We start from the raw sequence: 103,341 nt of genomic DNA, 5'->3' as shown, positions 1-103,341 counted from the left end.
GTTGATGAGGTTGGTAATTCAACTCACAACCCACACGATAGAAGAAGACTTATTAGGTACCTACCTAAAAATAATAAATCTATGTCACTACCAACCCCCGATAGGTAGAACAGCGTGCTGAAATTTGCTCCAATCCATATCCAATCCCATAGAGTGGATTATGGAACGTATAGGTACTTCCGATGTTCATTAATCGAATACAATACAACACAATACTCTTTGTGCTTTAATGCATACAACATACAGTACAAAATATAGTTTATTAAAATTGAACTGTGAGACGCGGCATTATTGCCAAGTAGTATTATTAGGCAGGCAACGAGTTATGTATAATATAACCTAAATTATTCTATGGAGATTACGTTATATTAACTTCATTATCCATAAAGTCATCATAATACTACTCTGATTATTTTCTGTAATCGTTAAAAATATAACTTTCTTTTTAGTTCTTCTATCCATTGTTACAGTCCTATAATTCAATTCTCTTATCGTACGTACGTACGAACCCATAGCACGGCACTCGCATATTCATCAGCTACCTAGCCAATAGATGGAGTTGTCGTTTGCCGTGAACAAAGGGAGGGTTCATACTTAGTGTTCATATGACTCAATATAGCAATAAATAAAACATAATCCTCTGTTTTGTTCTGCCGCAATTGGGTAAAAGAAAAATATATATTTACTAAAAGAACCGGTTATACAAAAACCGGTATTTACCGAAAAAGTAGACCACCTTACTTTTTCTTAATGTTGCTAGTACAAAAAAACTTTAATCAGGGTATTTTTTTTTCAGGGTAAAATTTGGGTAAAATTTATTGTTTAGTTTGTTGAGCCTTTTCATATTAAGTTTTTTATTTGTTATATTTTTTTCATAAAGGTATGATATGAATGAAATGTAACTGTTTTACAACAGTAAGTCTGCTAATGTTCTGTTTAGTTAATAGTTATTACTATCGTATATTGCAAGGATTGTGTATGGACTACTATGGACCAAATTATCAACTACGACAATAGACTTTACTTTATTTATCCATTTATCCCAACTGTTCTTGACTTCAAAGTCGGCCTAAGGCGAGGAGGCCACTTTAAAATAAACCACAAAACTATAATAATATAATCCAGTGTACCTATGAATGTTCTTTTACGTATCCACAAATATATTTCATAACATTAAATAACTTTTAACACCACGTGTGATTTTTATGACCATAGCGGTATTTTGAGGATTTCCCATCCCGTTATTCCACTCATCTTTATACTTAGGGTAGTTGATTTTGGTCAGTGGCAACACTGGCCCCAGCCTTGTAATATGGCCGCTACAGGTTAGTTCCATTAATTTTGTCACGTGAATTTTTCCTAATTTTTGCCTCATATCTCTGTTTATTTTCATTTATTTATAGTTTCGTAAGTTTGCATGTGATATATCTACCAAATAAAGCCATTCAAGAAGCTATTTGATGTTATCTAATAATGCTAACGTGTCATCATTTCACCTTTGCGGACGTTTGGATTTACCGCGTGGCCACATTTCTTAACTTTTTGAACACTTTATTTTCATTATTATGTGATATATTAAGCGAATGATTAGTTTCTTTCATTTCCACTGAGGTAAGGAAAACTTATCTTTACCAGATGTTTCGTAAATGAAAAGTGTCCTTTCATATGTCCGCGAATAACCGCTTTCCAAAATCGGAGTAGGTCGTTCACTGTTAACTAGCTATGCGTCATCATTACATTGGCCTCCACTTAGAGTTTCATGTGTATACGCAGTCGGTAATATGTGATCTGCATTCGCGTCATCCTGTTGCAGGCAAGAAATCAAAGAAGGCAAAATGGATCCCGGCCAGCATCACAGACATTATTGCGGAACCCACAACTATTCCTACCATAAACAACTGGGCCGACTCCGTAGATGAGGAATGTAAGTAGTTTATTTTGTTATTTATTGTAATTTTAATGTTATAGCTAACCCTATGATGATGAGAAGAGGGTAATGGCAGGCCAATGTTAATCTCGTACTTGGGGCTCACACGCAGAGTGCATGTTACTCCTTCCGCCCCGGGAAGGTCTGAGGTCAGGTCTTGTGTGAAAATCACATTCTAGGCGGATGCTTCTCTCAAAGGGAAGGTGGGGGAACCAGAAAAGACGGTGCCATGTGGAGCTGGGGATGCCAGGCCAGTGGGGCTCGGTGGAGGTGCAAACATGGTCACTGTTGGAAACCCCTATGGCCAGCACTTTTAGCACAATCTACGAGATGGCCGTGGCTACAACTCAATTCAGACTAGTCTTTCATTGGCCTGCTCCCTTACATAACTGAGGGTTTTTTTTATGCATCTGGGAAACTTTACTAACAAAAATGTATATCACTTTGCATTACTGTAACATAAACAGACATTTCATCATAACTTACTCAACCTAATTATTATTGTTTGCAAATGATTACATAAACAGATAATTTGCTTAGTAATTATTTTGCCTATTAAGAATTGTGCACTAATGCTTTTTAGATAGGTAGGTACCTACATAACATTGCAATTCTTAAAAATATTACTTCTGACTTAAATATTCTGAAATCTTACTCAGTTCAAACAACACATTCCTTAGATAAAGAAGCTAATGATTGAGTAATTGTTTCTATTCAACTTATCTGTGTTTAGACATGAACTAATATTAACACTCAAATTTATTTTCATCATATAATTGTATATATTTTAATGACAAAAAGACATTCATAATATCAAGACAGATAGTTTTAGTACATTATTTACAGTTTAGTAATCCATTAGCCAATCAGGTTTAGCCACAGAATAGGTCCACTCTTTCTAGTTCTAACCACATTTCCTAATGCAGTCAACTACACTATTAATTTCCAATACCTAGATCCTAGACATTTTATATCTCTTTACATGTTAAGTAAAACAAATAAAATATGCAGGTGGGACACTTTGTCCAAGCTAGTTTGCTAGTTTCCTTCAAGCATAATATGGAGTTCCCACTATAACAAGTATGTTTGTATGGTACAGCGACAGAGAATTATGGGTACTCGTCGCGGCCGCGGCAGCCCGTGGTGTTGCCGTCGGCTTCGCGCGCGGCCCGCGGCGGGCTGGCTGTCGACGACGAGTCCATCCCGCGGCGCCCGCCCTTCATCGCACACATCTCCAACTTGCCCTATGATGTGGATGAAAGCGCCATTACTGAGCTCTTTGCGGGCATCAAGGTACGATTAAGGACTTCGTAGATTAGTGCAACATTGTGGTCACAAATGAACACATTTTGGAACATATACCACAGATGACTGCTTTCATTCATGTAATAGCATACTATATAACTCTTGGATTTGAAAGATTGTCTTTAGACATTCTGTCCCAAAGTATTGAATACACTGTCATGAGAGAGCCTTCTGACACTATTACACCACCACCACTGTATCTAGAGAGAAAACATGTGATGAAGATTGCTGAATATTAACCAAGGCAGACTAAAGTCTTCAATTAATTAATATCAATAACTATATGTATCTACCTACTTCCATAGAATCGAATTTATGTATATAGAACACATTCAAAATCATTTCATCATCATGATAATTATTAAAGACAAACTTGATAAACATCAACTTTACAATGTTTTTTTAAAATTCTACATAATTACAACAGGTTATATGTTTGAGGAGTAAAAATTACATCAAACACATTTTATAAGAAATGTATTTGGAATACAACTTAAACTTTTTTTAACAGATCACCAGCTTGAGGCTGCCACGGGAGGGCGACCGCCTCAAAGGATATGGCTATGTAGACTTTGAAGACCGGGAGAGTCTGATCAATGCTATGAACATACCAGACCTAGTAAGTAACATTTATTTATATATGTATACATAATTATAATAACATAAACAAGAGTTTCCATACTTAATATTATTAATGTGAAAGTAACTGTCTGTTTGCTACCTTTCCACACCTAAACCACGCCAGCGATTTGGTTGAAAATATGCACAGATATTGAGCAAAACCTAGGGATGCACAGGTACTGGTGCTATCCAGGGTAGGACTTAATGTAGGTACTTGCCGCGGTATACGAAACCAGGATGACGAAGTCGTGGGCGGAAACACAGTGTTTGATCATATAATAGATAGAAAGACAAAGTTATGCCTCTACAATAGAAATTACCATGCTATTATTGTTCCATTCTATCAAGTTACGAGATCCAGTAATAATAATAAATTCCTTGTGCTAAAATTTAAATAACAAACTGTATGATAAGCAGTCGCGAGAATTTTGTTGCTTACATTGTGAAATTGGGGTTATGATAAACCTTCAATATAAATTCGCAAACCTGTTAGTTTACAAATTATTTGCATTACCCTGGGACTAAAGACACCCTAACATTGTTAGAAGGTTGCAAATAGGGAGTAGTCCTTTCTTTACTCGACTGAGGCGTAAAAAAAGTTATTGTTAAACTTGTTTTTTTTTGTCGTTATACAGACAATAGGCGGCAGAAGGATCAGAATAGATGTCTCTACACAGGACAACGACAGACGAAGGATGGGTGGTCGCAACGATCGCGACAGGTAATATTCGCAAATACCATTTTGTTCATCGCCATATGCGCCATTGTTTGTAAGGCCCTTTGTTACGAAATGTACAAAGGAGCTTTTGTTTCATTTATCAAGTTCATGGAAGGTCTGAAAAGAGAGCTTAGTTAATAACTTTTGGGTGCATCTTTCGATTTATTCTGGTTGTAGGTTGAACAAAATATTTTTCTAAAGAAAAACTATGACTAAAGCTTTATTTATTTGCATGAGTAATTGAACTAGTTGAGTATGTGTAATGTAATAGTAGCACAATCATTATTTACAGTCTGGAATGTCATACAAGCAATCTACCAAAGACGGCAAACCTATTTATTATTTAGCCTATTCTGTCCCTAGGCAAAGACTTCGCTTTGATCCATCCACTCCTTAACCATTCTCGATTCTGCTCGGGATACCGGCCTCTTCGACGTCTGTGCCCGTCTGAAACCCATCAAACCTATTAAATTTATAATGACGCCTAACAAAAATGTTGTTCCTGCAGGGAATACGACCCGGAGCGCACGATGGGCGACTGGCGGTCCGGTCCACGCGCCGTGCCGGACTCTCAGCGCAGCGGCGGCGGTGGGGGCGGCGGGGGACGCACCATGGATCGCGAGCGCGGCGGGGACCGCGAGCGCGATCGGGACCGAGACCGGGAGCGTGATTGTAAGTTCTATCCATCTATCTATAACCCGGTGGACACCACAAGAAAAGCCTCTGGCATGGCTCATGTGACATACTTAAATAAATAGGGCAAACAGAATTTGTGTAGTATCTGGATTTTCATGTTAAGGTTTGGTGCTCGCAAAGTATCAACTTGTTATGAACTTTAAAAGTCCCAATCACAATGATGATTGGTAACCGCAGCAGAGTAAGCTTTAATGTCACACTTGGGACGCACATACAGAGCACAGGTAAACCTTAGATCTTGCATACAATGTCTGAATTATAACAAAGATAACTGTTAAATGTCACTGGTCTATAGACCACTTCACTGAAAAGGTGTAGAAGTGGCCTAAAGAACACGTAGATATGACGTTTTTCGTCGCTTGGAAATCGTACGCAACATTTCAGCAAAAGTATATGAAATTCAAGGTCTACAGTTGCTCACTTCGTCTCGGGAAGGTCTGAGTAAAGGTCAAAATTGTGGTCATTTCACCCTCTAGAGGGGGGCGTTGCCTAGAGCGACGGCAGGGGCACCAGAAACGCAGGCCTTAGGGCTCCGTCAGGGACTCCGTGCGGATGAGACTCTGCCCTCTGTGTCTTTGGAAGCCCCCTGTGGCCGGCAGTTTTAGTATAATCTGTGACACGGCGGCAAGTCGTAACTCAATTCAGACTAGTCTTTAGCTTGCTCTCACTGTGGTTACTACTGAGTGATTATTTTCCGTCGTACTAGTGCCTGATAGCAGAACAACTAATATCTGCTGGCTAAGTAAGAGGTAATGAGGAGTAAACTAGACCCTTTGACTAGTAATATAAAATAACAATTTTGCTCAAAGTGACGTCATTATTCTGCACATGATAGTAGTTCATATAATGCGTCCTCCACCATTTAAGGGTTTTATTACCTTACGATGATCATTTATGGGTACTGTTTTTTACTGTAGCTTAATATAAATATAGTAACAGTCACATTGTTTTCACTAACACAGTTGGCTCGGTCCTTACGTTGATCTAACAAAAAGCTCGATGAGGTCTGGGTACTTAGTTCATCTTGCGATGGATTTACCTGTGACTACCCCAATATGTGATATAGTCGTGACGTTATGTTATTTTCTTGTCCAGCGAGCGCGGACAACCGTCCGGGCGGGTGGCGCGACGGGGACAGGCCGGCGGCCGCCGAGCCTGCCAGGACGCCCTACGGCGGCCGAGACTCCTTCGGCAGGGACCGCTTTGGAGAAGACCGGTAATTAAACATTTATTTGCGCTTCCAGGTATAGGCACTCCAGACACTTTATACAATACACCTATTACTAACTACTATTTGTTTATATTTATGAAATTAAAACATCATTTATATAGCTTAACCGTAATATAGTAATAGTATTTTATGCAACAGTTGTATAAGAAGGGTCAAAAAATGCGAGTGGCGTGAGTTGCGATGTGAGCCTTGGCGAACATCGCAATAAGAGACGCCACGAGCATTTTTTGACCTAGTTATACAACGTTGCATACAATACTTTTTCTACGACGACGTAATTTTAAACGAAACACAAAAATTTTCCAATTTATTTTCCAACGCGCGGGAAAATGGCGGCAAATGTATACTTTTTTTTTATAGTATATCTATGGCACCAAACAAAGTAAAGGTGCCAGTTTCCAGGTCAAAAAAAAAAAAAAACAACAACAATGCTTTTTTGGCGACATTATAGTACAGTTACACTTTGTAAACAATGCTTTTATAGGCCATAGAGCGTACACTTTTTCAAAGAGTTTAATTATGTATGTACTTATATTAGACTTTTTGGTTATTTAAATGCCAGATTAAAGTAGAGGAGTAGAAAAAGTATTTTACTTGTATCTTGGCTCGCCCCCTATTACATAAACACAGCTGGAGAGGAATGGGTGTGTATACTATACACCTCTGCCTACCCCTTCGGGGGTATAGGCGTGTTGCTATGTGTTATCATGTAAATTAATCAAAAAATGGTATACTACTTTGAGAGATATGCAATTGAAAATAAATTTTAAATTTCTCCATAGCCCGCGAGGTGGTGGTTTCGGCGGACGCGACGGCGAGCGCAGTGGCTACGGCGGGCGCGACGGCTTCCGCACCGCGGACCGCGAGGGCGGTGGTGGATATGGGTATGTATTGTTATGTAACATACATACATACATTTGAGCTTGAAAGGGGTCGAACTGATGCAACCCGAATGGCCACTGCGACCTAGCAAGATCTATTGTGACTAAATAAATCTACATTTCAAAATCCTCTAGACCGATCCATTCGATTAGATCCAGCGCCATTTTGGAAGGAAGCACCATGACCTCTTAGGAATCCATCATGTGGCCCCCCCAGTGCTCGGCTTCTACTGTGTATGGGAGCCTCACAGCTGCATAAAGGGCACTCGGTCAGCTCTATTCTATGTAGGTGCTTGTTAAGTCTGCAATGCCCGGTCAGGGCCCTTATTAAAACATACATACATAAGATCACACCTATTTCCTGTTGGGGTAAGCAGGGACCACGAAATTCCACTTACTACGATCATAAATACAAACAGAGTCGGTTCCACAACTAGGCACAGGGCTCTTAAAAACCAGAGATTACTCAATCACACAACTTCATTGGGAGTTGGTGATCATGTTTGGACTAGTAACCGACCTATTGTCAAATTTCAAACTTCAAGGTTACAGATATTCAACAGCAAAATTAAAATTACTTCAACCACTGGAACATAAATTCAGACGTATCTTACATGCCCTCCACCTACTCCCAATATAATGTCGACGCTAGTCGATAGACAGAGATAACTTTTCCTTGGTCTGCGTCACATTATACATATGTTATTTACCATGTCTGTTAAATATACTTTTTTTTTATCTTATCATGTTTTCTTTCCAGTCGTGACCGTGAAAGCAGAGGGTTTGGAGGAAGGGGATTCGGCGACCGCGACCGTGAACGTGACCCGCCTAGAGAAGGTAAAATGAATTAAGATAGTCTTTGAAAATTATTGATGTATAAGCGTTTAGTCCCGCTGCACGGGACGGAACTTTCATGCGACTTCTGCGCGGCTTAGTCGCGAATGTGGCGCTAGCGGTTGTCACATAGCAGCGCTACTCTCGCGGAACTTAAATTTGTTTAGATACCTAGCCGTGACACAGCGACGCGAACGACTTAGAAGCGTTACAGTCGTACAACTAAAACACCTAAAGTTGGTTGGGAAATTGCACTTGAAACAAAAGTCAAGGTTTTAATATCTTGAGTTTTGTAACACTTTGTTATTGTGCTAAATTAAAATGGGTCAACTAGACACCGTGTCACGCCTTTGTGTGGCTCGGTCGCTTTATACCAACATGTTTTCTTTTTAATTTTTTAATCAAAGAGTTTTCAGAGGTTTTATACTTATGGATTGGGAAACTCGCTGAATTTTTGACTCAAATAAAATCATTCAATTGGAATCCACTGATGGATATAGGCTTCTTCATGGCACCTCTTTCCATACATTTGTCTTGGAACAGTCATGGTACATCATCTGACCGTTTGTTTATGAACTATTTTCATACCGCGTCACTTCAAGAAACTAATTTTAGGAGAAATGCCTCCACTTTATCTCTCCCAGTTCCCTCGAAGTTACACTGATATAATGTGTGTTGTACAGATTCGAAGCCCCGCGAGCGTCCGAAGCTGAACCTGCTGCCACGCACGGTGCCGCGCGAGGCGGAGGTGCCCACGAAGCCCGCGGACGGCGCCGTGGACGACAAGCCGGCGGAGAAGGCTGCGCCCAAGCCCGTGGCCGCCGAGAAGGTGTTCGGCGCAGCAAAGCCCGTCGACACTGCTGCCAAGTACGTCCTAGTCTCTCTCTCTCACACCCACAACATGTATGCGGCGTGTGTCCTCGCACAAAAACTGCGCATCATTATACCTCGAGCATGCTAGAGTATGTACCCAAAATTTCAGGATTTCCTGGTTCCTTAGTGATCTTGTCCCGGGTTCGTCGGAACCGGGAAATTCCGAAACTTCCCTAGAGCACACCAGAGAGCAAACTTCCCAAGCTAAATTATCACCCTCGTTGAGTCCATCAGTTGCTGTCGTGAAGACTTCAGATCTCAGATGTTCTGCTCGTCTTGTTATCGGGCTTGCTCATCCTCTGCTCTTGACCCGGGAATCTTGCAACTTAGTCCTCTGTAATTCATAATTAGAGAAATAGATATAACTAGACGATTAGAAGAAGTTAATAATAAGAATTGCACAAGAAACAAAAGTCAAGATATCATAAGATCTTGAAATTTGTAACTCTTAGAGTTGTTGTGCTAGATAAAAGGGTCAACTAGACACCGTGCTACGCCTTTGTGTGACTCGGTCGCTTTATACCGACATTATATATTTTAATCCAATTATTATATGTTGTGTTGTAAATACATAAATTGAATGTTATTATAAAAGTAAATAATTACAGGGAACGGGAAATAGAAGAACGTCTTCGCAAACAAGAAGAGGAAGCCAGGCGTGGAACTGAGGAGAAAGAACGCTGGGGTCGCAGGGTAAACTATACTTCAATAACAGTTGCATGTTGTTACGGCTTGTTTTTTATAGTACTGAATTAACTATATCGTATCTTGTTACAGAACGACCATTCTGGAGATCGTCGTGGTGGTGCGAGACGTGGTTAGTATACTATCTCGCTACAAATAATTAGTTTAATAAATATGTTTAGTTTCCAAGTAGTACTGACATTTCGTCCCTTAGCTTACAACACCGCTCAAGTCGAAAATTGGCGGTTTTTACATATTAATGCCATTGGATGAAGAAAATAAAGGTTAAAATAAAATAAATCGTCAAAATAAGTATAAATAATTATTTATTAACCGCTAACTAGAGTATGTATTAAGTAGCAATAAAAAAATCTACAGATATTTTAAATAAGACATTTTATTTCGTCTCCTGTAAAGTTGGTAAAAATGACTTAAGCGGTGTTGTAAGCTAAGGGACGATTTGCATTGTAAATTCACAGATGATAGGCGAGAGGACCGCGGCAGGGACTCGCGTAGCTTCAACAGAGATCGTCGCGACTACTCCAAAGACGACAACAGGGAGCGCCGCGACTACTCGAAAGACGACAATGAGAGACGTGACTACTCTAGGGACGACCGAGACAGACGCGACTACAGAGAGGATAGAGACCGGAGAGACGACAGGGACCGCCGGGACGACAGGGACCGTCGGGACGATAAAGAGCCGCGTCGCGACTACAGAGACGACCGCGACAAAGAGAGAGACACCCGCGACCGACGCGACTACTCTGGCGAGAGGCGCGCCTCGCGCTCGCGGGACGCGTCGGGCGAGCGCCGCGCCGCCGCCAGCCCGCGCCGCGGCGCTAGCCCGCCCGGCGCCGAGCGCAACGGCCGCGCCCGCCAGAGCCGCAGCCGCGACCGCCACGACAGCGACGAGCAAGAGCGGCCTCTGCCCAAGTTGAAGGAACAAGAAAAACCGGTACGTCCGCTTGATGCAAGCTACACAGTCCGAACGTGAAATTTAATGTCACTCACGACCGACATTCCTTACACTTGGTCAGCGTGAATACTAAACTCAGATTATGTTTTCGTTACAGAATTTTGTAGCATCGAACAAATTCAGTTTCCTAGAGGACGCCGACGACGGCGCGTCCGACTAACGCTCGAGGAGGCCGACGCGTGCACCAATATTACAGTGTCCGTTCTACAGAGACTCGAGTGTAAAGTGTAAATTTACGAGTATCAAGTGTTAACGTGTAGGACTCGAGCACTGAAGACGATCTTAAATTGTGCTATGTAATAGGACTCGATTAGTCATTAGTGCGGTGTGGATATATACGTGTATATTAGGATTACTATATGCTCACACTGCTCCGAGGCCCGCCCCAGCCTTTGCTGTTGCTTCTGTTTAGTTGCTAGTAGCGGCGTTTATTATAGTATTTTATTGTTTCCATTCCAAGCCTGCACACTCAATTTTCATGTCGCAAGCTAAGAAGTCATAGCAGAGGCTGGGGCGTCGATTTGTGACCATATTGTACTGATTGGTGTAAATTTTTCTATGGGTTTGTTACATATAGTGTCGAGGTTACAAAACAGGCTGAGAGCATTTAAATACGAATACAAATTTCGAAATCTGAGGAACTGGTATTTGATACAGGTGCTGCTCTCCTATTTTAGTTTTTATGTAATCATCTTCCCTAATATTTGAATTCCCTGTAATGTGATACAACATTCTTGAGGATTCAGTGCATACCTTTGCAATGCCAACATAGGAAGTCTTGTCTTTATTTTAGTATATGTCTTTATGTTAAATATTTAGTCGATTTAGATTATTATGAATGTTAATTGTATTATTTATCTTTACACTCAAAATTTGTTAATTAATCAAGTTCTACGATATTGAGGCGCTAAACGTATAATTTTAAAAGTATCAGTGTATACTAGTGTGCCTACAGAATCGTAATGAAATCTTAGTTAACAGAAATTAAAATGCGTACCTAATTGCTAAATGTAAGGGGCCTGGTCACAATGTTAATTTACCGGCTACTCGCGTTTGATAGACGCGCTACTGAATACAAGATTTAATTGTAATATCTCCTGATTCTTGTTTGGTACATTTTGTTCTAATTGTGAATTATAAATAAATTACACTTTTTACAGCCACATTTAGTGTATTATTTAAAACTATATTCTCTGTTTCATTGCGTTATTTCGTCACGTAAAACTATTACAAATAATATAAATAGTATTAAATATATTCTGAAAAAGCGAGTTACTAATTATTAGAACGATTTCACATCTAAAGGGCTTATTACACTAGTACGGTCTCGAACCGCACAGAATTTACCTACGTCATGCACAACCTACATTCAGGCTGCGTGACTATTTCACTTAGTAATAATCTTTAGTGTAATAACTAATCTCAACGTAAGCGATACTCTACCTTAATTCTATCTAATAAACTAAATAACTGAATAATTATCGTCTTATATTGCACTCGCATCTTTCATTAACTTACCTTATCAACTATATTAAGAGAAGTGGGTGTTCAGTCTTAAACTAAGAACGGGCTCCTACATCTTTTTGGTCCTTCGACCTACTTTTATGCTCACCGGCGGGTGACCTAAACCTAGCTCAGACGCTGATAAGGAGCGGAGTGGCTATTCCACATGCAGTATTATTCTATACCGCAAGCCAAGTCACATCGAAATCGAAGCACTACGGCTACACGGGGATATTCACAATGCGTTGGACCCTGGGTAGTGTAATAAGACCAGCGAATGTGATACGCTCAGAAAAATATCTATGGTAGTACAGATTGCAATTTACAGAATATGAAGTCAACCTGTAGAAGTCTCCGTACCACATACAACAATAACATGGAACTGCTTTTGTTCCGCTTGTGCTCAGCATAATATAAGACTAAAGTAAGACCTAGAAGGTCGACGCCCCATACAAATATTGGTGTGGGACAGAAATTTATTATTATTTATTAACTCTTAATACCTACTAAATATACAATTTACCAATGCCCTGCAAAACTGTTTATCTGCAGGAAAGAGTATAGTTATTATTTATTCGTAGCATGTATATCTAATAGTAATTTGCAAGTATATCACAATAAGTATCACATAAATTAATGCCCTATACTTATGTAGTAATTCTATGATTTCGGATCGGATATAATGCGCTGTTAGCACAGCGCCATTATGGGTAGTGTAGTATAATAGTATTTTATGCAACAGTTGTATAAGAAGGGTCAAAAAATGCGAGTGGCGTGAGTTGCGATGTGAGCCTTGGCGAACATCGCAATAAGAGACGCCACGAGCATTTTTTGACCTAGTTATACAACGTTGCATACAATACTTTTTCTACGACGACGTAATTTTAAATGAAACAAAAATTTTCCAATTTATTTTCCAACGCGCGGGAAAATGGCGGCAAATGTATACTTTTTTTTTATAGTATATCTATGGCACCAAACAAAGTAAAGGTGCCAGTTTCCAGGTCAAAAAAAAAAAAAAAACAACAACAATGCTTTTTTGGCGACATTATAGTACAGTTACACTTTGTAAACAATGCTTTTATAGGCCATAGAGCATACACTTTTTCAAAGAGTTTAATTATGTATGTACTTATATTAGACTTTTTGGTTATTTAAATGCCAGATTAAAGTAGAGGAGTAGAAAAAAAATATAATTCTATACGGACAACACCACAACTACTAATTTCCGGTAATACTAAGAACCTTCATATTTTAAAATTAACAGTTATGCGAGAAATATCAAACATTACGGTATCAAAAACAAAAGCTCAATTTTGTTTTCATTATCCTAGATTTTTATAACAGATTTCTTATTATTTTAAATAATAATTTCTAAAAGTAGGGAATCTACCGGAAGTTAGTATACAACAAACAAACAAGTCGTTTTTTATTTTACCCACCGAAGGTTTTTGTTTTTATAAGTGAAAAGTAAAATACTACGAGGAAAACCATTTAACTGGTTTTAAAAAAGTGTCTTGGGAAGTACCTACCTGGCCTGGTAGTAGTGTAGTGCAAACCGTGCTCAATAAAAAAAGTGCAGTGGCAGAAATAAAAAGGAAATTATTGTTACTATTATAAGTTTTTAATCAGTCTCCATCAAGTTTTCCGTGTCTTGCGATTCCAAAAACACTGAAAAAACATTCGATTTTTAAAAACAAATTCGTAGCTAGGCTGTTATTCATTTGTATCCCCTTAGTTGAGATCCTTTGCGCAACAAACAAGTGCTAAACGTGCACTAGGTATCTGAGAGCTCTATCAATTAATGAAAATCAGTGATCAACTGATTATTTCCATTAGTTGTCCGATTCTTCTAAATATTCTGCTTCCATATACTCGTCTTCAGAACAATAATCAAATACACGACGATCCACTTTCAATGTTTCGGTGTTTTCGTCATCCTTCAGATTGCTCTCTAACTCCAAGTAAAGTTCCTCATGGGTTTCTTGCTTATCATTTACTTCGGAGTCTGTTTGTAAGACTATATCATCATCTGTAAAATACACTTTAAGACTTAAAAACAAATTACCTATAAACAATTAACTTCAAAAACATCACATATAAACCCTGCTATTATTTGTTCAAATAAACTTTAGCCCTGAAGTATTCAGTAATATCTCCTTATTTAGCTAAAATGTCCCACTGCTGGGCAAAGGCCTCTTTCCATTTGTACCAAAATGCCAGTGTTCTTTTCTGCTGTTGCTAATGAAAATCCATCTTCAACTCCTCCAGATTTGTCGCACCCACATCTGTCTATTTGTTGCTTGGAAACCACTTGGTGGTAATCTTACTTAATATCGCTTGATATTATGGCAGTCATTAAACATAACTAAGTACTTTATTGTTTGTTATTGTTATTAACCAATTTCCAATGTAGAAATTATTATTTAAATTATCCTACAAAATAGAATAAAAATAACTCACCAGAGCTACTGAAATTCATTTTATTTTTCTCTGGATATTCACACAATGTGACTAGAATCTTGCCGGGCTGCTTTTTCCATCGGAACCCCATGTCCCAGATGATCCTTCTCAAAGTTGCAAGACTCCCACGATAGTTCATATCATTTCTTACCATATTCACAAGAGTTTTAAACTTGAAATCTTGTTTTCCCTCTATGTAATTAAGCCTCAGAATATTTCTTAATTCTCTGATTTTTGAATCACTGAAAAACTTTTTCTTTCCTCTGGGCTTTTTCACTGGAGTTATTAGACTTGTGTTATTAGCTTTACCTTCTTTCTTAATTTTTGTAAGGGAATTTTTATTTATTTGTGTAGCCGCAATAACTCGCTTAGCCACTTGACAGGTAGACTTAAAATAAGTAAGTATATTTTTAAATAACTCTAAAGGCACTTTCACGTCATTTACGTGCGTCTCTAATGCTATTAATCTTTGTAGCATTAGTTTACAGTTGTCTCTCTCATCTTCAAAATATTTATGTACTTTTAAAACTATATCTCTGCCGCGGCCATCAATAATGATACCCTTTCCACTTGTATTCATTTGCTTATATTTTTTTTTTACTTTTAGCAAAAATAACCTAAATGTACCGGTGCGGTCAATCAATAGGATTAAAATGGCGCGGCTCGGCGCTCTCTAGTATATGGCAACTGGCAACACAACAACAGCAAGGTGAACAAATAGGTCGTAAAAAAATTAAAACTACCTACTTACCTATGTATTTACAATTATTTACAATAGATAAAAATGATCGCTCTCATTAATAAATAGGTACCTACCTATATAAGAAAATTCATTCATGTGGTTCATTTTATAGACAGTCAACAAAATGAAATTAAAGGAAACGAATGTGTGGGTAAGTAATTTTCCTTTTATTTACATGTTTGTTCCCTCCGTCCGTGTTTTCATTAGATTTGTTTAATTTGTTTTGATATTGTTTAAAGGCAGGAATTTAGAACGCCCTGGCGCCGCGCATCGGCTTGGAGGAATTAATAATCCTTTCTCTAAGCACCATAAAGAGAAAGCGCTTAATTCTGTTGGTTTATATATCGCAATACGCGCGATATGCGTGCAACTTGTACGGGGGTAGAAATGAATTTAAACTGTGTCAATCCTATTCTATAACGATTTTAAGGTCAAATCCACACCTGTCAGCGCCTCATCTCACTTTCCTATGCTTCCATCAATTCTATCCTTTTCTGTACACGGAAACGACATTTGCTAGAGCGAGATAGAGCGATTGCGTGCGGCAGAATCGTCGAGACGATATCTAGCATATGGCTATAGCCTGCTTATGAATTATGGGTACTGCCAGTTGTGGTTTGTTTGACCCTAATTGTGTCAGAAAATTGTGATTTAAAAGATAAAATAACTAGCTGAAAATTTGTATTCGTAGAACTTAGGATATTGACCAAAATGACCTAAAACTCTCTGTCGGTACCTCCAACACTTGCGTCTTGCTTGAGGTACATACAGCCCCTCAAAAACGTGTCCGTACCTAGCGAATGATTATATCCTATAGGGTAGCGTATGCTCTAGATATTTAGTTCTGAATTTATTCTACCGAAATACACATACATAAACTGCCTATATACGTCCCACTGCTGGGCACAGGCCTCCCCTCAATCAACCGGAGGGGGTACCGAAATACACACACAATTGGAATTCATTTCGCTTTTTTAAAACTGGTTTCAACCGTATATATTCGTTAGCCAGTAACTAGGGATGGACTTTTACGTCTGGGTACACAAAAGCAGTCTTGATCTAAGTATGTATGTACCTACTTATATCTGGTTTGAGTCCTAAGAAATGTTAAATACAAATAACATTTTTTAACTTGAAATCAGTTGACCATTGACCTTAACCTCTCATCTGCCGAGATACCAGACACAATAGATTTTACATTGTGTCTGGTCGAGATCCGCGTTCCGGCAGATGAGAGGTTAACCCGCATCTCACCCACTAGCCTAACAATTGGTAGGTAAATAGGTAAAACTTTTTCTTTTGTGTACTGGGTTTTTCTCTCACGCAAATTTACTGTGTAATGGGAATTAACCTAGGAAAAAAAATTCGTTGACACATTACTATTAATTTAACCTAGTCATAATTCTTGAAGGAAGGAAAAATAATATAAATCTTCATTTACCTATTCTAGAAGTCTATTATTTATTATTGAAAGTCTGGTGAATAATATGAAAAATAAACAAAATATTGTGGTACTGTAATTATTTTATTGTAGTAGTAATTATTTATTTCATAATAGAAGAAAGAATATACCAATAAAAACCTTTTTAATAGCATGCATTACATGTTTCCAATTTTTGTAATCTTAGCTAGAACTCTTAAACTACATCAGATTAGTACTTTTTATATAAGTATTACTAGTACATTACGTACCTACGTAACATTGTCTAAGATTAACAATAATACATCAATTAACTAGTATGGATGTAGCACAAACTACCAATAATAGTAATAAAAAAACATATTCAAGATATAACACACATCAATTTTAAATAACTTATTAATTTCTTAAATTCTATATTTATTTATCAGTAGGTATATTCTGTTTTTTTTTACATTTATTTAGTAATTTTTTTACAATAAAATTAGCCTTAAATGCATTGCTATTTTATAACTACTGTAATCTACCCATAATCTTCGAAAACATCGCAAACTACTTATATTCGTGATACATTCAGGAAACAAATATAGGCACCACGAATGTACTTTTTTACAAGTAAGTAATTACAACATTATCTCAGTGATAGATGTCCCAAGAACGACCAGGAAACTCAAAGTTTCAACTTTTGTACAATTTAGTGACCAAATATACTGTACCTATTTATTTTTGCAATATTGCTGTCATTAATGCATCTTTCAATCTTTTTGTCATATCTTCTAGTATGTCGGCTTTAACTTTCAATTTTTTATTTCTTTCTTCTAGCTCTATTGCTAACTGTTCCGTTTGGAGTTCTTTGAGTTTCCTGTTCATTCGCGATCTTTTAGATGCTTCATTATTTTTATCTCTTTGTCTCCTATATACTAATTCATGTGTAGACGCGGTCGATGTGTTGTCATCCATACTGCACACTGACGAAACTGTGCTTTCTCTTCTTTTCGGAGGGCGACCTCGCTTCGCCTTCCGCAGCTGCTGTGACTCTTCCAGAGCTAGTATCATATCTTTTATCGGTATGGAAGGCTTTCTTCTCTTATACTTGCGAGGTGTGTATTCTGTGTAAGGCGTATAAGTTTCATCTGAATCTTCACTGTTGCGACGCTTTCTTGAGCTGGAGCAGGATTTCGCGTCTTCTACGTCGGATTCCAGATGAGATTCGCTCTTAGGAGTGTTGGGCTCGTAGTCTGATGGTGGAATTGATGTAATCTCCGAGCTTGTAACAGTGGACACATATCCCATGTCCTGCAATGGCCATGGCTGAGTTGGTCTCTGTAATGATAGAAATAAACAGTCAATTAGTTTTGGTTTTTCAACTTACAAATGTCGAATTTATTCGCTTTCCTATGAACCTTACTGGATATATTTGTACTAGAATTACTTACCGCTATTGGTATAGGTCCTTTCTCCTTTTCCAATTGCTCGACGTAACTGAGGACTTCAGGTGTACTGATAGTCCCTGCCGCCCACGGCGCGGCTGGCGGCACCTCGAGAGTGAGTCCGGCACCGCGCCGATCTGGGCGACGCCTCTCCAAAACTCCTTTATCGCCGATGATGCATTCCGTGACCACAATGTTGTTGTTCTCGACCTCACTTGGTATTACTGCATTCAGTTTCAGGTCGACGGAATCCTCTTCGTCCATGAGTAACATTTTCTGTGTGTTCATTGCTGGAGTGTATTCTGTGTCGTGTAACTCGAAAGTGTGATTGTAGAAGCCGACTTCCCCCGTTATGGGGTTCGGGTTAAAATCGGCCATCTCCTCAGACGCTAAGTCCCCTAACACCACAGGCAGGTTTGGTATATCCCACATTTGTTCTTTGTATTGTAAGTTTTTCGTGTCTTCCTCGTCAGTTTTAAAGGAGAATTTGCTATCAAATGTGGGCAATCCGCTCATAGTAGGTGACAGTGGGTCATTAGGTGTAGTGTTGTAATACCCTGCCTGGACTGGAGAGTTAACGTCCAATACATCCCAGCCTTGCGGCGAGAATGTTGTGTGTAGTGTGTCAGTGTTGTGTGAGCTTTCTTCACGTTGTTTTAGGGAATCTGTAAAAAAAATAACTTATTAGTACATCTTTAGATTTAACAGTTAAAATAGTCCCATAATTGCATTTTGGTGGTGAATACTTACCAGTCTCGACCAGTTCTTCCTTCGCGGGATCTGAGCACCACTTTACCAGATCTTGGAAGAATTCGCAATCGGTTTCGTTGAACATTGTGCTCTCGAATTGGGGCTCCGGTTTCAAAAATACCTGAAAATTTAAAATGTCACGTGAGCGTGTATTTACGAGTGTGAAGGAAACTAAAGATAACCTAATAGTAATTACATGGTAGCTATAGTTAGGGTACTCACGTCCGACGAACTCCTTACCTCTGAAAAGCTGGTGGTGGGCGCAGGCTGAGGTTCCGCTGGTTGAGTATTTCCGCCGGTAATCACTCCGGTTGTGCCGTTCACCTTCTCTGGCTTTAAACGATTTAGCTCTACCACTTTCAAATGACTGTGAGTATTGAGACTCGTTTGCGAAAAAACCATATCTTTTGGTGTTTGTGTCGTACTGACTTCCGATATCGTCGCTCGGACACGGACAGGTGATCTTTTGAGCAACCATTTTGTATAGAACTACAAACAGAAATGATACGACGTAACATAATGTGCATATTTTTATGAAGCAGGGTGGAGAGAAAGAAAAGTGAAGGGAAAATATCATATTGTTTTTGTATTACGAAAGAGGAAATTTCATTTTTGGTGCTAGTAGTATGAATGACATTTGTTAAGGATAAGCCAGATGATCTGAGATTATGACCGGGATGTGTCCCGATATGGACTACCCCCATATATTTTATAAATATACATACATGCAGATACAAGTTCTAATATAGAGATCGATATTTGAAAGATAATATTTAGTTGTTGTTAATGTGTTTTATAAGATACTATATTTTCAAGCATGATATAAACTTGACATAATGACTGCATAAATATTAAAACAAAATATTTTTATATAGTATAGTAATAGCAGTAGTTCGTCTATCCAATGGTAATGTTCGTGTAAGTAACGCAATCAACACCTCAGTAGCATTCCCACCGTTCAGAATATGGTTTTTGTGGCGCCAATCAAAATCATTTACCTAATTAGGTCGAAGTAATTAGGAAACTTTTATTCTAGTAAAGCTATATTTTGTAAACTATAATCTAAAGTCTAATATTAGTAGCTTTCTAAACTTAAGAGTTTTAAATCTAATTATAATATATATAGTTATTAAGTATAAAGACGGACAGTACGGCTCAAATACCCCTTATGAAAAAGGGAGGCCATTATTGCGTCCTGCTGCAATCAAGTAAAATACTTAAGGAGTACTAGGTAGTATAATTAATAACTATAACTAGAGTATATTGAAATAAAATGGACAAAGTAATGATAATGCGTTTGATATGGTCGCATACTTAATTTTTCCATTACGTACTGTGTAAATTGAAGTATCATTAGTGGACCTGTTATCTGATGAGTTCGCGCAATTCCGTTATCGTGCGATAGGCTAGAGGCGCAATCGATTTACAAGTACGACGCAATAGGAACTAACTTCAGATTTTGATATAGGCACCATGAAATGATAAGTTGTGTAAATGAATGCGATTAAATGGAAATGTGGATTGGATGATTCGACGAACTGGGATGTCATGCAAGATATTATATTTTTTTACTAATAACAACTATGGAGATAGAATTTTTATAATATAACACTTTCTAATATATTTGATGATTCTAACTTCTTTGAATTCAGTTAAAGTGAAAATATGAATAATAAGATTGAATCAGCTTTTGTAGTTTTAAGAATTTGATACTCTTTGGCAAGAACTACTATGCTTTTGTAGATTTGGTTTTCTTTAAGCTTGACATCTTGAATGTTCATTTCTATCTGCATCTGCAAGCTGAAAACAGACAAATATTGGGAAAAACCCACTGAAGTGGGAGTACTTACTTGTTCGAACTCGTCGTGAGCTCCTAATGAAATTGTAGCTCTTTAGGCTCCCACCCAAGTAACTGTAACGACTGTAGGCCTGGAACAAACAAAAACAGAAATTAATGAAACATGTTTGAATTTCATAAGTAATTAAGATATATAAAGGTATCCTTAAGCTCAAGTATGTCATCAACGATAAACAAATAAAATTTCAAAGTAAAAAACAAAGTAAGTAATAGATGTGACCAATTTGATAAGTGGTTATCGAATCCTCATGTAGGTATCTAGTAAGTACCTACTCAAAGCCTTGGTGACTAATGTTTCGTCGCCTACACAGTATTATCGATCTGGCTAGTGGGCTGGGGGAAACGACACGATGTAAGAAACTCTGCAGTCTCCTAAAATTGTGACTCATCCGTACCTTGGCAGAATGCCTAATCTGAAAATCGAATATCTTCGAATTTTGTACATTCCTGCCTTTCATGTAAACAAGATATTTACATACGAAGTAAACTTTTCTTGAAATAGTTTCAAGTTTTAGAATACTAAGATCGAGTAAGACCTATCAACTAAACTTAATAATGACTAGACCTCATCCTTCCCAAATTTTATGAAAAAAGGGTCTTTTCATAAAATTGCTGCGCATAACAATCGCAACTAGCATGATACAAATAGTATAGAGTAGTCGCGCATTCGTGTGCAGCAATTTAAAGGCACCAGTCATCCTTTATAGTAGCCCAAATGCCCTTTACTAAACCCGGCTACGCATTCAATTCAACCAACTAATAATAACCTATGAACCCCACTTCTGATACCTGCGGTGGTGCCATTCCAGCACAAGTACCTATCACACTATAAAAAAGAGAAGTTACATACGTCTCACAAACCAATAAGTGTACCTATTTAGAAAAAATGCAATGATCAAACTTCATGTAGTGAGTGATTTTTGTTTATATCTAGGTTGTTCGAGCATGTTCGGGAAGAACGGACTTATTATTATAAGTGTCTTCTACCTAATAACTACGACGCAAGTCGAAACGTGATCGCAACATGTTCAAACTTGTCTGAATCCACAAATAGGTCAGTGTGATCCAACTTTCTTATTTGAAAAAGTACTTTCGAGAATAGGTGCGTGTTGTTAAATGTTGTGCAATACTCAACATATAATTATAATGGTTTAATGACATTGGATATTTTGATAAGTTATTAAAAGTAGATAAACATACCTTGTTACGAACAAATACTGTAACGCCAGCAGTCCTTTTAAAAGAATGCACTAGAGTTGTAGAAACTTTTAAAAACAACGCGCAGTAGCCGAAACTCGCTAGTGCGCGTAATAACTTTGCTTTGCTTTACTTTTAGAGCGCAAAAGAGATTTTAAACCGCGAAGCGCGCGTGTTCTCTCCCCGAACTCGGAAAATATTGTGCAATATTCGCGCGGCGGCGTTGGAAGCTTGTACAGTTTTCCTCATTCCCCACCATTCAACTTTGCGTTCTAAAAATATCCTTACGTGGCCTTCTATTGGTCCACAGAAATGACGTCAACTAACCAAGCCAATGGGAGGCGTTGAATAACATGGGTCACGAGACCTTTCCGTGGGTTCCCCACACGGCATACAATAATACAAACTGAACTAAAGTACTGCGTTGATATAGATAGATGTATAAGTTGATAAAATGTGTGTATATGTATGTCGAAACTTGCTATCGGGGATTTACGCGGCATGAAAACGCCGATAACATTTTTGCTGTTTTTGGATGACTTGTATATTTTAGTACTATAAAATGTATTTGTTATATAATTCTCTTAACAATATTTGTTATTTTTCTGCCATGGACATATTGAAGACAGATATTCCGACAAACTTCTCTGGATACAAAGACCTCGGCCGATAAAACAAATAGGTATCTACCAAAAAATAACGTAGGGCGCACAACATAGGACGCATCTGGATGAAATAATATATTCATAAACCTAACTATTTTTGCTCCATAATACCTTCCCTGTCCCTAAAATATAGCTTCAAGCCGAAATCCAGAGTACTCTAGAGATAGAGCACTCAAAAACGCCTCAATGTGCGTTCAGCTTTCTTGCTAATTAGGTATTTTACCTATTTTACTTTGTAGCAATTCCTTAGCAAGTGGCCTACTAGCTTTAGTTAAAAAAGTAGCAGAATGTGAAAGTTCAAAGTGAAAATGTTTACTATTGTTATTATAATATTATAATTTATATAATTTTGCCCACTTGATGAGACTTAAATGTTATGATGCTGTTGTAATTTTGTAATCCCTGAAATAATAATCTAGAAACATTAAGTACCATAAACAGGTCCCAACATGTTTCGATCATAGAACATTAATAGATCATCATCAGCAGGTATTACTCATATACCTACTTCCGACATTGAACCAAGTTCAACGATCTCAAGTGCGCAATGCCAAATAAATTACAAAAAATAAACAAAAGTTCTATTTGCATCAGTCGCAGTATTTTTAAGTTTTGTAAATTATTCATATGCATAGAGAATTTACAGACAAATAGACGTAGGAAATACATGGATATTCCTAAAATAATGCAAAAGATAAAAGAAATCATTTATTCGCATTTGGTGAAGGGAAGTAAATGTACAAAATAGGCTACCTACTGTAGTAGCCTGCTGCTATAATAAAATGTTTTATTTAATTTTTAGTACATATTTTAAATACAATTGCTATTTATTAGACATCCATTAAATACATTTCATCATCAATTCATTATAATAATATACCTCGGCAAGAGATCCATCATTAAGACATTACCATATCGCGACGCGGGTGATTGTTGTACCGTGTACGACTCGATCACGGTGCGTTCGGTCAATACTGAGAGAAAAAATAAATTGAACTCGCTTTTATTTGTATCGACCCTTCCTATGTTATCTTGTCTTCATGGTTAGCTTGGCAAACAATACAAGAACAGGTCACAACATGATAGTTTCCATACTACAACGTTATAGATCATCAGTAAATAGGTACTTATTTGTCATTGACTTGCGGCATTGAACCAAGTTCAAGGAACTCTAAATAATGACAAATAAATAAATGTCTATCTTACAGATAGACATCACAAGGGAAATTGAGCGATTTAGTTGAGACATTTTAAATGATTCTTTCTTCTCAATTAAATAAAAAAAAATGTTGGTTATTCCTGCAATTGTGCGCATTTAGAAGAATGGAAATGATTCGCGTTTTATGGAGTTAGCTACAGAATCAGGCATTCAATGAGGAAATAAAATGCAGAATTTTATTTTAAGTTGGTACCTATTTTATAAAAATAAAGATTTATTTTAATGTTTTATTTTATGACATAGTTTAAAAACGTTGCATCATTAATTCATTATAATAAAATACCTCAGTAAGAGATCCATCATTAGGACATATTATATTCGCGACGCGGTTGAGAGCCGTGTCGTGTACGGCTTGCTTGACCACGACGCTGCGCTAGGGCAATACTGAGAGAAAAAGTAAATTGCACCTGCTTTTATTTGGATCCACCCTTTCCCCTTTTTGCCATGTCTTTGTCTTATCTTTGCAAACGAACAAGTACATCGAAAGTCATAATATTTAGCTCGTAAATAGTGAATTTATTAAACAGTGATTTAAAACAATTTCATATTTTTATCGCGATTACGTCATGTTCGTATGAATCAGTTATGTTTTGTAATTAAAATATTGGACTTGGTTGGGGAATCAACATAATGATAGGTGGGTACCGACATACTACACTTGCAGATCTGACTCAACCAGCACGCAATTACAAATTATACACCTCTCATTCAAGTGAAGTTTGTCCACCCATTGTGGCCTCCAGTTTGTCGGCGCCAGATACCGGCGGCATTTGCCACGTCACAATCACAAATTGCTTATATCTACAATTTGTTTAAGATTATATGAATATCCTTGACGTCAACCGTGACTTGCAGATTGCGAGCAACTTCGAAGGTTAAGTACTGCGATGAGACCCACGTATTCTACATCTATTTATGGTAGTATACATATGACTTGTAGAAGTTGTAGATAATGTTTTGTAGAGTCCAAAGATACCTATGATTTGGAATGACAATGATTTCGATTAAGTAATTCATCATAAAATACAGTAGAATCGAAGTGAACAGATTTTAGCCCGAAACCATCGAAACAAAACAATCCAACCTATTTAGACCTACAGTAGGAAGTGATATAATCCGTGATATCGTTTCATATTAAGAAATGCGATTACAGCTATATCACGACCTGTTCAAACATGTTTCGCATTGGAAATACCATCGGACAGGAAAATTAACAAAATTCGTGTCCTCTGCGCACTTTCTCTGAACTCTTTAACTTTGAATACTTTAATATGTACAACTGTTCCTTGGATTTCCCCAATTGCCGCTTAAAACAAGAAGCATTTTATAAAAAAAATTTCAAGTTGGTACGTAACTTGATGTTATTGAAACTGTGACGATGTAGCTTATGAAGTTTGCTGAACTATGAATCCGGTGGTCAGGAGTTTGATTTCCATGCAGATATTTTAACTATTAAGCCACCCTAACCCTCTCTATTTGGAAAGGCACACAATATATCGCCTGTCATCTTATAATGAAAACCACGTACCCACTAGCTAACTAAGCGCCTTTTTCAAAAATCACAATGGGATATCTTTTTTGTTAGCAAACCCTTGCAATAGACACGATAGTTTTTGGTAGTCTCAATTTGTACCCAGATTGAAATTAAGTAATTGAAAAAATCGAGGTTTTTGTTGAAGTGATTTTCTTCAGGATGTGATTTTTCAAAAAACGCTTAGGAAGGTACATGGTTTTCACTATAAGGCGACGATATGTAAAAAGAGAGAAAGATAACATATGAATTATGGTGAACTATAGGTACCTTTGGGCCTTTGGCAGCTCAATAATAACCTTACCGGGGTTGATGAGGTTGCTTATTCACCTAACTCACAACCCACACAATAGAAAACGAAGATGTAAATACATAGCCCAAAGCGACACACTTGTTGTGAGAGATTTCTGTGATATGTTACAATGTTCGTACCCACCTACCTAGGTAGGTTCTTCTCATCCATGACCACGCAAGAAACATAACGTTGCATCGCACGTGATTTTACATGGAATCACACTTTTTTGTAAAGCAGGTTTTGTAGAGTTACAAACCACTATACCTATCTAGCAAATATAGAAAGGTATATTTTATTCATATGACATAGTGATCTAAAGATTGGAAACCAGTTTCAAAGTATACTCAAAATGATTTTAACTACTGTGTATAAAACAACGATGAATTGATACAGTGGCGGCCTTGGCAAAATATTTAGATTTAGACCTTAAAGTAGCACCCCTCAGCTCCTTAAAAAAAATGTTGTTTACGATCTAACCCTTGTTGATTGAGAGGAGGCCTGTGCCCAGCAGTGGGACGTATATAGGCTATTTATGTATGTACGATCTAACCCGATGAAGTTAGTTTGTGGCCAGGGTGAACCAGACTTAGTTGATTTTGGCGCCTCCCCTAGTTCGGCGCCCGGTGCGGTGGCACACCTCACACCGCCTTAGGGCCGCCACTGAATTGATGACAAAAAGCTCAATAACTCAAATATATCTACATAGATAAGACGCAGAAAGCCTTAATCGCAAAAGGGCTTCCAAATCTGGAAATTCCAACAAAAGGACGAATCGAAGATCGAAATTTCTAGAGTTGGGACTTTGGGAGACCTCTGATCACTTAGGATAAGATCATAGGATGGAATAGCAGATACCACATACCTTGATTTGGCTAAGTGTATTTTGTCAGGCATTTGCTTGGAAGCCAGATTATTGAAAATGTACTAGGTTGAACATCCAAATTTGACCTACCTGTATGAGTATAATTCATCCAAATTGAGGGCCTTATACCTATTTTGCGACGACAAAGAGGTCTTAGCAAACTCCAAGCAAAGGCATTGTTAGACGTGAATACCTATATGCGTAGGTAAATAAGTGATTTTAAATACTTACATCTTGATATGTCGTCTAAAAACTGTTGTCTTAAATTTCTTAATCTTGTCCTTTCGCATAGACCACAACTTCATTCGATGCAAAATCTGCTGACAATACGGCGAGGTCTGCAATGACTCGCAATAATTCGTGTACTGGTTTTGGGATGGTTTGGTGTACACACAGCTCATGTTATACAGTTCTAAAACCACCACTCTGGATATTTCCTTGACTTCTGTAATTTTCTCCAAGAATTCCCACTGTCGGAGGTCTTATAACTCAATAAGACCAAATATAAACACGGTGAAAATATGTTCCCACCCAGAGTTACAGACTGGTAACAACTAATATACCTAATAGATAGAATATTCAATAATTATCCCAATTCACACTACACAAACTTTAAAATCAATTAAACACCCTAAATTCTGTGATCACGTATAGACTTCCAGGAAAAACAGAAATCCTTAGAAATAATATTACAGCAAACTTTCAACCCGTTTCAAATGTGCGCATATGACTAACTCGTGACCCGCGGAAATTGGAAGGATGTTTTCATTCGCACGGCGGCGGCTGATGCAACATTACGTTTCGTTACTCGCAATGTTCTGATAACTACTAACAATAAATAAATTAAAAATAAACTAAAATTCAACAATTTATATGAATAATTTATTTCAATTGTTTATCGTTTTCCTTTTTATTACTTTACAAACAACAGTAACATAACAATTTCAATTAAAAAATCATGGAGTTGAGTCAAAATTTTTGCGTAAAATGAAAAATTCTCTTAAGTGACGTGTTAAAGGTCGTACGTATTTTCTGTCCTTATTTTTCTAATGATTTTTATGCTATTTCTGTCTCTGTCGGTTTTTATTGAATGGTAAATAATTTCTAAGCATTTCCTTGATTTTCACGATCGCTATTCGTATAAAAAAATATATAGCAAGGCGTTCATGTTTGTACAAGATTATCCTTTAAATTGTAAATAAAGATATATTAAATTATACTCCAATTGCCTTTGATTCATGGAGGTTACAAAACAAGATGATGCAACTTCTACTGAGATGAAACGAGATTCGGATTCGTTTCGGTATTTTTTTAGCTACCGAACCGTTGTGCTTAGGTTTACTTTTTTACCTTACTTATACATAGTGTAAGTTAGGTACCTACAACATTCTCATACGGATAGGATTATACATACAATTAGTTGTAAGAGAGTTAATTTGTTCTTGTACCTACCTACTTACGTTGTCGGGATTTCTATCTTTATACACACTCAATCCCCAATAGGATAGACAGAGCCACAAGTTGTCTGAACATGGCATGCAGCCACTCTTGATACAAAGTTTCAAGATAGGTAGATATGATTAAGAGCCCATATCATGAAATAAATCCGAATTTTCTTAAGTCATGCATGCATGTTCGTAAAATTTCGGCATTATCGTGTCTTCATTGTTGAGTTAGTAAATATGTATTGCACTGATATATTTTTTCTAGATATATAAAATTAAGCTTTACGATTTTTTCCTGTTTGTTTTTGAAAACATTTGCATCACTCGATTCGATTGCCGTTTTCCCGGAACTATGAGCAGTGTATGGAATTTCTACACTATATTTAGCTCCAAACTCCAAACAACAGATTATGTATTGTAGGTATCCTTTCGAAGTAGAGGTGATGGCATTGTTTTGTTTAATTACCATTGTAGCAACAGCAACCCTCCGCGGTTACGTAATAGGTACATTTAACTAATTAAAATGCGGGCGTGCAATAATTTCTCGTATCTACTAGCTCAAACACTTCCTAACTCCATTTAGAGCTGCGTTGGAGTAAGTGTCGGTTGCTGAAAAGAGGCTTGTATCTAAGTATTCTTGATAAAACCAATTTTTATTTTAAGGTACGCTTACAAGGGTGTCTGACGCTAATAAAATAAAATATACAATTCAAATAATATGTACGTATTCTTTATATCTTCATCGACCTCTAATCGTGTGGATTGTGAGATTAATAATTGAACTCATCACAGTAAGTTGCCGAACACCTAATTACCTACATACCCGCAAGCAATAGCTTGTATAACATGCCTTCCGAAGCACACCATCATTTTACTGTAGATCAAGCAAGTGATTACTTCAGCAGCCTGGAATGTTCTCAATAAAAATAAATCATTTATATCTAGTACTTGTGAGACTATAGTTTTTAATATAATAGTTCATTAGTTTATCCCGAAGGGTAGATAAAGCTGGCCTTCGTTTGGCCTTTATTTTATAGGGTTCAATGGCTTTCTATGTTACTTCCTGCGGTATAAAGAGCACCAACGACACGTGGACTTTTCCACGTTTCGAGTCCCACGTCACGAAAATCAACAACATCGGACGAGGCTGTATAGGATAAAAGTCTTTGCTATGTAGAAAAGTAGAAAAACAAAAGCAGCGCCCTCTTGCTTTGACAACCGTTAACTTAAAAAAAAAAAAAAAAAAAAAAAAAAAAAAAAAAAGGCTTTTCGGCGGGAGACGGGAATGGGACAGTTGCTTTCTTCATTGAGTAATCTAAATAATTAATACGAAGTGGTGTTTTGTGGTTAATGATCGCATTAAGTTAGTCAGAAGACATTCGCGAGTGTTATTATATTGGAGTATTCAATAAACAAAGTGTATCTGCCTATTTTCGCTTCGTGCCGGGAAGCCGCTTCATAACTCAAAAGTTTATGCGGACTTTTGAGTTAATTCGTTTGGGGTTCGGAGTAGGAGTCTACTCCGAGGGTGGGGGCTTAGGTTTCATCATCATCATTCATCACCTTTCATCATTTCATTAATCATCAAGAAAAAAAAATACGTAAGACATGGCTGTATGGGCATAGTTCCCTTTGCCTTACCCTTCGGGGAAAACCAAAACAAAAAAAAAAAAAAATTAAAAAAAAAAAAACTTAACTAATTTGACATTTGTCTGTCGTCAACTGTCGTGCGGCTTTTTGGCGGGAGGCGGGAACGGGACAGTTGCTTTCTTCATTGAATAATCTAAATAATTAATACGAAGTGGTGTTTTGTGGTTAATGATCGCATTAAGTTAGTCGGAAGACATTCGCGAGTGTTATTATATTGGAGTATTCAATAAACAAAGTGTATCTGCCTATTTTCGCTTCGTGTCAGGAAGCCGCTTCATAACTCAAAAGTTTATGCGGACTTTTGAGTTAATTCGTTTGGGGTTCGGAGTAGGAGTCTACTCCGAGGGTGGGGGCTTAGGTTTCATCATCATCACCTTTCATCATTTCATTAATCATCAAGAAAAAAAATACGTCAGACATGGCTGTATGGGCATAGTTCCCTTTGCCTTACCCTTCGGGGAAAACCAAACCAAAAAAAAAAAAAAAAATCAACTGTCGTGCATCTTATCGTGTTTTCTAATGAAATACGTTTATTATTTTCGCAATTACATAGTAAATATCGATCTTGTCATTATTTTAATGTGGGATACTTAGTATTTGTCTATTACATGTGCGTTAAAGTGCGACAGTGTGCCGTGTTTTTATGTGCTACGTTTGACTGGAATCGCGAGATGTCGTTTCACTTTGAGGACTTATTATCGCATTTTTTGTAAACACCTGGCATAATCTGTATAGGTACGTTTTAGAAATAGAGTGTGGTAAGTTTTGTTGTTGCACTTCGAGCCACCTGTACGTCCTTGGGCTTGTGGACAGTCTGCGCGCGGTAGATTTGCAATATCAGTAAACCTTGAATTATTAGCTATTACGTTCATAACGCAGATGTTAGACTAAACCATGCAATAGAATTTAATCTGCATATTTGTATTCAGTGGTATCTTGCTAGAGGATAATAAAATAACATTGTGTTTAAATGCTTGCTGAACGTGGTAGGTTTATGATGATGATCAGTCTATGAACATAATAAGTTGAACCCATTAGAACTTCCGCACAATTAATAAGGAAATAAATTCTTAGTCATATAATAGGTGTTGTCCATCATGCTATGATCAACAACAATAAAAGAAAATAAAAAAATATTGCAAAGTAATTTATTTTGTTTCAAAACATTAAAATAATTTCAGGGTGGAAGAGTTAAAAATGACACTAATAGAAGGTGTGGGTGATGAAGTGGTGCAGTTTATGGTGGCGGTGGTGGTAATACTGGTGGGCACCCTGGCATGGTTGTCTACCAATGCTCGGCCAGACCGATACCGCACTGTATTGGTCATGAGATCACGACCTCACCACCCGGTGACTGTTAGCATACGTACTAGTGAGTACTCTATATCTACCAATTTATTAACTAGTAACTGATGAAATCTCTTCAGGTGTTTGAACAAATATGCAATAAGTACCCTAACTATTCTAATAAGCAGTGGTGGACTTCCATTAAGGCCTAATAGGCTAATATTTGGTATTTCTTTTTAGGGCCAAGCTTGATGACATCAAGTACTCAGGTCACCAGTGTAAATACGACTACTGCCACTGATCCACCTGGTAAGTTTATTTAGCCTTATTTACATGTTCATTTCTTTATAGGGTATATATAGCAATAAACTATAGTAATATTGGTTAGAGACGATCAAATTGGTGCTTACCACACCACAAACCCGGTTTAGTATCGCACCATTTTGATCATGTAGATTAGCCGTGTGCCACAGATTATTATTATTATTATTACCCGGTTTGGTCACCTTGCGCATCGAACCCCTCCATTAGGACTCTTTTCTTTTTACTTGTGTTGTAGCAAGCTGCAAATAATGCGATTTTAGCTTGTTTTTTTTAACGGAGGCATGTCGTATGACGTCATCACACCTCTAGCTCGGAAACGACTGGACAGTTCGTTGTCCGGTGCGATCGTATGGCGCGAACGGCTGGACCGCACAGGTCCGATCATCTATTTGTGCCTTAAAAAGCACATCACATTTTCAGTTTGTTATGTGTCACTCTGGGCAAGTAGGTGTGTGGGTAGAAGTACAGGTGGATGACGATTCCGTGCTGTCTCAGGTCTTAAATTCTTAATTGGTCCAAGTAGTAAATGCTGTCCATGATAAAAATATAAATACATAAACAGCCTAACTCAGCAGTTAGGCTGTAACTGTAACTGTCAAAGTAGACCGCTTGGTCTACCATGCAATTTCAAGGGCGACACTGTCGGGTGTTATTATTACACAACGATGTCGTGTAACTAACAATGCCCCTTTAAAATCGATGGTATCCGTGCGTCACTTCAAATCAATATTAATTTTCTAAACTAGACTACATTTACTCTTATTGAAAACCACAAAGATTGATCCTTTTGATAGAGGGTCTGAATAATGGTCAAGAAACTCTGACAGGAAGTCGTCGTTTTGAGCAGTTTGCTCGCTCTGCTGCTGTCATTTGTTGCATCAATAATGAGAGATGTACTCTTTGCTCGACTGCACCACACACGTCGCACAGACGCTACTACTTTTTACATACATCCATACATACGTAACATATACAGGGTGTTAGTGACATCGTAACGAATACTGAGGGGGATGATTCAGACCATGATTCTGAGTTAAAATCAAGTGGAATTTTCCGACGCAAAATTAATGATTTTTTTTAGTTGTTTAACATTATTTTCAATGCTATACTTTTGCGATTGAAAATTCCACCTGATAGTAATTCAGAATAATGAGCTGAATCATCCCTCTCAGTATTCGTTACGATAACACTTACACCCATACAAGTACATACAGGTAGCCATACAAGTAAGTATGGGTGTCAGTGACACCGTAACGAATACTGAGGGGGATGGTTGAGACCATGATTCTGAGTTAACAAGTGGAAATTTCCGTCGCAAAATTTATGATTTTTTATGTTTTTTTTTATTATTTTTAGTTCCATACTTTTCCGACGGAAAATTCCACTTGATATCAAGTCAGAGCATGGTCTGAATCATCCCCCAAAGTCGTTGCGATGTCACTAACACTCTGTATATACCTACCCATTTGTACACAAGATCACGTCATTGCCATTGGGGACTCAGAAACCACGGAATTTCACTTGCTACATACCACCAGCTTGACATACCACTTTCACCTATACCTACTCTCATCAAAATCTGCCATTGAAACGAAGGTTAATAAATAACTAATTAAAACACGATTGTTTTATAAAACAGAAGAAATACGTAATTATGTTAAACAGCTTTTGTTAATTGTATTGTAACAAATGTCCTTCTTTCTGTTCGTGTGTTTTTTTTTTGGGTCTAGTGTAGTTTCCGTGTTAATCAATTACATAAAACACAAATAGCCTATATACGTGTCACTGATGGGCACAGGTTTCCTCTCAATTAACCAGAGTGGGTATGGAGTGGAGTATGCTCCATACGCACTGCTTCAGTGCGGGTTGGTGGAGGCGTCCCCGGGACCAACGGCTTAATGTGTCACTTTTTCGGACAATCAGATATCATAACGGAACAAAAGCCTGTCTCATAAAGTGATGTTCGACAGTGTCCCCACAGGGAATCGAACCCGGAGTGCCAGATCCAGAGCCAGGATGCCAGAGCCCAATGCTCTAACCTCTACGCCATGGAGGCAGTTGTTATTCAATTAAATGTTAAATAATTCATGTTTCTAAATAATTTCAGTTAGTAATCGTACTAGTTCGCATTGTTCCAATTTCGTCTGCCTGCGTCATCCCCGATCCCTAGAGCATTGTCGCCTGAGGCGCCGCGGGAATCCTCCATGCAGGATCGTTACAGTGACCTACAAATTTTATAGTCGAATACCGCTAGTCAAACATTCTATATATTATGTTCCTTACCTGATGATTAACGAAATCCGTGGTCCAGTGGTTCAGCGTTGGGGTCACGATCCGGAGGTCTTGGGTTCGATTCCCGGTGGGGACATATCACAAAAATGACTCTGTGGTCCCTAGTTTGGTTAGGACATTACAGGCTGATCAGCTGATTGTCCGAAAGTAAGATGATCCGTGCTTTGGAAGTCCTGGTTACTAGTTACTGATGTAAGTAAGTAGTCGTTACATGAGCCCTGTCAGGGGCCTTTGGCGGCTCAATAGTAACACTGACACCAGGGTTAATGGGGTTGGTACTCCACCTCACACGATAGAAGACCTGATGACTAACTAAAGGTATGACCAGCCAACGTTAGATACCGATTCCGTGTTGGTAAGAAATTAAGACTATGCGCTTACTAAATTCTTCGTTTCGTTAACGTGATTCCGTTCACTGGCCGTTTTACGAAATGACAACAGCTCCACAAAAAAATAAATTAAATTGTCCTTTTAGGTCAGGCCGACGCTCCTCTTTAGTTTTGATGCTCTTTCAGGATTACTTCACCGAGGGACCTTCGTATAGAAACTCTGAGGCAAGTTTCTTGTAAAACAAAATACGGCCCCATTCAATGACAGATAGGTTCTTCTGATTATTCTTTGTGTTGTTTTGCTTTTCTTTAAAAAGCAAACAGTTTGAATGACGATACTAACGCATGAGGAGCTCGGTGGCGCAGCGGTAAACGCGCTCGGTCTGCGATTGTTGAAGTTAAGCATCTTTCGCAAAGGCCGGTCATAGGATGGGTGACCACAAAAAAAAAAATCATCTCGAGCTCCTCCGTGCTTCGGAAGGCACGTTAAGCCGTTGGTCCCGGCTGCATTAGCAGTCTAATAACCATCAATCTGCAATGGGCCCGCGTGATGGTTTAAGGCCCGATCTCCCATCCATAGGGAAGGCCCGTGCCCCAGCAGCGGGGACGTTAATGGGCTGATGATGATGACTAACACATATTGCGAGAAGAGGACGTATGCTATCAATTCTACCGCGAAAGCAGAAAATTAAAGTGGTATACTCTCAAACTAGCATATGTAGGGTGACCTTAGATTTATCAGAGGTGACACGGCATTGTCGGCAGCGTCGGTACTATTATGCTGGACTAAATGGACGACATTGCCAGATTAATCAATGGACTAACTGCGACAAAGGACTGTGTGACATAATCGAGGAAAGCGGCGTGAGAGGCTCATGTGATCATGTTTCTTGGTTGAAACAAACCGATCATGAAATGAACTGAAGTGAAAAAATAACATTTATTTAGGAATTAATAACCTAAATATTTTTACCCTTCGCGGGTAAAACGGGTTTACTGAATGCTCGTCTCTTGCTACAGCGACTGGACAGTACCTTAACACTTTCAAGGACATTGTCTACAGGTGATGTCCCCATTCCAAGTGTCGTATAATGAAGGAAAGGTCTACATCCCGTGGCCTGTGCCCTGTACGTGGCTAATGTGACCCACTTGCCCACAGCACCGAGCGCAGCGGGTACTTCAGCCCCCGAGGAACCCAGGGAACCCCAAGTGATACCGCTTCAGGAGATGGACAGCATCGTCGACGCGGATGTCGCCATGTTGGATAATAACAGGCTTCACTTCTACAGAAGGATCGATTGTGAGTACTTGGGCCCTTTTTATTGAATATCTGCTTACGCCGCATTGTCTTCTACTCTACAAAAATAACTTTTCTTGGTTAGCTAGATAACCTGAATAACTTGATTGACAGGATATTGGTAGCTCAATCAGCTGATCGTCTCGGAACTATGAGTGTCAAAATCCAGATGGCACGTTAACCCGTTGGTCCCGACAACTATTTACTTAACCTCCTGAGGCCCAGGTTTCCAGACACAATAGTTATACAATGGGACCTGGATTTTAAAAGGACTTAGAGCCTTGAGACCTTAAGTACGTAGTCACTTCAGGGACATTTGGCGGTTCAATAAACGCTCTAGGGAGAGTGAGGTCGGTCGTCGACCTCATAACATAACTCACCTAAGCCGAGTTCTGTGAAACGATGACGAAGATGGCGTGTTGTTTGTGAAAGCTCAATTACTTACAAAGTTTGTAACATACAGACAGTTAGATGGCGGAGGATAGGGGGAGATATGATTCATAATAAGTGAAATATTTTTGGCAAGTGTCCCAACTTGCCAAGAGATGTCGATGGGAAGCCAACTATTCCCTATAAAACTTCGCCAAGGAGTCTTTAAGATTTGTGGTAAAGGACGTGAAGGAAACACTCTTGATGAACGAACGTCTGCTGGCTATCAGAGCAGTGCATACATAGTTCCAAGACAAATTTTATTGGTTTGATAAAAAACTATACATGTATGGACAATATAATTTGTTTATTACGGTTTTTAGAGCTTGATCACATTAAAGTGGAGCCCTTATAAAAATGGTTAAAACTCACATGTCCACCACGAAGCATACACCTTTTGTGAAACTTTATATGGTTTCGACCCGGCTTAATTAATAATGGATGATAGAGCACCTGTTAGATCGCCCAGGCGACTTCTTTCTCAGAACATTTTCACACATACCTATCATCGATTCCTGCCACGGTGATGTCAGGCACCTAGTTATAATTTGTCGTCATTAAATGCTACCGTTAGTATGGCTTTGTAATAGACTACTCTGGGCGCCATCCCACTTGCGTCAGACAGAGTACTGCGGGGCGGAAGGCAAGAGGGAAACCTCTGCCCTATTTTTCTCTAAAAAGGAAACATGGAGAGTATTTTAAATGCTACACCGACAAGAGCGTGGCTCTTAAATAGATGATGATGAAATGCTACCGCACGCCGCTTGTCACTTACTAAATTCTTCCAACGCTTGGGAAACCGTAACCGCCTCTGTAATACCAAGCTGTGGAAAGATAACATAGGTAATTTCTTTTTATAATTTTATTAACAATTCGTGAAGCCTAATATCCTATATCCCTGACGTGTCAACGACTGAATATCTTATCAACCAATAGGGTAGTTTCCAACTAGTCTAATCAGTTACTTTTTACTAAACGTCGTCACGAAATTACTATGGAATTTGTATGAAAAAGCAACCTGTGACGTCATAGAAAAACGTGACATAATGTCGCACTTATTATTACATATTTATTTATTAAAATTCATAAATAACTTAAATAGAAAAAAAAAACATTTCTGTCACCTGTAGTCGTGTCTATTATTTCTTTAGTCGATGATATTTAGTAATCAGTATTTCATAATTTATCTTTCACCTAGGAAACTACCCAATTGCAATATAAACTCCGTTATTACACTGTAGATCAACGAAGGATCTTTATCTAAATATAATCCAATTGTTGACATAGTTCATCCTGATTTTTCTGAGTCACCAGGAGACTTAATATAGTGGCAATAATACATAGATAGATACTTTATTGAGCACAATGGACATAAGATACAGAAATATGGACAATAGATACACAAAGGTACAACAGGCGGCCTTATTGCTCATGCAGCAGTTTCTTCCAGGAAACTTTTGGCAATAAGAAATACGAAGCCATTTCCAGACTGATTTTATGAATTTTGTAATTTATATTTCACGACATCACAGTGCAGAAGCGCCAATGCGCAGTGAGACTTTAATATATAAGTACGGAGACACAAATTAGGTAACTTAACAACAAATAAAGAGTAAACATTTCACACATCATTCATCACCTCGCAGAACCTCAGACACTGACGACACACATACGTCCACTCACTCACAAACAATAGTTGGCGAATTATATCGAGGGTTTCGGCCAATAGCCGTACGACGTCTATTTACATAGATAGCATTGTATGCGTCCGCGGCACGGTTCGGGTGCAGATCCTGCTGGTCCTAGTGGAAGTCACGAAGAAGTGGCGAGTGTCTGTGCGACACAGTGCTCGCCAACGAGACGGCCAGCAACAAATATCATATCCGATTTTATAGTTACAAGAGAAGTCGACTAAACGAGTCACGTGTTGGCTAACGTGATTCATTATTTGTAGGCGATGATCTAGTAACATTTCACTGTCACATTGTGTGTTTTAGTTCAGTTACAATGCAACATAATATAGAACTGTACATCAGTACTATTAAGAATTACCAAGATTAGTTGTACAGTCATGAGCAATATAATGTACCCACTTTAGAACCCTGCCGCACTAACATATTTGACATTTAGTGAGACTTACAGTTCAATTTGTCAAAAAAGTTAATGTGACATGGTACCAAAGTGTATACATATTAATGCTCGTGACCGTACTCTATCGTGTATTCAAACATTTATGTATATTGTATAACTTAATACTTCCAGCTGTTTTAATATCGTATATATCAAAACATATAATACGATAAGTGTATAATCTTTCATCAAATAGTTTCCTTTGTCGCGTTCCACAGAATATTACGAACATATTGTAATCAGTTTGTATTTCATTGGATACGATAACACATCCGTCGAAAATCGTGTTCGTCATTTTGTTAAATTGCTTTGAATATTCTAAACTAATTTATATTCGAGTAATCGAATGTTTTTTATAGTACTCTCTAGTCTTTAGCAATAAAATTGTGCTTAGCTCTAAGGTTATTAAGGAAATTACTTATGAAATAGTTTTAATGATCGAATTCTCACAGATGGACAAGTTTTCTGCTGCCAGACGTACCTATCGATCGTGTGATTTACTCCGGTCGTTCTATTGTTAGCGTCTATCCAAAAGGTGTAGTTTAAAATCAGGTCGAATTGTCAAACCATCATTGTGAACGAAGAAATTTATACGCGTGAGCTTTTTCGTAAAGATGTCAGCAACTTTAAAACAAGTTCATTGTGTAAAAAAACGTAACATCACGCATGTCTTATGAATTTGTTCTGTTGAATTTTCTTATATTATAATAAACATATTTTTCCTTATCAATTGTCTCCAGCGCCTAACCCAACACAGAACACAGATTCTACGAGCGACGAGAGTGAACCGGCTGATGACCTGGATCTTTCCAGCAACGCACAAATTGAAGAAATGAACAGGATCGTCAGCGCAATGGAGGCAGACGTGAACACCAGCAGGGACTGGTACTCGCAAGGTAGGATACACATTTGTAACTCACACTGATTGGGATCGCGCTTGAACCCGATTGGGAGCGCTCTTGAAGCCGACTAGGATAACTCTTTATCCTGACTGTGATCGCTCTTGAACCCGATTAGGATAACTCTTTATCTCGATTGTGATCGCTCTTGAACCCGATTGGTATTACTCTTGAACCCGATTGGGATAGTCCTTGAACCAGATTAGTATAGCACTTTATCCCAATTGGGATCGCTTTTAGATCTGATTGGCATTGCTCTTGAACCTGATTCGGATAACTCTTGATCCCGATTAGGATCGCTCTTGATTCTGATTGGGATAGCTCTTGATCCCAATTGGAATTGCTTTTGTGAGTACAATTACAAGTATAATTGTGACAGACACACAAACAAATATAACTCTCTCCCAAAATCCTAATATTTGTGGCTAGAGACCTAATTTCACCAAAATTCATTCGCAGAACCCAATACCGCATCAAATGCCGTCAGCTCGCCTGTCAAAAGCGAAGATAATAGTGTGAAACCGGACGCAGCCACTCCTGACGTCACAGGCGACCCTGGTGAACCTAGCGGGGAGGATACTAGGAAGATACTGATAAGGTTGAAATACCTGAACGACACGCTTAAAGAAGTTGAAGGCAGTTTGGATGAACTACTTAAGGATTTTAAAACGTAAGTACATAACAGATGGAGGCCTTCGGGTGGCTTCAAAACTCGACAGGTTCGGGTTTTTACAGAAGCAACTGCCTGTCTGACTTTCTTCACCGCTGAGCACGTGATAATCATTTACGATCCAAATCCAAACATGAATTCCAATCCCAGTACGGGCTGGGATTTGAACCTGTGACCATAGAATAAGGAATAATAATACTAAAGAAAAAAGAAAGAAAGAAACATTTATTACTTCCGGACACCACAGACACAGACAGACAGGTACATTACATTTAACACAGGACAGAAACCACACGGAAATCAATAAGTACATAGACAAAAAAAATATATACCAAAACAAAAAGAAAAACAAACCAAAATCATAAAAACAATAATAATATAACTAAGTATTCTAAATGCAACGCACTGACGGCCCGATCATCTGCGGTGGAGTCCGGAATAAAAGGACCTCGCTCAGCATAAGTCGCGAACAGTCAATACTACGTATTGAACGGTGAACATCACTACTCATACTCAAATAAAACTCTCCGCTCCCTACCAGCGGCTAAGCTAGGTTTACCTCACCCCCTTCGGTCTTACTTTAGTCTTCAATCATATTGACGTCAGACGACACACACACAGATGCGCGGCGTGTACTATAACGTCAATGTGTAAAACGAGGTGTTTTGTATAAATTGTCCGGGGTGTGCTGCGACCTCACAATCAGAGTCAAGCGTTCAATAAATATGTACATAACATAACATAAACAGCCTATATGTATACGTTCCACTGCTGGGCACAGGCCTCCCCTTAATCAACCGGAGGGGGTATGGAGCATACTCCACCACGCTGCTCCACTGCGGGTTGGTGGAGGTGCTTTTACGGCTAATAGCTGGGACCAACGGCTTAACGTGCCCTCCGAAGCACGGAATCATCTTACTTTTTCGGAAAATCAGGTGATTCAAGCCTGAAAAGTCCTTACCAAACAAAGGACAGTCTCACAAAGTGATTTTGACAATGTCCCCATCGGGAATCGAACCCGGATCTCCAGATTGTGAGTCTAATGCTCTAACCACTAGACCACGGAGGCTGTTGGATAACTTAACTACATATAAACAAAGAGTAAAAAATATCAATACTCATTTCACACATCATTCATCACCTCGCAGAACCTCAGTCACTGATGACACACATACGTCCACTCACTCACAAACAATAGTTGGCGAATTATATCGAGGGTTTCGGCCAATAGCCGTACGACGTCTATTTACATAGACAGCATTGTCTGCGTCCGCGACTAATAGCCGGGACCAACGGCCCTCAGAAGCACGGAATCATCTTACTTTCTCGGACAATCAGGTGATTCAAGCCTGAAAAGTCCTTACCAAACAAAGGACAGTCTCACAAAGTGATTTCGACAATATCCCCAATAAATAAAATAAATATGTAATCCTAAAAATTTCAGGCGTCACTTCTCCACGGAGCTGTCGTCGGAGTGCCGCGTGCGGTTGATATTCAACGGGCGCGTGTTGCTGGACGACGCGGCCACGCTGCGCGCCTGCGGCCTGCACGACCGCGCAGTTGTGCACTGCCTCGTGCATCCTATAAGGACTGCCAATCAGGTGAACATCACTACTCATACTCAAATAAAACTCTGGAGTCTTACACATACTCAAATGAAATAAAAATCTATTTCAAGTCAGTCCCTCATGTCTAAGGGTCGTAATCAGCATCAGAGTTGCATCTGGGTCTTAAGACTGACCCTAGGATAAGGAATAATGCTACGTATAGAACGGCCAGTCGTACGACGCTCAGTGGGTAGGCCCGCTACAAGGTGGACCGACGATCTGGTGAAGGTCGCGGGAAGCCGCTGGATGCGGGCAGCGCAGTACCGATCGTCGTGGAGATCCTTGGGGGAGGCCTATGCCCAGCTGTGGGCGTCGTACGGCTGATATTGATGATGATAGAACGGCAACTCTCCGCTCCCCAGCATCTGAGCTAAGTTTACCTCACCCCTTTCGAACATTTTACTTTCGAACAAGTTTAGACTTGAATCGTATGGTGTCAAACGTCACGCACACATATACGCGTGTACGATAATGTCAATGTGTAGTGTCTGTGTTGATTGTATGAAGTGTCCGGGGTGTGACTGCACTGTGCATAAATAATAGACTCCAGCCCGTAAACCCTACTAGAGTGGGAAAGCACAAGTAATAGGAAAAGCTGCAGCCACTTTCGAAATTCCGAGATGGACATGATGAACTATATGATGACGTGAAATCAGCCCATCACCTAATATAATGGTTGATATTTTATAAAGGACACAATCCTCTTGTCGGTTTCTACGACATGCCTAAGGAGTAAGTTGCGGGACGTGTTTGTGATTTTATACACTCACAAGCCCCAATCCATCGTAGAAGTGTAGTAAGAGTTCTTTACAATTATTCCTTGTTACCATGAGGGTACATGGTTTGTGGGTACAAAGGGCTTTTAAATGCAGTATTAATATTATTATATTATATTCCTCGCTCATAACAATTATGTTCATAGTAAAAAAATTCTAATTGCAGATATAGCAATCATTAGTAATAAAAAAAACTATAAAACACACATAAAAAACATAAATAGCCTATATACGTCCCACTGCTGGGCACAGGCCTCTCCTCAATCGACCGGAGGGGGTATGGCGCACACTCCACCACGCTGCTCCACTGCAATAAAAAAAAATGCAATAATGTTTCGTTATGGTTATACTTCAGCCGCGCGCTACGCAAGAGGAGGGGCAGAATACGACTCACGAGCTGATTACGGAAGGGCATCACCCCGAACGCGCTTGGGACCTGGAGAACATACTCATGACACTCGTCTCCGTCGCGCTAACCGTCGTCTGGTTCTTCAGGTATTTATAATGGTTCATAGTTAATTACATCTCCACACCGTAGAAGTTTGAACTTAAATCTTTAGTTGTGTATGGTTGTGCATGGCTTTTTGCATGTTGTTTATAGCTCTCGTCACATCCATGGCGTGACGGGGCGTTACCGCGACCCTAGTAGTTATAACGTACTGAAATATAGAAGAGGCGCAACACAGCGAGTGCTTGCCACATCCCTGGTGTGACGTCTCTCGTACAATTGTTGATCGGCGTGGGTTGAAAATCAGTGTTGCCCTCTGGGTAAATTTTCACTGAACTCTGGCCTTTTTTGTTGAGCTGCGGAACCTTTATGTTTTAATTAAAACACGTAATAACGGGTTCTTACCGCGTTTAAATGGGGATATGAGACTCCCGATATTTCGACACTGTTGCAAGTGCCATGATCACGTTATTATGTGTTTTAATTATGATAATAGCCGCGTAAACTTAAAACCTTTATGTTTTCCAACTAAATATTAATGTGTGTATATTTTAATGTTGTAAATGTATAATATGTGTGTCGTAAACTTTTTTATTATTATTATTTGTGCCCCGTCACGCCGGTAATGTGACGAGAGCTGATAAGTCGAGGCAAGCCTGCCGACTCATTACTTTCCTAATTAACTAGTACTAGAATTTGATGATGTGAATGGGGAGGCGAAGGCAAGGTTATACTATAGACGGCGCTATAATCGTTGCTGGTACCTACCTAACTTATCCACTTGCATTCACTATCATTTTCTTTGTTAACTGTAGTTTTGGGTGAAGAATCATGTATTCGCTCTTAACAGTGGCACAATTATTTAAAGTCATAAAACAGAATGTCCTTTTAAAATCAAAAAGAAAGAGAAAAAGGAAAAAGTAATATTGGTTAAAGTTACATTACTCAGATATTTTCTTGTGGTGGGAAACTGGTTTGACATCTCCATGTTTAGATTGAAAAGCACTACAAAGTAGCATATGTTCTTTTACAACATTCTGTCATTGATCTTCCCTCAGCCCATTTGCCTCCCCGTAACTTTCCTACTATATGATCTCCCCATATATTACGATCCCATTGTATTGTATACGGAGTTATTTTTTATTCTTCCTAATTTTTTCAACGATCAATGTGTGACTGCACAAAATTTCCAATTGGGCAAATAAAAAATAACCCTTTTTCCTTTATTGGTTACCCCAGCTGGTCATTCGATCCTTTACACCATACCCTGTTTTGAGATACTTAGATTGTTCTAGAATTTGAAGACTGATAAAATATACGTACGCTTTGTGGACGTGGAATTGTGTACAATTAATTTCGACCATAAAATTTCACTATTTATTGTTTGTATAAAATATATTCTTTCAAGTTTTAGCCCTATTATTCAAAGTAAATACACTGAAATGACGTTACTGTTTTTCTAGTTTCTTATATCATTGTTTGAAGCATCTTATCCAGTTTAATTTTGATACCAAATGTGAACTCTACGCATGAATTTAGATATTTTTCTTACTTGTATACTGTAAATGTTTGCACGTGGGTTTAGATTTTAGTCCTGGTATACTGGCATGGTTGTCGGAGTTAGTGACGTAAGTTGATGGCCAACTGGGGTATGTTACAGATGCGAGTATTCGAACATGTTCACGGCGAGCGCGAGTGTGGCGTTGTTCGGGCTGACTGTGTTCTACAGCGTGGCGATTTTCGGCTTGTATCTCTCCGATACGTTTCACTTCGACCGTCGACAGGCGCCCGTCAACGCGCCGCCGCCGATGCCTAACTAAACCGAAGCACAGTATCCGGCAGAATATAATGCGTTTCAAGCTTAAGAAAGAGACAACCGGATAGTGTCGGCTTCGTAGAGCGTTCATCTCTGTCGGTCGCTAACAGTCCCGTGTATGACGCTGTTAGTACAATTAAGATCTTTTATAATTAAATAATAGTCAAAATCTTGCAAATGCATTTTCGGTTTCGTCTTTTTCGGAGATGTTAAATGATGAACGTGTTTCAGTTCCGACTTTGTTTTTTTTAAGTTCTTGAATTTTCTGTAGCATTTGCTACTCGCTTGTGAACCTATTAAATCTCTATTCGACTAGAAGCGTACTCTATCGAACTCGTATAATGACTGACGGTTCACTGACAAAACGTCACATGTCAGATAAAGCTTGAAGGAGCCGAAATTAACCGATTGTCTCTTTCTCAAACTCGATGTGTATTATTTTCTGCCGGATACTGTACGGAGATTCGTGCTACAGATTTTTAGTCGGAATGATAAGAGAACAGTAGGACAATCTTCATGTAAGTGCATTGGATAGAGCGGGATGACATCAAGAGCTAAGTTAATTTAGCTTAGCTGGGATAGCTGACGCAGTTTTGAATATAATTTGCAGTCTGCACACAATTTTATAAAACTGCGTCAGCTACCTAAGATATACTAACGTAGCTTAGTTCCTGGTCTGCAACCCGCTTTAGGCGAGCAATATCTGAATTGCTTTACTAAATAAATTGTTGAAATATGATGAGAGAATCTATGTACGTTGTAGAGCGCTCGTGTTTAACCAGGCTTATGTCTAGATGACCACTGTTCTCTTTACACTTTGACTAAAGTACGACTCATGTAAAGGTCTATTTTTGATCGGACCGGGATGACGAAACCCCAATGGAATTTAGTCGACCTAACGTGTCCTTAAAAATTGGATTCGCCTTAAATTATGTTTGTATCAAAGTAATTATTGTTTGCACAAACAATATATTTAATATCCGGGGAGTCCGGGGCCTTATTTTTGAATCGCTCGCTTTCAACTCACGTTCGAAAATATATTATCTATTTCACGTAGCACATAAGAACTTGTCATTTGCAAGATGAGACGAGGTACATATTTTAGCACGCGAGTTGCCGAGTCGAGCGATTAAAAAAAATATACATATAACCTTTATGAAGTTTTTATAAGGTCCCAGATGCAATTTTAATGCCGTATAAAGCTAGTTTTAAGTATTTATGACTTGTGTCTGATTTTTTTTCAAAAGGAAGTCTGTTTTGTTGACGTTTTCATTAGTCTTAATGTTTCGTATTAGATGCGCTTACGCCATCCCGGTCGGTTTCACGGGTATGTCTGTTATACTAACAAAGATTGTTGTATTCGATCCCGGTGGGGGTATTCAAGTATAGTATTGTACGTACAATACAAACCACCCATGCAAAACAGTTTGATAAATACTCGCGTCCAGATTCATTGGTTTCGTGGTAATTTATGTTTCGGGCATTCATTCTTATATGTGAAGCATTCAAAACAATTCTCCACGTCATCGAATACAACAACACTAATGTGTAATGAAGTGTCGATTTCGAGCAACATCTGTAGTTGTGAAGTGAACGTTGAAGACTACTTCAATGGTGTAATGCAAACACTTGAGTGTTCTTAGATTTTTGGTCTTGTGTAGAGGCAGTGAAAGTATATATAGGCCCTTTTTATAGTACATATCGGCTGATGTCGTAGGAAGCCAATATGTACGAGTATTTGGAGAATAGTCTGATTGTAAAGTAGAAAATGTGAAGGCTAGGCGTGGAGTGGTGTTAGCTGGATATGTTTTACAGCTTATTATTTATAATATGTATGTTTTATAGCTTGCACAAAGTGTATAGTACTGTGAGACCCGTGTATAAATCATTGCATTACCGTCCTTTGGCACACTAGTTATGGAATGTTTATTTCATATTATCCGAAATCAGTGTTGTATATGGTCTCAGCAAAAATGTAAATAAATTAGGTTATGTATTGTTTATATTTATTTAGATGTAAGTGCGGATAATTCGAGTTCATACCAATAAGTTAAGATCTGTAATTTCAAGTTTGTCAAATGTATAGGCTTTCCAAATTTTAGTGATCAATCATACATAATATCTACATACTTGATGATTTTCTATGCTACTGAATATTTTTATTGTTATTTACTTTTTAAGGTCATAGAATTATTAAAATTTTAACTGAACTATGTAGTTTTACTAAGGTCAGCCATTGTTCTTAGTTTTGATCTATATTGACATTCCTAATAGTTTTTTTTACGGGTTTGACACGTCACATTATACTCGTCAACAAGCGGGCATAGCGAAGTCTCAATCGCGTGAAAAATAAAATAATTTATATGAATGAAAATCAATTTATTATGAGTTCACAAGAAATAAACATTAATCTCAAAGTGCTGGATTACGGAAGTATCAAATGCTGTCTTGCATGCTACCTGTAAATAAAAAGATAACCATTACAAATGTGATAATTTTTATAAACAAGTAAGGACAAATAAGTATTCAAATGTTTCTTGCCGGATTGAGGATAATTGAAAATTTATGTAACAAAAACCTCACCTAGACAAGATTTTCTATTTCCAAATCTAGTATCCTCGTTAAATATGATAAACATAACAAGTAAGCAAAACTACATTTGGACATCTGGATTGAAGTAGGTATTTAATTTTAATCACCTTTTTATTACAACTGCAGAGATGTGCAGGCCAGCAGACAATGATATTGCATCTGTGGAAGATAGAAAAAATATTTAACACCTTATTCTAAAAAATAAATCCACAATTTAATGCTCAGATTGGGTCAGCCATCCAAGGAAGTTTTAAATGCGTGGTAATCAGGGTTGCGCATATCATTAGGCATTATATCATCATATTAAATATTGTTGAGTCTAAATTGCAATTTAATAAATAAAAAAGAAAATTACCTAAATATTTCTGAAAACAGGAAATCACAACTTTCAGCTCAGTCACCTGGTAAGAAATTAGATATGAATTAGATGAAAGAAATAACAAATAATTTATTTCAGAAGTTCTATGATACTTACATGTCCAACCTATTCAGAAAATAGGTTTATTAAAATGAGAAGCAAATATGTAGGTCATTTTTTATTATCCACTGGCTTTCCATCTGAATTTCAAGCAACACAAATAGAAAGTCACTGGCTTGGTAATGTAAATGTTTATCGTTTGCGGTGGAGCTGCAGTGTGTTGCGGCGGATCCAGGCTGCGCGGCGAGAGCCTCCCTTGGTTTGCGAGAAGCGGTGACCCTTGCCGAGACCTCTGGAGCTACGGCCAGCAGATGTCAGACCACGCATCTCACGGTGCTTGTGCACCGCATTCACTATCCAGTTGATCTTGGGATCCCTGCGGATGGCCTGTTGAACAAAAGTTTAGTTAGAAACTGGTAATGAAAAGTAGTAGGTTGAGGGAGTTATAGCTTAGTGTCAGATAAAATGGTAGGTGAGTATTCAGCACAAACACTCAGATTGGTGCATGACATAAGAGTTCATCATTTAGAAATGTAAACTTATTTTTTAATTTAATTGTTGAACCACAAGTTACCCAAAAAGAAAAATGATTAGAGTATAAATGACATCAATAATTACCTTGTGGGAAGGATCAACTAGGATAACTTCAAAGTATTTGTAGGAAGAGTCCTGGGCCACCCAGTAGGAGTTCAGCACTCTGAGACCACCACAGCGGCGACCGACACGCTCCTGAAAATTATTGTAACATATCAATCAATAAAGTTCTGAACTTAACCATGCATTGGAAAACTAGTTTCATAACCTGTGTTGCACCAGGTGTTAATTAGGAAAGTATTTGAATAATTTCTTACCTCAGCGATGGACTGCAGGTTACGTGTGGGCTTCAGTTGGTTGACACCATGGCTCTTGGGCTTGCCATAGGTGGCTCCCTTGGCAACCGGGCGCTTGCGGCCACCACGGCGCACGCGGATTCTGAAGATAACGTAGCCTGGACAGAAATAGAAGTCGTTATAAGGATGAACGTTTATCAAAATGAGGATTAAGAACACTCGTGACAGTTGAGAGGTTAGGTTAGTTTCACAACATGTGTTTTTAAGTGATGAGTAAACGCATTTTACCTTGCTTGGCGCGGTATCCCAGTCTTCTAGCCTTGTCGGGCCTGGTAGGCCTAGGAGAACGGTGCATACGGGTCAACTGGCGGTACTGCCATACCCTCACACGCAACAGAAATCGCATAACATCACTCAGCTTTTTGCGGTACAACTCTTGAATGTATCTGTACGCGCCCATCTTGGGAAGCCTGTGGCAGACCTAGCAACAAAATCAATGATCATTGATCAGAAGTCACATCATCGGTCTGGCCACAAATAAAGGAACTTGAGACCCGTCACGATAAACATGTCTCTGTAATCAAAACTCGTTTTCAAAAACTGAAATAAACGTACGGATAACAATTACACTATAAATATTCACAAATTTATTAAAAACTACACACTAATATCACAGATTGTATAGATATTTCAAGATGTAAAATCAACATACGTCTCGCGTACTCCACAGGTAAACCGGAAAAGAACAACTGACAGCCGAAAATGAAGGCCGGAAAACAGACAGAATGTCAATGTATCAGTGTAGCCATTAAAAATTCTAGAATAACTACTAAAAAAGGAAATATAACTACAGAATATAATATATTTATGATATTCAAAAATTTTACTATTTTAGTGACGATTAATATGCTATGCAAGTTTTATAAATTCAGTATAATCGAAGAATGTCATTGCAATATGTGTTGTTTTAATGCAACGTGGTAGTAAGTTACTACAAGTAACTATAACCTAATCTGTGACTTAGTGCTATGTGCATGTACAATAATGTACATAGAGAAATACGAACCTCATGCGCTTGTAATTATGTACCTATGTGTGTTTTCTCTCACATAAAAGCAGTTAAGGAAAACTACTAATTTCATAGAAATATTTATTGATGGCAACCTTATGGGCCTTCGTTTAAAAACTAATCCTCTAATAATTATTATTCGTTTAAAAATATTTTTCTTTAATACACCAGCGCTTTAAGATTGCGTGAAATTAAAGTAGTTACATATGAGGGTGGAAGTGTAAAATTAACTGTTTCATAAAAACCGGTAATTCGTTCAAAATAATATCGGTTTTGTTAATAAACATCCTTACAACGACTATTTCTCGCCGCCATCTTGAAAACGAATTGTTGTCATGTTTACGTTGTGTGTGAAAGGTGAAATTTCTATTTTGTGATTAATTTAATCAGGTAATTTGACATAAAATGTTAAAAACGTATACATTATGTATTTATTAGCTACGCTGTACAATTTTGCTGCGTTAATATTACTGTATTAGTCAGTATATTGTCTTAGTAGATTAGGCGCCAAATTACTCATTGTCGTTACGGATTATTGTAATGAGAAATAATGTTTAGGGACATGCTATTGCTGTTGTAATTATCCGTTCATTAGTTAGTAACTGTGATATAGTGTACCGTATTTATTAGTAAAACAATTGTCTTTCAGAACATTTTTGATGTAACTGCTGGTCGGGTTTGAAGAAACACTATGTTTTACGCACATTTTGTGCTAGCCAAGAAGGGCCCGCTAGCCAAGATTTGGCTGGCGGCCCACTGGGACAAGAAGCTGACGAAGGCTCATGTGTTTGAGACCAATATTGAGCAGTCAGTAGATGGCATCCTGAAGCCGAAGGTGAAAATGGCCCTGCGTACTTCTGGCCATCTATTGCTTGGTGTTGTAAGAATCTACTCTAGAAAGGCCAAATACTTGCTCCAGGATTGTAATGAAGCCTTTGTCAAGATCAAGGTATGAGTATAAAATGTTTCTTTTCTTATTTACATAGATACTTACAGAGACATCTGTTATTCAGGTTATTACCTATTACTATAACAAGTCTTGTTTTTGTCTATAACAGAAAACTCAATTTACACAATCTTTCTTTTTGAATGAATGTTATAGCTATGCTGGTCCTGTGCCCATCAGTGGGACATGTATAGGTTGTTTATATTATGAATTGTATAGACCTGTAACTTACAATATAGACTACAATCCCTACTTATATATTTCTCTTCCTTTGTAGATGGCCTTCAGACCAGGCATGGTGGATTTGCCTGAGGAGCACAGAGAGGCTGCCATGAATGCTATCACCCTGCCAGAAGTGTTCCATGACTTTGATACCGCTATGCCTGAGTTAAATGAGGTGGACATTGAAGCCCAGTTCTCATTAAACCAGTCAAGGGCAGAGGAAATCACCATGCGTGAAGATTATGGCTCTTTGAACCTTGTAACTCATGATGATGGATTTGGAGACATGGGTTTTGATACTGATAACCCTGATATTATGAGAGAAGCTATTGGAAACGAAGGGGCCTTAGAACAGGTAAAGAATTATTTTGTTGTTGTTTGAAATCTCTTTTCTTGGTTGGAATACAATGTGAAAAAGTTTTGCCTCAATTAAATCAGTCTTGAATAATTCCATAGAAGTAAACTGCAATCTGAGAATTTTTAATTTATGGACAAACAGTCCACTTACCACTATTATATATATTAAAGGCGGCCCTGCACCCAACAGTGGGACTTAGGTACCTATAATGGCTGTTTATATTATTAGTAGGTACCACTGCTATTATGCATTATCCATCATTTATGTACTTCTATTGGTTTAAACTAGCTCACAACAGATTAAAATTCATAATTTTATCTTCTATTTCCATACTTATTGACATTCGGTTTCTTAACCTATGAATATCTTAGTGTCTTAGTGGTAAATAAGTATGTTAAATATGTTCTACTGCTGTTATAAATCTGTTGCCAAAGGTATTGGCTTTTCAACCAGTACAGGTCTAGACCAAATATTTTAGAGATTTTTTCGAATTCATGTTTGAATCATAAATGATTGTCATAAAATATGCTCATTGGCGATGGATGAATTTGTGGGGAAACTCACATTCCTGGGAAATTCATTTTGGTGGTTTGTCACCTAACCTGTATTGGACTGGTTTTCCCTTCATGTGTTGGAAGGTGAGACAGGCAGATGCTTCTGTAAAAAACTGGACCTGCCAATCGTCAGGTTAGGCAAGGGAACTCTGTGAAAATGGTCTATACCATATTCACAGCCAGAGGCTTCATATCACCCATTAAGCCGTATAAGGCCTTACGCTAGTCTCTCCACTCAGGTTCACATTATAAAATAAAATAATGCTGTTAACACAGCCTCTTAGGGCAACAGCTTTGGTGTTGGTGTTTAGGTACTTTCATTTATAAGCTGTAATACAAACTAAACTTTTGTGAGCAAGAAACAAAAGTATATAAAAAAAAAACTTACATAACATAAACAGCCTATATACGTCCCACTGCTGGGCACAGGCCTCCCCTCAATCAACCAGAGGGGGTATGGAATATACTCCACCACGCTGCTCCAATGCGGGTTGGTGGAAAAAAAAACTTAATCTTATTTTTATCAAGGCTTGAGCTACTGTTACTGGTTAAGCCAGTCTTATAGTTTATAGCATTTAATGATAACCAAATCACCTTACAATAGATCAATACTACAGCACTACACCAAGTTGCTCCTTAGTGCTCCATAATGAAGTATAACAGTCAATCTACCTGCTTGTGTCACACACAAAATATTTGGTGAAGTTCAATCTGTATATACATTTATTTAAGTTACCACACTACAAAGACACCTAAAATGTTTATACCTTTCAGAGTAATCTGTTGTTTGCGGATGGGTCATCCTTAGAGCTGGGGGGCAAAGGCCCGGGTGTGGCCAGTACGAGCGCGGAGGGCGTGCCGACGCTGGCGACTCCTGCGCACGAACGACGGATGGAGGCTGCGCCCCACGGACCCATGGATGATGGCTTCGGAGGCACCATCACTGATGTCGCAGATTTTAGTCGTGAGTTGGCTATTGTATTGATATTTTTATTATCTATATATATGTGTCATACTTTGTGTGGATTTTAGTTTCACATTTCTGTGTCTTGCAAAAAATAGGTAAGTGAAAGACAACACTATTATTAGGGCTGTTGCTTAAATTAAAATTAAGCTTTGTCTGCCAGAAACAGCATTATTGTTTATATTTTCTGTGTATGATGTTATATGGGAATACACATACATATATGGGAATAAAAAAAAATGCTCTGGACAATATGAAGACACTAAAAAACCATACAGACCTGATATTTAAGGAAAGTGTCTTGGTATACTTAGATGGTTAAATGTATTTACATAACTATTTCTTTTATGTTAACCTTGTTTACCCTTCTGCTGTACAAATCATGTACAATTGGGTCTGTACTAGGTTGAGATAAATTATGAAATTCTGATTACTATGTAAACACAGATCCAAAACTAAAGAAAAACATTTTCCTTTTACTATTTATGAATTTTAATCAAGAAAGACGTAATAATAAGTCCGACATTTTATGACGTTTTTCTATGACGTCACAGTGTGCTTTTTCATGCAGATTCCATAGTAATTTCGTGTTTTGACGTTTAGTAAAAAGTAACTGATTGGATTAGTTGGAAACCAATCTATTATTGTGTGTCTGCGCAGACGCGGGCGGTCTGTTCGAGGGCGATTTGTTCGGCGACGTGTCCACGGGCGCGGCGGGCGGCGGCACGCTTCCTGGTGCCGCCGCGCAGCCGCAGTCACTGCAGGTACGTGTCACGACACCATACAGTACACAACCATACTGCATAATACAGGACTACGTTCCTCAAAAACAATACAGATGGCGCTGTATAGATTTTCCTTCGTAAAACCTTCTAATTTCATGGATAACAGACAAATTATTTGGTTTTGGATATATTATTACACCCAAACACAATTACATCCATTATTATTCAAAATTAATAGAAGCAATACATAACGTTATTTAAATATCAAGTAACGTTATTTTTATAATATATGTTTCTACCATTACGTGCCAAATCCCCTCTAGTTATAAGGTACTAACATAAGTTAGTTGAATTGTACTAACAAATAAATGGATCTGTGTTGTCTTTAATAAATAAATTATTATTATTACATTGTATTTTTGAATAATTATGTACCCAAGTAATGAGAAAATAGGTAATTATCTCGACAGCGCTATCTACATTATTTTTGGGAAACGTAGAAAGTCCTCAGCCCCCATTAGTGTCGTATAACTCGTGTCGGGCGCTGAGCTAGATTTACAGCATATCCTCTGGGTCTTACTTTAGTCTAAATGGCCGTAAGCTGCTAAGAAGTAAGGAGGACCGCACGGACTCTGTCTCGCTCACACTTACGCGGGAAGGCGGCACGGCACACGGTAACAATGATATATTTGTATGGAGTGTCTGAACTGTGACTACACACTCAATAGCATACTCTTTACATTGTAATAACCGACGTCCAACCTTGTTGTCAGAGTTCGCTCAATTAGAACACAATGAACTCTAAGCAATAACTAATACATAATAGCAGCCAGGACCAACGACTCAACGCTCTAAGCATAGAACCCTTATATCAGAGTTGCTGAGGTAGGTAATCCTCTTACAAGCCACATGGTAGAATGGTAGTGTTTAATGTAGTGTTGTGTGTCTCAGGCGGAGATCGAGGCGGCGGGCGTGGCGGGAGGTGCGGGGGACGCGGCGCCTGAGCCGCCGGACTCCGACGATGACATGGCCGACCACTATGACGCCGGGACCTCGCCAGCACATAGGTAATATAACCCTAGCCGTGTAGTCAGAAAGCCCAATATTCTTTTAAATCTAAACCGAAATCAGTGTACGGTCGCGAGCATTAATATGTATACACTTTGGTACCATGTCACATTAACTTTTTTGACAAATTGAACTGTAAGTCTCACTAAATGTCAAATAATGTTAGTGCGACAGAGTCCTAAAGTGGGAACATTATATTGCTCATGACTGTACACGAGGATACTTTCGTAAGATTCTAGTAGTTTTATAAGGGATAGGGTAAGAGATGACGAGTATGTGTTCTTCGTGAGATGTTTGAGCGCCCCTGAAGTCAATAGGTATCCTAAAAAGATGGTACAACGCTCATCAGGGACTCTCACTTCCCTAAGTATACATTTATGTTACAGTAACATTGTGGATTCAGTTAGTTTATAATAAATCGAATTGGATTATGAATGCAGCCAAGTAAGGATTACTAACGATTATAATTGGTGATAGATTATAAATAAATGAAATTAATTTAAATATATTTTATTATATATTTTTTTTGGTGAATTTTGATTGCATTTATTTTACTTGTACACAACTTTTCGGCAGTTTATAATCTTTCTCTCTCTGACTCAGAATCATGGACTGAATCATCCCCCTTAGTATGTGTTACGATGTCACTAACATCCTGTAGACTGCAGCGTAATTTTGCTGTACATTTTCCGCGCGGGGCTTTAAGAATTTTGCAGGAATCTTCTTTTTTAAAACTCGTTGATCTACAGAAGTAGATGATAATTATATTTTTTTTTAGTATTTCCCATTAAATTTGCATAGCATTAAATTTCTTTTCTTGTGTTAGCGACTTCTAATTTATCGCTACAATACCTAACACTTAAAAACATATACATACATACATAAACAGCCTATACGTCCCACTGCTGGGCACAGGCCTCCCCTCAATCAACCGGAGGGGGTATGGAGCAAACTCAACCACGCTGCTCCACTGCGTGTTGGTGGAGGTGATTTTTACGGCTAATAGCCGGGACCAACGGCACAAAAAAACAACATAAAAAAACATATATGATTACAAAATGACGTGTTGCAGCTGGGGCGGGTCCCCGCCACACTCGGCGGCTGCTCTGGACGACCCGGCTAACCTAATGCCGCCGCCCGCCGTGCCGCGTCCGCCCTCCGTCAGGCCCATGGTAAGATAGCACATATACTACCTTCTATACTTTCACCATAGACTCTGCTTAGTGTGAGGCGACATTAAGGAAACACTGGGTTGCCCAAGACCAGTGTTACCCTCTCGGTCTTCCTGGCTGGGCCCACAGGAATGACAAGTCGTTACGGGCGAAGTCACGTCGGTTGCAGGAGCCTGCCGCATATTCGGGTTAGAACCTATTCACGTCTAACGGGAGCTCCACACCGGGTTCGAATCGGAATTTCCTTCTAGATGGGTTGCAGACCAATGCTAAGGGCCTCCTTATCTCCCCCGGTCTTCTATACTACATCATGAGATATACACATTCTGTACTAACCTGTAGAAACCAACCAAACTTATTGGATTTTACTTCTGCAACACATTCTATACTAACATGTAGAAGCAACGGAACTTATAAATATAAAATTCGTTTAAATTTTAAGATGACCTTTAAAATTGGAACCAGGTAGTTACGCTGTTCTCCTTTCTATTTTTGCCTGGAATAGAATTAAGGCCGGTCGCATTTTGGATGCGTTTTCGTACGAACGTACGAACATTTATATGATGACCAACCTGGTGTGCACACTGTGTTTTCGTACGTATACGCAAAAGTCAAATTCGTACGAATACGCACCAACCAGTCCTTATAGCTCTTTTTGCCCCGAGTAAAATGCGTGCTTTTCTTTCATGTCTAAAGGATCTAACAGCATTGAACGCATGTTCGCATGTGGAGGTGGCATAGTTACTGAGGCTCTGTGGTTCACAGGCTTGCTTTGTAAATGGGGAGTGCCGGTACGAACCCCGGTGCGCCTGCACCAATGAGTTATTTTGGCTCGACCATTATAGACGGCGATACGGCTCACCACCTATCACGTTGGTCTAACAGAAAGCTCGGAGAGGTGTGGGTACCTAGTTTATCTTGCGATGGATTTACCTCTGACTACCGCAATTAGCAAACAGGCGTGAGCTATGTTATGAACGCATGTGGTATACTCAGGAGGTGGACAGCGAGGGCGGCGTCCCGGCGGAGGCGGCGGCCGAGGCTGCGGAGGCGGGCCCGGCGCCGGCGCACGACAACACCACGCTGCTGCACAACGACGAGGAGAGCTTTGCGCTCGCGCCTGTTGACGCCACCGTGCTTAAAGGTGCGTACATTCACAGACCGCAGACTTCATCGACCGGAGAAGGTTCTGAATATTCGCATAGATGTTGCGCTTTGGTTAGGTGGCGACATTTAGATCCCGACTCAACTTTGATTGGTTTGTTTTATAAAAATGTGTATTGAAAGATTGTGTTAAATAACAAGAAAAGTGGCTACAACTTATCTTGTTTACTTGTGGTTGATCAGGGATTATGAGCGTGAGTTGAATGAATCAGGATCAGGTTCGAATTGAATAGTTCGTTTTCTAAATTAACCTGGATGGAAATCAACTCTGGGGCATCTGGGTCGGTGTTCAAAGTGTCTATCTGTTACACCACAGAAGTCATCCAAAAAAGACTGAAAGTGATAATATAATTTTCTCACCACAGGCATCACAAAAACAAAACGCAAACGCAAGCTGATCGTGGACGAAGTGAAGAACATATCCGGTGAAGAGATGAAGAACCAACTGAGTAACACTTCGGACATCGTAACCACATTAGACTTAGCGCCGCCTACCAGACGCCTGATGCACTGGAAAGAGACGGGAGGCGTGGAGAAGTTGTTCACTCTGCCAGCCCGCCCCATACCGTCGAAGGTTCTGTTCAAGAAGTACCAGAGAAACATGACGCTGAGGAGTGAGACGGAGGAAGGAGAAGAGGAGGGCAAACGAGCTGAGCCTGAGCCCGTCCGGCGGGGAGGACGCAAGCGACGTCACGAGGAGGTATTTATTTACTTTTTTTCATCCACTTCCACACAATGTAGGTAAGAGGCAGCAATGTTTTATTTATTTTTGAAGCTGGAGCCTATGTAGACTTTATTTTATACACTGTTTCACTGCAACCTATAAGATCTATTCTGATCGCCGCCTTATGCTACAGTTCATGTCTAAGCCCTACCGTATCTAAATAGTGTAGTATTTGTTTAGGGGTGAGATGTTTGAGCGCTCCTGGAGTCATTAGGTATCCTCCAGAGATGGCGCAGCGCTCATCAGGGACTCTCACTCCCCAAATATACAGGATGTTAGTGACATTGTAACGAATACTGAGACGGATGATTCAGACCATGATTCTGAATGAGACCAGGACTTTTTTGTTTCTGCGATGTCTAAAATGATGTCATGGACATTTGATAACCATACAAAACACCTTTCAGACTTTCCAAGCACCCGAAACGCCGGCACCTCAATCAACAGCCGATCTGGAGCCACCGACCCCAGTGCCACAGGAATACGAACCTTCAGTCGGTAAGCGCAAAGCTCACTGTTGTCACATATTCCATCATAATGGAACCATTATAAGCACACTAACTACGGAACACAAATCATACCATGCTTTTGGTTGTGGTTTTTCCTATCTTTCATACGTTTACAGTTTGGCGAGAATGAGTGTGTTACATTGTATATTTTTCGAATTATGATATTTATTTTATGGCAATCGACGGGTTTGATAAAGCACACTGTCAAAACAAACTGTTCGAATGGATTGTGATTGGTTTGATCATTATAAAAGTGTTGCCAATAGGCAAAATAATTATAGTAATAATACCCTCTTTTGCCAAACTGAAAATAAAGTGACATCGATAAAATTGTAACATTTAATCTGGATTCGATCAGATAATAATAATTTTAAAAGTTACAATCATCCTAGCATAAGTTAAACATCAAAGGGTTTCAAAAGTATCGATACGATTTTGTTTTTTTTTTTAATAAGAAATATGTATAATTCTGAGAGCAGTTTAAAATTTGAAAACAGAAAGGAAATTCGGTGAAAAATTAAATAGTTACAACCATCAAATCAAAAAAGAAATCAAGGAGTTACAATGAAATGACAATAGGAACGAGTGGCGTCACATTCCTAGAGATATAAAAGCTACAATCAGCTGGTTTGCTAGAACGGGTCGGAGCATGTATCCACATTGATGGACATAAATGAAACTGTCAACTATTTATTCGGCCTTTAAACTTTGTCCAGTAGGTAACATAGTTTCACTTTGAATCGGTATTTTTTATATACATATTATTTTTGTCGAACGTCACATTCGGCTAAAACTACTACGGGACAACATTATATAAAAAAATAATTCTAATAAAATGCAAAATCGTACTCGACTCTTCGTCCCCACACGGTGGAATTAGCTAAGTGTACATACATACGGCTGCTAACCGCACCCCATATAACCTGCTTGCACGCTAGAACCGGAGCGCGCGCCCGAGACTCCTGCCTACCCTATGACGCCGAGACATGACGACGAAGCGCCCGCCACGCCAGGTAAGAATATCTATACTTATAATAATCTCATACGCATCCATAATTCTTCCAGCCTTCCATAATTTCATCTAGAATTTATATCATTTGCGTTAAAGCTTGGTGCGTAGGACAGCTGTCAGAATAGTTGTCTCTTTCGCACTAGGCTCTACACAGACTGTAGATCCAGCATATGTGGTTAGGGAATTAAGGTGATTCGTTTTCCATACAAAAGTTGATGCAGTGCTACAGGAAAACGGTTAGAGGAATATTGTTATAAAACCGATAAATAGTAATATTTTGGTGTATTATTTTCGCTAACTAACAAAAATTTAGGGTCCGAATACGAGAAGTACCATATTCCAGACCCTCAATTTTGATCAATTCTACATTTGTAGTGGTGCAGATTACAGTGTATTTGCTGAGCGTGTAGAGGTGTCAATGTTAGTTTGTGTGCGTGATAGTTTTTTTTTTCTCTAAAGGCTTTGACTACTTGACAAGTGTAATAGAATGTCAGTGACAATTTATAAAGAGATTTTGTATGAAGTGAATAAATATAAATAAAAAACTAAAAATACTACAATCTGAGAAAAGGAATAAGTATTGGAAAAATATTTTTGTAATAACGCATATTATTTAAACATTTTTAAATAATGGGTAAGTACCGTGTTTTAAAAGAGGACATATATTATAATAAAAAATCAATACATAAAATGAAATGGCTGTATGGGCATAGTTCCCTTTGCCTTACCCTTCGGGGAAAACCAAATCAAAAAAGAAGTTGTTGCATTTGCCGGCCTAAATAGTAGTCGTTTATAATTAATTGTTTTTCCATCCAACATACAGATTTATTTATATTCTCTTTGCCGCGGACTTTTTGGTGGGACCGGGAACGGGAAGGTTGCTTTCTTCATTGAATAATCTAAATAATCAATACGAAGTGGTGTTTTGTGGTTAATGATCACATTAAGTTAGTCGGAAAACATTCCCGATAGTATTATTAAATCGGAATATTCAATAAACAAAGTGTACCTATCTATTTTCGCTTTGCGCCAACAAGCCGCTTACTTCGTTTGGGGTTCGGAGTAGGAGTCTGTGTGGGGGCTTAGGTTTCATCATTTCATTAATCATCATCAAGAAAAAAAAACACAAGACATGGCTGTATGGGCATAGTTCCCTTTGCCTTGCCCTTTGGGAAAAAAAATAAGATAAATTTTGAAATTCTTATGTATAATAAACAAACATCACAGACATCATGACAGATCTAAAACTAACGAAAATCTTTTTTCTTTTTTCTATTTGACTTATTTATGAATTTTAATCAAGAAAACGTGATAATAAGTTCGACAGCAACCAGTTCAGGTCCCCGAAACAGCCCATTTCAGGCCGCGTATATATGGAAATACTACTTCAATACGTCCCAGCCTCGTGTTTTTTTAACGTCTTAACCTGAACTAACTAACCTAACAATAAACACCACGCGTAAATATATGTCCAGAAATGCGCTGCAAGTCGTCTGGACTGGGCGCGAAAACAACATAGAATTCGATTAGCTGCTAAGTGTCCCGCATGCTATCACCAGCTGTCACTGACATACGTATGAAGTCCCGCGGATTTTATTGGAACTAAATGACAAGTCATAATAATTATATGCGGATATTGCGACATCAGCGCCGTGCTTGCGGGACGTCCTGAAGCGCTATTACATCTTTCAAACGCGATGCGACAAAGTTTGAACCGACGCAATTTAGGAAAAATCTACCTTATTATTACTGTACTGTGATCGTGATCGTTATTTGTAAAATCATACAATACATACACACAATTCTTTATACACAATATAATTATTATGACATATTGTGGACTTTTCGGTAGACCTACAAAAAAGGAACAATTCTGTACCGTCGGTGAAAAGTAATACAACTCGAGTTGTATCACTTTTGAGTTATTAGCACACACTTCATGTTCAAAAAATTCTCTTTCTTTCTGTCTAATTCTCGTAACTGTAGCTATTATAAATACGGAGATAATTTTTGTGTTCAGTGATATAAGTACTGTTTGTGAAGGATTCATGCTGTTATAACACGTGTAACATAATTCATCTTAACTTGCATCAAAGTGAAATGAAGATTTTCATTAAATATTTTGGTGTAAGTAAATGCAACTCAAGATATATTAAAATACACGCCATCCTTGAATTCTCACGGTCCGTGTTTAATGATATAATTTTAGTTGTAACATCAAACACCAAATTTATTTTTTCGTGAAAAGTAATATAAATTAATATATATCAAAATATTTCAGAAAATACGATCTTGGATATCAATAACATGTCGTGTATAATGATACATACAAGTTCGATTCTATGCGCCACCAGTGTGTATCTTAGGGTAACCTCCGCATAAACCTGTCTATGGGAAGCCATTTTGTCTAGAGCCACAGCAAACCATATCTGATCCGCATTGCGAATGGGTATAGGTTACGTTAGTACTTCAGACCAAACCGTGTTTTTTCTCTTTCTGTTATAACCACCTTGTAGTACTTAATAATAGTACCTCAATAAGTTGTGGGTCCTGATCATGGCGTCGATATCACCATGGCAGGGTTAGTCAAGAGGTATTTGAGATTTGTCATAACTGTCATTAGTCTCCTTCCCTTAGCTCGAAGCATAGCTGTTTTACATAGTTTTCTTGATTACATGCAGCTTAAGCGGTGGCAGATTGAACGCTGCTTTCATTGCTAAGGAGGTTGTAGACGTGAAATAATAGCTCCAAATATTATCAAGCTCCAATTAATATGCAAGCCATTCAATACACGCTGCTTAGATCTTTGATGCAAGCGCCGGTAGTGGTATTTTTGAACCTACACAGCTGTAGATGATCTTACATACTTTTGGGTTTAAGGTCCCACTGGGATCCAGCTTGGCATCGGCAGCATCGGGATCTGCCACATCTTCTCTAGAGAAGATTACCAGTTTCTCAAACACGTTGAATGGTGTAAATTGGTCGAGCTTTCTCGTCTTTATAAAGGGAATAACTACTCTGTGCACCACCGTTAAATTGTTTTTTCTGTATTTTGATTACATAAGAGAGAATTACGCAAAGGACCGTGAAAAATGGAAAGAGGAAGGGGAGGCCTTTGCCCAGCAGTGGGGTGTTGTAGGATAAATTAGATTAGAATAAATAATTGGCAACACCACGGGCACAACCCCTTAATTAAACCAGATCACAAAGTTTGTAGAAATCCCAGGAGGTATTTGAGCTTCTTAAAGGAGCTGGTTGGCTTACATAGTCAACAAAAGCACGCATAATGGACCACTTGCGTTTATGCGGAAAACTGAGCCCATTAAAGTAACATTAGTTATGGGACATTTGTCCATACATGTTGTGCCGACCCCACCTAGAGTGGGATAAAGGCAGGAGGATGATGATGATATAGTGGGAAGTTTGCCCACTTCACAATAGTGGTCCATACGCGAGGATACGCGGAACGTGTGCTTACGTGTAAAGTTTTGCGGAAACGAACTCATTTAGCTTAACCATAACAGACCATGGTAAAGGTGATAAGACCTACCCTGAGGATAGCCCTGTGTAACCTATAGGTTTGAAGGTGAACCAATGATCTTCATTTTCACTACTTATTCTTATCGTCAACATTGATTCGACTCCGTTTATAGTTCTGTCAATGTTGCGGGCTACCATTAGACCGGGAATTTAGATAATTCGAAGTATTGAATTATCAAAACCTCTGTGGAAATGCGCCCTTCGATCGCCGGGCAAGTTTTGCCCATTTTCTTCGTGATACATGTATACTTTAGGGGATTTTGATTGTGGAATGAGTTGTAATCTTTTAAATAGTGTCAGCAGTAAAGAAGTAACACTAACCAGTTTGTGTGATTTTGGTTTAAAAGTACGTAGGTATATCACTTTTATCTCCAGGCCGTGCTGCCAGGCTAGCCCGAAACATTCCTAATGACCAGTCTTAATATGATTCCTCTTACCTTTATTTGTTAGGGGTGGAAATATTATCATAATTGAATTTGTAAGATGAACCAACAATGGTTTTGATTAGGGGCGTAGTGTGGTGGACAAAATGTGTTTGTAGCGGGCAGCAGTGGTGGTTTTGACCGGTTATTTATGAGTTTTGAGAGTAAAATCATAACAAAAATATTTTATTATCGCCACCTTACACTATATATACGTGTACCATCTTTATATGTATTTATTACTAGAAATTCGTAAAAACATGTATCATTTTACACAATAAAACCGAAAAAATAAATCAAGTTATACCACTTGACACAAATTCGTTATAGTTTATCGTTTGTGTCAATTGATATAAGTTACGTTTCTTTACTTTTTAAAGAAAATAAATAGAATTTTGCCTTTCTACAACTTCATAAAATAAACTTTCTTCCAAGACATTTTGTTTTTTGTACAATAAGACTGTAAAATTATTAATTGAAATATGATATATCAACGATGACTTTTGTATAGTTATGTGTGTAAAAAGGTATATGTAGACTTGTATCAATTTACACAGTATAAAAGTTGGTGTCAACTGATACATGTAATTTATTTTGATCCTCTACTATTTCTGTTTAGGTTCTAAACATAACTAAATATTAGAAAAGAAACCTTCCATCATCACCTATCGACACATCTAACTTCTGTTCCATTATTCCTTATAAGTCACGAGCTAGAATAGTTTTAACTTTAAACTCGATTTTCTCAAAACTTCAATTTTGGACTTGTATTACTTTTCACCGACGGTACAGAATTCAACTATACGTTGTTTTGTTATATCTCAATTGGCTCAGGCAGCGTTTTCGCCGAAAGCTCCAAGTCGGCTATATTTTGTAACGATAATTTATTATGTTTGACATTCATCATCATTTTTGAACCATTTTATAAAAAAAAAAATACTTGTATAAATTATATACCCTAAAGCACGCCCATGAATCATTCTACTCATTGGTGAAAACCGTATGAAAATCCGTTCAGTAGTTTTTTAGTTAGCCGCATGTTCACTGATGCGATTAATGGCTGTTAGAATTTTACAAAATAAAAAATACGGAAATTACGGAAGGTACTTTAGTGCAAAGTAAATTATTGTATAATTATATTATTATTGGTAAAAGTGATACTTTTTGAAAATTCCGTAACAAATAGACGGGTTCGCCAAATTCAATTGTAAAAAAAATACAAAAAGTTTTAAAAACAATTAAAACATGCTCTTGGGTTTGAACCGTGAACCTTAAGAATGGCGGCGACTGCTTTACCAAATGCACCATTTAGAAGTTAGAAGTAGACTTCAAATTATGCATCTCTTTTAATAGCTAACCTAGTTCGCATGTGTGTGTGACAGCTTCGTGTTTGTACACAAATTGAAATGACACCAACTTTTGATGCAATGTTTCAATATGATATCTTCAGTAAATACTTCAAAATTGTAGCTTAACTTAAAGATAATGTATGTAAGATTTCGCCACCTAACATTTCGCTGGGTCTGAACTCAACACTAAACGAATAAATGGAAAAAAATACGAAAACTGCAGAAGTAACGCCATCTACTGACGCAGCGTTACCTAGCTGACTGAAACGTATCACCTTAACTGCTAACACTTCTACCATAAATGTGTTGGTTCCACGATTTCACTGTTTTGTATACTAGTCTAAAATATCTTCAAGAGCATGGGATTCTGGGATAAAATCAAGGTTCTAAATCAACGCAACTCTAAAGAACGGTTCCTACCTAAACCTACGGTGTATACTTCCCATAGACCTAGGATCATGGAATTTGACACGAAAGAAGGTCTTATAGAACGGCCTCTGTGGTCTAGTGGTTGAGCATAGGGGTCACGATCCGGAGGTCCCGGGTTCGAATCCCGTTGGGGAATATCACTAAAATCACTTTGTGATACCTAGTTTGGTTACATTACATGCTGATCACCTGATTGTCCAAAAATTAAGATGATTCGTGCTTCGGAAGGCACATTAAGCCGTTGGTCCCGGTTACTACTTACTGATGTAAGTGAGGCCCTTGGGGGGCCAATAATAACCCTGACACCAGGGTTGATGTGGTTGGTAATTCAGCTCACAAGTCACACTATAGGAATAAAACCGAAAATTTAAAATTGTTTCATCACAAAACAAAGAATTGAAAGCATGTGTGTTTGTACAGCAAATAAAAGTTTTTATCTATCTAAAAAAGCTGTTTGTATTGTAGGAGGTATGTTGAGTGCGTTGGGCGCGCCGCTGACGCCGGGCGGGCTTGGCCCGCTCACGCCGGGCACGCTGCTGCAGGGCGGACTCACGCCTGCGGGGCTGCAGCACGGCGGGATGACGCCTGGTACGTACAATTTACAAAACATTAAACGTGCTCACAGACATACAAATACCGTAGTTTATCAATATCATGTTAGAAGGTAATCCTTTAGGTAGTCGACTTTTATGACGGTACTCGCGATGATAAGCCAACGAAGTCGTCAATTAGTTTATATGAAAAGTTAAGTATTGGCTGGTTACCAAGCAACGACACATGCTCTGTGCAACTACTTCAGTAGAGCCACAGAATACAGCGCCGAACAATACAACGACAGAGAAATAAACACTACTCATGGAGGCCGCTTTGTTTGTTATACAGTCCCTGTTTACCTAATGTATTTCTTGCAGGCGGTCTCCAACATGGTGGTATGACGCCAGCGGGGTTACAACATGGGGATGGTCAAGACTTGGGCGGCATGACACCGGCTGGGTTACATCATGGTGGTAAGTTCAATAAGAAACGACGTAAGCACTTTTAGTGACGTCATGCAAGGGTGGAATTGTTCATAATGGGATCTAATAGCTTGTATACTATAAGCGGTTAGGGTGCTACCGTTTTCGGGACCAAAAGGAAATCGGTACCGTAATTTCATACCGGTATAATAACGGTACTATAACCTCAACCGGTTTTGTCCCTTAACCGCTATCACGCCCTGCAGGCTCTGCTGTTTCGACCAATAGGCGCAGCGAATGTTATATCCGTGGATATACGTGATACGGTTATTGGTCGAAGCCCTCGATATATTTCGCTCGCTGGTGAGTGTAACCGTAAGCCGGGTGGGTTGCCAATGCCTTCGCTTGGGAGATGGTCGGTTCTTTGTTTTTTTTTTTAATCCACCTATTACAGCGAGCAAGAGAGAATACGTCTTGCTGAGATTGTTGATATCTGCACATCGCTGTGTGTATTTGAAATATGGTTTTATTGACCAGGTATGACCCCCGGCGGCATGACTCCGGGTCTCCTGGACAGCGGGATGACCCCTGCGGGGCTGGTGCACGGCGGACTCACGCCGGCGGGGTTACATCACGGCGGCATGACGCCAGGTTTGTACACGATTATTCTACCATTTGTTATAGGCGTGTTTTCACTATATTCTGTACTATTGGGGACTTATTATTTATTCGTAGCTATTAGGGCTGTTCCAATATAATATCATTTACAAATGTAAATGGTGTAACATTATCAACTCACCTCTCATTATAACTAACGGCCTCTGTGGTCCAGTGGTTGAGCGTTGTGCTCACGATCTCCGAATCGGCCCCGGGTTCGAATCCCGGTGGGGACACATCAGAAAAATCACTTTGTAATCCCTAGTTTGGTTAGGACATTACAGGCTGGTCACCTGATTGTCGAAAAGTAAGAAGGCACGTTAAGCCATTCGTCCCGGTTACTACTTACTGATGTAAGTACTTAGTCGTTATATGAGTCATGTCAGGGGCCTTTGGCTCAATAATAACCCTGACACTATGGTTGCCGAGGTTGGTAATCCACTTCACAACCCACACGATAGAAGACGATCAAGTCACCACTACACTTCTACTCCGTCCAGTCGGCCATAGACTATATGTGTGCTGTAAGTGTTGCCCCCATGGTTATTTGCGCACAGCTACCGAGCGACAAGCGGCGTATGACCCTCGCAACGTATGGTTTCCATACCGAAATTGAATGTACGCTAACAATATGATAACTTCCAGGTGGTTTAGACCATGGCGGTATGACGCCGGGCGGCCTGCAGCACGGCATGACGCCGGGCGGGCTGGGGCACGGAGGCATGACGCCCGCCGGCCTGCAGCATGGAGGGATGACGCCCGCGGGTCAGTTGCTCTTATCATCATCATCAGCCGTACGACGCCCACAGCTGGGCATAGGCCTCCCCCAAGGATCTCCACGACGATCGGTCCTGCGCTGCCCGCATCCAGTTGCTCTTATATTTATAAATCATTCTTCAGGTTTTTTTTTAAATGATTAACCTCATTTCAACACTGGTGTGAAGCAAAAGTAAACTTCAACAAAGACCAAAAATTTGTTACAAAATGGTAAATTAAACCAAAAATTACTATAATAAAAAAACATAGATTGGCGTATGACCACAATCTCACCTGATGGGATGTTAAGATGTGGCTTAAGTTGGTACACGCTTACCGTAGTAAATGACTGTTCGCTTTAGTTATGGAGACAGAATAGGCAGAGAGAAAGCAGTGAGCACATCAGGGCACTGTACTCGACACATGCATAGTACAACTGCCCGGACCTTTCTCTCCTAACAGCATCGTATTTTAATTATTTTATTGCAAAAAACATGGTTACTGAGGTTTCCTGATAAACAGGAATCTATTAGAGATTTTTGTTTGAATAGCTGTATGTTTGTACTTAGGTCTGCAACACGGCGGCATGCTATCGCACAGTATGGAGCAGATGCCCATGATGCCTCAACTGGGCACGGAGCAGTCCCCGCTCACACGCGCCGCGAGCCAGTCGCACGTGTCGCCGATGCCCTGCGAACCATTACTGCATGGGTTGCTCGAGCATTCCGATTACCAGGTAAGTTCTCTCGCATAATCCTCTCAGACGCCCAGGTTTAGTGCCCACTTACCCGAGCACTCTCAGGTGAGAGCCCTCAGTGCTTCCCATTTCTTTGGTCAAGTAGTGAATGCTATCCGAGACAACTATAATAATCATCGTAAGACGCCCACTGCTGGTCATAGGCCTCCCCAAGGATCTCCACGACGATCGGTCCTGCGCTGCCCGCGTCCAGCGGCTTCCTGCGACCTTCACCAGATCGTCGGTCCACCTTGTAGCGGGCCTACCCACTGAGCGTCGTCCGACACGAATACACATCTTAAAATTGATTTAGGCAGAATGGTCGAAAAGATCCTGGTTGATATGGCTGTCTTTAGTAAGGGAATGCTATCGATAAAAGTATTACATACATAGGTATTGGTGTATTCCAGAAATTAAGACAGTTTTCAGTGGTAAACGCTCAAGCAGGTATGCATTCAGTAAGCTCGTTTTTTTCAATCTTAAATAAAACCTGTCACCACCACCCTACAAACCCGCAGTAGAGCAGCACAGTGAAGTATGCTCCATACCCCCTCCGGCTGATTGAGGGGAGGCCTGTGCCCAGCTGTGGGATTTATATAAGCCGTATAATATGTTTGCAAATAAAAATAAATCACATTATATTGTATTAATAAAAATTAACTTTTCAGAGTGGTATGCAGATGACAAACTTAGGATACGACGACCAGCAAGCCCACCACAGTCCGCCGCACGACTACGATCTGCCGCTTAGTGTGGAACATGTAAGTTCTTCACGGTTACTTATTATTCGTAGTTTCATTACGTGGAGGTTTATTTTCGATCGTAGAAGCCATAAATCCTACGCAGGCGTCCCCGCTAAAACAGATCAGCAAAGCATACCATAAGTTATATGCATTGCTGTATTGTCTACCCGAAAGGGTAGACAGAGACGTGTAGTATATACACCCATTTCTTGCTAAGTCCCGTTGTAATAGGGGGCGAGCCTAATGCCATTAACTGGACACAAATCCTGGACACCAACCAGCCAATCACTCAATCAGTCATCACGACAAAGACTCGCTCGCTATCAATGGTTAGTTTTGTAACTGCTTCAGTGGCAACGCACCTAAAGTATCGTTTTTTTTTTAGTCAAATTCAAACCATAAACACATACATCAAATCTTTTGTAAATAATAATTTAAAATATCGCCCGTCTTATTGCTACCCTTGCGCATATTCATCGTTACGTGATACTGACAGAATTGTGATCACACAAAAGCCTTGAACATAATTTATTTCCCTACCAGCCGGAGGAAGGAGAGCGCGAGGCGGGTGAGACAGACGAGCAGTTCGAGGAGCGCGTGCTGAACAGACGCGCGGCGCAGCTGTTCACCGCCATGAGGCCCAAGCTCGCCGCCGGCCTCGAGCTCAGCTTCAGCGACCTCGCGCCTAGGCACAATAATAGAAAGCAGGTATGTTGCAACCACACATTTTCCATCGCAATTATCTTAGGATTCCAAGCTAACACGTTCCAAAACAAAATTTTATTGTCTAGCTTGAAGTAACTTACAATAAAATTGTAAAATCTTTTTGGTAGATGAGACTTTTTGCACTTTTCTTGGACCTATTACATGGATCATCATCATCCCTGGTGTTATAATAAGTTCTTCTGTCGAAATTACCGATGTTATCTATATCTATGTTTCTACTGATTTGTTTGCAAATCTCACTCGTTTATAAATAGGAAATTGGAATTATGCCAAAATCAACTGCGGTTAAATAAACTACGATATGTTCCTGTCGTATTATGTTCCGCACTGAATTTTTTTTTGTTTCTTATTTTACAGGTTGCACAGAAGTTTTATAGTTTATTAGTCTTGAAGAAGCATCAAGTACTGAAATTACATCAGACGGAAACCTATGGAAACATCATCATTAGTAGGGGCAATCAGTTCGAGACAGAAGCTATCTAATGAGATGCTGCGTTATTTATATTATTATGTAATATAAAGAAATATCAAGATTAGTTGATAAAAGAGTATAATGATGAATAGTTGTAAAGTTCAGGACTTCTGGGAATAGGTTGAGCCAAATATAATGTGTAAGTTTACCTCGTGACTCGAGCCCGTGAAGGTGTGTACTTGATAACTCATTGGACCAAATAATATTACGATTTTATGAATAATGATCTCATAAGGAACAAATTGCAGATTTATTACTGGACTAAAGCAATTCATGGACTCGAATCATAAGTGAATGCAGTTGATAAAAGTAATTAATTATGTTTGATGAACCTGATAGACAAATGCCTTATTTTGTTTTGCTCTAGGATAAGTGAAATTATTGTAAAGATGTTTACAGATCGTTTCTAGCTTGTCAGTGGTTAGTATTGCTATATTTGTTATGTATTCAGACCCAAATTATGTAGCCCAGTTGTGTGGAGAATTATGTATGTTTGATTGTACCTATTTTAATCTCTTCTCAAAGAAGTGTAGACTTTATTTACGTTTGACATAATGCGTGTTATTTTATCTTTCTGAACAGTTTCTGAAGTGGACGTTTGGACTTAACTTTGGATTTTTTACTATTATTATTAGGGTACAAAATAAAGTATAAGGATTGAGATGTTTATGAGTGGTGAATGGGACTTTATCCTTAGTACCTGTAGCTAGCTAGAACCCCTCGTATAGATCTTACATTTCGGGTAAATGTGAAATTTTCAGTTTAATTTATTTTTGTAATGTTTTGGAATTGGAATTATAGTTTGTAATTTAGATGTACAAAAATTAATTGTAATAGGTAATCGAACTCTAACACCAAATCCGAGTTTAATTATAGGACAGTGAATCATTTTCTTTACATTTCTTTGAGAAAAGCATGTATTGAAGTATTTTTAAGCAAAGTGAGTACAAACCATGTATATTTGTTTTGAATTCATTTTGAGAAAATTCTAAAGCATTCAGAATGCCTGAAACATTTTAGTAGCAAGTATCATTAGACATTTTGTAAAGCCTAGATCTAAGAGATCACCTCTGCTAGTTTGGGAAGACAAAGTCCCATGCAGGGGTGTTCGCTTAGATGTTTACCATAACACATTTGCAATAAATTTGTTGATAATACTATTTTGTTTCATTGTCACATCAAAAAACGTCATATTTGCCTATCATTAAACCCCTTCTAGTATAACAGTTGTTACTTTTAGTGAAAGGGTTTTATTTTCCGATTAGGTACATGCGCCTTTGCCCAACTTATTAAGTATGTTGTACCTACGTCTCCTATTGAGCTGGATCTATAGTCGCATGAAACGTTATTTGTGAACACCGAATACTCACTCCTTTTGCACGGCTAACGCACAATGCGACAGATCTCTCCTCTTTCAACGCCTTCAAACCAAACTGGATCCCTGGTTAGAATAGTATAATCTCTGGCCTGGATAGGTTTCAATAGTAGTCAGAGTTGGGTTAAAGCAAAAGTGTTGCCATTGTTCATATTTTCTCGACTGCTCGCGATCTGTTAGCACGTATAACTTGTGTATGTTCCATAAAACGAATATCTCGTGGGTATTCACAAAATACATAAGCAGTAGGTTTGCTCACAGTCGTGATTTTTCCCAAGTACAGAAATAACTTTCATTCCCATAGGGGGTCATATTTGACCCCCTATTGTATTAGGATAAAAACTATCTTTTTATATTAGTATGGATACTAACTTCTTTTCGAGGCTTGCCTTAATTATTGCGAAGTGATAAGGTATTCGCCAATCCAGATGTCCAGCAGCAGCAGTGAGATTTCTGAAGAATGGTGGGCTAACAACCAGATGTTGCCCTTCGGGTGAATGATCAGAGTTGCAGGTTGTTGTCAATTATCACTCGGCTCAGAAATATTTTTATTTCCAACAGATATAAAACGAGGCGGTAATAAACCATCCTCTTATAGTTTATATTATTATGTATTACTTTTGCCTATTTTCTGAGTAAGGTGAATGAAATTAAGTGGATGTGTGTTCAATCGTTATTGAATATTTTTTGTGTAATGAATATTGTTGAAATGTAAGATTTATAAATCTATTTAGGAAAGGTGTAGAGGAATTATTTAAAAGGAAGGACGTCAGGAACTTGGCGGTAGTGGCGATACAACAATGTGAATAAACGCTCGATGGATGATTTGTATCATTTAATCGCCCCTAAAATGTACAATACAGATGTCGACATTCTCGAGCTGGAATAGTTACACTGTGTAAAAGTCAATGAGAATACTCACACGCTTTCACGCGATCACTGGCTAAATATATATTATCAAAGACTTTAAACAATCATGCTTAATATTCCAGGAGACCTATTTTAACATGATTTAGATAACAGTCTACAAAAAAATCAGGAACAGAAATAACTGTAGCATTCAAATAATGTTTACGTACAACATTTTATTTGCAGATTTTATATACTACATAATTAAATAATTGCATTCCTGATGACGCACACTGGTTAGTGTAACACATTTACACATCAGTCCTTGCATCACTATGAGGGTGAGGTTTCCACACATTCGATTCCATGGCCGTCCACTCCAGATAGTATACACTGAAACCTCGTTATGTGGGATGGCAGTAGTGTTCTTATAAGTAATTAGATTTAGAAAGCGAACAGCAGCAGGAAGGCCATCATAAGACAGAAGAGACCCATAGCCTCAGACAGGGCGAAGCCCAAGATGGCGTATGAGAACAGCTGTTGCTTGAGGGAGGGGTTCCTGGCGTAACCGATGATGAGGGAACCGAATACTGTTCCGATACCCGCTCCTGGAATTACAAAAACAATGTTAGATTTATGTAATGATGATACTTAGTTATGGGAAAAACATTTATTTCTGCTGCTGGGCATAAAAGAGGTAATATAATAAAAATAAAATAAAAGACATTAGAAACAATATAAGAAACTAAAAGGTAAACTAACTACTGAAAACCAAACGGAAACCAACTAACCTCAAAAATGTTCTTCAGCAAAAGAATTATAAATCGAATATAATCGCACACAAAAGCATGCAACATCAAAAAAAATATTTCAGGATGTCCAGTCAATCTTAAACACTGTACATAAAGCTTGTCTTAAAAAAAATATGTGTCTAAAAGGCAAACAACATCAGGAACGCAATCATCAGACAAAATAAACCCATGGCTTCTGACAACGCGAATCCCAGGATAGCATATGAGAATATTTGTTGCTTCAAAGAGGGATTGCGTGCATAGCCAATAATTAAACAGCCAAACACCACACCAATACCAAGACCTGGGGAAAAATTGGGAATGTTAGTTGCAGGAAGGGGTTAGCATGATAGGGAAGTTGCATTACAAAATGATAAGTGCAGTTTAGGCATTTAGCATTGAAACTTCCAATGTTTGATTATAAATGATATACAGATGAAAAGAGGTGTTATGCAATCAACACATTTCCTGTTCATGTTAGGTACTAAAGATGTTCTGAATATTTTTTTCATAATTCCTCATACCTAATAAAGTATGAGCTGATGGGAAGTTTCAAGGCTTTCAGGGGTAAATGAAAGGTTATGTTAGTGCACAGAAAACCAGAGACATCACAAGACATTACATAGAATATTACAAGACACAAATGCATAAGATTTTATAAAGAGATTACATACCGGAACCCGCTACTCCCACTGTCGCTGCACCAGCACCAATGAATTTAGCAGCAGAGTCAATGTCCTTTGTAACCGAGGTTGTCTGGAATGACCGAACTGCTGACAGTTGTGCTGGGGCAACAGGCACAATCTGTTTCTGTGTGGGGACCGCTGCAAGGGGTCGCACCAAAGCTGTATTGCTGAAGACCTGTAACAGTTACATAAATATTATAAAACACCCATTTCTTCAAAAAAATCCTAATTCCCTTGACATGGAGTCAAGTTCTATTGTATAAGAACTTATTCTCAAATTCTTTGAATGATAAAGAGGGCTTCTCTAAGAAATAACCTCTATGTCAAGTATACAAGTGTTGAATTAACCTAAAAACCTTTTGGAATACTATTTTGCAGTATATTATAACCAAAAAATACCGTTATTTTGTTAATATATTACAGAAACTTTTAGGTTTAGTCCCAAGTAAGTGAACTCCCAAGTGATAAGAATCCAGACTGAATAACACCCAGTTATGTAATTGTCAGTCAAGGTTATAATATTTTCAAAAATATAGATTTGAGGGCAAAGGGCTTTATAGATTCTTATAGTAATGAGGAATAAGCCGGTAAATAAGTGCAGGACCTGTACAAGGTCAAAATATTGAAATGTCACTGCAAAAAGTCAAGTAAGAGTAAGGATAAAAAGGACGGTAATGTTAGTCTTGTGAAATCAAGAGGAGTTATAATGTTTAAATATGCAATAGAATTGAGGATACTTACAGCAGACCTGGCGGCAGGGGCGATCAATCTGGCGGCGGACAACATTTTGTGTCTTTAAGATTTGGGTGCGGCGAGCGACAACTGGAAAAATCGTATCAGTACGTAAATAACCAGCAGAGAACTGTTCAGGTAGGACACTCGGAGTGCTACTGAAAAGTATCAGCTTGGAGTTGACGTTTGACCGACGACCGCAGAACGTTACGTAATTTCGGGTATACGTAACGGAGATTGAGTTTACTAATATAATACTTCTACGTTATAACAGCTACCATGGTATTACTAAACATGAAATTTACAGATTGGATTGGCAAATACGTTACCAAAGAACTAAATTATTCTGATGATGGAAAATGGCCGAATACACCGAGAAGATTTTATGAATGACAATCCTCTGACAACTTACGTACTCAAAATGAAATATTGACACTAACACACACAATATTCTTTATCCAAATGGTTTTATCACTTTTCTTGTAACAATGGTAGGTGATTTTTGCACTTTTTCACGATTATTTTATTCACAATTTTACCGCACTTACCAAAGAACACCGAGAAGGAGGAGACCGGCCTTTGGAATGTTCAATTTCTGAGTGCTGAAGTGAAACAGAGTATAGAATCTGCAACCCTATTGGTTGAAACTGACAATGTTCAGATCGGTACAGCCAACTATTGATCAGCCTGCGCGGGTGACAGCAAACTAAAATACTATTTATTTTTTTATTGTTACATATTTGTTATGTATAAGTAATAATAAATTAGAAAACAATACTGTATTTTTACTTTTATTATGGTATTACGTGAAGTAAAACTATTATATAAAAAAAATAATGATTTAGACAAATTCAATAACAGTACAGTCTTGATGTTGACTAGTGCGTTACCCTCTCTACGACATGGCCGTCTTCATGATAAACATCTGTAAATTCAATGGCTGTGGTATTACATTTCCAAGACTGGCGGATCTGATTGAACACATAGAAGACGTCCATATCGGTAAGTATAAAAGATTTTCATAAATACCGATCTATAGTCGGTATTTTATACTTGTAATATAATCCATCATCCTCCCCATTACGTCTTATCAATGCGTCCATGTTGTCAGCATTGTGTACTATTTTAGGTGGCGGACCAAAATAGTGCGGGAATTTTGTAATGTGATTAAAATTGTTGTTACTAAAATAAATTGTTACTCCTTATTTATTTACATAAACACGTTCCGTGCTTGCTCATTTATTTTATATAATCTTTGAAATGTAAACAATGAGTGCTTTGATGGATTATTGGTCAATTCTGATGCTTATTTTTATATTATTTTCAGACTATGATCCAGCCGTAGTAGAACAGAAAGAGGCGTCCCAGCCAGCATGCATCCCTCTGAGCTACGTGTTGAAGTTCTTCACGGAGGCGACACGGCGCGAATTTCAGAACATGCCGCCGGTCCCAGACGTTCGTCGGCGTTTGCTCTCCACACCAAAGACTCCATCTGTGCGCAGCAGCACTCCCACAGGTACGTAACTTAATTTTTTAATCATTGCGGTTTACCTATTACACTACACGATATATGGAGGCTGTCTTGTTTAGCGGGTTGATTCCTTTTTCTACTTATTAAACCGCTCTGTACATTGAAATCGTGTAGTGTGATAGAGCATTTCCAGCAGGCTAAGGCTTGAAGTAGCTAGTTGCAGAAAAAGCCTGAGCCCATAAGCTTCAATCGTAGTTGATTTACTATACCAATAACAAGATTACTACGACGAGAGACTAGTTATAATGTTTCATCCCATTATGATTCATCCCATTGAGTTTGTGGTGAGGCAAACACGTCCACATTAAGATAGTAACGTTCTACGAAGATGTAAGTTTAGCGTACAGGAGGCTAATTACTTCGCTAATGGCTAACAAATTGAAGCAGGTATTAACTCCGAGCTCGTTTATCGATTTTCGCTGGCGTTGTACTTAAGTACAACGCAGAATCTCTCGAATGCCTATTATGGAAGTTACATTTCTTTATTCATATGTACAACTTTACTTCACTTCCGGGTATGCCGAAAGTCGTCTACGTCTGGGAACACGATCCGACTAATGTCTCTAACATCACGGACTAGTTATCGTGCCGCATTTAAGCAATATAGACTATAGCCCAAGGCGCCTCCACCACAATCGGTCTGTTGCCAGAAACGAGCACAATTAGTTACTTACATGGAAAAGAGAGAACTTATTTTTTTAACAATGTGTGCTGAATGACATTCTCCATATTTTCGACCTTAAAATGGGGCTCCCTCCACAGAAATAGCCTAGGGGCAGGGTAGCAGATTCCATATCAAAATCTCATTTTTACCGATTACCGTTTGCCGCCCAACGCATAAATGCGAGCAAGATCGCGCTCACTTTACTCCTTAGCGGCTTCTTCTTCTATCGTGTGGGTTGTGAGGTGGATTACCAACCTCATCAACCCTGCTGTCAGGGTTATTATTGAGACGCCAAAGACATGACTCATGTAATGACTACTTACTTACATAGCAAGTAGTAACCGGGACCAACGGCTTAACGTGGCTTTCGAAGCACGGATCATCTTACTTTCGGACAATCAGGTGATCAGCCTGTAATGTCCTAACCAAACAAAGTGATTCTTGTGATATGTCCCCACCGGGATTCGAACCCGGGACCTCCGGATCGTGAGCCCAACGCTCAACCACTGGACCACGGAGGCCGTTAGTAAGACTCATAGGGGATGAGGTAAATTTAGCTACGAATTGGGGCAGGACGGAGAGTTACCCTTCTGCACGTGTAGTATTATTCTTTATTCAGTGCTAGAGACCCACAGGCTAAATGCGGCGCTGACTATCATAAATATAGTACAGTAAATTGCCTAATGTCTGCAGGTCCTGTAGTGGCGTAGGAGTGGGGTATGCAAGAGAAATGACTCTTGCATTGCACATTAGTGATCATGAACTTATGTCCGTATAAATTTATTTTGCAGGCAGCGAGATGGACGAAGACGAGCTGATGAGTCCGTCTGAAGACAGCAATGATTCCTGGACGACTGTCGAGGAGTACAGCTCCGAGTACATTCTGCGTTATGGTGTCAAGTAGGTTACACTTACCTTCTTCCGAAAAATATAATAAAACATCACAAAAAATAAATATAACAAAGCGTCCGTAAGCGTCTGAGAGGTACACACGAGATACACTTCTGCCTATCCCTTCGAGCACTTCTTAAAGATATTAACTAAATGAAAAGCAAAAGCTTCTTTTAAGGGCAGAAATCCTGGAAACCCGTCATTTATGATCCAAACGTGAATTCAAAGTCAACATTGAATTCTGTGCTTTAGAGCTTGAGCCAGGAATCAAACCCGTGACACTGAACAGGGCTACCACGGATTCACCTTCTTTGTGTCATCATATACCTTCGCAGATTGGCCGCGGTTCTCACGTCTATGCTTTTTTTGCGCTCTATACTCTTGGGCGGAATGCCAAGAGGGAAACCAGTAGCAACCCCTAAAAAGTAGCATGGAGAATTAGGGAAAAATAGGGCAGTGGTTTCCCAATACGACAGCGTGGCTCTTAAATTAGTGATGTGTGATACTCTTCTGCTGGACTTGGAGCTAATAAAAAACGTTGAATTCGTTTGGGGGAGGCCTATGCCCAGCAGTGGGCGTCATACGGCTGATGATGATGAATGCGTTCAGTAGCTTATCCTCCCGGTATGTCGTAAAAATCGACAGTGGGATTGAACTTCCTTTTTACCATGTTGAACCATTATGTATTACATTTTTTCGGATGATTTTAAGCAATGTTAGCAATGCTAACCTACCTAGGGATTATGAAGTGAGTGTAAATGTACCACGGTGTGCCTCCGTGGTCCAGTGGTTGAGCGTTAGCCTCACGATCCGGAGGCCCCGGGTTCGAATCCCGGTGGGGAGATATCACAAAAATCACTTTGTGATCCCTAGTTTGGTTAGGATATTACAGGCCGACTGTCCGAAAGTAAGATGATCCGTGCTACGGAAGGCACGTTAAGACGTTGGTCCCGGTTACTATTTACTGATGAAAGTGAGTAATCGTTACATGAGCCATGTCAGGGGCCTTTGACGGCTCAAACACCAGGGTTGATGAGGCTGGCATTCCACCTAACTACCAACACGAGAGAAGGAGAAGTGACGGTGCAGTGATCCTCTGAGTGCAGTGATATGTGCCGTTCTCTTCAGTAACATTTCCGTCAGTAAAAAGGCGCAATATTATGTAAAAAGAAGTTCATTACCCAGCCTTTAGGAAAATAGGATCAGAGTACAAGAGAGAACAATTTAAACAAAATGGCAGTCAGTTTCCTTACTATTAAACAGTTTTTACAACGAGAACATTCCCACACAACATTGTCGGGAACGGCACATCCTTGACTGGTTAACATTGGTTGCAGGATGAACAGTTCAGCGGCGTCGGGCGCGCTGGGTCACGCTGCGCAGGAGAAGCCGTTCGCCTGCCCCGTGCCTGGCTGCAAGAAGCGCTATAAGAATGTGAATGGTATCAAATACCACTCCAAGAATGGACACAAGAAGGATGGCAAGTGAGTCTACTTACAACTTTTAGCTTTAACAACTACCTTCTTTTCATCCTAGTCGGTCTTTGGAGAACTGTCATCTATTTGTCAGGTTGGCAGCAAGATCGTGACGCTATGTTTCAGGGTCTACCTCGTTATCGAAATCCAGAATGAAAAAGCGTAGAATGCGATCAAACGCGTTTGATCCCCAGCATGTCGTAAAAAGTAAAAATCTTTTTAAAATATTGTCTGGTAGGTAGAGTTCGCGCCACGAAGTTTCCCGGTCACGGCTCTGCTGTCGCAGTAGATGCATATCATTATTATGACTTGTCAATTAGTTCCGTTAAACGCCGGTCGAAAAGTGCCTCATTCTGATCTCGAGCAAAGTCTGCCGACATCGGGGAGACATGTCGCCTAGTGGAGACGAGACTTTATTGTCACAATTTGGTCATCTAATATGTGTATGACATAAATATAGTTGCCTTATTGACAGTTTTTATTCTATATCTATTTTCATACTTTCCATAGGAGATACCCAATGTTGCCAACGTCTGAACAATTTAATAAAAAGTATATTCCTGCTCCTAAGAAAAGGTTGAGCGCTCGAGAGTACTTCTTGAAGAAATGGGTACCACATTTGCGCACTATTATTCGTGTACACAGTATATCGTATTCTTTAGAGCTTAAAGTAAACTTTTTAAAATATTAGCTAGAGAAGAAAAACAGTAACAGAAGTTGTATTGTAGGTCATAGTAAATCAGGTGCATCGAACCGCAACTCCCGTAGACGCCCGTAGTGGATAACAGTATCTAGTTAATTATCGTTCAGTAGATTGAACTTGTCTAGTTTATTAAATGAGATATAGGTAACGATATTATTTATGTAGTTAAAGAACACATGTTTTATTCCAGGGTAAAAAAGGCTTACAGATGCCAATGCGGCAAAAGTTACAAAACGGCGCAAGGCCTTAAAAGCCATTCGATAACCCAACACATCGTCGCAAGCCAGCCGTCCACGTCCGCGGCTCTGGCCGCTATCCAAGCGCCCCCGGCCGTAGCGCCCCCAGCCGTAGCGCCCCCGGCCATAGCGCCCCCGGCCCGCACGTCGCCCCCGCGCGGCCAGGCGCCCAAGCTGGGCGGGCTCGTCGTCACCGCCTCCCCGCACACCCGCCCGCTCAACGACGCAGTAGACGGTAACAAACTAGTCCGCATCTATGACAGTCTCAAAACCAAAGATCTCCCGACGTTCACCATTCCGAAGCATAACCTGACTAGTCTGAATATTAGCGCGGCGCAGCACGGGATAGTGCGGCACTCGTCGGGGCTGCTCACCCCGGCCTCCACGCCCGGCTCCAGCCCCGTGGAGCGCCTCAAGCTCGAGCGCTCTCCGCGCGTCACCGTACAGAACACCCCTCTAACACCCCTCACTCCGTACGCCAACGAAATACCACACTAAACGCGCTCAGCTCAGGTTCATATCGCATGGGCGAAGCATACGAATTTAAAGTCACTAGCTATAAGTATCTGTAGTCATAAAGGCCAAGTTCCTAACCAAAAAATATAAAAAAAAGATTTAGTTTAATATTTGTTATTGAAATTCAGAGTATATTTTATCTCTCTCCTTCTTTGAAGGTGCCACATACTTAGCCTGAAATGTACCACGAGCATGCTTTAAATGATTGTTATAATTTTCATTTATGATGGCGCAATATTTCATTGCATTGGAGTCTGCACCTTAATTTGTTTAATTATTGTTTAATGACAAAATTGATACGAGTAGTCAATTTGTATTCCTCACAGAGGCAGAGGCATTGTATATTTGATTGTTTTGTTTGATTTGAGATTGTTAATTTTATCTTGATTATTTAATTTAGCTAGTTTTTAGTATAGTTGTTCATTTGATTTTTAGGAATATTATTCGTTTGGCCTGATCTGAAAAAAGGTGTCTTTAATGTTACGTAATGAAAATATAACACTTCAAATACGAAGGATTATCTGTAGCATAATATGTTTGTGCTTTGAATATAGTGAGTTGCTGAAGACCTTTTTTCAGTTTGGGCGCTAAAAAATATTAATATTTCTTAAGATATTTTAATTGACGTAAGATTGTCTTCCTCATTTGAGTGAGTCAAATGATTTAGTCACGATGTCTGTGATCGTAACGCGGCGGACTGTTTCGGATGCTAATGGCGCTTACAAACTAGGGCATTTACTTGTAATGGAATATCCGGTTCACGTGACACTCGATGCGATAACCACGCGATTCGAACATTTTTATACCGGGTACTTGACCGGGTCAAAGAATAATTATAAAATGTTTATCTAGAAATAGATTTCACTTTTTTTTGACCCAGTTTCGAAATTTTATTATGGATTTACGTAGTAACAATAAGTACGGCGTTTGGCCGCTTTTATTGATGACGTTATAAACTTCATTTTTTTAAAACATTTTCGTTTTAACGTTTCGTAAAAAGTATCTCATTTGACTAAGTTATCGTATCAAGTATCCTATTATAATATAAGTACCTAAATGCTGACATAATCTAGCAAATGTTTGGCCTCGTCATTTATCTCCTTTTTAGGTTCTTCACACTAGAGCTCCGTGACATCTTATTACAAGTTAATACCCCTGTCTGTAAGCTCCTAGAACATCGTCTAGTTTTGTCAAGCCTTAAAGACTTAAGACGAGTGCATTCGTAGATATTTGTATATATGAATATGTTATTCGTATATATAGGTAATATACAAAGGTTACAGGGCGCGGTCTGTGCCAGCTGGCGATTTGTTTAGTCGCATTATATTGCATATACAAGACTAAAAATTACCACGTATATCTCATTAAATCTTATCCATCCACGTGCCATTACTTCTTATATTTTTGTACTTAATTATTACGACGTCTCACGCAAAATGCTTGACCTTACCTAAAATTGTTAGTCTAACATCTGAAAACGTTAGATTTTTATAATAATAAGAGAAAACAAACAAAAAATGGCATTTGCTCTATTATCATTCAAAGCTAGGATAAAGGTATACTCGTAAATGTGATAATATTTTAGAAAAAGTAAAAAAAAATGCTTTTAAGTGTACACGTATTTAAATACATAGTTAGTAAGGCTGATTATTATCAACTTGGTGTGTGTATTCATGATATAATTTCATATCGCTTTACTATAAAAATACACCAGCGTTGAAGATGCGTGTAAATATTTAACAGAGGAGCAAAATTGAATTCAATTTTTAAATAATTTCGATTGAACTTTGCTCGGCTGCCAAATACATACACGTCATGTTCAACGCTTGTGTATTTTTTATTAGTAAGGCGGTTAGTGTATTTGTGCCTTCATTTGTTTCGAACGTCGTTGAGAAATTGTTGATGTTCAGATTTTCCTCATGAAAAACTCAAAATGTGTTTGTGTGTACTTACCAAGTAAGCTTATCAACGTAACCGTAACATGTTAGTTACATGTAAGAGATTCAAGCACGGTATTGTAGAATACAGTAATTATATTTATTGTGATTCGGCTATAGTATAACTTAAAATATTCGTCACAAAAACATAGCATGCTTCCATGAAAGTGTTTGATGTTCATTACTATTTGTGTACGTAGAAGCGACAATTAAAAACTTATTATGCTATATAAAACTCGGTGTATAGTTGGAATAAAAAGTATATTCCGAAGGATAGGTGCTATGGAAACAAGGGAATCAGTGCATAGAAAAAGTCAAATTGGCTGTAATATGAGATATTGCAATGATAATAAAAGGAAATATTTTGTCGCCACGCGCGTTCCTATGTAAAAGCTAACAACTTTAAAAAATTCAAGCAACAGTCATTATTTTTTAAGCGAACGTTAAAAATAATAGACAAAAGTCATGACTGGTCTCTCTGGTGCAATATCCGCGTGGTGGCAATAAATGTTCTTAAATTGTTAAACAAGAAATTTAAGAAATTCATGAAATTGTTCTTATGTAGTTGATTAGTAGGGTACGGTGCTGACGGGTATTGTGTGATATTTGGATTATATTTGATTACCAAAGAGATGTAATTTCAATTATGGCGGCCATGTTGCGGCAGACTTAAAAACTATGAAATTAGTTTAAAAAGCTAATCCTGCATTAAAGAGCTACTCTAAAATACATTTAATGTAGAGTAGCTAAGGTTGATAAAACATCTTTGATTGGCATAACGTTTAGCTTGTCGGTTGTATAAAAATAGGACACAACGGCAGGCTATGATATATTTACAGTCGAAATACTGTTACGACTTAGAAGAGGGCGTTAAACATTATCTTTTAATAAATAATTTTCGTTTACCTGTTTGTATTCATCGTCTGTAGTTTTGTTTTGTATTATTTAAAAACATCTATGTAGAAAACCAAAGCTACCCAATACTTGTTTTTATCGAAATATAAGTACTAAAGATATATTTTGAGAATACTGTCTCGGCTATAAAAAGTTCTTATGATAATAATTTTTATACGGAACCATAAACGAATGGACAATTGTATTCTTATTTTACACTTTGTACATTTAATTCATTATTATTTCATGACGAAAACTATATGAAACGATTAGTATGATTTTGAATCTAATTAGTAAGTTTTGTTATCGGTTTGTTTAATTGTAATTTGTGGCTGTTTGTTAAGTGATTTTTGTGAATATTATGCTCATTATTTCTTACCAAGTATTCATATTGGAATAAAACCATTATTTCATTTAAGACTGATAAACGTAGGTTTACGAATTCGATGAAAATTTTGATAAAAGATTTGAACTGAAAAATGTGGAGGAAACGTCAAAATTTCATCGAATTCCAGAGAAGGTATAGTTGGCAATATAAATTATAATTGTTTAAAGACATCTAATGTTATTAATTTATTTAGTGAATGCTTATTGATAACCTTTCAAATGGTTTCCATTGTAGTATAACATTATACTGAACTGTGGGAGACTTATTTTTATATTTAATTACAGGCGACAGCATATCAACTTTATCATTAATACTTTTTCGAGTTATATAAAAGTTTGTATTCATCTCCAAAAATACCATTCATAGAATTTTGTAGTCCTTGTAGAGAACGCGAATTTCTACGGTCGAGAAACCCTAAATAATCCCGTACTTACGTAAATTTTTCTTCTCTTCCTCGCATGCAAAACACCCTCAAAATAATGCTAAAATTGATTTGCTGTCGTCCGTATGGTCACGAGCATTACTATGTATACACTTTGGTACAATGTCACATTAACTTTTTTGACAAATTGAACTGTAAGTCTCACTAACTGTCAAATATGTTAGTGCGACAGAGTCCTAAAGTGGGTACATTATATTGCTCATGACTGTACATCATTGTGCTGTGCTCATACAAACTAACAAACTCCTAATGCGTTACTAAAGTTTTGATTTACATAGTATTTATTCACAGAATTGTTAATGTCATGTCGGATTATTTGAATTTTATTTAAATTCATTGGATCTGTGGTTATCGTCAATTATAAGTAATGAAATGACCAATTTTCAATGTTGAGTAGGCGGTAGGTTTGTGAAGGGAAGGAGTTTAATAAAGAAATGTTGATATTTGTCATTAACGCAGGGTGTTTGAAGGTATCGCTTGCGGAGCAGGTATACTGATATAGTGGACGGCAGCTTAATTGGAGTCTAGGGGTCCGTTTCATTCATTTTACAAGATTCAACTGCCAATATTCTGTCATAGGAAGGCAGAGAAATACAACGGGTAACGCATGGTTCTACAAGATTGTCATCCCCTTTCTAAAACTTACGCTTGGCCTTGTGTATTGGCACTTTCTCTTAACAATTATAATCGACAATAACCTGCTATAACAACCCTGATACCAACGTTGAAGAGGTTGATCAGTGATCTCACAATCCATACGAGAGAAGAATTATAATGCATATTATAAGTCTATGAAGCGGATCCCCGATCGTATTAAAAGATGTACACCGAGTGTGATTTTGTATTTTGTTTGATTATTGTGTTCGGTGCCCTTCAGTATTGAGCTTAGATGACGGTTGCTGCAAATGAGAGATATCAGAGAGCTAGTTGAAGTCATTTTGATCTTTCGAAGCAGTTTATTGAGTAACCTTTTGCGAAATATTGCCCATTTCGAATCTCAACTGATCTTTAGTGACAGGACTTTAACGCTACAGGTTTTGTACTTTTAAGATTGGGCACCGAGTGAACCCTACGAAATGTTTCCCTATTTCTTGTTATTTACAGACAGCAAAGGTTTTTTCAAAAATGTAGATTCCATTAACGGTTGTGAACTCTATACGAATTCAATCATTTTACTGGCGAAACTTGTATTCTTGTTTTCATCACATTTTAATATAACTAATTTTAAACTGTGCTCCAACACATCACATACTTACAAGAGTCTTACATCACTTCGAGAAAAAAAAGTAATGAAAATTCTAAGTGTTGGTTTTAATTGGTAATTGTAAGTAATTCCGTTAGTTACGCGACATAACACGCTTAGATGGTTTGTCGATAATTATACCTAATTTAGTAGGCTTTTAAGTGATTTGATGTGTCATACTATGTCTCTCCGTGTCGATAATAAAATGATTAAAACAACTGCAACCGTATCACTTGTTTTATTTATTTTTTACTTAATAAAGCTATATAATTTTGCAATTTGCTTATATATAAATAGGTAACGTTATTCTACAGTAATCAGTCCTTACATAATAATTATCTTAGAATCAATATAAATATTTTCTTAGTTGATTAAACATGTTTTTTTTTTAAACGAGGGAGAAATTAGCAGTGTATCACAAAGGAGTCTTTACATATTTTTATGTTCATTTTTATTACGTGAATAAGAACTTGCAATAATAAACCTATTTAGACATTTCTGACGTTTTTACCTCTCTGGTTCATGTATCTTAATATACAGAGGCGATGCGGGAGCGTTCTGGGAGCAGGGTTTTGGAATGTTCCAGGTTGTATGTACCCTTTGACCGCATATCGACGGATATTTGAACCAATAGAATTAGTATTATTATTTAATAGCCTTTCACCCGCAGTTTTGTCCTGTTTTCACCTTTTTAGAGAGTAATTTGCGGGATGTGTGAACAGCGGTTAAGGCGTGAAAAAGTAGGAAAGACAATTACTTTTGCATTTATAATATTAATAGGGATTATTTTTCACGTATTCATAACAGCGGTTACATAAAATCTCCCGTTTCTTGGCTGAGAACGCTCTTGGATTGTTACCGCTCGTGTGAATTGAACTTTACACAAAGCTAGTACTCAATATAAACTTGTTAGAAACATCAGGGGGATTAAAAAGGCTATAGGTATTCAGGCAATTCATCCCAGTAAGCAATATTGTTATTTGACATTGCGCATTTTTATATGCGCAAATGTCAAATTACATTATTGCTTTTTAGACGAATAGGGTAGTTTCCAACTAGTCAAACCAGTTACTTTTTAGTAAACGTCAAAACACGAAATGACTATGGAATTTGTATGAAAAACCAACCTGTGACGTTATTGAAAAACGTGACAAAATGTCCTACTAATTAAGACATTTTTCTTTTTTAAAATTCATAAATAAGTTAAATAGAAAAAGGAAAAACGTTTTTTGTCACCTTCAGACATAGGACTTTTTGGTGGGAACGGAAACGGGATGGTTGCTTTCTTCATTGAATAACCATTTCTAAATAATTAATACGAAGTGGTTTTTTGTGGTTAATGATCGCATTAAGTTAGTCGGAAAACATTCGCGATAGTGTTATTACATCGGAATATTCAATAAACAAAGTGTTCCTATCTATTTTCGCTTCGTGACAACAAGCCGCTTTATAATTCAAAAGTTTAAGCGAACTTTTGAGTTAATTCGTTTAGGGTTCGGAGTAGGAGTCTGCTGCGAGGGTGGGGGCTTAGGTTTCATCATTCATCGTCATCACCTTTGATCATTTCATTAATCATCATCAAGAAAAAAATATACATAAGACATGGCTGTACGGGCATAGTTACCTTTGCCTTGCCCATCGGGGAAAACTAAAACAACATAGACCTGTGTTTATTTGGTAACCAGAATTTCATAATTTATCTTTGATCTAGGAAACTATCCAATTGTTTAAATGTGGCCTTTTTAACTCCCCAGTTACCAAATTACTTCCTGGTGGCGAGTTGTTCGATGAGCGCGGCGATGCGTTCCTGTTTGAGGGTCTCCCTGATAGGACACTTGCTCTGTACAAACGCTAATGCTCCCTCGTCCTTCTGCTCGAACGCTACTTGTGCGGCCTCCTCGTAGAACCTTGAAAGGAAAAGTACATAACATTAGCTCACGACTACAACCCAATTGGGGTAGGTACACCCATCCTAAAATGAACTAAGTACCTACACTGCACCGAGGTTTCCGTTAGATCAACGTGATAGGTAGTGAGCCGTATCGCCATCTATAATGGTCAAGTCAACTGTGTTAGTGAAAATTAATAACTTATTGGTGCAAGTCCGATACCAGGGTTCGAACGTAATAAAATAAATTAAATTAAGTAAATTTTGGTGTAGGTAGTTTTGTTTCACCTAAGGGGATTTCTTTAAGCAAGTTATCAAGACTGCACCATTGAAATAAACAGTCTACTCATATAATTCTCATTGCTGAGCATAGGATTTTCATCATCGATTAGGGGAGATGGAGCATATTCCGCCACGGTGTTCTACTGCGGGTTGGTGAAAAAATCTCTAAACCCTAGTTAATTGAAAATATCTTTTTTATTTCAAAATTCCTTTGGCTTCACCAACCCCCTTGAACACCGTCAAGAGGACGAGCCATTACACCACTAGGGTTGTCAACTGGTGGGTTAAAAAGGCCACATCTAAGCAATTCATCAAAAAAAGCAATATTGCAATTTGACATTTTCGCATATAAAAGCAAGTGCGCAATGCAAACAAATGTCAAATAGCAATATTGCTTTTCTAGATGAATTGCTTCGATGTGGTATTTTAACCCCGCTGTACTTTTTTTGTCTCCTGAGATATAAACAGCTGAATAGGTACCTAGTGTTTTGTTATTAAAACTTCGTACATTGATAAAGTTTTTAAAACGAAAATAAGGACCAAATGCACCATATAAAACAATCATCATATCATAAACAGCCTATATACGTCCCACTGCTGGGCACAGGCCTCCCCTCAATCAACCGGAGGGGGTATGGAGCATACTCCATCACGCTGCTCCAATGCGGGTTGGTGGAGGTGTTTTTACGGCTAATAGCCGAACGGCTTAACGTGCCCTCCGAAGCACGGAACCATCTTACTTTTTCGGACAATCAGGTGATTCAAGCCTGAAAAGTCCTTACCAAACAAAGGACAGTCTCACAAAGTGATTTCGACAATGTCCCCATCGGGAATCGAACCCGGACCCCCAGATCGTGAGCCTTACGCTCTAACCACTAGACCACGGAGGCTGTTCAATAAAACAATCATTAACAAGCATTTACTCACCCAGCCTTAACATAATATTTGACCTTGATATCGTCTCGGCACCGCGGCAGGTACTTGAGGGCTTCATCGCTCTTGTTATGTTTAAGACACGCGTCCACAAATGGCTCGTATCCCACTGGAGACTTCTTCCACTTGGAGAACTTGTCCAGTTCACCCCACTCGCTCCTCTCTGCTAGTATCAAGATCCTTAGCCACCAGTATCTGAAGTGTAGAAAATAAAATATTTTTATTGTGTTAATTAAAAGATTTGAGTGCGCTGCTTTAAACCAACTGGTTTAAAGCAGCTCATAACATAACATAAGCTCACGATATCGCAATTGGGGTAGTCAGAGGTACAACATCGTAATGTGAACTAAGTATCCACATCTCACCGAGTTTTCTGCTAGACCAAATAAAATATTACATCATTATTTACTTATAAGAATGAATAATGAGCTAATGCGGCGAATAGAATATGCCTAAAATAGATACTTATATAAAATATATATGTCTAATAAAAGAAGAAAAATAAAAAGGAAAGTCTGCATATCTGTTATGCAGACTCCTTGAGAAAGAGAGAGAGAACGCAATATCTACAACAACATTTTCTAGGCTTGGATATAGAAGCCTGGGAGGGTAAAAACGCCACATTGAAGCAATTCATCTGAAACAGCAATATTGCTGTTTGACATTTTGTTGACATTGCGCGCTTAGTTTTATATACAGGCTGTTAGTGACATCGTAACGAATACTCAGGGGGATGATTCAGACCATGATTCTGAGTTAATATCAAGTGGAATTTTTCGTCGCAAAATTAATGATTTTCTTTTAGTATTTTTAAATTATTTTCAATTCTATACTTTTGCGATGGAAAATTCCACTTGATATTACCTCAGAATAATCAGCTGGATCATCCCCCTCAGTATTCGTTACGATGTCACTTACACCCCATACAAGTACATACGGTAGCCATACAAATAGGTATGGGTGTTAGTGACATCGTAACGAATACTGAGGGGGATGGTTCAGACCATGATTCTGAGTTGATATCAAGTGGAATTTTCAGTCGGAATATTCATGAAAATTTTTGTGTTTTTTTTTTATTATTTTCAGTTCCATACTTTTGCGACGGAAAATTCCACTTGATATCAACTCAGAATCATGGCCTCAATCAACCCTCAAAGTTTTCGTTACGATGTCACTAACACCCTGTATATGCGCAAATGTCAAATTGTAATATGGCTGTTTTAGATGAATTGCTTCAATGTGGCCTTTTTAACCCCTAAGATATTTTTTTATCTCTGGCTAAAGGTGGTTAAACGAAGTCCTCACATTTTCGCTAGTTAGTAACAATAGCTTTATACACACGAGTAGTGGCCTAGCAACAAGATAATGTACGAAACTTGCTTTCCATTACGTTAGATTATCATACACTGATTGTCGCGTGCCAAATATAACGTAGGTAGAAGTTATAATTAGATCCACATGCATTACGCAGTGGCCTCGAAAACAGCTGGCAGCGAGCGCGTGGTGTGAGCGGAGCGATTGAAAGAAACATCAAGATAAAAAAGCAAATTAGGCGTACTAAATAAAAGAACGTCACTCAGCATAAGCCAATAGCTACGCGTCCATTTGTAGCATTTGCTCCTGTCATCTTTAATTATATTAGCCATCCCTCACTTTGGGAGAAATAGCTGTAAAATGTAACTGAGGTTGCCATTATTGGTTGGTTGTTGGTATTATTGCCATTTCTCGTTTTAGGATACTTGAAAACCTAGTCAAATGAGACACTTTTTACGAACTGTCAAAACGAAAGTTTTCTTTAGCTTTTGTATAGATATACTGTACTGTGACGTCATCAATAAAAGCGGTCAAACGTCGTACTCATTGTTACTTAATTCATAAATATAATTCGAATATAAGTCGAAAAGTAATATGAGATTGATTTTTGAACATTTTTGACTGGCTTATATTTCTTGATTGGCATTTTATAATTTATCTTTGTAAATTGTTTTAAATATACGCGGTTATTATCATAATTAAAACACATAATAACGAGTTCTTACCGCGTTTAAAGCATAGGGAGTCCAGGGATATGAGACTCCCTATCCCTAGAGTCTCATATCCCTGCTTTAAACGCGGTAAGAACCCGTTATTATGTGTTTTAATTTATCTTTGACCCAGTCAAATACCCTTTTGGTGCAATATTAAGTATTATGTGGAGCCGTTTTCGACGTTATGTAACTGGGAACGACTCCGAGTGCTTGGTAGTCGCTGCCGTATGTCGGCTGCTAACCGCTGTAGTCGAGGCCGCACTCTAAATTTACTAAGCGCGTGACTTCCCTCACCACCGTAGTTTTATTATGATATAATATACAACACATGTCATTTCTAGGCAAGGGTACGTATTATTTAGATGTATTGTTGCCAACGTTCATACCACGTTGACGACACCGGTTCTCGTCCGATCACCGAAGTTAAGCAACGTCGGGCGCGGTCAGTACTTGGATGGGTGACCGCCTGGGAATACCGCGTGATGTTGGCTTTTTGCCTATGTTATGCTGACAAAAATCTTTGGTTATTTCAAATCAGTGTTGTCCTCTGGGTAAATTTTCACTGAACTCTGGCCTTTTTTGGTGAGCTGCGGTACCCATATACCTTTATGTTTTCCAACTAAATATTGATGTGTGTATATTTTAATGTTGTAAATTGTTGTAAATGTATGTGTGTCGTTGGTTTTACCTCAATAAACTTTATTATTATTTTTAATGTCTTCAGGATGCTGTTGGGGCTGTTTCTCACCCTGGTGAGGGAGTCAGTTTTTTTGCGTAAGATCGCTTCGAAACCATCGATCTGATACTCCGCAAACATCCCCGAAGCGCTACAAAAAGGAGGCGGGTAGGCGGTATTATGCCTACCTTCTATCCGGCATCCGGTACTCGGACCGCAGCTTGTCCGCGAGCTTCACCTCTCCCAGAAGCAGTAGTTTCTGCACAGTGTCATGCAGCGAGAGCCCGATGAAGCTCTCGCCGTACGTCTCTTGCAGGCTCGACTGCTGCTTGCACAGCTTGCGCGCGTCCTCGCATATTGATACTCCTGTAGATATATATTAGAGAACGTCCATCAGGGGGGGTTAAAATGGCCACACCGAAGCAATTCATATAAGAAAGCAACATTGCAATAGGGTAGTTCCCAACTAGTCAAATCAGTTACTTTTTACTAAACGTCAAAACACGAAATTAGTATGAAAAAAACAACCTGTGACGTCATAGAAAATCGTGACTAAATGTCGCACTTATTATTACATTTTTCTTTATAAAAATTCATAAATAAGTTAAAAAGAAGAAAGAAAACGTTTTTTGTCACCTTAAGATCTGGCTTTATTTAGTAATTACAATTTCATAATATATCTTTGACCTAGGAAACTACCCAATTTGACATTTGCGCATATAAAAGTAAGTGCGTAATGCAAACAAATGTCAAATAGCAATATTGCTTTCTTAGATGAATTGCTTCGATGTGGCCATTTTAACCCCCCTGTTGCTTCTTTCAAAGCTAAATTAAAAGAGCATTATCTATCACACAATGCGTAATATATGTATATGTATTACTGCAGTAATATGAAATTCCAATTATTAAATAAAGACAGATCTAAAGGTGACAAAACGTTCTTTTATTAATAATCGGAATTTCATAATTTATCTTTGACCTAGGAATCTACCCAATTGGGTTGGGTTGGTTGGCCCATAATTATGACCATACCTTTTAGTGTCTATATTAATCTGGTGGTAGATACCTGGATAGTAAGGGATGATGTAGTTTGGATTCTATCTTTTTGAAACCTAAATAATTTTCTAACATCTGCATACTACTGTCGCAAATAATATTTGTAAAGGTAATAAACGTATTTTTTTATATAATAATTTTGCAAAAATAAAAAAATATGTGGAACAAAATATGGATCAAAACACATTGTATCCATACGTGTATTATAGTAAAAAGTTTATCGTATCTTACCCAAGTCATTCTTGCCCTTCTTATAGCACTCCCGGGCGGATATAAGCGAGGCCTCGGCACTGCCCGGGTTAGTTTGGTCTATGGCGTCCCTGATGTGGGTGGCGGCTTGTCCGTGGAAGTCGTCCTCTTGCACATACACCTTGCGCAGAGCCTCGCGGTTGTGGCTCGCGCAGTACTTTATATACAGCGCATGCGCCAGCGGGAAGCTTCGGATGGTCAGCTGTGGAGGAAATGCAAACAAATACTTTATTGCACACATAGGAAATAATAAAAAAAGATAAATAGAAAGAGTACAATACGGCATTGCTAAGAAGCAACCTTTACCAGGCAACATTTGAGTACAGGATATATTTAATATTATATAATAATATTTAATATACACGACTTAGATTTATTAGATTTAGTAACCAGACAATTTTTTCAATATAAGTAAATTCAATATTATTAACATGATTATCACGTGCTCGGCGGTGAAGGAAAACATCGTGAGGAAACCCACATTCCAGAGAAATGCATTTTCGGAGGTATGTGACCTAACCTGTATTGATCTGGTTTTCCGCGGGTTGGAAGGTCAGACAGGCAGTCGCTTCTGTAAAAAACCGGACCTGTCAAATCTTCAAGTTAGGTAAACGGACCCTTGAAAAACGGAATAATGCTACGGAGATGATGACTCGTACCTATAAAGGTTAATTTAATTTAACTTGTCAAATATAAAACGGATTTCGATTTTTGATAGATGATAATAAATATTATGAAGAATTAGTAATAACTAATAAGATTATCACCAACATTTCCTCACCTCAAACTCATGTTTGCCCATCTTCTCCTTAAGGTGCAGCAGCACGGTGTACACCAGGTCGGTGTCGCCACTCGCCGTCGCCTTCAGCAGGGCAGTCGGCCCCTCTCCTAACGCTAGCAGCAGCGGCACTTGCAACTTGCTGTGGGTTTCGTACTCTAAGATCTGGACACAAATAAGGTTAATATGAAACTAGACGCATCTATATCATAGAAGAAACGTCTTCTTGATAGAAGAGACTTCTTGTCGTTGGCTGTAAACTAAAACTAATGAAGAGCAATTCGATTTTTTGTTTTATGGAGACTAGTTTTTTTTTGACGTGACTTATTGTAGATTTGCCGCAGATGGCATTAACTACTTGGCCGGACTAATGGGGAGCGCTGAAGGCTCTCACCCGGTACAACGTTTAAGACAACAGGTCTGAGGGTGCCCAGTTGGGCGCGAACCTCGGCTCAGGGCGTCGTCTCAGAGGATTATGGAGGCTAGCAAGTGACAACTCTAAGAATTATGCTAACGGCATCCGTGGTCCAGTGGTTGAGCGTTGTGCTCACGATCCGGAGGCCCCGGGTTGGAATTCCGGTGGGGACATACCACAAAAATAACTTTGTGATCCCTAGTTTGGTTAGGACATTACAGGCTGATCACATGACTGTCCAAAAGTAAGATGATCCGTGCTTCGGAAGTCACGTTAAGCCGTTGGTCCCGGTTACTACTTACTGGTAAGTACGTAGTCGTTACATGAGTAATGTCAGGGGCCTTTGGTGGCTCAATAATAACCCTGACACCAGGGCTGCTGAGGTTGGTAATCCACTTCACAACCCACACGACAGAAGAAGAAGAGAAATATGTTACTTGACAACCTAGTCACTTCACTTCAAATGATATACTTATTACGAAACGCCAAAACGAAAGTTTCCTTTGGAGTTTTTATGGAAATAACGTCCTGTGGCGTCACCAATAAAAGCGTTCAAACGTCGTACTCATTGAAACTTAATCCATAAATAAAATTCGAAAATTTATCTTTGACCCAGTCAAATACCTTATTCTAGACAAGGCTTCGGATTAGCTTTACATTACAGTTTTTATGGTAGAGCAAGCCGGCTCCAATCTCGGATGCGGGCGGAGTCTTTTCTATAGGAAGTATTAAAGCTTCTCATAGACCTCATGATATACATATACATTACACATTCATTATTATACATTATAGTTTGTGTATGTTTTCGGTTTCTTTTAATAATATTTATTTTTTTCATATTTTTTTTGATATGTGGTTACCTTGATGGCAAGCGACTTGCGTCCCTTCTCGGCGGCCTTCATCGCGATGGTGGCGTACGACACGCCCGGCACGTTGCGGAGCTTTTGACCGATCTCGCGCGCCGCGCTCTCGTTGTCTAGGTGCGGCTGGGTCACCTGATGATATTGTAAGACCATAGTAGATCACACAGAAATATACAACGTAACCATAGTCACACCCCGGACACTTCATACAAAACACCACGTTTTACACAGGCACTACACTTTGGCGTTATCGTACACGCTCATTTCTGTGTGACTCTAGCTCAGCCGCTAGGGGGAGCGGAGACTTGCCGTTCTATTCGTAGTATTATTCCTTATCATATAACCTCGTACAACATATAGACAACCAATTTCTGTAAAAAAATGTCCGCGGCGCATCTTTTCACAAACGACGGCATTAACGACACTGTTCAATCGATATTGCATTTTATTTGAAAAGCCCTAATCATCATCTTAATTAGAGGGGACGCACTTCTACAATCTACATCCCTCCAGCATTACCCTGTTTTTAACAGGGTCCGCTTACCTAATCTGAAGATTTGACAGGTCCGGTTTTTTACAGAAGCGACTGCCTGTCTGGCCTTCCAACCCGCGAAGGGAAAACCAGCCCAAAACAGGTTAAGTCACACACCTTCTAAAATGCAAGTCTCGGGAATGTCGGTTTCCTCACACGGTTTCGGACGTTTTCCTTCACCGCTGAGCACTTGTTAATCATTTATGACCCAAACATGAATTCGAAAACAAATTTGACAATAATTGGTTGTGTTGGATTCGAAATTGCGACCTCAAAGAGGCAAGCGTTCTACCAACTGGGCTTCCACGGTTCTTATACTATCTGCACGACGTATAAGTAATTACAACACGGTTCGGACACGGTTTTTAGAAAAACTCCTTGGCGAATGTAAGTGTATTTGTTTATGGGATGTCAGTTATCATAATGCATAAGAAAATCGCAACACAATGTCATCATGCTCCTGCACATATCCCACTCTATGTATGGTCGACATAACGTGTATTCCTCTTCCATTCCTCTCTGTCAGTCGTATTCTTAGCACTCACACCTTTCACACGCATACCCTCACACAAATCACATCAGAGTGTGATGTTTTAAAAATGCGCTTACGTGGTTTGCACTTCAAGGCGACGATTTCAAAGTTTACCTTATAGCAAGCCCAGTGTGACAACACCCTGGTGTGGCCCTCCTTGATCTGCAGGTAGGAGGCGATGTGGCCGGCCAGGCAGTGCAGGCGACGCCAGATCAACCGGTCTAGTAGCACGCGCTCACCTAGGTTCTGTACTCTGTGGTGTGGTCAAGGAATACTATTGGGCTAAAAAGTTTCATACAATACAATACAAATACACTTTATTGCACCAAAATAAAAAGAAATAATTACAAAAAGTCTCTTAATTAAGTACATGGCAAATGGCGTCCTTATCCAAGCTCATTCATTGATTGCAAGTAAAACATATCTCATCCAAACACTTAAAACATAAACAACCTGTATACTTTCCGCTTATAGGCCACGCTGCTCCACTGCGGGTTGGTGTTTTGACTAGTTGGAAACTGCCCTATTTACTTCCATACTGATTCTTAACGTCCTAAGTCACCTGGAAGTATTTACCTGTTCAATTTTGGAGAAAGCGAGTTAGTCTGCCGATAATAAAAAAAAATAAAACGGTCGTCATTATCCCGTGACCAGTAAAAAATACAAGCTACGGTTGGTGTGAAAACTCACATCGTGAACACAGCAAACTTTACCAAACATAACAGTGTATTACAAAAGGATACTGCAAGAAAGTAAGCGGAATAGCGACTTTGGGATCCCTAATCGCATTCAGCACCCTCAACCAGCGACAGGTCTTGACATAGTGGTCGGTCAGTACTGGGTCTATGATGAAGCCCTTGCCGAACTGAGCCGCGCGGATCAGCATCTTCTGAACGTCGGGACTGAATTCGAAGGCAGCGGCGTCTATGCAGTCTTGCACCGCGTTCGAGAGGTCTGGCTTCACTAGGCGGATGTACTCGTCTGCTCTGTGGCTGCGTTTCTGGAACGAAAAACAATATTAAAATATAGAAAGAAAAGAAAGAAAGAAACATTTATTACTTCCGGACACCACAGACACAGACAGGTACATTACATTTAACACAGGACAGAAACCACACGGAAATCAATAAGTACATAGACAAAAAAAATATACCAAAACAAAAAGAAAAACAAACCAAAATCATAAAAACAATAAAACTAATAAAACTAAGTATTCTAAATGCAACGCACTGACGGCCCGATGGAGCTGCGGTGGAGTCCGGAATAAAAGGACCTCGCTCAGCATAAGTTGCGGCGTGGGCGAATATCAGCTTCTTCTCAATATATCTATCATTGCATAGTATAAAACAAAGTCGCCTTTTCTGTCCCTATATCCCTATGTACGCTTAAATCTTCAAAACTACGCAACGGATTTTGATGCGGTTTTTTTTAATAGATAGAGTGATTCAAGAGCAAGGTTTATATGTATAATAACATCCATTAAATAGTGGAGAAATACTGTTATTTTTGAGGTTTTTAATGTGATGTCGTAAATAATTTCATTTTTTCCTCAGCATTGCACCCGGGCGAAGCCGGGGCGGGTCGCTAGTATGATATAAAAAGGAAGCGTCACAGCCTAACACACTCATCACGAAATCCCAGCTCCATATGTGCTCATCATCATTAATTTAAAAGCCACGCTCTTGTCGGTGAAGCATTTTCCATGCTACATTTTTAGGGAAAAATAGGGCAGTGGTTTCCCATCTTGCCTTCCGATGCCATATGTGCTAGGAGTCTCAAATTTTGCTTGTGGGTTCCTTTTAGGGCAATTTATTATGTAGGTGTTCTAAGACGGGATTTTGATTAATTCAACCCCTGAGGGTTTAAAAACTTGTATGAAACTCTGTAATTTTTACAGTTAGAACCATGAAATTCCGAGCGGACAGCTAGAACTTAAAAAAAGTTTATAATCCCTAACGTAGTGATCAGAGTAACAAGTTATCAATAAGAGAATCTACAGCTCCATTAGCTCTAAGATGAATGAAGTATGGTAACTCAAAAATAATAAACTTTTGCTGGCTTCGGAATGAATAGCACATAGTTTACCGTGATAAGAAAGTGACCCATTACAAAAAAGGCGGGGCGTACTCGAGGGCCTTAATTCTCACTAGTCACATAATCACATAACACAGCACACACAAGGGTATTTTCTCAAAAAATAATGTTCTAAAATACTTTAAAATAACTTTGATATTCTGTATTTTTAAATGTTCCTACTGATGTATAAAAAAAAAAAAAAACAATTTTCCCGCATATATTGGGGAGAAAAAAAAGAATGCTGCCCATTCAGTTAATTAATTTTATCTGTCAGAATGTATAGAAAAAAAAGCTATATTGCTCACTTGAAATTGTTTAGAGGCCTCTAATAGATAGGACCCGGGCGCTGCGCTGTTTATTCTAAATATCTTTTCAACAACCACTGGTACTTTTTGAATGAGTTCGTGTGTAGACTCTGAAATAACATACAATCAATAAGTTAATAACAACAGCCTATGTACATATGTCTCACAGCTGGGAATATTTAATGCTGGAGGAGGATATTCCACCACGGTGCTTCAGTGAGGGTAGGTTAGGTTAGATTGAAAAAAAAAAAAAAAAACTTAATACAGAAAGCAATCCAGTTTGAATATGGCTGATGAGGTTGGTCATTGATCCCACAACCCATACGAGAGAAGTTTTTTTTTTCGTTCTTTTTATCTGCAATCAGTCGCAAGACTTTTATCAGATTTGTTGCATTGTTATTGGTTTGTTTGAAGTAAAGCAACCAATGTCACCATTTTTTTTGTGCCCAAGAACATTCATTCTCTTGAGCCTCTTCACCCTACTGCTGGTTTCCAACAGCATGGTTGCTAAGGGATTTGGATGGTTGTTCAATACGAGAGAAGTAGACCATTTACTTTAACTCACCCATACTTTTCTTATCACTTTTACTACCATAACCATTTCATACTAAGTCTTAGAAAGTGGTGGGTCTTTTTTCTCAAAGCTTTATTTTTTGTATTATAATTGGTATTGAAGTCACTGTGGTCTTGTGGTTCACCAGTTTGGTTTTCAAACGGGGAGCGCCGGTTCAATCCTCGATACCGGACTTGCATACATACATACATACATAAACTCACGCCCGTAATCCCTAATGGGGTGGGCAGAGCCACAAGTAATCAAAGACAACTTGCAGCCACTGTTGATACGATGTCGTAAGCTGGATATGATGAACCTTATGGTGATAAGGGATCAGCCTATCGCCCATAATGTTAGTCCATAATGTTAAAGGACGCAATCCCTCTGTCGGTTTTTACGACATGCCCGGGATGACAAGCAGCTGAACGTTTTCTATGTTTTTTATTTGCTCCCAGAACAGCATAGAAGCAAGCAAGTGCAATCACTAAAACAGTTGGATCGATCGTTATGGACGGTGCTATGGCTCAACCACCTATCACGTTGGTCTAACAGAAAGCTCGGTGAGGTGTGGGTACTTAGTTCATCTTGCGATGTATGTACCTCTGTGTATGTATGTAATTGGTACCTGATATAACTCGTACGCAGTCCATCTCAGGGATGATATGGAAGGGTCCGTCGTAAGGGTATGGGTACGCGTTTCCATTGAACCCGTATACGACCATCGTGTCGTCCCAATGGCCTACTATCGCCTGCGATCCACACCTGTGTAAAAAATGATTGCAAATTAAAAAAAATAAAGTATTTCAACTTTAAATAAATAAATTAAATTGATGATTTCGTCTAAAAACATAATCAAATACAGTAGTAGTATATGTACGTATAGGTATTACTATACTATTTATGTTATTTACTTAGGCTTGTAGACTGGAGGCCAAACTAGGTTACCTATGACGACCGAGTTTGGAGCTGGTTACCGAGGACAAGCCATTACACCACTAGGGTTGTCAACTGGTGGGTTAAAAATGCCACATCAAACCAATTAATCTAAAAAGCAATATTACATTTTGACATTTGCGCATATCATAAAAGTAAGTGCTTGATGCAAACAATTGTCAAATAGCAATATTGCTTTCTTAGATGAATTGCAACAATGTAGCTTTTTTAGAATCCCAGTACATTTGGCTGTTATTAAAAACTGCCTATTTAGTAATAACATTTTTTGTAACATGCATTTTTTCTTTATTCTACAATATTTGGAACTGCCAAGGGTATATGTAGGTACCTATCATTATTATTATAGTTGTACTGAGAGAAACAATTGAATGTCACCAAAATCAAATCAAATCAAATATACTTTATTGCACAGAACTAAAATTTCAAGAATCAGACAAAACACACCAACCAACCAACCAACCACCAATTGTTACGGCCACATCGAAAATGGTTCTTGTTGTTCCCTGTGTATTTTTTTGATGGAGATTTGCAATGAGTCGCGTGAGATTGATGATGTTATCCAGCGTATTTCGGCTACGACGACTGTTTCAACTCCGATGTTTATGTGCTCGCATGTGGCTTATGTAACCAATCTTGTTGGAAAAGATGTGGATCTTTAGCGGACATGTGAGAAGATTATTGATTAGTCAGAAGTAGAGCAACCGAAGCCACTATCTTCCATAGTATTAAGCGCCCAAGAACTTTGTGAATAAATAAAAATAAGCCTCACCAAACAAGCTCCTTGGGCTGCTTGATGTACCCGGTGTCAATCTCGCAGTATTTGCTCTTGAAGTCGGAGGAGCCGAGCCAGAGGAACCCTGAGTCAGTCAGCAACGCCACGTGGCGTCCGTTCTGAGACGGCACCATTGTCAGGATCTGGGTGTATGGGTTGCTTATATCCGGACGCTGGAAAAGAAAAAGTGACTCCTTTTGTTTGCCGTAATCTCATTCTTGCTTGTTTTGTGGCAGTAATAATTTGGAAGTTTGACATGACTTTATAGTTTTGGATTGTAGTGAAGGTATGCGCCAACAATGATACTGATTCCTGTACAGTCATGAGCAATATAATGTACCCACTTTAGGACTCTGTCGCACTAACATATTTGACATTTAGTGAGACTTACAGTTCAATTTGTCAAAAAAGTTAGTGTGACATGGTACCAAAGTGTATACATATTAATGCTCGTGACCGTACACACCATCTAATTTTATTTTAAGTTATACCTGTCATTATCTTATCCGCTGAAAAAGAAAGGGACGAGTAATCCATATGCATGAAATTAATAGAACTCACGTCAATTTTAGGCAGACATTTAAAAACCCTTTCATAATTTTATATTAATCAATAACTTAAAATAAAATTAGGATGTGTCTGCAGGAATCGGGGCGAAAGTGTATGTAAAGTATTGTAGTATTAACATTATTTATAAAAGGCGTTGACGAGCGAGTTGTCGTTGAGGAGCTCGGTGGCGCAGCGGTAAACGCGCTCGGTCTGCGATTGTTGAAGTTAAGCAACTTTCGCAAAGGTCGGTCATAGGATGGGTGACCACAAAAAAAAAGTTTTCATCTCGAGCTCCTCCGTGCTTCGGAAGGCACGTAAAGCCGTTGGTCCCGGCTGCATTAGCAGTCGTTAATAACCACCAATCCGCAGTGGGCCCGCGTGGTGGTTTAAGGCCCGATCTCCCTATCCATCCATAGGGAAGGCCCGTGCCCCAGCAGTGGGGACGTTAATGGGCTGGTGATGATGATGATAAAAGGCGTATTGTTAAAATTTCAACCTATTTCAGACACGATTTTGGTCATATAAACGTAATTGGCTTTTAGAAGTCCCGCTACTGGGAACTGGGCGTCTAAAAGGCCACATTGCAACTCATCTAAGAAAGCAATATTGCTATTTGACAATTGTTTGCATTCCGCACTTACTCTCATATGTCCGAATACAAACAACAACAATACAACAATATTGCTTTTTTAGATGAATTGCTTCGATATTGCCTTTTTAAATCCCCTGGACTCGCCTTATTTGAATATACCGTAGAAAAGTATTAAGCCCGGTCGCGCTTTGGACGCGTTTTCGTTCGAATATGCGCGAAAAAAGAAAAGTGAGATTCGTTTGTTCGTTCGAATATGCTTCATACGAATGAAAAATTAGTCAAAGATAAATTACAAAATTATATATCTTGAAATAGAAGCCAGTCTAAGATGATAAATACCGTTTGTAACGGTACAAAGGAACAAACGAATCTCACTTTTCTTTTTTCGCGAATTTGAATTACTAATTAAGTAACAATGAGTACGACGTTTGACCACTGTTATTGATGATTCTGGGCTATAGTAGGTTGAGAAGCTTAGAAGGTTGAGAATTCTTATGAATACGTATCCAAAGTTCTACCGGCCAGAGCACTCTCTTCTTTTGTTATATTTTTAATGAAATATACATACCATGAGCACGGCGCGCGACTCTCCAAGCTGACACTTGTAGATCTCCTTGTCTCTGCACACGAGGAAGCCGATCACGGCCGAGTTGCGGAGCCCCGTGCTGAGCACGCACCATGATGTTATGGGCTCGTTGGCTCCTGCACATTACACTGATAAATTAGTAATTATTTCTAACTGCGTAAAATAGTTAACAATAGTAACAGCATAGCCATACATATACTAATATACATCAATTCCTCACCAGCTATGTTAAGTCCCATGCAATAGGGGACGAGCCTAATGTCATTAACCAGCCACAAATCACGCGATATCAATTGCTTATGATCCAAACATGACACTCACAAAATCTAATTCAGTGGTTTAGATTAGATTTGAACTGGTGATGTTAAGATGTAAGCAATGCATGCATATGTGTGTGCTAACAATAGTAAACAGTTAAAAACTTCCGATCTCATTGCAGATGGGCTTGCAAGAGAACATCTGTTTGTAAAGATTATGAACTTACGGGGTAAGTCCGGCACGGATCTAACTTTGGGTTCGGCGACGTTGCTGAGCAGGAACATGCGGTTGGTGGTGGTGATCACCGCCAGCCCCACCCCGTGTGGGTTCGGGAACAACTGCGCCTTGCATACCTAAGTAATGTGCAATTTAGCATAATTTAATTAAGGCTCATTTTCCTTCCTATGTCCACGCAATAACAGATAACGTAACATAAACTATAAGACTATTTGCAAGATCCACCTTAGATCACATTGTCGCTTATTATCAGGTGAGATTGTGGTAAAATATGAGTATATATTATTTAAAAAAAATATATCAGATTGCTTTTTTAGATCACTATTATTATTTGTCTAATAATAATAGTGAAATAGTTTTTGCCTCAAACAAAATAAACACTAGAGAGAAATATATGTTTTTGCTTTCACTCACTGTGTATGAGTGTATTGAAAAAAAGTGGTATATTTTTATTCTATAAATGGGCAATTAACCAAAAAAAATATAATATTATATAAAAGTACAAAATATATTACTACTAAACATACCTTGGTATCCCTGACTTCCTGCCCTAAGCTGAAAGTCCGCTGGTAGGCACCAAACATGTCGTAAATCAAAACATCTCCGCTCTCCTGTATACATAGTAGCTGCTCTCCGTCAGACCAGCCCATGTGCACCAGAGCTCCACTGTTCCACTAGAATAATAACATTATTAATTCTTTATTTATTATTATAATTAGTATTATTATTTATTTAACAATTTATTTCACACAGAAAAGAGCATAAGACAAATAAACTACAAAAGGATTGCAAACAGTTCACACTTTGTGTTAAATATGCCAGTTATAAAAAGAAAATAAAATAGACAAAATCAAGTACCTAATATAACAGTAGACTAGTATACACTTAGAAATAAGTACATAGCTGGCGTTTTTATACTTAGTAAATACAATATGAATTGTTATACTTAGTAAATATATGAAGGCTTTATAATATGTCAATGGTGAAATTGGAATAAAAGTGATTTTAGAAAGTAGTGTGGTGACAAAATTTGTTTAATGATGCGACTTTTTAAATGTCACTGTTGACATTATTATTATTTGAAAGTTGTGAGGGCCGAACTGAATACAGCCTGTGAGATCACTGCGACCTTGTCAGATCTCATCATCATCATCAGCCCATTAACGTCCCCACTGCTGGGGCACGGGCCTTCCCTATGGATGAGTAGTGAGATCGGGCCTTAAACCATCACGCGGGCCCAGTGCGGATTGATGGTTATTAACGACTGTTAATGCAGCCGGGACCAACGGCTTAACATGCCTTCCGAAGCACGGAGGAGCTCGGGATGAAAACATATTTTTTTTTGTGGTCACCCATCCAATGACCGGCCTTTGCGAAAGTTGCTTTACTTCAACAATCGCAGACCGAGTGCGTTAACCGCTGCGCCACTGAGCTCCTCTGTCTTGTCAGATCTATTGTGACCTAAATCCCTACATTTAAAAATCTTCCTTTAGATTGAACCGTTTGGTCGAATGTCACTGTCATTATTTAACTTAATGAATGCAAACTTACCAAAATTTTAGATATAACAGTCCCAACACAGTTATAGATAGTGATGACAGGTTTGGACGTGGTCATGATTCTCACGAACTGCTTCCTGTCTCGTACCACAGCGATAGGACCTCCATATGGAGCCC

At 38.7% G+C, this 103,341-nt stretch overlaps 9 protein-coding genes and 1 non-coding gene across 20 annotated transcripts in view; 5 read left to right on the top strand and 5 right to left on the bottom strand.

Annotated features, from left to right (window-relative positions):
- Positions 1 to 1,280: 1,280 nt before the first annotated feature.
- Positions 1,281 to 11,912, top strand: LOC126370055 (eukaryotic translation initiation factor 4B). The gene is made up of 14 exons (XM_050014702.1): positions 1,281 to 1,325; positions 1,814 to 1,924; positions 3,027 to 3,220; positions 3,744 to 3,851; positions 4,489 to 4,574; positions 5,080 to 5,243; positions 6,363 to 6,483; positions 7,281 to 7,382; positions 8,140 to 8,216; positions 8,897 to 9,080; positions 9,695 to 9,779; positions 9,864 to 9,903; positions 10,250 to 10,728; positions 10,847 to 11,912. The coding sequence occupies exons 1-14, from the start codon at positions 1,313 to 1,315 to the stop codon at positions 10,907 to 10,909; spliced, it is 1,827 nt and encodes a 608-aa protein (XP_049870659.1). The 5' UTR covers positions 1,281 to 1,312; the 3' UTR covers positions 10,910 to 11,912.
- A 1,957-nt stretch (positions 11,913 to 13,869) lies between these two features.
- Positions 13,870 to 15,510, bottom strand: LOC126370121 (uncharacterized). Its single transcript, XM_050014867.1, has 2 exons — positions 14,716 to 15,510; positions 13,870 to 14,284 (listed from the first exon to the last, which is right to left on the bottom strand). The coding sequence occupies exons 1-2, from the start codon at positions 15,293 to 15,295 to the stop codon at positions 14,088 to 14,090; spliced, it is 777 nt and encodes a 258-aa protein (XP_049870824.1). The 5' UTR covers positions 15,296 to 15,510; the 3' UTR covers positions 13,870 to 14,087.
- A 75-nt stretch (positions 15,511 to 15,585) lies between these two features.
- On the top strand, positions 15,586 to 46,293 carry LOC126370084 (transmembrane and ubiquitin-like domain-containing protein 1). 5 transcript variants are annotated; one of them, XM_050014798.1, is made up of 9 exons: positions 15,586 to 15,608; positions 30,961 to 31,151; positions 31,307 to 31,375; positions 35,171 to 35,311; positions 38,608 to 38,763; positions 39,226 to 39,436; positions 40,881 to 41,037; positions 42,175 to 42,314; positions 43,928 to 46,293. In XM_050014798.1, the coding sequence occupies exons 1-9, from the start codon at positions 15,601 to 15,603 to the stop codon at positions 44,085 to 44,087; spliced, it is 1,233 nt and encodes a 410-aa protein (XP_049870755.1). In that variant the 5' UTR covers positions 15,586 to 15,600; the 3' UTR covers positions 44,088 to 46,293. The 5 variants fall into 5 exon arrangements, with proteins under 5 accessions (XP_049870755.1, XP_049870759.1, XP_049870760.1 ...); XM_050014802.1 differs by lacking the exon at positions 43,928 to 46,293 and adding an exon at positions 43,507 to 43,921; XM_050014799.1 differs by lacking the exon at positions 15,586 to 15,608 and adding an exon at positions 30,274 to 30,514.
- Positions 16,964 to 27,390, bottom strand: LOC126370067 (uncharacterized). 3 transcript variants are annotated; one of them, XM_050014716.1, is made up of 6 exons: positions 26,916 to 27,390; positions 20,908 to 20,986; positions 19,298 to 19,546; positions 19,058 to 19,178; positions 18,314 to 18,972; positions 16,964 to 18,200 (listed from the first exon to the last, which is right to left on the bottom strand). In XM_050014716.1, the coding sequence occupies exons 3-6, from the start codon at positions 19,457 to 19,459 to the stop codon at positions 17,598 to 17,600; spliced, it is 1,545 nt and encodes a 514-aa protein (XP_049870673.1). In that variant the 5' UTR covers positions 19,460 to 19,546; positions 20,908 to 20,986; positions 26,916 to 27,390; the 3' UTR covers positions 16,964 to 17,597. The 3 variants fall into 3 exon arrangements, with proteins under 3 accessions (XP_049870673.1, XP_049870674.1, XP_049870672.1); XM_050014717.1 differs by lacking the exon at positions 26,916 to 27,390 and adding an exon at positions 23,658 to 23,678; XM_050014715.1 differs by lacking the exon at positions 26,916 to 27,390 and adding an exon at positions 22,116 to 22,329.
- Positions 46,294 to 47,198: 905 nt separating the features above from the next.
- LOC126370133 (60S ribosomal protein L15) lies at positions 47,199 to 48,717 on the bottom strand. The gene is made up of 5 exons (XM_050014882.1): positions 48,636 to 48,717; positions 48,212 to 48,404; positions 47,945 to 48,081; positions 47,712 to 47,822; positions 47,199 to 47,480 (listed from the first exon to the last, which is right to left on the bottom strand). The coding sequence occupies exons 2-5, from the start codon at positions 48,381 to 48,383 to the stop codon at positions 47,286 to 47,288; spliced, it is 615 nt and encodes a 204-aa protein (XP_049870839.1). The 5' UTR covers positions 48,384 to 48,404; positions 48,636 to 48,717; the 3' UTR covers positions 47,199 to 47,285.
- A 583-nt stretch (positions 48,718 to 49,300) lies between these two features.
- Positions 49,301 to 70,353, top strand: LOC126370038 (double-strand-break repair protein rad21 homolog). 2 transcript variants are annotated; one of them, XM_050014669.1, is made up of 19 exons: positions 49,301 to 49,382; positions 49,642 to 49,941; positions 50,216 to 50,515; positions 51,847 to 52,036; positions 52,697 to 52,800; positions 53,713 to 53,828; positions 54,902 to 55,001; positions 55,998 to 56,145; positions 56,531 to 56,865; positions 57,297 to 57,387; positions 58,337 to 58,411; positions 64,616 to 64,738; positions 65,062 to 65,157; positions 65,644 to 65,757; positions 66,409 to 66,528; positions 67,089 to 67,255; positions 67,924 to 68,016; positions 68,542 to 68,706; positions 69,082 to 70,353. In XM_050014669.1, the coding sequence occupies exons 2-19, from the start codon at positions 49,684 to 49,686 to the stop codon at positions 69,205 to 69,207; spliced, it is 2,721 nt and encodes a 906-aa protein (XP_049870626.1). In that variant the 5' UTR covers positions 49,301 to 49,382; positions 49,642 to 49,683; the 3' UTR covers positions 69,208 to 70,353. The 2 variants fall into 2 exon arrangements, with proteins under 2 accessions (XP_049870626.1, XP_049870628.1); XM_050014671.1 differs by lacking the exon at positions 58,337 to 58,411.
- Positions 70,354 to 71,391: 1,038 nt separating this feature from the next.
- Positions 71,392 to 74,310, bottom strand: LOC126370156 (ATP synthase lipid-binding protein, mitochondrial). 4 transcript variants are annotated; one of them, XM_050014915.1, is made up of 4 exons: positions 74,178 to 74,310; positions 73,639 to 73,719; positions 72,886 to 73,072; positions 71,392 to 72,028 (listed from the first exon to the last, which is right to left on the bottom strand). In XM_050014915.1, the coding sequence occupies exons 2-4, from the start codon at positions 73,681 to 73,683 to the stop codon at positions 71,865 to 71,867; spliced, it is 396 nt and encodes a 131-aa protein (XP_049870872.1). In that variant the 5' UTR covers positions 73,684 to 73,719; positions 74,178 to 74,310; the 3' UTR covers positions 71,392 to 71,864. The 4 variants fall into 4 exon arrangements, with proteins under 4 accessions (XP_049870872.1, XP_049870873.1, XP_049870874.1 ...); XM_050014916.1 differs by lacking the exon at positions 74,178 to 74,310 and adding an exon at positions 74,070 to 74,171; XM_050014917.1 differs by lacking the exon at positions 74,178 to 74,310 and adding an exon at positions 74,046 to 74,162.
- Positions 74,311 to 74,520: 210 nt separating this feature from the next.
- Positions 74,521 to 81,393, top strand: LOC126370093 (juxtaposed with another zinc finger protein 1). The gene is made up of 5 exons (XM_050014815.1): positions 74,521 to 74,631; positions 74,957 to 75,145; positions 76,616 to 76,724; positions 78,053 to 78,199; positions 79,084 to 81,393. Exons 1-5 carry the CDS (start codon positions 74,532 to 74,534, stop codon positions 79,625 to 79,627), a joined length of 1,089 nt encoding a protein of 362 aa, XP_049870772.1. The 5' UTR covers positions 74,521 to 74,531; the 3' UTR covers positions 79,628 to 81,393.
- Positions 81,394 to 84,434: 3,041 nt separating this feature from the next.
- Positions 84,435 to 103,341, bottom strand: part of LOC126370041 (vacuolar protein sorting-associated protein 16 homolog) — a 19,576-nt gene continuing 669 nt past the window's right edge. Inside the window, exons 2-16 of the mRNA XM_050014681.1 lie at positions 103,217 to 103,341; positions 102,193 to 102,339; positions 101,655 to 101,781; positions 101,153 to 101,286; positions 99,441 to 99,616; positions 98,343 to 98,479; positions 97,162 to 97,271; positions 95,524 to 95,780; positions 94,895 to 95,033; positions 93,714 to 93,848; positions 92,442 to 92,603; positions 91,643 to 91,862; positions 90,544 to 90,721; positions 87,647 to 87,847; positions 84,435 to 86,456 (exon numbers count right to left, since the gene is read on the bottom strand). The exon at positions 103,217 to 103,341 is cut by the window's right edge and continues 65 nt beyond it. Coding sequence (XP_049870638.1) covers positions 86,312 to 86,456; positions 87,647 to 87,847; positions 90,544 to 90,721; positions 91,643 to 91,862; positions 92,442 to 92,603; positions 93,714 to 93,848; positions 94,895 to 95,033; positions 95,524 to 95,780; positions 97,162 to 97,271; positions 98,343 to 98,479; positions 99,441 to 99,616; positions 101,153 to 101,286; positions 101,655 to 101,781; positions 102,193 to 102,339; positions 103,217 to 103,341 — 2,393 coding nt within the window. The 3' untranslated portion in view covers positions 84,435 to 86,311. The remainder of the gene's footprint in view (positions 86,457 to 87,646; positions 87,848 to 90,543; positions 90,722 to 91,642; positions 91,863 to 92,441; positions 92,604 to 93,713; positions 93,849 to 94,894; positions 95,034 to 95,523; positions 95,781 to 97,161; positions 97,272 to 98,342; positions 98,480 to 99,440; positions 99,617 to 101,152; positions 101,287 to 101,654; positions 101,782 to 102,192; positions 102,340 to 103,216) is intronic.
- Positions 90,052 to 90,170, top strand: LOC126370498 (5S ribosomal RNA). Its single transcript, XR_007566889.1, has one exon. It is a non-coding gene; the product is annotated as a 5S ribosomal RNA (ribosomal RNA).

The sequence above is a fragment of the Pectinophora gossypiella genome, chromosome 10 (assembly GCF_024362695.1).
Source record: "Pectinophora gossypiella chromosome 10, ilPecGoss1.1, whole genome shotgun sequence".
Classification (NCBI taxonomy): domain Eukaryota; kingdom Metazoa; phylum Arthropoda; class Insecta; order Lepidoptera; family Gelechiidae; genus Pectinophora; species Pectinophora gossypiella.
The sequence above is the reverse complement of the archived record's forward strand: the minus strand, read 5'-3'. Positions and strand labels throughout refer to the sequence as shown.

What these genes read in the sequence shown, in the direction of transcription:
- LOC126370055 (XM_050014702.1), top strand. An exon ending in AGCTCTTTGCGGGCATCAAG is followed by an intron (nt 3,221 to 3,743) that starts GTACGATTAAGG and finishes TTTTTTTAACAG; the next exon opens with ATCACCAGCTTGAGGCTGCC. An exon ending in TCGTGGTGGTGCGAGACGTG is followed by an intron (nt 9,904 to 10,249) that starts GTTAGTATACTA and finishes GTAAATTCACAG; the next exon opens with ATGATAGGCGAGAGGACCGC.
- LOC126370121 (XM_050014867.1), bottom strand. Translation starts at nt 15,295, where the DNA reads ATGAATACAAGTGGAAAGGGTATCATTATTGATGGCCGCGGCAGAGAT. An exon ending in AATGAATTTCAGTAGCTCTG is followed by an intron (nt 14,285 to 14,715) that starts GTGAGTTATTTT and finishes TGTATTTTACAG; the next exon opens with ATGATGATATAGTCTTACAA.
- LOC126370084 (XM_050014798.1), top strand. An exon ending in CAGGGACTGGTACTCGCAAG is followed by an intron (nt 38,764 to 39,225) that starts GTAGGATACACA and finishes ATTCATTCGCAG; the next exon opens with AACCCAATACCGCATCAAAT. An exon ending in CTACTTAAGGATTTTAAAAC is followed by an intron (nt 39,437 to 40,880) that starts GTAAGTACATAA and finishes TAAAAATTTCAG; the next exon opens with GCGTCACTTCTCCACGGAGC.
- LOC126370067 (XM_050014716.1), bottom strand. Translation starts at nt 19,459, where the DNA reads ATGGTTTTTTCGCAAACGAGTCTCAATACTCACAGTCATTTGAAAGTG. An exon ending in CCACCACCAGCTTTTCAGAG is followed by an intron (nt 19,179 to 19,297) that starts GTAAGGAGTTCG and finishes TTAAATTTTCAG; the next exon opens with GTATTTTTGAAACCGGAGCC. An exon ending in GGAAGAACTGGTCGAGACTG is followed by an intron (nt 18,973 to 19,057) that starts GTAAGTATTCAC and finishes TTTTTTTTACAG; the next exon opens with ATTCCCTAAAACAACGTGAA.
- LOC126370133 (XM_050014882.1), bottom strand. Translation starts at nt 48,383, where the DNA reads ATGGGCGCGTACAGATACATTCAAGAGTTGTACCGCAAAAAGCTGAGT. An exon ending in GGGATACCGCGCCAAGCAAG is followed by an intron (nt 48,082 to 48,211) that starts GTAAAATGCGTT and finishes ATTTCTGTCCAG; the next exon opens with GCTACGTTATCTTCAGAATC. An exon ending in ACCTGCAGTCCATCGCTGAG is followed by an intron (nt 47,823 to 47,944) that starts GTAAGAAATTAT and finishes AATAATTTTCAG; the next exon opens with GAGCGTGTCGGTCGCCGCTG.
- LOC126370038 (XM_050014669.1), top strand. Translation starts at nt 49,684, where the DNA reads ATGTTTTACGCACATTTTGTGCTAGCCAAGAAGGGCCCGCTAGCCAAG. An exon ending in GGCTGGGTTACATCATGGTG is followed by an intron (nt 65,158 to 65,643) that starts GTAAGTTCAATA and finishes TTTATTGACCAG; the next exon opens with GTATGACCCCCGGCGGCATG. An exon ending in GGCACAATAATAGAAAGCAG is followed by an intron (nt 68,707 to 69,081) that starts GTATGTTGCAAC and finishes CTTATTTTACAG; the next exon opens with GTTGCACAGAAGTTTTATAG.
- LOC126370156 (XM_050014915.1), bottom strand. Translation starts at nt 73,683, where the DNA reads ATGTTGTCCGCCGCCAGATTGATCGCCCCTGCCGCCAGGTCTGCT. An exon ending in CCCCTGCCGCCAGGTCTGCT is followed by an intron (nt 73,073 to 73,638) that starts GTAAGTATCCTC and finishes TAACTGTTACAG; the next exon opens with GTCTTCAGCAATACAGCTTT. An exon ending in AGTGGGAGTAGCGGGTTCCG is followed by an intron (nt 72,029 to 72,885) that starts GTATGTAATCTC and finishes TTGTAATTCCAG; the next exon opens with GAGCGGGTATCGGAACAGTA.
- LOC126370093 (XM_050014815.1), top strand. Translation starts at nt 74,532, where the DNA reads ATGGCCGTCTTCATGATAAACATCTGTAAATTCAATGGCTGTGGTATT. An exon ending in CATAGAAGACGTCCATATCG is followed by an intron (nt 74,632 to 74,956) that starts GTAAGTATAAAA and finishes TATTATTTTCAG; the next exon opens with ACTATGATCCAGCCGTAGTA. An exon ending in ATTCTGCGTTATGGTGTCAA is followed by an intron (nt 76,725 to 78,052) that starts GTAGGTTACACT and finishes CATTGGTTGCAG; the next exon opens with GATGAACAGTTCAGCGGCGT.